The sequence below is a fragment of the Melanaphis sacchari genome, unplaced genomic scaffold, assembly GCF_002803265.2.
Source record: "Melanaphis sacchari strain LSU unplaced genomic scaffold, SCAv2.0 Contig25_pilon_pilon, whole genome shotgun sequence".
Taxonomy (NCBI): domain Eukaryota; kingdom Metazoa; phylum Arthropoda; class Insecta; order Hemiptera; family Aphididae; genus Melanaphis; species Melanaphis sacchari.
Window position 1 is genome coordinate 1520067 of NW_020271133.1, and position 144179 is coordinate 1664245.

The window sequence follows — 144179 nt, forward strand, 5'->3', positions numbered from 1 at the left end:
AGTATAGCATCGGTCTGTCAACAGACTGGTATAATAATAATGTTATTATTATACAGTGGTTTACACTCTGCGGTTCACGGACGAGAAAGGCGGAATAAAAAATAAATACTATCAACTCGAGTCGTCGCGTACGTATAAGGATATGTAATAACGTATATAATATATATAGATAAATATATAGTGCCTTGTATACACTTAAAGCGCGACGGTACCGGATATATCTATATCGGAGCTGAGTAAATCCACCGCTCGTTTGTAGAAATCTCTCCGCGATTGCATACTCACACACACACAAACATACAAAAATACACACACACACATACGCGAGCAAAAACAACTTTTGCGCGATCGTATTTTCGCGTCCGCGGTGTGTTTTCACTCGCGCTTTCTATAATATGTACACGACGACGACGGTGCCGGCGGTCGCCGCAAAGTGTACGCACACACGCTCACTCACACACTAAAAAACATAATATAATATGAAAACCAGTCGGAGGTCTCGGACGCGATTCTTTGCACGCAGTCACATGCATTACGCGGTATACGTACGTATATAACGAGCGTAAACGACGTCTACTCGGCGGTACTTACACCTCTCTATATGTATACGTACGCTCGTACGACGGACATAACGAACTTGCTCGAGGGCGATTTGTGTGTTATTATTATCTCGCCGGAAGCGTAGCCGGAACACATGGGGCGGCCTTGGTGTGTGTGTGTGTGTGTTTGTGTTGACGTAAAGGTAAGACCGGTTTGGTGTCGAGCAAACACACAAACACACACACTCCACGCGACGATACACGTGTTGCGTGTACGACTCGGACGTATATATAATAATACTATGATATACGGCCCGTGCGTTTAGCGCTGCAGGTAGTTTTCTAATCAGTATAATATTATACAGGTAGTCGCCGCGTCGGGTAGGCAGTCGTAGTACAAGTGAAGTGTATATATATGTGTAGGTATATAGTGTTATTAGTAGGTACTTACTACGGACAAAAGTGACTCTCACTTTCTTTTCGGGGCCGCGGTCCGTACGTACCTATATACATATACATACACAAGGATTGTATACGCGAACGAGTTTGAAACGCGCCCGTTTCTTTCACGTCGCGGAGAGAGCACCGCGCGCGATGGGAACCCGAAATCGGCGCTCGCGGAAATCGATCCCCGTCCGCGCTCCGGGTGGGCACGGGTAAGCCTCGTCGTAGCCCCGTTTTGTGGGGAATCCGAGACGGCTGCACTACCGCGAGAGGACGCGCCGCGGTCGTCGCGGTCTGAGCGGACCAAGAGTTCTTTCTGCGGTTATAGTCTAATATTCAACCCGCCCGGCACCTGCTGCACCCGTCCGTCCGACCAAAACCCGGACTGTCATGTTTTATTTTATACCTGTTGCGCACCATAAATGCTAAATCATAATCGCCCGTCGGCCATTGCCCATTTGCCCACAGACAACCCGCGGTTTAAGAGCCGGTTATCCAGTTCACCGCGCCGGCACTGCAGGAGCCGCGGTTGCGTCCTGCAGTCAGACTCACCTTGTTTTGGCCGTCGTTTTCCGTCACCGCCGCCTGGGGGGTCCCGGAAGATTGCGAGTCCACCGATTCGGTGGCCGACTCTTGCGGCTGTGAGAACGCCGTCACTACGGTTGACGGATCAACGGCGTCGGTAGCAGGTTTTTCCACCGGTCGCGCCGGAACTCCTTCGGTTCCGGTGGCCGTGGCCACGGCGGCGGCCACTTGGACGGGAGCCACGGGTTCAGCGTTCGCCGCACAGTTGCAGCTCACTAACAGTATCGCTGCCACTGCAGCAGTCACTTGCAGTAGCGTTGGAACGCACCTGTGAAGGTGGTAACTGCCACTGATTTTCTTCTGAAATGCAATACGCAAACGCGTTTATTGTCGTCCACAAAAATAATCAATGTCTAGAGATTATCTCTCCGTAAGCGTTTTTAAACAGAAATTTAACGCGATTTAAATACAAGAGTTTTTTTTTTTTAAGATTCCATTAATCACTCGATCCGTGCCATGAGATAATACCATAGTTAAAATTTAGCGCACATATGATCATATACTGTAGGCATACAATTATTTTACAGATTGAATGATTAAAAAATATAAAACCACCGCGCGATCTAATAAGTCCAATACTCTTGGATTTACTTCAGTGTGATGTGATCCAACAATTATTTCTGGTCGCAACATAATTAAAAACTTACTATAGCGATTACGCGCCAGAGTCGGTGTCGCAGTCGTCACCTAGGTACTCACCTTCGTCATTGTCGAATCGACGTCGGCTCCACCGTAGTGGCCCGCACTCATCGAACCAGATGTCATTTCGCGATGAGGTGGTTGTACAATCTCGTTCGATTTTACAGTCGTAAAGATCACCCTGAAAAATCCCGTCTCGATGGATACCGTTGACTGTTCTCCGTCTTCACCGATGCCATTCATCGGGATTCAGCGAGCACGATAAATTGCTATAAACGCAAAATGTTTCCAAGTCGATATGGTCACAATATTACAAAAGACAGATAAAAGTCATTACGTTACAGGACGAAATCCAAAAAAAAAAAAATAAGAAGCAAATCGTCGTAGCGACGGTGGTGTCCGCGGTACTACGAGCAAAGCGTCGTGGGAGAGTTGGGAATATTGTTTTTCGTGTGTGTTGTCGTCGTAGCAGCAGTAGTCGCAGTGGTTTTCGACGTTCCAGAGAGCACTGTGCGCGGCTGCTGCGACCGAAAGTGGCTGATCGGAAACAAGCACTGTACGACGTCGTACCTACGATTCTCACGCCAAGGGTTTGCAGACTTTGTGTACGTGCGTGAACACGGAACACGAAACGAGTATAAACACCGTAGTGGTGGTATAGTAGTAGACGAGCGCACAGAATAATATTATAAGAAAGTGTGTACCTACTACTCGAGAGTGAGATGGCTGGCCGCAACTCTCACTACACTTACTCCGTAAGCGCGGGCTCAACCGGTTTGGCGGCGGCGGCGACGGCGGTCCCGGACCGACTCTAAATGCGCTACACCGCCGTATATTGGCCGGCGTACTCGCAAACCCAGACCCGCCGGGGTGGTACAGGAAATCTCTCTTATCTGCACCGCAACGACGAAGCTGTGCGAGTGTGCGCGCACACACACGCGTACGCGTGTATAATATAATCGAAAACAAAAACATGTATATTATTATTATTGCTATAAATCGTAATGGGAGAAATTAATGTATATGTATATAGATTCGTACGAATTATAGAGTAATCAACGACAGTCGCGTCGCCGTAATATCATAGCGAAATGGCGAACACTTTAGCGTCGAATATAAAATTAACATCCGCACGTCACGTTTATATATATATATAAATGTATATACGTATATTGTATATAATAATAATAATAATAATAATGTGTGTGTGTGTGTTGTAAACGCGTCGAGGCTATAATATTTCATTATAACCGTTATAAGTATAACCGACGTATATATTATTATTATTAAAATGTAAACTAAAGTGCGCTGCGCAGTTATTGGTTTGTTGGTGCTAAAATCAATTCCACGCGTATTATAAAATACGTTCAAACGACGTTTTCAGCAACACGTCATTATCCCGAATATATACGCTGCTAATAATTATTATTATCGAGTGACTTTCTTTAAATGTAATAATGATATTATAGATGTATTATAGGAGGTGTATAAGTGCTTATTACCACCTGCCAATTCTATATATATATATATATATATATATATATATATATCGTTATTATTGTATAAACTGTAAAAATTATTATATATTTCTATACAGCGCATTGCGTACTTTTATTTTTTATTAATATAAAATATAAAGTTTATATTATATAATATTGATATTTTTTCAACAGCCATCTGTACAGTAAACCTACTTAAACTCAATAACAATGGGACGAGAGTTTACAAAAATCAAAATAAAGTCTAGTCGAAATCGTCAAAATTCTTCGAAACTTATAATATATTTGTTTAAAAGACAAAAATGATATAAACTTTTCGATTCGCATTTGATTATTCATTACCTATATCATTATTTAATATAAATAATTGTTATTCTAATTCCACGGCGTTTACATTTTTCATTTTTGATACTAAACAAATTAAAGTATTATAGTACCCACAAGCACTATAGAAATGATAATCTTGTTTACGAACATGGTTTTAGTTGTTGTTTAAACCATAAACTAGAAATTGTTTACAAATTTTTACAAGACTATTCCACAGTCCATAGGTACCTTACTTTATGATTATTAAAGCTAATAACGTAGTGTTATTAGAATTAGCTGAATTATTATAAAATGTAATTAAATATTTATTTATTATTCATGTACGTAAACTACTGCATATAAGCTCTTTTATAAGATGGTTTTAAGATAGTTGCATTTACATCGTACATGTGGTATTTGTAATGGTACTTAAACAATAAGCTGATTAAAGTTTTTATGAAATCATGAACACAAATATTTATGCAGATTATATTGTCTTACGCATAACTTATAATTTATATACCAAGTATAAATATAACATAATGAAATAAAATCTAAACTGATTTTTTAAAATTGTTCATGACAAATTAACAAAGTATTATTTAAAGTTAAAACTAAAGAGCAGTAAAGATTTTTATTTTATGTAAACATAAATTTGAAATGGTTTTTAAAATCCGAAATTATTCTATTAATTTCCCTTGAATTACGTACATGTTTTAAAAAAATATTAGGTTTCAGTAATTTTATTTGCTATATTAGGTAGGTCAATCTAGTACTTGTTATAGTTACAACTCCTAGAGATCTAAACGTTTTCATTTCAACTTAGTAACCATTAAACTTGTAATAAAATTGAGTTCTTACATTCACGCATGCATATTATTATTAGATATTTGTTATACATTTTCCATTTATACAATTATATTTTATATTTATAAATATAATCGATAACTACATAGTATAAATATATATTATTACTCGTTTTTACATTTACGATTATATCTAATATTCTAATTGATTAATATATTACGTTTATATTTTTGAAATCTATTGATAATTAAATTTCACTTTCATCAAAATTTTAGTGATTAATATTTATAAAAATTTGTGAGTTTGATTAAATGCAATAACATGAGAACAAATAAAAAATTATTTATTTTTTATTAAGAATATTATTATTAACACACGTGTACTATGTGTAGGTATATGCATGTAAGTTGTATAGGTAATAGAAAATAAAAAATTAATGATATTTTTATTATTATCGGTCTTGATTTTTATAAATTGGTAATTCAATTTTTTACAACAGTAACCTTTAGTATTTAAAAATTAAAATTGTTTTTGGTAAAGATTAACACCTATTTAATGACAGAAACGATAGATAATTGAAAACGAAATTATAATATTTACTGGTGTTACTTGTTTCGATATTATCCATTGGGTATTAATATGTAAATTTCAAAATTTATAATTAATGCTAATACTTTAATTTAAAAGTAAAAAACGAGTTTGTCAATACAATAAACCATTCGACTAATAGAAGGTTTTTGTTATTTATAAACAGAGAATATATTGATTTAATTTATAATAATTAGAAATTCAATGTTTTTTTTAGTTGATAATAATATTATAATACAGAGGGTTTTATTTTTTATTTGTATCTAATAATATTACGAGTCTATGTATTCACGAAAATAACATTTAATTTGTTAATGTTTAAGTATAAATTGTAACTAAAAAATCATATTTTTAATAAATAATAAGTAATGACTATGTCTCAATTTTAAATTCATATATATTTAATCTATATCTACGTTAAGTAAATACATATTTTTTATACAACTTTTATAAAATCATTTTACATGACATATTTGATATTTATAATACAATATTCATGTATATCAAACAATTTAATAATACTATCGCTTTTACAAATATGTATGCAACATACGATTATGAAAAAGAAATATGATTTTAATAAAATGTAAAATATAATGTTCCAAGTATGATAGAAGTTATTTAAAGAAAATGTATTATCAGGTCATATTACATGCAATAAAAAATATTTTATTACATAAGTATTAAAAATAGAATATTAAAGTAGCTGACAGATTTGATATTAACTAATGAACACTCACGCATCTTATTCATATTCACGAAAGACAGAGTTAAATAATTATTTAATTATTGCTTGAATTTTAAACAGTTAAAAAGTTTGTAAATAAATGAGTATAATACTCAAAAATTATTATTTTCATATTATGGCTGACAATATAACAATACGATAAAAATGTAATTGAAATGTACTAATGATTCTCGAATTGTTGAATGACTTATAATACAAAAAAAAAAGTTTAATATACATTTTTTATGAGCATTTTCTATTAAACTCACAAAAACTTTACTTCGGTGAATCATAAAATGAATAATTCAAAGTTATATATTTACTACTTTAGTATAAAGGTAATTCCCAACACTGCATAAAATGTGCTATAATTTTTTAGTAGTTTATCAAATTTTATTAATGTAGTTTTAATTCTATGAAACATGTTCAAAGCATGGCGAAACAACTTCAAACTAAATTTAATTTTTTGGAAATTGAACCGCTATAAATTCAAAGTGTTTATAAAAGTGTTAAAAGTGTTAAAACGGGTTTATCAAATCATATTATTATTAAAAATATTATTGCCACTAAAACTTGCAGGTAGTCATTAAAAATGTTTGCAAAAACAGAGCCATAAAAATTACTTTTTAGTAAAACTGTCTGAAATCAGCCGTCTTCGAATTTCCAATCGTTATACTATAGTGACAACCATTACTGCGCATATAATCATAAAAAAAAAAAAAATAAATAAAACAAATTAAACTTCTAAATCAATCGCTCATCACAAAATCGCAAAACGTGTACGGAAGGTGTGTCATACACGTTTTGGGTATAGATCATGTATCGCAAAAAAATAAATAAATAAAAAACACATTATATATATAGGTAGCTGATACAGCAAACTGTATCAACCGGTTTAAACAGTTTTTAAATTATATGAAAAAATGAAAAAAAAAAATTGCACACACACACACACACACACTGAATTCAACACGCGCGTTTACTGCGCACTGTTTCAATGCGAAAAGAATTCGCGGGAAAACGATACGGGCAACGTATCTTTTTTCACCTACAAGTGTGTGCGGCGTGTGAAATCGCAATTTCCTTTTATAATATATTATTATAATATAATATATTATAATACACTATCGCGTACTCGACGTCGTCATCTTGTACGCGTTTATCGTAGATAATATATAGGTCACCGTGTCTCCGGTACATAAAGTGTAAACCGCTATATCGGCTATACAATAAATATAATACTATGCCTACGTCGTCGTCTCCTCGTCGGGCATTAAACATATCACTCTATATTATACCAACACCTAATACAGACGAAACAACAGGAACAACAACACCGTATCGGTCGTGTGTAAATAACACGCGATTATGATAATATGGCATGGTCGTACAATAGGTTCGTACAATATTGTAATATACAATAATATTTATGTGTGTAATAATTATATTATATACAAGCGGAAATAAATCGATATTGTCGAATCGCAGGTACGGTCGGCGGCGACGGCGGCGGCAGGTGCCGCACGCGTAAAACGAGACCGCCACCGCCGCGTTGTCGCGGAACTAATTGCTAACCGGGTTACAACGAACGGTATACCTGCGGGACGACGGTATACCCGTATAAATGGGAACGTACGGGAATTCGGGATCCCGCGGGATCGGATACAGTGCTGTAGTCGTACATCACTGTACCCTAGCTGTTGACTGAGGGGATTTTATGCCGTCAATCGGTCGGAAAAAACGTCGACGACACCGTTTGGCGGTCCCTTTAAGTCCACCACGTGTGTGCACCTGTTTTGCGACGCGTAATGCGTGTGGGTCTGCGACCACTCTGCGGGGTGGCGTAAAGTCGGGGTCAGCAATAATAGCGTAGGAGCCTGTCCTGTACATAATATTACTGAGTTCACCACCGTCGATAGGTCGTCGTTCGTTCACCGGCGGTCGCGCGTGAACCGGAAAAACGGAAAACCCGCGCGACAGACTTATCGTGTTTATGTATTCATAACGATATACGACGCGGCCGCGAGAAGGGTCAAAAATTCTAATACTTCCGCGATGATATACATGACGTGTGTACGAAAAAATGTTTCTTCGAAATAATAATAATTTCCTCTCGCTCAATCTCTTTTTTACTCTTTTTCACTCTATATTTGTACGTATATATATATTTTATGTCCGGTATAATAATAATATACGAGTATATACTACGAATATCTTATATATGATGTATATGTATATACATATAATATTCGACGACGACCGTTCTCGCGGGCTATATAACGTTTCCGAGTAGTGATGATGTCGAGAATGACGACGGTGACGATGATAATAATAATAATAATAATACTACGATCGATTAAAATGTTATATTTATATATATTATAATATATAGTACAATATTATACGATCGAGACCGTATACTCGCGGTGGTGGTGACTGTATATATATATATATATACGCGTGTTGCGCGCGCAAATCGGCGGCAGCGGTGGCAATAATACAATTATGTTGTTATTATTATTATTCGATGCGGCGCTAAAAGGAAAAAAAAATGAAAAAAAAAACACATCCCTTTTACTGCCACGTTTATATACACTACGTATATATAAATATATATATTTATATATATTATTTATACACACACACACACACACACACATATATATATATATATATATATACTATATAGGTACTATGACAACGGTGTGACGGTTTTGCTCACAGGTATATAGTCGGCAGTCACCGCGCGCGGGGTCGAACGGAACGCCGCCGGTATTTTATTTTATTATTATTATTTATTTTTATTATTTCGAACCCGTCGCAACACGGCACAGCACACACTCGCACACCCACACGCGCACACCACACATACACATACACACCACACGTACGTGTACGTTTGTATATATATATACGTCGCAGCGTGGCACACAACGATAATATCTGTACACTACCCCTTTGGCCGCGGAGGCGGTGGCGGCGGTGGCGTAGCGGCGACGGTTCGTCTCTCGCAGGGACACGCGCGCGCGCGCCGGCGAGATTCGGTTTCCGCTGCCGCGCTTTTCACCCGGGCGCGCGATATAGTCTGTCGATCTCGCCGCCGGTTTACCACGAACCCACCACCGCACCGCGTGACGCCTACATCGCCGCCGCCGCCGTAGTCGGACGCGACCGCCGCGCCGCCGGCAACAGAGAGCGCCGCCGGCAGTCGCAGAGGCAGCAGCCCGCCGCCGCCGCCGGCCCGAACCGCGCGCGGCTGTCCTCCTGCCCACCGCCCGCCGCCGGTCCATCGCGCGTCCGCCACGCACCCTCGCCGTCGCCGACGCAAACCTCCCGGCCGGGCGGCGGTGGCAGCTCCGAGCACCGACGGCGGCGGCGAGCAGTCGTCAGTCGGTCACGGCGTCCCGGTGAGCGACGTTTGTTAGTTGGCGTCTGTGTGTGTTTGTGTGTGTGTGTGTGTGTCACAGTCGGTGTGCACGCGTGTCTGTGTGTGAGCGGCGTTTAGCGGTGTGTACGTGCGAGCGATCGTTTCACCCGGCAGGGCACAGTGTGTGCCGAGTCTTTGCGTCGTACGGAAACTCGCCGCGCGACTCGAACGGAAATCGGAGAGATAAGGGAAAAAGAAAACCCGTCGGCGACGACGCCGAGTTTTTTTTTTTTTCTCCTTACACTTCTCCGTCATCTTCTAGTTCTTGAATCGCTGCACGTTTCGCCAAACGCGTGGATCTCGTACGCGGGTCCCAACGACCCCTCAATCCGGCGAGGGTCGTTTTATTAAATTCTAAATCGCGTAATATATGTCGACGCGATTACATTATATATCGTACACGACGACCCTTAAACGCGTACTTAAAAAAAAAAAAAAAATCCCCCTATTCCAATCTACGCCATCCATTGACGGCTATAATACATCGTTACAGTTGCAAATTGTTATAGATTTCGTCGTGCTGCATGCGGCAGACAAGACTATAAATTCGCAAAAGGCAGACGGAAATAAACAATAAGGGGAAAAAAGAAAGAATAAGAAATAAAATGATCGTAAATTTTTCGGCGGTCGTTGGACGGCGAAGTATTCACTCGATTGAAGGGTTCGAAAGTCTAAGAAAAGTCGCAGTGGCCAAACCACCGCCGGCTTTGGCGTTGTCTTCCGTTCGGAAATGCGCCGTTTAATCCGTCCGAAGAACACTTGACATTAGCCAACATGATTTGGTCAATGAAGTCTACGGACAGTGGTGGAGATGGCGGCGAAGAAGATTCGGGTGGCAGGGGTGGAATCGCCAAGGCGGTCAAGTGGCGATGGCGTGGTCATCAAGTCACGACTACTTCAGTGTCAACATCTCCGGGCTGTAGATGGGTGCTCATGACAATGTTCGTCTTCTTCTTCTTCATAACCAGCACGGCAGCCGTGCTATCAAATTCCACGTTCAAAGGTACCGTTGTCAGTCAATTATTTTCTATCAATATTTACACTACTATATATTATACATAATGCAGTAAATCCGTATACGATATAATAATATTATGTTATCGGTGTGTAATAAATCGGTAATTTACATACTATAGTGATAGATTCATATTTATTAGACTTAGGTTTGTCTAAGCCTATGCCACTGCGGAATTGTTGATATGTGAATACACGACGACGTACCGTTGCGTCTGGTTGTATTTGTTGACCGCGATGGACACGGCTATTCAAAACGAATATAAGTTAACATTTCGTTTGTTAAATTCGAATTTGTATATTAATAATAATTCTCACGCGGATAGTTTTATAACGTATTTTAGTGGTTAAACCGTGTACCGACAGCTTTGTGTGTGTGTGTGTGTTTGTGTGTCGATATAAAACACGCGAGAACAACGACAGCCACCGTGACCGGTATGATATCGTGTTGTCGTAACGCGATATATGTATATCAGTTGAAATCGAATTGAGCGGGAACGCGTGTATATACTTAATACATAATATTATCACGAAGGCGCCGCCAATCTGGATATAATATTATATGGTATAGTTAATAATAAAAAGTATCACAAAAAAGGGATATAAGATCACTGCTGTCATTACATGGGGTTATAATAGTATGGTTTACGATGTGTGCGTATATGGTAACCGATATTGTGATACCTGAAAAGACTGCGTGGCGGCGGAGGACGGTGGTCGTGGAAGCGGTGGTGTTGGTACAGGCTATTGTCTATTTTTTTTTGCTTTTCATTATTATCATCGTCATCATCACATGTTATGCTATACGTTGGTGGTTATTGCGTATACCTACTAAGCAAATATATATATATATATATATGTGTGTATTTAAATTACATTTTGAAACCCTATATATATCGTATAAAGCGACATCTCGGCGCAATCCTTTCTTATAAATAAGTTTCCTGACAAAGAATTTATCGAAATAGGCAACCTGCCCGTTGCACACAATTATACATATATATTATTACAATACACGATGGTATATAAATTCCCGGAGGAAAATCGTTATGGTATCTGCGTACGAACGCGTGTTGTATGGAAGCTATTCGAATGTTCTCGATAAGATTTAGCTGTGCGCGCGGATAGGGCGAGGGTAATAGTTTCCAAAATCTCGAGATCCCCGACGTAAACGCACAGCCCTCTCGTATAGGCTTTAGCGATGGTTCCTACATTATACCGTTCTTGTCAATCGCGTCGTCGAGCCGCGGGTGTAAAATGCACTTCGACACTGTTGTAACCACCAACACCACCGCCATCACTTACGACACTGTTACATATATTATAAAGTGGTGAATGGTGACTGTAATACCGTGTAATATCATATTATTAGTCAGTGACCTTTCGTAAGATTTCATAATAATACACGTCTTATATTCTCGCCATCGCGACATTAAATATTATTAAATCGCATATTGTATGATCGTTATGCGCTTTCGGAACGACAGCGATCGCGGCTCATATTATATGATCGTCATCTCATTCCACACCATTCTCGCGGTCTGAACGACGACCATTGCAGGCGTCGTCGCCGTGCAGCAGTGTTAATAAACCGTGTGCGGTCTGCGGGAATCCTCGCGATATCGTTCGCTAGTCCTGTCGTACGGACGGCCGCGTAAAAATAGACCGTCGCGTCTCGGTTTTAAATTTAACGGGTGACACGGAGGCGTATATCACACGTAATCGCACTCGGTGTATAAGTAGCCGACGATATACGCAAATATATATACATACATATGTGCGTGCGTATGTGCATATATATCGCACACAAACACATGTCCGGTACACATAATAATATATTATGGTCGCGTATTAAAAAAATGTTCGGTTGGCGATGGCAGCGATTTTGCAGACGACCCGCAACGGCGCGCCCGTCAAGTGAATAATAAAATTCGTCGTCGTCTTCACCACCACCGCCGTCGTCGCCGCCGCCGCTTCTGTTGCTGATCCATTTATTATTAAACACGCGCGACATAATATTATACGGTATACACGACGTATACGTTTACGCGTATTCGCCGAGCTATGCGTCGTACACGCGTTTATATATAGACACGACTCGAGAGCGATTCGAAAGTTACGCCGGCCGTTACGGAGCGTCATAATATGCGACGACGTATGCGCGCACGTATAATAATAATGTAACATTTTATAAAAAAACATACCGACTGTACGCGGGCGGCGGCGGCTCGGCGTCAAAAGCTTAGTCGTCGTCGTCGTCGTCCGTCGCAGTCGATGACCATTGTATATGGATGCAGTCGCCGGCGGTAAATCGTGACGTTTTTATTTTATTGCTAATTCTTTTCGGTCAACGCGCGCGTGTTTCTATACTTGGAAACGTCCGCTCGCCGTTCCGGTCGCTTTAGTGTCCAGCCACCGCCGCTCTCGTCCCGAAGTCGTATTTTATTTTAAATCGGCACCCCCTCACGCGGTGTTACACCCGTGTGCGTCACCGCACGCACATTGAACGTTGTAAAACAACGATATAATAATCGTAACGTCCTGATCGTTAACATTATTTTCCGTTCTGGCGCTATAGCGGGCGGAATCGAGTACAACAATAATATTATTGCGATACGACGTATACGTGTCTAGATAATGATGATGATGATGATGATGATGATAATGATGACGATGTTGATGCGATGACGGTTTGTCGCGCGTCAAGACCGTGCCGACATCAGAACGCGAGTTTTCTTTCCGTAAATTTTTTTCGCCGTTTTCGTTACATCTGTCCTTCCGTCCGCCGTGGCCGAGTGACAGCGACAGAGAGAGATCTGTCGACCGACAAAATAATATCCCTCAGAGACCGAGGCTAAGTTGACTGAACGTTAAGGTTTCTCAGTCCGTGGTTTAGACCGCGTCGACGAGATAACGTCGTCGTTCGTACATAGACGAGCGTACCCAAAAGCACCAGCAAGTGGTATAGCTATACTATATTATGATGTATAGTTTATTATATGACGTATAATATAATGATAAAAGGCACCGGAAATTCAATTGTGCTTTGGTGCGCGCGGCGTTTACGTTTGAAATATTAATGTCCAGCGCAACAGAGCTATATCACTCGCGATTTTTTCGAGCTAGCTATAAAAATCGTCGTGATGCACCCCTTCCCGCGTTATACTTTTGAATAAATTTAAGGCGCGGCGATGCGTAATATGCATATTGTATATAGACGCAAGCGCGCCCACACACACACATACTCATAAAATAAGTTTAATAATAAATTAGTAAAGGTTTATGTATAAAATATATACAAAGTACATATTTTGTACATTATTTGTTTCATAAATACGGTCTGCAGGGTGTAGGAAACTATGTTTTCCCATTTCACAGTGTAAGGTGTGTGGAAAGTCGGTTTAACACTACATAGCTCACCCTGTATGAATAATACTTATATATATATATATATATTCATTCCCGTTTACTCAAGGAAAACTAGTTATACACAATGTATACCATACTATACGCACTCTATTTCTCATTTTCTCTCTCTATATATATAATATTATATACCTACATTTAATGTGAGGGCGTTTCGCTATATGAACGACAATGCGTCGATGCTCTCGAGGCGTCGGGAAATCCGTCTGCCAAGACGGGTGGTTTTTCTCACGAACGTAAGCGCCTTTGTATGATTACGCGGGCGCGTCTTAGTATGTGTGTATGTGTGTGTTATAATGATAATGACGACGATGGGAACCACTGCAACGATCGGGTGGTGTTTAGGGGAAGCGTTGCCGTATGGCGTATACACTCCTATACGTCATTGCGGGTAGACAGGTAGGAGATTGGCGCGTGTGAAAAACTCTCAATCACCGCTACTGTTATACGTAATGCGTATATGAACGTAAAAGTACCTATCTACCAACGCGTTCCACATATACGTTCGTGTATATCGTATATACCTGTGTACGTATAAACGTATATAAATGAGTGCGCGTGTGATGAGAACGCGAACTTATTGTGTTCGCGTCGTCATAAAATATTACACCAGCCCGTAATGCGCATGTATATTTCCACATGTGTGAAAACTCTAAATAAAAAAAATAAATATATATATAATATACAATAACCTACCGTATATATATATATATATGATGTCGAGAGCGTTGAAGAATAAATTTCGGAAGAAATGGGTGGTATAACAACAACGAACGACGGTTGAAATAATATATTACGTTCGCAATATTACTGGCGCGAATACAATAGTAATAGGAATAATAATAACAGGTATAGTAGAGTAGGTACCTACGTATACGATACAATATTATATGCACCGTCGTTATGTGCTACGCGTAATGCGTATATGTATACACACGTTCTAATTGCACGGTAATAGACTCGCCGCGACGATATGAAAACGTTATTACGATTTGTAGGAAATGCAAAAATGCAAAAATGCAAAAAAATAAAAATAAAAAAAAAAATGCTTAAAACGCTGTTAACTATGTATAGTTGTTACTTATATTATGTATACATGTAATAAATACGTGCGAGTGTGCGTGTTGTGTGTGTATAAGCGAGTGTTTGTGTGCATATAACACTAAAACTACACGATTATACCGCGATTATATACACAATATACGCGACGATCCGGACCGAGGACTATTTATTTTTTATTAATATTATTTGCGTATATATAGTAAATAAACATAACTGCCGCAGGTTTTCGCTCGTCGTCGTCGTATACAATATAAAACGCTCGTTTGCATCAACAATTAATATTATACAAGCATATAGTATAAAGCTACAACAGGTACATGTTGTATGTATTGTATAATGACTGCGCGTACAACGGTTGACATACGGATATAGGTGGGTAATGGGTATAGAGAATAATAACGACGATAATGATAATAATAATAATAATAATAATAATAATGAAAAAAACATTGGATACGGTACACTGATTGTAAGTCGATCGCCTATATTATAATCGTCGTGTGAACCCCGTCCTTGGCGGTGCTTGATGGATGCGCTAGGTGCGCAATGACGATCGACGCGTGACGACGACACAAGACGACGGGAAGACTCGTATTAATGGTACGGGTACATGGGTTGTTACCTGAAAAAAAAATTAAACAGGTGTTTTTCTTCTTCTTCTGCTGTTTTGACACTATATAGCGTTTCCGGCCGCTCGATTAACGCTGTTATTTTCAGCCATTTGGGCTTTTTTTCTTTAGTTCCTATACCGTTTAATGCTCAGGTACTTCATCCACTAAAGATATACCATCGTATAATACATATCGCATACGTATTGCTAAAAAAGAAGATCACCGCGTAATAATATTCAAAAATAACCCATTACTATAGTATTTTTATAGAGGCTATATGTTACGTATATATATACATAATATAAAAAAGGTACTTTTGAACATCGCACTGTTACATATTTATGACAAAATCAAATAATATTATGTTTCCATAATAGTTTATGGAGAAAAATCCAAGAGGTTATAGGTATACCTTTTACACCATGTTCGCACTAAAACAACGGGAGTACGAAAAGAGGTATCGAAATCATTTTCACACTTAAACGCGACCGACAAATAGCCCATAAACGTACACGCATTTATTATATACCTACAACAGAATAGTATACATACCGTCCTTACCGGGTATTGCATACCGAGCTATCTGTATAAGATATAATTATATATTATTATATATATACACGACCGTATCAAATTCACTTAAACCACAATATATATACAATCGGTATAGAAGTATAACGCCGCGGCCGAAACACCGTTTATTTTTGTCATCGACATCGGCATAACGGGTATCGAACTGCAAAAAAGAATAAAAGAAACGGTAATGGCTACTGTTAGAGAAGACCGATTAACCGAGACGGTAAATGCGGCGAATATAATATTATATACAGGCATATTTATTTTATAAATATAACGGCAATCATTTTGGTGCGGCTTACGTTTTGTAAACGCGTTCTACTTCTTCAAACTATACTAGTACTAATATTACAAAAAAAAAAAATAATAATAATAAACACTAATTGCTGAAATAGGGAAATAAAAATTGCCCGTAATCGTATGATAACGCTTTATTAATTAATAATAATTGATCATCGCCAATATTGTATTGTATAAACGCTGCTGTAGAAGTTCTCTTGCACGCGTATTAGGTACATACAAATATCAATAAACATATAGTTTAATACAATGCACTTTACACGGTATATATAGTGTATACTGTATGTATTATATTATGTAGGTGTATGCGCTCTGCGCGCGTTATTACGACCTGTTCATAATATGTTTTAGTACCGGGTAAAAATGGTTTAAAAACGATTCTATACAACGAAGTCGCCGGAGCGCGTTATATAAATTCTATGTTAATTCACATAATAGAAGTAGGTACTATTATGGTTTCTGCCCCCGCTATTTTGGAGTGTATGGGGTGGTAAATATAAGAAGGTAGTATTACTGTATGCAATATAGTTAGCTGCAGCAGAAAAGCAGTTCTTGTTCGTTTCAACAGGGTAATTAAAATTTATAATAATACGCCCAGAAAATACTGAGAATACGCGACTTGTAGTGGCGGTTCTCATCGTCATCGAGTACATGACTGCTCTATTATAATAATTATTATTTAAATAATAATAAGGCGCGCATATGCACGGGGTGTGTTGAAAACGAGGGATAATCATTGAAAATGTAGATATAGAAATTGAATATGTGCGTATATGTGTGCGCCGAGAAGAGTGTAGGCACCACTCTGGTTGAGCAGGGGAGAAGATAGTTAGTGGACAGCAAAAATATAGAACATGTATACTGCTGCAGCTTCGGAAGGGTGGATAATAAATAATGAGCCGAGTTTATTTTGAGTAGCGCGTGTATATAGTATAACTGAAAAAACAGCGGTACGATGAGTATAATATATACATAATAGCGATGTCGACGGGGAAGAACGACTTAGTTGAGTGTATATAGAGAAAAATAGCGATACCTATTATACTTCGCGTGCTTGAGACTGACAAGTCATCCACAATATGTATATTGTATACTTACTAATAGTACCTATTATAAATTCGAATTAAAAAAAAAACTAAAATTAAATATAATTCAACGAATAATGGTATGATGTAGGTATATAGGTATATACTTATGGATTATAACTATATTATGATGTAGTTTCTGATTATAATATTATTATTATACCATTTTATTATTGTATTTGTGTATTACTGCTCATGGATCTACATGTTTTGTATCGACTCTCACATCGTTGGATATTCCTTATTATTTTTGATTTGAATTCGACGTATTATTATAATATGAAAAACAAGAACTTCAAAGGATTTTTATTTTTTTATAACATCATACGTTATTTGTATTTATGAATGATTAAATATATTCATATACTCTAATATATGGCGTTTGGAGAGGGAAGATTGACAACTCACCGTACAACTGTAGTACAGGTACCATGAAGTACTGTATTATAGTTATTTTTTTTTTTTTAGTATTTGAGGGTGAATACTGAAAACTATTTTCTATGTGCATACATGCGGAGTGTTTTCTGCGTGGTTTAGATGGCGGCAGTACTTAAAAGCTGTTCGTAGAAACTTTGAGGGAGTTTTAACCACTGTAGGATTTATCAGTCCGTGATTCCTGTACAGTGTACACGTTGAAACCGTAACTCTTTATGCATTATATAATACGGATAAATGCACAAAACCGTATATTATGGGATGACAAAGGCGTCTACATTATAATATACGAGATTATAGGAGCTGGAATTAGTGAAGGAAAAGAAGGGAGATTACTTGATTAAAAAAAAAAAAAGTTATTCAAATTTAAAATATCCTTTAACGCTTTGAACGCCATTTAAAATCCATTTCGCCTCTAAAGTTGTACAACTTTGTTTTTTCGACGAATATTACTTACTATGCTATGTATGTACGAATGCTTTTGTACCGCTGCTGCATCAATACTAAAAAGGCCACGCAGTATAACGTTACAACTTAACAAGTTCATCGTGTGGCGTGTAAACATAAAAATGCAAACGTGCGTCATCTTAAAGTTAAATACTTTATCGTGACCATTACGACGTAGCTTTGCTTCTGAACACGCGATAAGCCGTCGTTTCCATATAATATACTGCAATATGTAAGTACTGAGGTGGTATTACGTGGACGATATATACGTTTTTCCGGTGTGTAGACTACGTGTTTAGACGTGAGCCCGGCAGGATTTTCGGTCGAGTGAATTTAACGTCAAAATCGAGTAGAAACCGGACGGCGCGGCGGCGGTAGATTCTCCCACGAAAGGTAATAATATGGTGGTGCCAGCGGTAACGAGTCAGTGGTAAGAACGGCGGACACCACCTGCTGTTGCTGTACCATATACGATGAGTATGTTATATATTATAAAGGTACTACTTAATGGGCAAACAGAAATTAATTCGTATGCACATTCCACTAGAGGATATATCATTTCGAACAATAGATAGATAAATGGGTATAGATACAGACAACGGGTGATGTTGAAGAGTACAGAAACTGGCGAATTGCTTTGTGGTGTAACTTCGTAGTTATTAATTAGAGTTTTCCAGTGAGCGCGAAGTTAAAATTGTCGAACGACAAAAAAAAAAAAAATAAAAATAAATAAAATAAAATAAAAAATATAAGGCCCGCTGTAGTAAAATCAGTATATCTACACAAGTTTAATGCTGATAAACCGTGAAAAATCGCAAAAAGTTTACTGTACTAGATGTTATTATTGTGGTTTTATTGCATTTAATAGTAATGAAATATTACTACTGTAATATATTTTAACGCGTTTATACAACTATTCGCCGTTGAAGGTGTACTCGATCGTTAACAATATAACAAAGACGAATTATACTTTGATGAGTTAGTATAACGGTAGATATTATTTGTTGGAAAGTAATGATCGAGATTATATATAGCTAGAATGTTGGGAAATATTTCTTATAACAATAATTAAAATGAATGAGAAATAGAACGTCTTCGAAATGTGACAATAGAATTAACGTGAAACTCTGTCGTTCGTGAGACTTTTCTTACTTTAACTAAAAAGTGTAATTATAAATTATAAAGAGTAAAACATAAACTATGGTTTAGTGGAAAAATGGAGCGCGGGAAATTGGAATACATGCTCGTTTGATGTTTGGCGAGTGATCAAAAATAATAAAAAAAATCATACGGAAATACGATATACATGTAAATAATGTCTATAAATGTATAACTTGGATGCTGGCGTAACGCGACGATGACGATAGTGCTATAAAACAGCGTTTCGCACATTTTCTAACGCTAAAATAAATAATATAAAATTGTTCGATAACTATCTTTGGCTTGGATAAATTATATATTTATATCAGCGTATACAAATGTTAACAATTTGAATACGATTTAACTAGCATAAAATAAGTATATTTTTAAAGTTGTTTTTGGATTTTGATAGCAGTTGATAATTTTATTAATAATAATTTGGAAAAATAATATGAATACGTATTAGTATTCTGTATAATTATATTATTACGTGTTTTCATTATACCTACCTATTTTGCTTTTCAAAAATGTCATTCCTTTATTTTTTAATAATATTAATTTTAGAATATAAAAAATTGTGTAACATCATTAGCTTAAATTTTAATTACCCAATGTTTGAATTTTAAAAAATATTCGTTACAATTTGTAATTAAAAAATAAACAATACTTCACAAACATAAATAGAATGTGAAAAAAAATTATAACAATTCATATACATAAAAATAAATAATAAAGTTAAAATAAGCTTATAATCGAATAATTCGAATTAATGCAGTAGTTAAATTAGAGTAATATTAAAATTAATCCTTTATTAATGCGTATAATTGTCTATTATTTTATGTAATCTATTGTTTAGTATAAAAACAAGCGTATCGACAAATTCACCGTAACAAATCATAGTTTTAATTCCTAATAATTGTTATTTATGTTTATCCATTCGTTTATAAATTAAAATACATTCATGATACAAATTTAAATCATATATGACTCATTTATATTTTCAAGGGAAAATGTTTTAGACAGTTTGCAAATACAAATATGTAAATTGACCTGATTTTTTGTTTTACATTTTAATAATTAAAATAATTCATTCTTCATCCATTTCTTATAGATATGTAACATGTCATTTTTCTACTTTGATGTATAAAGTTATGTGACTATAATATAAAGTTGTACGGAGACTCGAGCCACGTAATTTTCTGACTTTCGCAATAATTCATGTCCACCTTATAGCATATTAACTATATCCTAACTTCTAAGTTAAAGGAAGAGTAGGTATTTTAATTTAAAGTTCAATTTTATTAACTTTTGTCATTTAAATTCTTAAAACAAAAATGTTAATACAGTAAAATATATTTATACATACAGTTAAAATGTTCAATTTTTTTATAATTAAAAATAATTTCCGATTTTACGAATTAAAACTACATTTTTCGTAAGAGTTTTTACTAATACAGTAAAACAAATTATTTTTTATTTAAATTTACATAAATATTATCGATTTGTTTGAATATTATTTAAAACGTCAAAAGTAAACAATTAAGTTAGGATAAAGAATATAAAATATTAAATTGAAACGAAAAAAGAATGATTTTTTTTATAATTAATAATTCTTTTATCGCTAATAGCTAGAATTTTCAACATTGCTGGAGAAATATTTTATGAAAACAACCATGAAAAGTCAAATTATAACTAGAATAAATTGATTTGAGTAAATTAAATCCATTTCATTAAAATGTTTACCGAAATGTATAATATTATATCAAACGAGATGTAAGTATAACTCAAAACTAGATGAAAACGATTTTTCAAGGTTTCATTATTTATTTGTATAAATAAATAAATGTATTTATAACTATTCAAAAATATAAATAACATTTCTTAATACTTATATGTTAGTTTAAGAAAAACAAATATGTTTTGATGTGTTTAAAACATATTATTAATTATATATAAGATGTAACAAAGTGATGAAAATAAGTTGAAAAGATGATTTTTATTTCTTATATTAGTAGACGATAGACAATTTCTATTACATAAAATATTTAAATGTGGAATTAATTAAAAGTTGAAAAAAATCTAGTTGTTAATTTAATTGTTTGGTGTCTATACCTATTATTTTTATCTATGTGATTTTAACTATAAAAAAATAAAATAAATGACAGTATAATGAGCGTGATATTCTGATAGCTTTTTTCTTACAAGATAAGTAGCCAATTAGAATGCTGATATAACTTTTTTGATTAATTACATTGGATGACAATAAATGATTGATGATGATTTGAAATACACCTATAGGTATAATATACAAATTACATTCGTGGATTGTGCTCAAAGAATAAAGATAAATATGCATAGGTTAAAAATATTTAAATATTACATAGAGTGATTTAGATTTTGAGAACTTTCAAATGTAATTTATTAACGTGTAACAGACCTTATCATATAACATACAGATAAAAATAGCGTCAATACATATGAGTACACGTCATATGAATACATACATGAGTATACACACAATTATCTGTATATACGTAGTATTTATTATATAATATCGAATTTTGTAAAAAATAATATATAAATATTTTTAAACATCACATAAACTATAAAAGAATATAAAAGATTAAAAGAAAATATCGCTAAATAATAGTATACGTGGAAATGATTGTAGGGAAATAATTATAAAAATTAAATGTCACAAGACTAAAATAAAGCGTCATTCGGCACGTGTCAATTAGTAATAAAATGTTCAAATCTAGGAATTGGTAGAGAATTATATAAACTATTAAAAATAATAAAAGTGGACATCTCACTATAAAAGACTCTTTGGGTTGATGATACAAAAAATCAACCAAAACGAGCACAATTTCTTTAGATGTACTTATAGGATATGCGATAACGCCTTCATGAGAGATTAATTGTAGGTAGATACTTGGAATATTATATGTAGACAACTAATGAAGAGTTTGATATTTAATTAATACTGTATTAAATGTTTTCAATTTCAAGAGTAAATCTGTTTCATGATTATCTAACTTTGCACAACTTTGCACTTGTATCGCTGTGTACGCCACAATGACGTAATCATAACAAATTGTGGGTAGATTGAATTCGTTTATATTTTTTTGTGTAAATTACTACTATAAACTCATAGAAAATTAACAAAACTTCTGAATAGCATGTATTGAACGACAACAGCTTTATAATTTAAAGACAAATTCAAAATGACTAAAGAAATAAATGAGTCATATAAATTGAGAATTTATTATCTATTTTAATACGTAAGTAAATATTCATACTCATAATTATCCAACCGATTATGAACATTTTTAATTTTAGTTGTCGTAATAAAAACAGAAAAAATATACGACATTTTTAAATTTAAAAACATTATTTTATTAAAAATGGGACTGGCTGTCAAGAGTTGGTTAGGGGAAAAGTTTAACTACGCCGAATCACCCTATACATTCGTCGCCTTTATACTTAAATCATTGGACCGTGGATTTATTATACGATGACATAATATTATATGTATATATATATACACACACACACACACACACAATATTTTTAGAATGCAGCATATTGTATTATATTCACATTATACACGAATGTCTAACTACTTTTCGGTACTGTTTTTCGCGAATAAAATCGAATATTATCCCGCGAACACACTTGATTTCGAAATCATCTAGGTACTCTATAATATAATATATTATAATGACTTACGTCGTAATATTATACACTCATACGCTTGTGTATATATATATATATATTATAAAACATCTATATAGTCGTTATGACTGCACTGGGCGTGCATACTTTATGTGTTTAATCCGCAGCGTTGTGTATACGGCGAAATTAATTTTCACGCGCAAAGACTACTCTTACTATAAAAAAAATAAAACTGCTCTAAGAAAATTTCATTACATTACGTGAGTTATCTTGCAAACTGCTGCTGCCACCGGGTGTACTTAATGGTACTATACACAATATATAATATGTATGTGTAAGTATGTATATAATATATACTATCTATGTTTTACTATATATAATATGTGTAGTATATATATAATATAATACACACGTCGCCTTTCCTTTTTTCTTCTCAAAAATATGTAGCTTACAGAATGCATAAAAACTTTCCGTCGTCGCAAGAACCTTATTGGTTTTACAATGATGTGTTTTTTTTTTTTTTACTTTTAGTGAAAAAACACATTTCGGGACAGTAAAAGTAGTATTTGAGACCGAGAGTTTCGTATACTATAGCTAAATTATTTATCGATTGAAACGTAGATTTTTTTTCTTTAAATTCTCAGTGTTATTTAATGGAACAATTATTATTGGTAAGTTTAACCTACCTGCTGTGTATTACAATGCATTAAATCATTGTTAATTTTCTGTCTGTTATTTTTAATAACGAACATATTTCATCATAAATTATGATTATCTTTTATATAACTATTGGTTCTGTACATTGATTTGTCATATTATGCACCTAATATAATCGTTAACTGTAAATAAATTAACATATCACAATGTTCTACACATTTCTTACTTTTGATATAATTTGTTTTTTAAACTCTTAAAACGGTGTAATAATATGGTTTGCAGGGGTTCGAAAGCGGAATTGAAGTTTTATAATGCGACGATCGGTTTAAAATTCAATACACGACTGCATATGGCTCTCGTGCCAAGACGAGTGAAAAGTGTAAACCAAACACCGCCCAGTCTCTTTATCCCATCCAACTAAACTTAGAATACTTATAGTATGCTGCTCATATATTTTCGTATTTATATAATTTATACACTTTTGGCGTCTCTGAATTCCGGAATAATCGCGAAATCTACTCGTACTATGTCACGAACAATGTGCACTCAAATATCGTTTGTTCCAAGTAAACAGAGTGATTCATTTTGCATACTCACCCTTATTTTTCCTTTAACAGTTGGTTTATTTAAATCCTGATTTTTAGAATTTTCAAATACGTACATACTTAAATAACCCATGTTTTTAAATTCTTGTGATTCTTTCTACTATTAAGGGAGTGTCCCATGGGCCATGGCCATATAGATTTCTGTTTTTCAAATGAGAACCCCCTTTTTTCACTGTAAATTATTAGATTATTAGATTTATTGGAAATCTTCTTATACGAATACCCAACTAAAAATTAAAAAATAGTTTCTCAGTTATTATATGAAAGATTATAATCCTTAAAAATGGTATTTTAGAAATATAAAATAAATGTACCTAATATTGGATAATAATTAAAATAATTAAATAATAATAATAATTTAATTATAATAATTTTTATCATAATTAAATTATTTTTACGAATTATAAAATATTTTAATTGATTATTATTAACTTTTGACACTTAAAATTAATTATCGAAGTTTCCCAATATCTTCCAAAACTATTATCACGGTATCTTATTATATTGTTAGTAGTTACACAAAGTTGAATAGCTCAAAAAAAACTCGTTCCAGTTTTGAATTAGGTATACCGACATTAATGTTTTCAATAAAATTGTCCGTTTGAAAAACAGATGTTTGTAACTCCACAAAACAACCTTTAAGTCGTACGAAAATTCTCAGGAATTAAAAAATATGGTAAATAGGTATATGTAGGTGTATTTAAAAATAATCGTGTAGAAATCAAATTTTCAATAGTTGCGTTATTGGAGAAAAATAAGCGGAAGAGCACGCTTGATGATTCTGTACATGACATGGGTATAGTATGGATTTGCAGTGTCTCGAGGACACACGTCGGGACATCTTGCTCGTTCGTTCGGATATACCGTCGCGATAACGTCGCCGGAAAGACGAGCGAAGGATTAACTATGCGGGAATTTTCGGGCTGATCGCTGCGATCTCGTCGCTCCTCGAGGAGATCCGGACGACGTGGACAAATCGTGTTAGCGTTGCGGATATTTCGCGTGTATGCTATTACATGTCTATACATTATTATTGTCTTGCATCAAATCGGCTCTCCCGTCCAACTTTTAGACCCGATTACTGTACGCGCAATGTGCTTATATATATATATATATTTTACAATATACAACGATAACGCAATATCATTAGATGCGGTAGTAATCCTTATAAATGTGTATGTGTGTGTGTGTGTGTGCATACATATATGTTGTGTAATTTATGTGTGTAACGCTAATGCGCCAAGGGTTTTGATTCGACGAATGACGCGCGTATATGTGTTATTCCATATTATTATAATATAGATGCCGTTTATTGGCAACAGCTTTGACTGTCGCACTAGAGCGTATAATTAATAACGCGAGCGCCGTTGTATACGCCTTGCGAATATAATATATACATTATACACCGTACAGCCGATAGTCGTTTCCGTATAACTATTTATATTACGTACACATAGATACGCTTGTACATACACGCACCACGTCGTTGAACGATGATGTTTTCCGCGAGATGACGGAAACATATTATATTTATATGTAGTGTTTCGGGCGTAAGTAGCGTACATCATACGCGTACGGTGAAATTAATAGATGGTTATGAGTGGCGTTGAAAGCGACTGAAACTGTTACATGTATGCGAATATCATTAAAAGTACCTACGCTGAATTTGAAAGGCAATTAAGTCCCGTGCTATATGTTTGAACTTTGTGTGCCCATTATAGTTATCTCAATTTTCTCGGTGTATTGATAAATCGTCAGTCGTAAATTATTGTTTTTATTACACCTTATAGGTACCTACGCCGTATTTAGACCGAACTGGAACAGATTATTTTACATACCTATATGTAGATACACACACATATATATATGTGTGTGTTTTATTACTTTCATGTTACATTAACATAATATTTTATCATTATAGCTTTTTTTCCATATTGTTTACATAATTTTGTTTTGTTGGCGGTCTGGAATAAATTCCGCCTAACCATTATTCTTTGATAAAAACAAAAAAAAAAATGTATGTACGTCCTCGCCGGCTATTGTTCACATTATCTACCAATTGATTCTGCCGATTATAAATTCATAAAAGTGGTAAAAATTACCCATATGTATCAATATATTGTACCCATTCAAAATAATTATATTATCATCAATCATAATTTATATTATAATATAGATACCTTATAAAATGAATTAGATATACAAATTTATCATAGTAGTTCTAAATATTTATTTAACAACAACATTAAGTTGTCATTATATTAAGTTACGTTTGTGTTTATTTCTACCAAATTAATCAATACCTTGAAAGGATCAATGCTTTATTGTCAATGACAAGAAAATAAATGGCTTTTGATTCGTTTAATACAAGAAAATGCTCTTTCTGCAAAATAATTCGAATCTAAAGTTCCGAGTTAACGAAAATATTCTTGAAGATATTTCGACACTGATTGCATTAAATTTTCAATTTCAATTAAATTTATACGCGTTATATTAACTATAAAGTAATTATAAAGAGGTCATTTTGTGATTGTCTTTTAGATTTTTCAACAAATACTGAAATACAATAATTTTTTTTTTTTGTAATTAATCAAATTCAAAATATTTGTTATATACTTATATGATATGTATTGTACACATTTATTTATTAATTGGGATATTTCATGATATATTTTTATCTACGTAAAATTAGTAATAAAATAAAAAGGGCTTACTATGAGTATTCTGCGATAAAAGAGCTCAGATATCTAGTTCTATTTTATCGCAGTTACATTCATTATTGATTTTTTTTTTTCGTTTTTGTAAGGATACACCATATTTTTTATTTAAAGATTAAATCAACTATTAAAGTAATTTTTAAATTTAAAAAAAAAAAAAAAATAATTGTATTGAGTTTTTATTCTCAATTAAAGTATTGTTAAGTTACACAAGTAATATTAAAAAATAACCTTGGAAACTGTTTCTTTTTCTTTTGTACTTAGATAAAGTTCAAGAGTTTCATTTTTCGTTTAAGTTTTTTCATAAAAAATGTCATTTTTCAATTAAAACTTAGATTTTACTAAAATATTGTTGAAATTATAAAAGAAAAATAACCAACAGCGTTTTTCTATTATACTACTGTTCAAACTAAATTAAGAAAATGAGCAGCACTTGCAAGTTGACTAAGTGTCTATAAATATTTTCAGCATTATTATAGGACTACCCACTACTGTCGGATCTATGTAACTGTCTATCTATGCTATATATTGACTGGGTAAACTTGTTAATTTTGTCTAACCATAAACATTATTAATCATGCTTAACTGATGATGAAAATTCTAAAAACCGTTTTGCAGGATTTTCATATTTGTATTAATTTAATGTATAATAAAATAAAGCTGATCAATTACAAGTGAATAATCTTAATCAATTAAAAAAAATATTTGATTTCTTTACATATGTTAATAATATTAAGTTTTACTTTAAGTTCTAATAATTATTCTAGGACTTAAGAAAGTACCATTACTGTGAGTATCAATTATTTTATCATGTTCCTTTATAGGCAACCAAGACATTAAGTAAAATATTTAATCATTGAAATTATTCTATATAAAATATTCTACCAGTATACAATTTTTTTGTTTATATTTTATATAATATATGTCTTTATTAAATATTGGTGAATGTAATATCAGTTATTATTATTAGATATTTGGTGTCAGGCATCAGTTAAATGATGTCACGTTAGGTGACTTAACAAAAAAATGGTAACTGTCACAGAGTTCATTATAAGTTCTTTTTTGTTATAATAAGTTTATAAAATTGTTTGAAATTTCGGTCTAATTCGTTTATGGAATTGAGATTAAATTCAATAAAATATTCTTGGAAAGATCGCTTTACGTTTTTAAAAAGCGAAGATTGATTTCTATGACTATTTGGGGCGTTTGTTGCTGTTTTTGAGTTTGTAAAATTAATATTGAATGGTATCTATGTTTTGAAAATATTAGAGATGAAAAATTAATTATCGCCAGAAAACAATTGTTAGCTGTAAAATCAATATTGAACTAAAGTAATTTTTAATAAATCGGTATTTTTTTTTTTTTGTTTTTAGTTTTCGCTCTTTCAAAGTAAATAATATATCAATAAACAATACTATTTTTGCTTTGAGAATGTATTTGTTTGTAATATTAAATTCTTTAAGTCGTGTAATTGATTTATTTAAATGTTTGAGATGTTCAGATTCCGATGTAAATGCGTCAACGTAGATTTCATAATATAAAAAAAAAAAAAAAAATCGTAACGGAATATTTATTTAAAATATGAATGCATGTTAAATTAAATACAAAGTATTGAATCAATTTTTTAATAATTATTTCAAACAAACTTATAATTTCGAGTGAGTTCATAATTGGTTATTTATTTACTATACAGTATTAATTACTGTACTCATTAGTCATTACTATTATATAATTTAAGAAAACAAGCATATTGATATAATAAACGCGTAATATCTAAAGTAAAATATAATTATAAATTATGATTTTAACTTTAGTAAGTTTAGTGTAAAATGTTTGAAAATGTTAGTACATTCATTTTGTATATTAATAAACCATTAACGAGGAAAAATATATTTAAACCATAAAAAAGAATAACGATTTTGAATTCTCAATTTTTTTTTTAATATAATCGAATATTCGTATACGATTTTCGTTTGGCCTTTGACAACCAGGCGCATATCCAATATATATATTTTTCGTAAATAGCAGTACGTCGCATCACGCGGTTATATTGGCTTTGAGAACAAAAATCGCTTTGGAAGCTCAAAAGTCGTGTGCGATAAACGTCGAGATAGAAAATCATTTTATGTCTTATAGGGAAAGAAAAAAAAAGCTTAAAAAGGCACAGTATCACATTATACGTACAATATAGTCGGCGGCGATAATGTTATTTTCGCGTTTATATGTGTGCGCAAAGGCGAATCCTTACATTTTTTCTTCTCCGAACATACATAATATAACCACTTTGATATTTCACGCAAACACGATTTTGGATATATTATATATGTATATGTGTATGAATATAATCATGTAAAGTCGTGAATATTAACGAAAGGAATGACGATAAACCGATTGGCGAACAACTCGAGAAAAATAAAATAAAATATCCGTCCGGTCGATGAAACACGCGTTGGCGCCGCAAGGGTATGTATAATAATATGCACGTGCACCCTTAACACGCGCGCGTACACACTCATACACACACACACACACACACACACAAACACACATGGGTGTTGGTAGTCGAAGAAATCATAATATCCGACGCCTATTCGTAGCCTCTGGCGATTCTCGAACGCGGTTATGGGAGTATCGCAAAGGGTTGGGTTGCTAATGGTTTGGATTGCAGAGGGTAGGGGCCTCGATGTAGGAGAGTGGTGGAATCTTCACAACGGCAGCAGCAGAAACAGCAGTTTGTCGACGTCGTTAATTTCCTCTCCGACGTCCAACGAGAATACCTATTTGTATGCACGTATATATATACGCATACACGGGTTATATATGCGCATCGCGCGTATAATAATATTATTACGTTATCCCGCGTTTTCCCGTTATCGATAACGCCCGGGGCGTCGTTATTTAATCGCGTCGCCGGAATTATAATGTACGCCGCCGCGGTCTGCGCGGACGTCGTCGACGGCGACGAAAACGTCTCTGGTCGCGGTAATTTATAATTGATTCCTCTCCCGTCACCCCGTCCGTCGCCAGCGGCGTTCGCGTTGTATTCTATACGCCCTCGAGAAAACGGCCCCGACGACAACGACGACGACGACGACGATGACTTCTGTGCAATATTATATTATTAATTATAATATTATTATTACGTCTGTCGCGCGCTGCTGCAGCAGTCGACCGACTTCCGCGAGAGGTCTTCTATGATTGTCGTCCGCGATATCCCGCGAAAACGATTGTGCGGGGGGCTGCTGCGGCATTTAGAAAACGCCGCTGACCGTACACGATACTGTTATAATACGCCGATATTGCGCGTAATATTTTGTGTGATTTCGATTGATGTTCTCCGCCCGCAAAGCTTGTTACAGTGTTCCGAAATACGAATATTATATGCCGTAATACATTGTTGTGATATAGTTTTTCGTTCAATTTCGGAATTTCAAACGGATGCACACCGATTCAATTAGTAACTCATCAAATATTTACATGCACTAACAACGAAGGTTATAAATTATAATATCATATTATTGTCGTTATTATTATTATTATTATTATTATTACGTCTACCTATATTTTTGTCGTACTCGTATGATATAATTATTACTATCGATCGTCCTATTAAAATATTGTTTAATACAATATACGTATGTAAATAGATTGTTAGTGGTCGTATTATGTGGTACATGCATATTTTAACCAGTCGTTATTTTATTTTTTTTTTTGATTCGATTGTATATTAAATTTATGGATCGTAATAAAAAAAGTTCTATTAAAAAATTCCAAGGTAAAAAAAAAGTACTAGGAAAAAAGTTTGGTTTTTATTTATTGAAAAAATAATCATCCATAAAAATATTTTCTGTTTTCGTGAAAAATTGTTATTGTAATTTTTAGTCGAACTATACTGAAAAAAATTACAACTATTCTGCTACATATATCTATAACTCAAAATATTTATCATTATTAACTGAAACGGGTAGGTATGTGTATACTGTATGAGTAAAACTTGACTAACAAGATAATTAAGATAAAAGCAGTAATATTTGATTAGAAATGTTCAGCAGTGTTAAAAGTAGAAAAAAATAGTCGTGATATGTAACAAGTATTGTGACATTGCCGATATAGGATTATAGGAACCTATACAAGGTTGTTTGCTGATTTCGTCAGGTAAATCATTTAACTAATATGTATATTAAAAATAATTGGAATCTTAATTGTGCATCCTATATTTATAGTTTATACGCATTGGATTTTTTTAGGTAGCTTATGTTTCGGACCTTTTTACCGCAGAATTTTTGGCAGTTGACGTAGATTTATACATTTGTATGTGAAATTCGTTAACGATTTTGTCATCAGAGAGCACATAATTCCGATTTTAATTATCGCTTTCCTCGCCGTGGTGTGCGGGTCGCGAGAGTAATACACGTATTGAGATTATAATATAATCTCTTGATACATCAATAATATTTATCTCTCGTTTATAAAGTCGTTTCGATTCCGTCGTTATAGGCGTTTTTAATTATTTTATAATTTCTAAACCAAATGAGTTTTATCCGTTACGCGTTTGAGGTCGATTGAAATATTTTCAGCTTTTTGGGGACGCGCGTTCAGCGCAGATATATTTTGTGTTGACGGACGGATATGGAACATTGCGGGGAAGCGGTCTCAATCAGTTAGCGGGCGCAAACCCGTCCATATTGATTTTTATCGTCGTCATTATACCTACGCTGCAGGTAACACATTATGTTGTACAAAATCTCAGCAGGTTATTTCGCGTATAATGGATCGTAATTTGTTTATTTGCTCGGCCAAAATACAATTACGACAAGTCGGCATAAAAAAAAAAAAATAGTAAAGAAAAGAAAAAAAATTGTATGGCGTATAATCCGAGGTTCCGTGAATTCGCAAAGACCATGTAAACACCTGCTCGCGCCTAACGAGGAGTACCTATGTCACCGCGGTTTTCTTTTATAATATGTATATAGTAGTAATAGTACTAGTAGTAGTGCCATCCAAATAACTCTTGTCGCTGCGCGGTCCATTACACTCCCGTCGCGTTTTACCAATAATACATAACAATATACCGTCGACAATATCGTCATTAGTCGTAGGTATGACAGAAGGCTTCGCTCTGCGGGTCGTTAAACCCACGCGCGAAAGCCACCGCGGCCGTCAAATAAATCGTTATTAATCCTTATAAAACGCAATGACGACAACGATGACGATTGCGAACGGTGAACCTAAATAGTTCATATATATATATTTACAAATTACGGCCGTGCGACGACGACGGTTTTATTTATTACTGATTGCCACGGGAAAAAAAAACTGTCAAAAGCAACAAAAATCTATGATAATTTTTTTTCATTTTTTTGAAACATCGAAAACGCACATAGAATGTACAGAAATCAAATATTGTAATGAGTTTTTATATTGTATGACATCGCGAAGTCGTACAACCGGGAAATTTCTTTTTTCGGCGGAGTCGTTTACATTTTTTATTCAAGAGCAACGCGTGGCTAGGTCTTACACGTTTTCCGCGATTGCATCACGTGCAGTACAGTCTCGTTTATTTGTGAGTTTTAATAATATATGATACCGAACGTTATAATAAAACCAACACCGCAGATAGTGTGTGTATGGCAAAGTAACAAGACGATGCGACGACCCCCCTCTCCCCTTAAAAAATTAGAAAAGAGAAAGACGACCCCTCGACTCCGCCGCTGGATTACCGAGCTGAACCTATATAATTATATCTATCGATGTGTTATATAGGCGTCTATCGATGGGCGGCATTCGTTCGGACACGCGTTTTACTTTTACTACACAGCACGAGCGCGCGATGTTATTGCAGTGCTTAAGGTTCACACTATAATATAATCATACGGAAGTACCCGCAAAAGACGAGACACTACGAGTGTTTAAGTACTATATGTACTCTGTGTAAGTGCACGACGACGACAATGACGAATAACAAGCAGCGGCGGCGGCGGCGGTGGTGGTCGCGGTTAAATACAACAACAACAACCTCGCAGCAGTGTATATATACCGATTAGTATATATTAGTAAATACGCGTATAAATATAAACACGGGCGACGATAGGGTGTGAGAGAGAGCGGCGGCTGAAGTAGAGGACGAGGAGAGTCGAAAACTTTTCGAGGCGGCGCGTACGCAATAATGTATAGTGTATACGTATATATATATATATATATTATACCCTGTCCCGTTCGGTCGTTAATTAATTACTCGCAGGAAAAGAGCGGTCGATCGATACCGCTTGTGTGCCGCCCGCGCGCCTTCGCGTGTGCGTGTGTGCGTTCGTATATACGTACCGAATAATATCACGGGCTTGGGGCCAAAGAGAATTTTAAACACCCGTCGCCCTCCCGCTGTAGCCGTCGCGGTGGAGGCAGTGGTGGCGGCGACGGCGGTAACGCGAATCCCTCCGGAACGCGATTGCGGCACGAGAGGAGCCGTGCATCACAAACAACAACCGCGCGAGTGTACGTCGTCCGAGTACAAGCGATTAATATGTAGGTAGTAGGTTAGTACGGTAATACCTCTACAGAGACGTGTACGTACATGCGAATCATGCGATATCGGTAGGAGGTAGGTCAGGGGACGTGTATTTGGGTACCTGTATATAATATATATTATACATTATACGGTTAGGGGTTACCCGTCCGCGTATACCGCGGTTTAACGGCAGCGACCGCGGTGCGCGTTCGAACCGGCGGCGCGTTCCGCGGTAACGTCGTACATCTCTCCGCGCGGTACCCGCCGACGGTATACGCGCGCCGAGATACGCGCGTGCGGTATACGGAGCGGTTATACCTGTAGGTACCTACGTTTAATACGTATTGTGTGTAAGTCTGTGGAGCTGCTGCCTCGTCGATGTCATTTTATCGTATTCTACGTACGCGCATAATATACGTTTATTATGTGCACGGGTAGGCGTAGATACCTGCCAACTGCAGCACAAAGTGCAATAATTAAACACAACAGATTCGCCGCAACGATCGTCGGCTGACAAACCGCGCAAGCACATTAGCCGATGGTGCGGCGTCATCGCAATGCCACCACAACGACGACTAATGACGACTAACGAGTAAGATGGTTTTTTTTTTTTTTTTTGTGTTCATCGAATAAAGCGTATCGTGTGTTACGATAGACGGCCGACATAATGATGTCACGCCATTTGACTAATCTGATGGTATCTGCGGGAGTTACGTTATATTGTGTGGCTAAGGGTGAGGAACCCTTGTGCGAGACACGTCATCCTAATTTGTAATTATTATACTAACCGGATGTCCCGTCAGGACCCAATCGACTTCAACGTTTTCGTAAACCTCAGCTCACCCCTCGGACCTAACCCTCTACAGCTCAAAACGATTTAATCTCATCGAGTTTTTAAAACCATACGATTTATGTGATGCGATTTATAAACGGAACACTGTTTAATTCAATTAAAAATATTTTTACTGGTTTTTTCTTTTTCTTTTTAATTATTGAGTGATGCCTCCCATTACCGCGACGTCAATCTTTTACCTTACATTAAAATCACGTGTAAATAAAATGTAAATAATGCATGACTATTACAGCTAAAGTTTAAGTAAAAAACGATCAATAATAATTATAACGCAAAAATAAATTGATGATCAAATAATATATTGTCTATTGAACCATGCTGGTTGTATGACGTGATATTAATCCTTATTTGAACACTGGCACTTTTAAACGTTTTCAGTACCTACGCATAGAGTAGATAAAAATTATTTTCCCAACATTTGGTATTGGCGGGCAAAGCTGTTCAATAGGTGTTACCAAAATATACGTGACTTTTATGTAAGATGTATCGGCGGGTAGTATGATATTTATATAATTTATATTTTTATTGTGTCGGTGCGATTTATAGTAATTATTTGTCGTTGAATATGAAGAACGTGTAGGTACGATGTGTGTATACATTATAACATAACGACGTCGTTAGCGTTCGTCTAACCGCGGCGTGATGGGACTTGACAGCGGTTGCGGTACCGAATACTACCGATTACGCGCGCATAAGAATATTTTTACATAAAAACGCGGTAGAATATATTATTTGGCGCATAATAAATTATAATAATAATAATATATTCGTATACCGACGCGATATCGTTTTACGTTTACCTGCACACAACCAGAACGACGATTTATTACGAGGCGCAGTTGTGCATATAATATATACACATATGTATATAGGTATTTAAGTGGACAGATGGGACTATCAACCACCTATACAGTACTGTGTATAATATAATGTTTAATATAAATATTAAACACATAATAATATGGACTGTGTGATAACAATATTATTGCGTGCGTGCTGCAGGTGTCCTGTGATTTTTTAAACCGCGTATATGGTACGTACACATAAATTAATTTATTTATTTAAACGGAGCTTATATCACGACGATTCACCCTCATATAATATACAGAGTGATTCACCAAACATGATCTCTTATTTTCCCTTCTTCAATAATTCAATAATTCAAAATCTGAATTTGAAAATTTATAAATATATTTAACGATTACAAAATAACATATTTTAAAAATCTAAAGACTTGATTAAACTACTTAAGAAGTGTCCAGTTAAGATACAAATTTATGTTTTTTTCAAATGACAATTTCTTTTATACGGTACCCAAACTATAAGGTGGATAATATTTTTGGAGATTTTGAACGAAGTCTAAAATAAAGTGTTTGGAAGTATGGGGACTTGGGTAATTTGAACATTATTTATTACCTATTAATCTATTAACATTTATAATTTGTAAAAATCGTTCAATTATAATAAATACTAGATCTATTTTATATTCTTGTAAAACCATATCCTTTCTATAAATATTTTAATAACGAGAAAACTACTAACTATTTTGAATTTTGAATTAGGTAGCTCTTATATCAGAATTTCCATTAAAATTATCTTTTTAATAATTTACAATGAAAAAAGTGATTCTCATTGCTCATTTAAAAATAGAAGTTTATATCAACACGTAAAACTCTTAAATGATATTTAATACAAACGACTTAATAAATCTTAAAATGTGTTCTCAAGTGTGTTTAAAAATTTAAAAATTTAAATTTAAATAAATTCATTATTAAATGAAAAAATGGCAGAAAGCATGTTTGGTGAATCACTCTGTATAATATATACACAATGTAATCCGCATGTACGTGGGTACAGAGGATAGGTACCTAACCTACGTCGGCTCTCGTAGATAGGTTTATAATATATATCGCAGGAGTATAATTTTACGAATAAGTTTATTCGAATGAGGACGAGAAATACGACCGGGCGAGCATCTCGGAATTACTTCGACTACCGCGTTATATATTATAAACGGCCGCCGTCGACCCGCCCAATCCCACCGACAGAAACGCAATGAACGTCGCGCGTAAAGTTTTCGACGGTACCCCAATAACTTACACGCCGAGGGAAACCCATCGCCGACCGACCTTTTGCCGGGTGTCGTACACATATCTATATATTATACTCAAAGGCATCGTCGCGTTTATAGGTTGGTTAGGTATCTACAACATATCCTTAACTGTAATGCCAGTGTGATATTATGTCGTTAGAATTCGGTGGAAAATGCAATCGTATGTGCGGGCTATCGTCTGTGGCGGAGTTGTGTTATAAGAGTCTATACATACATGTTTTTAAATGATATATTAAGCGCGTACTGTATATCGTGTATTTAATATATATTTATAAGCTTGGCTGATGTCTGTATGAGAGTATATTATTATTATTATTATTATTATTATTATTTTTATTATGTGTGAACATTTCAAAGAACGATCCAATTATGTGATGTCGTTTATTTGACATCTTCAATAGTGTATTTGACGCCCGAGTAACTGCATAATATAAACTCCATCGTTGCTGTTTTATTTGATTTCTCTGCTCTACAAGACTACAATTATCGTGTATTTTACTGTTCTTACAACTATACTTATAGATGTAATTTAAAATTAACTTTTATTTACCACGATAATCGAATTCGAAAATTCGTATTATCTTTTCGTTACCGTTACACACGTACATCAGTTTTTTCGGTTAAAATAAATTGCTCCTAGTTAAGGACTCTAGTGTCATTTTTTTTTTTTTTTTTATTGATACACTAAAAATAATTGTCAGTAAACACGTTTTGTACACTCTCGTACATAGGTACTTACTCTTTGGAAGATAAATAAACCCTGAAAACCTGATAATTGTATAACAGTCATATAAATCGTAACAAAAAATAAAATAATCGAACTGGTGACAAAAAAAAAGCTTACAAATATTTTTTAAAACGCTAATTTTTGTTTGGAAAATACAACCGATAAACTTGAAACGTAGTACCTAACAATAAGGGAAAGGATATCTGGTGTATTTGAGTATGTAGGTACATATTATAAATAATTATATTAACAACATATAATATTCAATTCGAGTACAATTTACTATATTATTAGTCATCTAAACGTTTTTATCTAATTGATATCCAAATAATCCAATAATATTAGAAATAGTTAAAATTACGTAATATCAACATTTCTTCAAACGGGAAGGAAAAAAGTTTCAATCCTATATACATAATATTAAGTAATATCATGTCATTATATTTATATTTATCGAGCCTACAGTGGTGTTTGTTACGCACGTATACGCGAGATACATCGAGAAAATGACAGCCGGCGACCGGGAGTTTTCAACTGTGTATAAAATATAAATACATAATATGATGGGTTATATGGTTATAAGTTATAAGTTATAACTAGGTAATAGTATTATGTTACACGGTATACACAATAAATCATTTGGCAACCACTCGTCGCGTAATACAATACGCAATCACTGCTGTTGTATGATCCCATTTCCATCATCCCTCCGATTCTCTGGTGCGTGTTTAATATATATATATATATACATATAAATATACGTAATATACTACTGCGTACTATTCGCGATAAATGAACACAGCGATATTATTGTTGTTGCTGTTGTTGTTGTTTATTATTATTATTATTATTATTATTAAATTATTATTATAAATCGCCGCAGGTGGCTATATAATATAATATACATCGGATCGGGGAAGTGGTCGGCGATAAATATTCTAGAACGTTATACATTACACCATTATTATTATTATATAGAAATCGGAACCGCCGTCGTTAAAATAATCGTTAACAATGATTATTGTCGCGGCCATTTTACCGCCGTTACGCCGGAAAGGAAATAATCCGCTGTACATCGTCTATGTGCCCGCGATTGGATGGCGGATACGCAGAAGGCCCGGTTGTAACGAAACGGATATCCTTTGAATGGCCCTTAAACGACGGACAATACTAATTTAACGATTTAACTCGATGCCCTCTCTGCCAACCCGTAGCGATGACCCGTCACCGTACTGACTACGCGATTTAATATAAATTATAATGTGTATAAATACCATCTCATAGTCGTTAATACATAATCTAATCGCTATATAGTCGATAATAATATACATTACATGTCATCGGCTAATCGTGCAGTCGAGTTTACAGAGGTTAGGCGTATAAAAGCGATAAGTGTATAATTAGGGCTGGGATTTTGATGTAGTCTTTTTTTCTTACAGAATATTGTTTCGTAAGCGGAAAATCTGTTTTAAATGTAATTTTGATTTTTTTTTAATTTTTTAGCATAGGGGTGTAATGAAAATGATTTATTTTTAAAGTCCTACATTTTTTTTAAGATTTTTAAATTTTTTTTGATTTTTTTTTTAGTGTATTTTTTGCTAATTTTTAAGGCATTGATTGATTTGTTTTGTTTGTACGATATAGGCGAACAACAAAGCGACATAAACGCACGCATAGGACAGTCAGCGTTTTTACCTTGCGAACTGGAACCCAATAACGTGACCACGGGATTCGAGATCACCACCCAGTGTGGAATAGTCCACTCCGTGAAATGGTATCGAGGAGCTAACAGAATATTCCTGTATTCCGGTGGGCCTCGAACGACACAGCCACACCGAGAAGGGTACACCGACAGATATGACAGGTAAGTCGAACAAAACACCAAGTTGTGGTTTATAACATTAATTTAGACTATATACGAACAATAGCCCTGGTTAATAAATAATTATAATATTGTAATAGTCAATAATTGTATTTTGTTGTATTACTCGTACGCGCCGTAATTAATTTTTATATCTTACTGCAATATTGTACTTAATGTATTAAATATTTTTTTTTAAATTCTGATCGAAGCGTTTTAAGTGTGTAGGTTGTATTTAATGTGAATATCTATTCAGACGAAAAGAATGTACCCTAAAAGTTTCACGTAGTGCTTTCCCAGACGGGATATCTCGATGGTACTCTAGTACTCGTAAAGTTATTTTTCGATTTTTTTTTTTTTTTTTTTTATCAATATAGTATCTTTCCTAGGAGTGTTATAAAAAACTGCCAACGAACGTTGATAATTTTCTGAAAAATGTTATACTATGTGAAGAGCAGATTTAATCAAATTGTTTCCCGAATGCGATAATTTATATGTTGTTATTCCTTTCAAATGTAATATTATAATTTATAACACATGTCATTATTATATGCATCTATTACGGCCTCTATATCCTGACAGGCTTTTCAACTTTGTTCTTACACGTATAATTCGAGGTAATCTTACAATATTTATCTATTTAAATTTGTGTATACTTATACTTGATATACCTAATTTATATAAAGAATTATTAGGTTCCCGAGAAAGTTATAATTAGTATCTGTAATTTTATTTACTCGTATATTAAAATTAAGCTGGGATTTTGATGCAATGTCATTTTTATTTCTGGTGCTTAAAAACGTACCGGTGTGAAGTTGGCCCTTATATTTTGTTACAACAAGTTCAGAATAGTGCCAGTATCTCGCAAGTAATTAGTAAGAATTTGCAAGTCAAACCCGCCAGCCCTAAATGAGTTTTCAAGGATTTTTATCCAACACTTATAATATGTTGTTCTGAACATTTCAAACTAATATCAAAATACTCGTTATAATTAACAAGAAATCGCAAATCTATTCTTGCAATTCGCAAGTTAAATTTTACAGAGTTAAAAACTTATATCTTCTCAAGTGGAAAATGTATTTTATAGGATCAAGGTTATCTGAATCACATTTTTATTTTGAATTTATTTATGAATTCAACTTTTTAGTGAATTATTTTATGTTTTTAGACTATTTTTTGAGTAATTATAATATTGTTCTTGATCTATTTTTGAATCTAAAGCGAATTTTAGTACAAAATTAAATGTCGGATTAAAAACTAGCATATTAACCCTTTGTAGACCAACCATAAATAATGATAAAAATTTAATTTTTTTTTTGCACGATTATAATTTATTATTTTTTTGATGAATTTAAAAATTATAAAATTTCAAATTGGAGGTTTTTTAATATATTTTTGATTAGTGGGACTAAATCCTATTGGTCATTAAGGCAGTATATTTTAAAAAGTTACTATAGTCCGTTACAGCACTACTATTTTCTTATTTCCAATGATAAATAAGTAATAATTAATTTAAATTAAATTAATTAATTAATTAAATATATAATTACCATGAAAAATAATAATATAATTATTTTTTTAAATTAATAACAATATAAACTTAAAGAAAATAATTATTGTATCAAAAAATAAATGGTCATTTTTTTTTACATTGTAGATTTTAGTTAAAACATGTAGTTGTTACTATGTTCAATATTATAAATTTATAACTCATAATTTATCATATAAATAATCTTATGATCATTTAATTTAATAAATGTATTCATTTTACAATTAAAAATAAACGAGTAAAATTTAAATAACAAACGAGCAGACTCAATACTCAAGAACGAAAAGAATAAAATATAAACAATAAACTTGGCGCGCGAGTGCGTGACTATGAAAATATTCGTCAACTATATAAATGTCACAGTAGACCATAGTCCATAGGGACTTAAAAGTCCGCTGCGATTATTGTCAATTATAACATATTTATACACAACAATAATATTATTCAATAATACATTCTGTTTCTCGGGATTAAAATGAAAATACCAATAATAAAACCCAATGCTTATCTATAGTGGTTCGCACTGGACTACTGACTATTTATGTAAATATTGACATTTATTTTATGGGATAAATTATAATTATTTTATTAAGTGATGTATTAAACGCCATCTATTGATTTCATAGAAAATTTTCGGTAATGTTATCATTGTTATCAATTACAAATGGTGTAACTTTTAAGTCTCTATGGTCAGATAGTAGGTACTTAATTTATTTTATCTATGTTTAAATGGATAAAATGTACAGAGGGCTCAAAAGTTCTGTTAGTCGGCAAAGGGTTAATACATAGTGGTCAGATAGTAGTTATTATATAACACTTGTCAGTCGTCGTTTACCGTTTTAGTATCCATAAATAATTAAAGAATTAAGAGGCGATAACGATACTTTATTTCAGTGTCTTTAGTATTATATATGTCTTGCAAAAAAAAAAAGAATTATCATTGGCCAACTGTATGATTTCGTTGAATAATTTTTTAAATTGTAAAAATACATTTTTAAACGTATTTTTTAGTAGTGCATATTTTAATATTTTTATGGAGGTTTTGCATTGTTATGTGACTTTTTAGGGCATCAAAATCTAAAACCTAGTCGTAATAATATATGTTTATTTGTTACAGTTAGTAACGCATAAACATAACATATAAATATATAGAGTCAACCGTAGTGGTTTTATCAGCTAACGCTGACGGGGCTTTTAATTATGCGGCCCCTTCTGTGTCAACACACAATAGCCAACTAATACATTTAACTGCATTGAAATCCTCCCGTCGGCCGTTGTATTAACTATCGACATTGGTAGGCTAAATGCGCAAACCATCGACAAATCGCCGCACTTATCCATCTGGTATACCTACAACAAAGTTATCGCGTTGTTCCACGTTTAAAATACGATTATATACATGATTATCAATTATAATAAAAGATCAATGTTTTCTTAATTTAGGTATTTTTCCGCCCACGTTGTTGACTGCTATTTGTTTTGATTATAGGACTGCGTGACGTATACTTTTTTATGCATAAAACACGTGCCATTGCTTTGATGATAGTACATACCATAGAGCTAAAAGTATATTGTTATTTTATTAATAATTGTTTTTATTGTTATTCTCAGCAAGTAACTGCGAATAAAATAGTACTACACCAAATAGGTATAAAAGATAAATATTAAAACGCATATTAATTTATTAAATATAAATTAATAATTGAACATACTATATAGTTTATATAACATATATATAAGTTATAAATTAAAACTTATCATTAATATTTTCGTTTCTAACAAATTTGTTATTGAAACTAAATCTCAAAATTTATTTAAATATTTAAAATATAAATATAAACAAAAACAAAATTTTTTTAATAATATTAATATATAAATAAAATGTATTAATTGATTTTACAATCAAAATTCATATTTTTTGAAGATAGAAATTGTCTTCATAATATTATTTTTCGATATTATTAAGGTTTGAGATAGTAGCGTATTATACAACAAGATGGTGTTTTGGGAATAAGACAATAACCATATACCGTAAATATCATATTTTGTTTTCACACGATTGTGTAATATATAGATATTTCTAATTTAATTTACTATTTTTTCATCATAAGTGTAAAACATAAAATTTAAAAATATCATTACATAATACATTTATATGTTCGTGTTATCTAATATTTTTTTTCAATTTTCTTAAAAAGTTCGATTACCAATAAACAATGTTAATGTGTATTTATATTTTAAATTAATGTAAATATAATTTATTGTATCTCAATATTAACTAAACACATAAATATATATTTTTTTAACTATGTTTTAAGTTTATTTGATTTTATCATAAAAACATTGTATTTATAATATAACTTATCCATATATCATGATGATTAATGATACTTCCTTTGAAAAACGTTCTAGATACGCTAAAATGGCCTCATTTCTCGAAAGCATCAAAAGATGAATGGCCAAAGTTGTTGTCTTCTTTAATTATTATTTTGTTTTCTTTGTTTTAATGTAGCCTTGGCGTTCGCATTCAACGTATATTTACTCGGTTAAAAATAATATTGCTAAGTTATTTAAATTTTAGAAACTAAGTTTAGAAGCTTCACTAGAATCTATTAGTTTTTTGATGATGAATTTTTTTGCTTTTTTTCTTGATTACTCTTTTTTCATAAAAAGTTGATGGGAAATAATATTTTGTTAGCATTTCAGCAACATCTATAATTATCTATAATTTATTATGAATTATTACAAAACAATTAGGTGAACTTAGTATTATTATAATCAGGTTAATTATAAACAGAATAAAAAAAATATATTTAAATTTTAAATTAATTTTTATATTATTAAATAAAGCAGTTAATATTTTAAATTATTAATTTTTACTTTTAAATTTTATAGTTTGTTATAAGTTTGTGTTTTCACACTATTTTATCAGATTTATGAGATAAGATTTTTACATAATTAGTAATTAAGAATCAAAATAATTATTAATCTTTAATTTTTTTATAAAAATTAAAAATAAGCCTAAAAATTAAAAACTTTTATTTTATTTTTGATTTAAAATTGTAGACATATTATTTAATTTGTTTCTAGAAATTTTCATGAAATTCAAAAAAATATTTAAATAGATATAAACTCTGAAATCCAAAATATGTACTAATACTCATATATTATTAAAAGTATACTCTCGTAAAAAAAATGATCAATATACGTGACATAAAACTTTTCCTATGTTCTTTAAAGTTAATAAAACAATTTTTCATTCAATTTTGAAAGTCGCTTATTTAGAAAAAATTAATGAATCCATAAAAATCCTTACTTAAATAATTACATAATATATTTACTTAATATTTTATTACGTCATACCTTTGATACCATACATGTTCTTTTGTGATTCTTTTTGCGTAATTGATTTTTAACATAGCTGAATTTAACAGATTAAAAATATATACATCATATATTATTCACTTGAATATTTTTATCCTTTTTAATTTAAAATTTTAATTGGCAATGCTATTGATGAATTAGTATACTTGTAATTCATAATAATATAGTAAAGTTTATGTTCTGATTGTTTTTGATTAAATATTTAACACATAGTGTATCTATTCGAATTATAGTACATTAGCATAAATAATTTTTGGTATTTTCCAACATTCTCTAGGACATTCTGAATAAACAGTTGATTTTATATTTAATATTTAAACCCTTTATAAAACTTCTGCGTATAGGTTACGTATTGCTCTCTTTTTTGTTTAGAAATAACAATTCTAGTCTAAAAATAAATTACTTAGTTGATAAAATATAAAATATTGATCATTAAGGTATGTGAATGTGAAATTATTCTTCAAAATTGATGATTATTTTTGATTTGAATATATAAATAATATTCTTGACATTTGTTTGATTTTAATAACATTTTAGTTTTATAATTAACTTATAAAAAATATGATATTTTGGTTGCAAAAACAGATGTGTGATAAAACTAGATGAATGACGATCGCGTTATCTCATAAAAAAAATTACCTATATAAAATTTAAAAATGGCTAGTAAGTATCAAGCACACACTATCATGCTCAGATAAAAATAAAATGAAATTTTTGTTTAATGTATTATTATCATACGACCTATATTAATGTAGTATTTTTTAGAAAATCGAAGATTGTTTTTGATTTTTGATGTAAACTGTGAGACGACGATGTGAGTAAACGAGTGCCAAACATGTAAAATTATTAATTTTAAAAATATTTAATTTTATAAATAACGCCATAATGTTAAATTATGTTATGTATCATGTACTATTTTTTTTTTTTTAAATCAAGTTTGTTTTAAAGTTCTTGGCAATAATTTTGAAAGTAGCGTCAAAGCCAGCAGAGGCGTAGTTAACCGTTGAACAATGGCATGATGCCCATGTTCTAGTATAATTATTATACAGGGCGATTCTTTTATGAAACAACACGTAATATTTCAAAATATATAAATGTTTTTGAATTTTGCAGTCAAAATAAAATAAAATAAATTTTTATTTTTTTTTTAATATTTTTATCGTTTTAATTTTTAAGCTTGTTTTACCTTTTTGAATGATAAAATACATTTTTAATTTCATATTCTGAAGCAGAATATTTTTTGAAGTATTTCAATACATAAAAATCAAAATTCAGACAAGTAGTTGTGAGGTACAGGAATAATCCGTAAAATGTTGGTCTACTTATCAACTTACGAAAACTTCACTCAACGTGGTTTTCGAAAGTAGAATTAATAGAAAAATTTATTTATTTTAAACTTTGGAGACCTTAAAAATATATTCTATACATTTAGATTTTTGGGTTTTACAAGTATATTATATATGTATTTTGATATTTAAGGTAACAATTTTTTTAGTAAGTAAAAGAAATCAAAAAATCTATACTGCATATATAGGTTGGAATTTTAAATTTTGACGAACAAATTTTATTTTTTTATATGAAAATTGAAAAAATAAGAATATAATGACTAAAATTAACTATTATTTGACAGTTGAACTAAGAAAAGTTCAACTTTGGAATAAAATTTGAGAGTATTCTGTTTTTTCTATTATATAATTATTATATAAATATTGAGAATTGTATTAATAATATTAATTTTAAAGTAAATTTTGAATTTAATTTGTATTATTTTGTATAGGCTATACAACTGCTATAATATTTTTTGTGATTTCTGGATTAAATAAATGGTAGAATTATTAAAATTTTTTAAATAATTTTAATATCTGAGTCATATTTTTTTAAAGTCCATTAGGTTATGAGCTACTAGTAGTAGTTAGGAAATAATTAAGGGTTGTTGAATATCATCAAATTATTTAATTACGCAAAATCAGTTTTAAACCATAATATTGAAAGTATTTTTAGTATCTTATTCAGATTGATTAGGTATTTATGTACCTAATCACTTATCACATATCAAGTATTTATTTATTTTCAAATTATTTTTTCTAGTTTTTAACTATGATTAGGTGTTTTCGTGTATTTCATAAGCTATTAAAATATTAAAACCAGTTTAATTATGGATTCTAAATAATTGTATTTATTCAAAAGATTAAGGTACTAATTTTTAATTATTTAAAATCATAGTATTATTATAGTATTTATTATTTAATAAGCTTTTGTTTTATCATAAGAGTGAACATATATTTGTTGATAGAATTATTTAATATGTATTTAAATTTAATAAAAATAAACATTTCAAGCAGTTTAAAATGTATTTATTACATATTAAACGACTATAGTGTTGCAACAATTGATGACGTTACTAACTTTATTATTTTTAAAATGCTTTTAATAAGTTGTCTGTATAGTATTCAAAACACTTATAGGAATATATTAGTGTAATCTATTTATCTATTCAAGTAAATTAATGTTATTTTATATATTTTTATCCAAGGTAGTTTTGGATAAAAAATAAAATACTTAATATATGTGAATATATAACATTTAATTTATTGATATTTTTAATATTTATAGCTCAATTTACCCTAAATATTAAAAACATTTTAATTTCAACTTTTAACTAACTTAATAGATATATATAATTACTGAAAAAGATACTTTTAGTTTGTAAAAAATATATTTAGTTATATTCAAATTTACATTAAACTGTAGTTTACTAAAGTTAGGTAATGATGAAATAATTAACTTAGTAAAATGAAATAATTTGATTGTGATGTACTGATAGCTTTTAGTTTATTTTATAAAATTTGTTTTGTTAGGGTAATAATTTTATAATAATATATATATATACAATACATATATATTCAAATAAATGTTTTTTTTTTGTCCTCTATAAACTCAAAAACTACTTATCTTCGTTTTTAAATTCACATAGGAATACAGGTTGCTAAAGGGTGAATTGCGCATGAATTTTGTTTAAAAAAATGTCGTATAAATATTTTAGTGTACTTCTTATAACTAGAATTTTATTATTATGAGACAAAATTGTTCTTTTAGTGTAGTTTAAAAAATATCTATTTAACTCAATCCTGAAAATTATGCGGTTCTTTCTTTGAAAGTTAATTGTTTTAAACTAAAATTTAATAAGTTTTTTGTGATTTAGGCTTCATTGAAAACCTGTACATTTAAATAAATTTAAATTTTAAGAAGAGTTAAGTTTTCCATGTTTAAATTGAATCTTATGTCATAATAAATCTATAGCTCACAACACACGTCTTCTATAGGTACGTTGAAATATTTTGCTGAAAATTTTGTTATATCAATTATTGAACACAGTTAATTAAATTAATATTATAATAAGATTAATAAATTTTGAAGCTTATCTCGCTCGAAAAATTATTGGTGCACTTATGTAAATTTTAAAACTTAAACGCTTTTAAATTATAACTTTATCAATATTTTCAGATATTAAATTTTCTTCAGAATATAAAAGAAAAAAATAAATGACAATTTAAAAAATAATTTAATAACCTATAACAATTCACTTCCACAAAAAAAAAAAAAATTAATACCAAACTTTAAATATAATTATTACAAGGTTTTAATATATTGGTACCAAAATGAATGAAAAAAAAATAAAATAGAACTTATATAGAGGTTGACGAAGCAGTTTGTTTTTGTAAAAAGTAGATATAGCTAGGCATATAACAGAAAATTCATTATCTGATGATAGGTGGTATAAGTGCAAAAAGTAAATTAATATATTAAAATTATAATCATATAACTTATATATATATATATATATATATATATTTATAATCGATTATTAAATAACTTAAAGTCTCTAAGACTGATCATTTAACGTGTATATCAATACATAAAATTACTTTTATAAAATGTTTACTCTATATAATTCTTAATAATAAATGATTATATTACTTGTCTAAAAATTTACATATAAAAATGTATAATTCGTAGATTATTATTCAACTATATTACAATTTATAATATAAACGAAGTAATTAAACTAATACGAGCACGCTAACTGCCAAGAACAGTTTCTAACATATGAGCAAGTACAAGATACCTATAGAATTTAAAGTTTGGAATTTATTTTATTATGGTATACAACTACTAAAATAGGAACATATATTACCACAGTTCACAAGTAGTTCAACTAAGATTTTTTTAAATAGATAAATGCATAAATTTATTAATATTTGTTACGTTACCAAAAAAAAACTAACAAAGTTTTTAATTTTAATTTTTTTTTGTGAAACAAAAGATTTTATAGACTTAATTAAATCATTTCATATTTGTAAGATTTTTATTTATATTAAATAAATATTGATTCTATCGTAACCTAGAAAAATGATTAACAAACTTATGATGCGTATATTTGACATTTAAAATCGTGTAATTATTGGTTTAAATATTGGTCTAAAAGAATTATAAATATGAGATGTTCAGTTCTTTAATTATTTTAAAATCTTCAAAAATAATCATTTGTCTTAGTTTAAATAGGTAATTAGTTATTCACTAGTATTCATTTATAAATCATATACTGTATGTTTATATTATTTAAGAATAGTTGCATTATTAAAATTACATTTTCTTTTCATTTACCGTTTTTATTCTGAAACACGTTTTGTTAACAACTAATTATACGATGTTATACTGCCAAGTTATAATAGATGCAATCTGGGTAGTAGGAGGTAGCTTTTTAAAAAGTTATCAACGCCATCTTGAATATTCAAGCAATTCAAAAAAAACTCATGTTAAAATTACCATTCTTGCACATTCAAAGTTTAACATAAAATTGCACCATAATACGAAAAAATGTTTTCATATTATGGGGAAAAGAAAATTTTGTGAAAGCATTTTTTTTATATATTTCTTTTCATGCCTAATGTTTTAAGACAAAGCCGAATTCACGTCACTTAAAAACTCAAGGAAAATTAAAAAAAAATCGGTATATTATATCGATCATTTTAATGAAATGGAAATCATTGATTGATGAATGAAAATTTGCTTTTATTAACGTGAACAATTTTAAGGATATTTTTTACGGTATCACCAAATGTATAACTAACTATAGAATGTTTTATTCTCTATTTTTTTCTTATTACTAGATACTATTTTTATTATTTTTTTTTTTTGCATATGGCTATTTTATTTCTATTGTACATTATAATAATAATTTATAAAATAAATGAACAAAATAAGGATATGGAATGTGTTTGGTTCACTTACTTTTATGCATGAGTGCGTGACGTTGATGTGATAGTGGTACATTGTATTTTAATATAAACATTTAAAGGTTTTAAAAACATAAGCTATTAGTCTCAAAACAAATTAGCTAGATACTATATAAACTTCCTTCAAAAGAATATTATTAATCTTAAATAACTTAAATGTATGTAATCATGAACAAATAGGTAACAAAATACATGTTTTATACTTGGAATGGATATAATTAAATATTTGTCAGTCTTAAAAATACTCGATAAAATACAAGATTAACACCATTTTTTTTTCACCATGCCAAATCATTATAAGCATTTTATTCTTACGATAAGAAAATATAGAAGCCAAGAAATTCTAAAAATATTCTTGATATTATGGTTCAATCTGCGCCATATATGTTTCGTTCAAGTGGAATAAGTTAGATATAATTTTAATATATTTTTTTTTTTAATAACTACTAATTTATTCTCAACTATTAAATTAAAATATTATTAATACACATTAAATATACACATCTAAAATATCAGATTAAAAAATAAAATATAAGTGCCTTTTTCATGGATTAAACATTTTGTTTCATTAAATTATAGTAAAAACTAAACAGTTTCATTAACTAAAGAGTTAAATTATTAAAGTTTTAAAGCACAAGAAAATGTTGGATATCTTGATTACAATAAGTTTCATGTTTATTTTAAATTGTTTTCTACGTTCAACCAAAAGTATACTTTTAGTAGGTAGTTAAGATTATGACATCCATTATTCAACAATTATTCGTTTGTATAATTCCTACTAAATGTATTTTTATAATAAATAATTGCTTAAAAATATGATTATAAAATATAGTATGATGTAATAGTAATTATAAGTGGCTATTGACTAAAAGTTTAGCATAAATGTATCTTCATTTTTTATTTTTTATATAAATAATTATTGCACATAATGTGTACATAATTTATTATACATCATAATTTATAATACCTTTACAAAGAAATTAAAATAGGTTTTAGATTATCTATGTTTATATATATATGTAGTATGTACTATATATTGTAAGCACTCATTTGGGCATTAGCCAATGAAAAAGCACTAGTTTCAAGTGTACCAATAAGAAATCTAGTTTAGTTGATAGCTTCTTAAGGAGAGGTAATTTTTCAATTCTTAGCAGTTTCCGTATAAACGAAAAGAAAAACTGCAACTGACAACCTTAGTTTAAGAATATAAAAGAACTCTCAAAAAGCTCGTTTTTAATCGACTTCTACTACAAATCGATTTTTTGAATGCTACGATTTATCATTACTTTGAAACGCACGCTTAGTTAATAATATGCCACCCTCTTACATCATGCAGGCGAAACGAATGTCCGGTCTACGTATCCTGTCCGGGTTTTTTATAATTTAATTTGTATAATGAGGGTCTGAACTTACTTTTTGTTCAGTTAAAGGAATATATATATTTCCACATGGTAAGGGATTACGATGTAACTATAATTTATACGCAGGTATGCATAAAATATAATATATGTGTACAACATTAATATGAATGTATTAAAAAAAAAAATCTCACTTCAATAAAAAAAGGTACATGTCATATATTATTTCCTCAGTACTTAAATCACTATGTAAATCTTTATGCAAAATGTGTACATTTATAATTTTGTAAGCGATATGGTTCATTAGTTATGTACATGTAAACAGAATTTTAAAATTTAGTTAATAATGATTTATTTTTTTTTTTAACAGATCGTATTGGAGTACGGAACCAAATACTACGTTGGGCTTCTTAGTAATGGACAATATAACAGCGCTTGACGAGGGTGTTTATAAATGTGAGATCACGTATACTAAAGTACACGAAGGTTGCAACATCGTTCAGTTTATCAATCTTACAACTTACAGTAAGTCTGAATAATATAAGACCAATTAATTAATTTTATTAAAACAATACGTTTTAAATATAAATATTAAGAAACTGAATTAAACACAATATTCAATGACAGTAATGATTTTATTTTAAAAATTTAAAAAAATAAAAATACTCATATCTTAGAATTTAATAATAAAATATTTAACAGATATACATTTATCAACACATAAATATAAAATTATATAATTATTGTTTCCTCGTTTTATAATAACTTATCATATTATTTTACCTAATATTGCGTTGATTGATTAGGTTGTTATTATTTAATACTTAATTATAATATATTTTTTGTATACCTACTAAGCTATCGTTAATCGTTATCATACAAAAAAAAAAATCTGATTCACTAATATGAATATGTATAAAGTAATGATGTACTTAAAATACTATAAAAAGGTGAAGCTTATAATAATTTGTTAGTAATATAATATGTGGATTTTATGAAAGAAGTTTAAAATTTTTGTTTTAAACATGTATTACCTTTTACTTTTATGAAAACATAAATATTTAATTTGATTTAATGATATCATATAGTATTTCAATATTATCAATTAATACCTTTATAGTTCTGTAAAAATTATAAAAGATAAATATTGTATTTTAACTTCTATGCACTTATTGTCGTTTAGTATAGATAAATTGCATTTATTATTAATATAAAATTGTGATGTAGGTATAATGTATATAAATACACATATATTCAATTTATTATTATTAGTTTATTTTATCATTTTGTCTTATAAACTGTTAAATGGATGTCATACAGAAATTTTAAGCAATTAATTTATGTAAACATTTTTTATTTTAAAATTTTGTGCATAGCAATGAATGTTTATATAGTGTTTGTCATCATCTTTTAATGTTAAATTGTTCAATCTTTAATTTTAATATCATTTCTGGTAAGCAATTAAATCTAGTTGACTTTTGAGATTGAAAGCAAGAAATGATATTTATAATTATTATTTTGATTATTAATTAAAGCAAAAAACTAAAAAAAATATAGGAAAAATATATATTTTTATATTAATATAATATTAATAATATGTTTTCATTAAAAAAACAAATAACGTAGACACATTTCAACCAAATATCTAAATTAGAACTTACTTTGTTTGGTATAATTTTCTTAATTTTTTTAAGCTATTTATAGGTATTTGAGATTTTTTCTGATAATATTTATATTTAGCTCAAAAATTTTGTAAATATAGTACAAAGTTTTTCATAAATTTTTAATATCTATCCATGTATGAGCATTTGAAGTTAACATTTTTAAATTTGCAAATTATTCTGTAGCTAAAAATGTATTAAATATTTACTATTTATACCTATAATAAGATTAAAAAAAGCAATATAAAGTCCCGTGTATGTTAGCCGTTAGGTTTATTAGAAGTATAAAAGAAGTTATTCTACATATATTTTTCATAAGTGTTTGAAATTTAAATTTCGATAAATTTTATTATTCTTTTTTTTTTTTGTAGAATTAGGATATTTTACAATTTTACGATTGTAGTTTTTAAATGGAATTTATAAAGTATCAATCGTAGAAACTTGGAACATTCTATTATTAATTAATATTTTATATATTTAATAAAATATTTAGGCTATTGATAAAAATTTTGAATTTTTTTTCAAAAATGTTTATAAAAATATTTAGACGTAGTCAAAATGCTTGAAAAATTTAATATGAAATTCTATACAAATTTTTCTTCTAGAAAATTAATTATTTTAAAAATACATATTATGCACAATTTATTTTAAAATTTTAATTTTGACAAAAATTTAACTAAAACTAAAATTTTGACTGAAAGTTTAAAAATGAATTTGTAATTAAAAATGTACATGATTTTCAATTTTAATAGTTAAGGCTCAAAACTTATTAAACAGTTTCTGATAAGTATTTTTTATTCCTAAAACTCTAAAAATACACAAGTACAATTTAGTTAGATAAATATTTTAAATTCAAATATTGACAAAATCGAATATTTAAACAAAGAATAACAATTATAGTTGTTTGGTTGAACTTAATTTAAAAATAATATTTATGAGGATTTGAAATTTTCACTTTTATCATCATATTTTACTGTACACGATTTTTAAAACATTTAAATTAATTTTAAGGTATTGAATATTTATACTTTATTACTAATTATAAAATAAATTACTATAGTAAAATTATCTCCGTACAGAATCGTTTTACGTGTGCTATAATTGATTAATTATTGAATTAAAATTTTGCACGTCCATTGAAGTACCTACTCAATGACAAGGTGGTACCTACACTTGATCCTATGTTTAGCAGAGTGGTTACCTACTTTACCCCTATTTTTATATTATTATGGGAGTTTAAGTTTATATTCTTGGTAATATATTGCAATACATTTACAAAACTAATTATAAGTGATTATTGAATCTCGGATATTGTATTTAAAATTGATATATTATTTATCAATATTATAAGAAATTATTGTATAATTGTGCAGTAATACAATACTATATCGTACTATATTAATAATAAGTTTGGAGTTGATTTTTTAACTTTTCATCACTTTTCCAATAAAAAAATAATGAAATACTTATTTTTTTAAATAAACTGTTTATAATCAAGCCAATACATCTTTCAAATTGAATATATATCATATACAACACTAAATTAACCCTTATCCCACTACTAAAATATTGTGTTTGCCTGTCAGTGACACATAGTTTACACGTACTTGAGTTATTCTGACCCATTTTTATTAAATTTTCATATTGTGCATGGTTGAACTATGGTCTGTACAAAAATTTCACACTGATTAGGTGTTTTACTGAACTTTAAAAATAAAGTAGTAAATTTAAGAAATTTCGTTCATTGTTTCAAAATGTATAAGATTGAATTAAGTGTTTGATTAGGTAAAATCTATAGTGCTTTTATATTACTACGGAAGTAGGTCAATTAAAATGTTTTTCTCTTTTTAGTAGTGTAGATGATAAAAAAGATTCTTAAAATACAATGAATCAAATATGCGTTAATTGTTTTTAGCGTGGCTCATATTAAAAAAAATTGTTGAAGAAGATTCTTAGAACTTAATAAAAGAACTTTAAAAGGTTAATGTGTGTATTTTTACTTTAATTTGTTCGCTTTTATTTCAAATAGTGAGCAAAGAAACACTTTACTTTATGAATTATTTTTTGTGTTAGTAATATCTGAAAAAAGTTGTTAAAACTGTTTAATGGTATAAATAATTGGTTTTGATTTACTGAAGTTTTTAATATCCGTATTTGAGTTTAAAAAATACATGCAATGCACTACCGTTTGATTAAAAACTTGAAAACAAATTTTCTTTTTGAATAATTTTAATTTTAATTGGTAAATATTAACTATTAATAATATACTTTATTTTTATAAAGATAAATATTATAGTATATACTATAATATACCTACTTTACAATATTAATTTGATTAGTCTTATACTTAAGTTTACCCATAAAAGTATAATTATATGGTCACCATTAAAAATGTCATTACATTTTTTAAATTAACTATACAAATTGTACGTTACTTAATTAAAAAGAAAGCGAATACATATATCGAATTATAAAAGAATATGAATAAAAAATAATATTTAATTTAATGCTATAAATTTTAAGCTTATCAAACATTTTTGATATTCAATTAATAGTGAATTATAAATTAATTAAAAATGTTTAGAATTATTGATGTTATTAATTTTAATTTTTTTTTTTTTATAGCTGACCCTGAATCTATCAGTGTTGGTACATTGGTTGAACCTAGTGATCTTTCGGCGCACAATTACATCGATCCTTCATCAGATTTTTATGATGATAAAAATAGCGATCCAAAATTTGGTTTAATGAAAAAGTTAACATCTGGTACAATCGTGGGCCCAGTGGATGAAGGAAGTAAAATACGTCTGGTATGTCGTGCAGGCCGTGCTAGGCCTATACCCCAAGTTACATGGTGGCAACATAGTCGTGGTCCAATTTATGATAGTGATTTAGGTAATATATTTTAATTCAACACTTGTAAAAATTAATTATTTCTATTAAATTTGAATAAAATGATAATATTTTTTATACCGATATTATATAATTAAGTAAAAACCCTTGTCGTTTTCAGTTGATTATCAATACCGTAAAGTGGATTCTGATATGTCCGATGACGTTTTCTCGTACTCAGGATTATGGGTTGCACAAAGCGTTCTCACTGTTGTCGGGAAAAGGGGTGCAAACGGTAGATATGAATGTAGAGTAAAAACAGCAACTGATTCGTCACCAATTCTAACATCTAATGTCGAAGTCACTGTAAACGGTAAGAATATTATACTTAAAATAAAGAGTAAACCATTAGGATAAATGATAATATTATAATTTAGTATTCCTTAGACGACGATGAAAATACATAATATATAATATTTTTACATACATTTTTCAGTAAGTCCATATTCAGTTGAAATGTCCACATCATCATCAGGCACCACAGTAACTACGGTTTCTAAAGTCGACGATCGTAATAAGTCTCAAAATAGCGAACATGATAGAAATTCCGAAGAAGTAGTTTATGCTGAAACTACAGAGGGCCAACCGTTAGTAATTCGGTGCGCGGCACGTGGAGCCCGTCCTCAAGCGAACGTGACGTGGTATTATTATTATAAGGATCAAGAAAATGATGACGACAATGATTACGGAAATGGAATAAGAAATGAACAAAATATTCATGCACCTACCGCTCAATCGTCGAAGCACGGCGCACCCGTTATGTTAGGAAACAGCCAGCAAAACGGAGGTTCTACAGCTAGGTCTCCCAGTGATTATTTGATATCGGAACAGCGACGTATGGAAGGTGGAGCAGAAATTATAGGTCCTGTAGAAATAGCGCAGCATACTGAGTATCAAGTAAGAAACATGTAAAAATTAGAGAAAATAAAAACATAATTAGTATAATTTTTATTTTAAATTTTCTTCAATATTTCAACGTAATTACTTAAGCTACTGTAAATAAGAATACTTATTGGGGAAATTTCTCTACAGGCTGATGGTACTCGAGATACACACAGCCAATTATCAATGTCACAACTTCATCGCCAACAAGACGGTTCCATTTTGCGGTGTGACGCATTCAATAACGTCGGTTCATCACCGAATCAACCTCTCACTGTAAACATGACAATCCGAGTAAAATGTAAGTAAATCTAATAGAACTTTATTCGATTCTGTCGTTTTGGAAAACGTTTAAACAATTAAATTTCTATTTTCAGATGTACCAACTGCTTGGGTAGTACCCATCACTGACGGAGAAAATTCTGGTGCAATTGTAGAGGATGAAATAAAAAACGATATAGGTCAACAACGTAAAGGAGGAGTTGATAATGGCAATAATATCAACCCAATAATAATTGATGCATCCAAAGACACTTATGACGGATCATACTATCAAACAACTCTATATACTGTGGTGGTTAATGAAACCAAAGAATTAAGGCTGCTCTGTGCATACCACGCTAATCCGGATAAACTCCGAACTCCTGTTAAATGGTAAATATTTATTTATAAAAAAGGCAATATCCCACGAAGAGGAAAATAAAATTTGCTAATAACTTAACTAAATTATGGAATTTTTATAGGTATCGAGATGGCATTGAGTTACAATTAGTTGACGAAGACGAATCATCTTCGCCAAATTACGGATCATCAGCATCGTCATATGCAGCAGTTACACCAGCTACAGGCACGGGTACGGTATCAGGGTCGTCAAACGGTGCTAATTCTAGATTTCGCTCGAACTCTATGGGAAATATCGCAAAATATGCTCGAGTTAAAGGATCGGTCAATGGAAATGGAGGCATTCATGGAGATGGTAATGGTGAAGACGCAACTGTATTAGTGGTTAGGAAGTTAACACGTTCCGACTCAGGACGTTATGAATGTCGAGTAAGAAATTCAGTTGGAGCAGCCAATTCTACAAATTTTGCAAACGTTCGTGTTCAATGTACGTATGATAATATAATATAAAATATTTGCTTTTGAGTTTTTAAAATTAAATAAATATTGTAATATTTTAATTTGTTACATTCATTACAGATACACCTAAGGTAAAATTGCACGTTATCTTAGACGATTCACTCGACGAAAATCAAACTTCATCAACAGTGAGTAGCAGTATCAACAATAATATGGTTGGATCAAATCCAATTGTATTAGAATCGGAACATCGCAACGTTACACTCCGATGTGCTGTACAATTAGAAGAAGATCAGCAAAATATTGAAGATATCAACAGCGATCCGTCTTTGAACTTAACATCTGTTCATTGGTATTGGAACGGCGTACAAATGCAGTTACCAAACTGTACTAGATCACCGGATAGTAGTGATATTTTTGTAGAAGAAGAAGATGGAGAGAACGATTTCGATACAGATAATAATGATGAAAATAATGCCATGAACTTTAACTATGAAACTAGTGAACCACATGGAGTGGGAGAATATGACTCATATGCTGTTGATAATGACACAAGGAGACGCAATAAAAAGCAAAAGAAAGTGGTGTGCACTGATAGAGAACTTATTTTAGTTAATGTGACGAAAAATATTCATGGAAATTATTCATGTCGAGCGCGGAATGCTGCTGGTCTTCTTACTCCGATGTCTGATCAGACACCACTTATCGTATATTGTAAGCTTACTTAAATTTTTATTCTATACTTATACATTTACTAATATTTATTTAAAAAATGTTCCAATTTAATATCACATAAAAAAAGCTGCATTTTAATAATCTAATTAATTTTTTCTTACAGTAGAATCTTGATACATCATAAATAACGATTTAAATCAAATTCACAAAATTCTTAACTATATTTTAGTATAATTTTTATAAATTAATAAAAACATTTAAATAATGATATTTTATTTATAAATTGTCATACAAATTAACATAATGGGTATTATCTCGAGAATGTAAAATATTAATTTTGTCGATTAAATTATTAAAAATAATGAATTAAAATATTAGGTATATTATATCTTAATTGTAATCACTTAATGAATAGTTAATATATTTTTATTGTAACCGACAATGATATTATGACGTAGATGTTAAAATTTTAATATATATATATATCATATTTTATTTTTTTTATAATAAATAAATGTTTTTAAATTGAATAGTTGCTCCGGGACCGGTGACATTGGAGTTTAGTCCACGACGGGTCATAAAAGGAAGGAACGTAACCTTGCGATGCAATGCTCAATATCTTGGTCGGCCACAACATCCTACTCGTTACTCATGGTTTCGCGACGGACATCCATTTTACCACCAAAATCAAGGAATAAACCCTAGCATAAATTCTGGAACCGGAATTAGTATTGGCGCTAATGGAAATAATGGCGGAGGAAATTTCAACCCTGAATGGTTTGTCGATCATGTTTCATTAGAAACTCGTGCTAATTTCACCTGTTCCGCTTACAACGAAGGCGGTGTCACATATTCCGAGCCCGTATACATTGAAGTTTTCGGTAAGATAACTAAAATATTTGATGGATAAAATCATCCAAACAAAAATAAATTATACATTAAATATTTTTATTATTTGTAGCTCCACCAAATTACATCACTGGGCCTCCACAATACTTAGGAGTTGCATTTAATGCAACACACGTGAATGCATCATGCACTGTTGAATGTTATCCTCATTGCTCCGTGAACTGGTTACGCCGTGGTGTCCTTATCGATCCAATAAACAATCCTATGGACAAAGAGAGGTATAAAAATCTTACATTTTATAATTTATGTATGCTTAAAAAAAAAATAGTATTTTGCTAAATATTGTGTAGTTACATAAGATTTGAATCTTTACTTTTATTTTAAAGAACTTAGTCGAGAAAAATATGCATATATATTTTTTAAATTGGATGACTATTATTGCAGATATTCAATACTGACGGAATATTTACCAGCGGAACGGTTGAAAAACGATTTCGAAGCGGTGCGCAGCACGTTGATATGGCGCATGGATAACTGGCCAGGCGGTCGCGGTTTGGATCCCATAACAGATTCCACGGAATACAGTTGCCGGAGCAGTGGCAATGAAGTCGGTCCACCGGTATCAGAATCGATAATGAATTTCTCTGTTGAATGTAAGCTGAGCATTTAAGGTCGCATGCATGTTGATGAAGTATTAATAATCTCCGTATCTAAATTTTAGATCCTCCTGGTAATATGACTGTCTCCAAAACGGTTGTGCATGTCAGCGAAGGTAACATACCAGAAAAAGTGTTTTGCCACGCCGAGGGCCGCCCTCAGCCCACTTTCGAGTGGCGTTACATCGCCAACACGAACAATTGGAACATGCAAGGAAATTCGTCCCAGTCGACCCAATCGTCTTCGCAGCAAAGACTCTCTTCGATCGTCAATACTGGAAACAGCGGTGTCAGCGGTGGCTCCGGAAGCAGTGGTGGTCAAATTAATAACCAACAGTTGGTGTTGAACTCAGCTGTGAGTAGGCAACAATCTGGTTATTATGCCTGCGTGGCTCGCAACACACATGGAAACGAAACTGCATACACTTATCTGGACGTTATGTGTGAGTGAAATCACTTAAGCATATTAAAAGACGTATCAAAATAATATAATATTGAGATACGAAAGTTATAATCATAGACACAACCAAAGACAACATTTTTGAAGAACTTAGTCATTTTTAAAATTGTATACAAATAATTAAAAATAAATAATAACTCAATATTTTAATTTCCGTATTATAAATGAATAATTTGTTACTAGAAAATTTAAAAATAAAACCACTAAGAAAATTATGGGGTGCTTAGTTTTTTTCTAATGGCATACACCAGTGGTAAGTTGTAAAAATATACATATTAAATTTATTGTTGTTATGACGTTCTATCATCTCTAATCTCTAGCATTATCGATATTTCACTTTTTAGACTTCTTAACCTGTGACCTCTGTAAACATGTACCTGGTAGCTTATTGAAACTTATTCCAAAATCCACCACAGTTATTATTTCAATGCAGAGATAAATTAGTTTAGCTATTATTAGTGTGTGAATCACTGTTATCACATTGTAAAAGTGTTCATGTTTCATTTTGAAAATTAAAATTTCTGTAGTATTAATATTTAATTTAAAATATATAAATATACATTATTTTTATGATATAGTATTAAAAATGGTATGTGTAAAATATATTTGTTGTTATTCCTGTATTAGGTAGGTGCCAATCGCAAAGTTCAGATTAGCTTAAATATTTTATTCACGAAGTTTATTCTATTAATAATAGTTTATATAATGAAAAAATAAACATATGTTTAATACATTTGTTCGATATTCATTAATATATTTATGTATAAATGAAAATTAAATGTCAATAATTTAATATAAACATTTTCAATTAATTAATAATTTATTTTTAATGAATATTAGTGATATGATATAAAGTTGTTACGTATGATGACACAAATATAAATATATATATATATATATATATATATTTAAATAAATATTGATGACATATTCATATATCAAATTAGAAACTTTTCTGTTTCGCTTCTAAATCGATTATTAAAATTGTTTTTATAGATAAGCCTAGCTGTCAGCTTAGGATGATAACCGTTGATCAATTAAAACAGGAATCATCAGCTAGTTTGACAGATCAATCTTCGGAATTAGAGGAATTTTTGTCTTCATCATCTGGTGAAAAAAGAATACTGGTGTGTACAGCTACTGCAAATCCAGGCCAGGTACAATATACGTGGACCATAAGAAACTCAGGTCGCCAGAATGATACGTCAACATCTTTGACATCTGATTCTCCTGCTACTGAGAGAGTCATCACCGTATCAATGGGATCATCAGGCAACAGCGGATCAAACGAAATGGATAATATGGGAAGTTATAACCGAAGCATATTAATATTACAAGATAGACTAGAAGTGAGCAACAACGAGGATGACGAAGGAAGGGGCACCGACAATATACCAAACAACGGTGCATCAGAAGGTGTCAGGACATATGTATGTACTGTAAACAACACTGTAGGAACAGACCGGTGTAGCATTCAAGTTCAAGGTAATAAATGCTTTTCATTAATCATTAAACAATTAATAACTAATTTAACTTATCAGGTGCAAATCTAAGTAGTAATATAATATATATATATATATGGTATTTAAAAATAAAAATAGTTGAAAATGGACGCATTTTAATATAAATATGTATAATTTAAATCAATATTAAAATAAAAAAACTATAAATTCCTTTTAATAATAACAATAAAAATCATAAGTTACTTTCTAAAAGTATTTTAAAATATTTCTATTTATTTAAAAATAAGTCTTTATTATTTATTGATTCAATTTTTATTTATATTTAATTTATTTTATAATAATACACGTCAGGGCTTAAAAACATTGAATTCTAATACACCATTTGATATTTACAATAATTAAGTAGATTTCATAATATAAAATAAAGACTTAGTAAAATATCAGTAGTTTTAGTTATTGAAAATTTTATACATTATTAGAGATAGGTATGGTCTTAATTAGCATAGCAAGACATATACACTGAATACTGATAGAGAGGAAGAGTTACGAGTACATAAATAATTCAACGAAAAAAATGGAATAAAGCAGTGAGGAACGTGTTTAGTTCACTTTAGTATGATGATGTGGAACTTTAAAAGTTATTTGTGAGTAGAGGGAAAGATAATCAATTGAATTAGACAAAAGTTTTATAAAAATTAATATTATTCGCAATATGTCTTCGATTAGTGAGGTTGGATAAATTAAAAACCTTACGAATAGATTTAAGATCAAGCGTAGGAGAAGGGACATGTAAGCAACATATTATAAGAACTTGTGTTGAATACTTTAATCCATTAGAGAATCTATAGATAATTGATGAATTTGTTATTTAGTTTAGAGTACGGATCTTTTACGAACAGTCCAATTTTAACTCGGAGAATTTTATGATATAAGAGAATTTAAAATACTTATAATAGATTTCATAAATATGTAGTTTTGGAGACAGATTTGACGTGAAGTAAAAATCTAAGTTAATAAGATAATTTATATAATAAACATTTACGCATGATCAATGTCATGTCATCGTGTTGATATTTTTAACGCATTTAACATAATTTATGAATTATTATATCATGCACCTGAAAGTTAAAATTTTGATTAATTTATTTATTATTTATAGTAATGTTTTAATTTATTTTTATTTTTATTAGCTGTCAGGGAAAGTAAGTGTCTATATCTCTTAAACTATTATAGTATATTGATAGTAGAATATAGGTGATAATAATTCATAATATAATTATATATATTTTCATTATTTTTATATTTTCACATATTATTATTGTTGACATCGAAAATGTAGATAAAATTAATTTACTTGTACGCGTGTATGTAACAGGTGACGCTCCGTGGTGGAAACAGTTGTTGGCAGCCATAGGTTTGGGTGGGTTACCAGTGATGGTCGTCTTGGTGGCCTTGGTTGTGATTTTGCTACTTATCGTCATCATTGTCATTGTTATCCTGTTGCTGTTCGTTTGTAAGAACCGTTACATTAAACCGGGCAACGGAGTGTCGGGAGGACGTCAGAAATGTAAGTTTCATACACGTTCAACAAAACGTATACGATAATATGTATATACGTCATTATAACATTATTAAAATGTTATAAACCGATAATAAAATACTTTGAGAACGGCATGTGAACATATAAAAAATGCATACCAACTAATAATGCATACTGTGCGGATGTAGTGACATTATAATTATTATAGTGTTAGTAATGTTATATTAGTGCGTAATGTTCTGTCTGTATTATTTTACGTAGTAGACATATTTTATGTATTTGTGACTTATCGTTTTAGTAGGTACAGCTTTTATTGTGTGTTCCGTTTTTGTTTTCAAAATTTAGATGTTAAACAAAAATACCCTACACTGACGGCGTATAGGGTACCAGTCGTTTGGCGCCGGCACCGAGGCCGTGGCTTGCTATTAAACATATCGAAAGTGCGACAAAAGTGAGTATTGTACGGTTACGAGCAATGACCGTTGACCATTATTATTATTGGTACGCGCGCTAGCACTCAAATGCACTTCTCTCATAATTATTGTTTTTCCTGTTTCGGGACGTATTTGATAATGGTGATAGTGGTGATGGTACATATACTTATTATTCTGTACGCATTTTTTCTGAAATTTATTTTTTATTATTATTTTTATTTTTTATCTACGACGGCTATTTTTGTTTTACTCTTCTTATTTATCGCTGTGACTTGTTTGCTTGGGGAGAAATCTTTACTATTATACATTTACATTATACAAAATTGTTCTATCGCAAACACGCTACAATCAGCTACTGGTTTTCTTAAACCTCGCTAAAAGATATAAGATAACACAACCCTGTCGAACGGCCTTGTAACGATTACTATTATAGTCCCGAAGGGAGTGCCACGTCATCGATTTCCGGTGCCAATCCAGCGGCTGCACAGCAGTGCACAGATCAACCGGCGAATGTTCCAAGCAACCCTAAGCCCCCGCCCGGATATGACGACGATCATTCGCAATCGTTTTCCAGTCAGCGGACCGTTTCCGCCACGAGCGTCGTCGGAAAATGGCCGCTCAAGCCGGGTGTGTTGGTCCATTCAAAACAGCAACTGCTCAAGTCGCAGTCGGCTATTGCTCACTGTCAACCGACAACTGGCGACACCGCGGACAGCGGCAGTGGGGACGGATCCACAAACAAAACCATTGCTGACGGAGGTAGTGATAAACATAAGTCGAAAAAAAACCATACTGGTAAAGGAAAACCGCCGGCGATTGAGTCCATGATGTTGGCCAACGAGACGCAATCGGCACGCGCAGCTCGCATACGTCGCATGATGATCGGATCTAATAATAATTTGGTGCCAAAAAAACCGTCACCCACGTCACCTCCTCCCGCGCCACCTGTCCGACAGAGCTCGGACACCGGCGCGGGCAGATATCCTTCTACGACAGGTAGAAAAACTACTGCGTATACGATAACACACGGGGTTTAAAACCATATTGGAAATATTAATAGTAGAATAATTATATACATTATGTAGGTATTGTACGAGATCGGTAACGATCGACGGCCGATTTGTCTTTAAGGAAATAGTTTTTCGTGAATAAAATATGCGTATAAGAGGGACTCGATTAAAAAACAGTAGGATTTCTCAATGCAACAGTATAAAAATAAAATTGTGCATTATAAAGACGCAAGTTCAATTTTTATGAGAAATGAGGATTTCGACAACTATCGTTCTTAAAATATATTCCACGTATTTTTGTTTGTAACATAATTTCGTAAATATTTTTTTACATTTGAAGTAAGTCCCGTTTTGTTACATTATTGATTATTAAAATGAAACAAATGAAAAAGAATAAATCTTATAAAAGTAGAATTTACATGTTTTAAAGGTTAACAATTCACATTTCTGTTTTTCGTTTCTATTCTGAAAAATTAGAAAAATCAACTTTGAACGTTATGCTTTTTGTTTACAGATGAAATAGATGCTAAAATGTTGGTGTATATTCATTAAGTTTTATAGTGTGTTATATGTTATATGTTATATGTAAAATGTAGATGTTGTTTTTAAAATATTTGTGTGATGTATGTAATTTTGTTTTTTAATAATCGATACGAGCTACCGGTGGATACTTATAAATGTATTTACCGACAACAAGCATGCAAGTATTATTTAGTCATTGTATGCATTAAAATACTTAACATAATAATCAACTCGTCCAGACAAAAGGTTTATGGAATTAAAGACTTAACACATCAAACTCGCAATTTTTATAGTGTATAAAACATCAGAGGATGGATTTACTTTGAACACTTTTATACTAAAATCACTACTCAAGTACACTTTGTATTTATATTTAAAATACTTTTTTTATGCAAAAAAATAAAATATTTCAATTTCAATTTATATATACTCATTATACTCGTACTAGTATAAAATAACCACATTATATTTTATGAATAATTCATTGCTAAATAATTGTATAAATTATAACCATAATGTTTTGTTCAAAATTCATAAGTTATCATAATATAATATACATAATTATATAGTGTATTAAGTAATAATTTAATTCCATTTAGATAGTCATTCTTGAAAAATAAGTAAATAAAAATACTCGTAGCACACAACATGATCTTTTACCTATACCTATCCGACTGGAATTTAATTTCACGGTTCACAAAATTATTACCAAAAGCACAATGAAATACCTGATAATAACAATTTTAGTTTTCGATATATAAACCAATATCTTATTGGACTTATATACACCTATGGTACATATTACTAAATTCTCGACAGTAAAAGTGTTTGAAAAAAGTTTTGTAACTATCATTTTAAGTATTTAAACACTATTAATTAAAATGTTTCGACATTTATTAAAGTATTAAACCTTTATATAAATCAATAAACATTAAACACACACTATAGTGTATTTTATAGAATTAACAGGAATATTATAATATGTAATCATGACAATTTTTCTAAATTATCATGTATTATTAAAATTATAACATGAAGTTAGTTTGACTATTTCAACACAAGTGAACGCAAACAGCATATATTCATTACTCATAAGTTATTAACTTTAAACCATTTAGTAAAAGGTATATACTAATAAAAATTTCTTAAACTATATTTAAGACTTTAACCAGACTTTTATTTTTATTGATATAACAAAAAACCTCTTGCAACAGTGCACAAATCCTCAGTCGTGTCAAAGATACATATATTATGTCCTCGAGAAATAACACCTCGCCCTCGGACAAATAATATAACGTATAACATCGTAACTATTAGGTATTACGCCAAAACATACTGAATTCTTAACATCAGTGCAGAGTTAGACAAGCTACACACATTACATATAACAATGTGATCGTATTTAAATAATTGATTTTCCGTTATTTACTGTTTAGATTCACGGGGCGGAGCCGGTCAACAACAGGACAACGAATCCAACTTGGGAGCGGCGGGTGAATCGAAAGCCGCGTTCTACGAGAACTTGCCATTCCATGGAATGCGACCACCGCCCAATCAGGTTAGTCATCATCGGTTTAACAGTAACAGCATATTATATTATTATTATTTTATTTCGTTTTGAGTTTTATAATAATGTAATATTACACAACACGCTTCATTATCTCATAAACTTATATCTATATAGATCGAGCATGCACTTAATTTTTTGTCGTTTTCGCTTTGTTTTTATTTGTTTTGTTTTTGTTTTTTTGTTTTGTTCCGTGTATGCGTTGTCAATATTATGATTTAACCCCTGCCAATCATCCGCGCCTGTTCGTCGATTAAAACTCAGTCGTCTGCGCTTCAACCGCCTACAGTAAGCAACGGTACCGGAAACGCGGTCGGCCGCGCCATCAGCAAGCCGCCGTTGCCCTTGCCGCCAGCGGACGCGTCGCTGTCGCCGTCGCCGTCGTTAATCCACCGGTCACCGAACGGCGGATACGTGTCACTGTTGCGCCGGTCCGCGGTTCCCGAGCCGGACGCGGTCGTCGGCGGCGGACGTCCGACGGCCGCCGTTCGGTTCAACTCGTTGAAAAGGCCGAACCACGACCCGACCGCGACCGCGTGGCAGCGACGCGATCGGCAGTTCCGGTCGATGAGAACCGTGGGCACGGGCGATAGCGATAAGCCGGTCGTCGCCAAACCGACGATCGGTCGGTCGACCGTCCGCGACGATCGGCGAGGGCACCAAGACGATAACAACAACGACAGCGGCGTCGCAGGCGACGACAAGACGAAAGCGTCGGTGGTGACCGTGGACCGTGGCGACAAACGGAAAGACGCGTTTTCCGCATCGACGTTTCCCAAACCGGCGCCCAGGACGCGCGTGCCGTCCGCCTCTGTGGCGCCGCCGTCGTTGTCCCGCCGCGACACTTACGAGAACCTGCAGCAGCTATTGAATGGCAATGACGGTAGCGTGATCGGCAGCAACAAGGTATGTACCCATATCGGTGGACCCCACCGGCCGGTAGATTTAGTATAGTCGCGTCCACTCGCCCTCTCCCATATCGGCCCCGCTTCTACCACCCGTGTCCGTATTATTAGAACAATGATAATATATTTGTATCTAATTTGTAGTATATTTTTTATTTTGATTTTTATAAAATGCTTGCGAAACGACACTAACATGAAAAAATTTACTAACAACGCGATTGGGTGTGTGCGTGCGTGTGTGTGTGATTAACAGTTAACTGGAGTCGGGATAGGAGCTCGGAGCTTGGACGAGTTTTACCGCATGCAAATACAGCAACAGCACCAACTGTTGTACCACCGGGTGACCGCGGACGATGCGACTGCGACAGCCCTCACGTCCGGATACTCGACCGTCGGCGGCGGCGTCGTTCACCATCGTCAGCAACAACAACAACAACAGCAGCAGCAGCAACACCAACAGCAACAGCAACAGTCCATCGAAATGACGCAGTTCGAGATGACCGCCGGCTCGGGTCGGGAAGACGTGTACCAAAAGTCTCAGAAACACCAACAGCTGCAAAACGCGGTCGGCCGGTACTTGGTAGACGACGACGACGACGACGACGTCGTCAACCGCGGCGACGGGATCGGTGGCGACGGCGACAAGATCTGCAAGTCGATGATCGCCGGCGGTACCGTGGGAAGACGTCGCCGCGGCAACCAGCAAATCTTAGACGGCGGAGGTCCGTTGACCGATCACTACTACACCGGCGGCGGCAGCAGCCAACACCTGCAACAGTACCTCCACCACCACAGCCAACAGCAACCGCACGGCAACAGAAGACGCAGCAACGCCGACGGACCGGCCGCCCAGTCGACCGGCATCACCAGCAATTACAACACCGTGTCCGGCGTCGGATACTACGCCGCAGACGTGTACGCCAGCATGGACACGCGACAGCAACAGTCCAAGCTGCGGCAGTCGCAGCAACGGCCGTCGTACTGCGGCGGGGGGCGTCCGCCGGAAACGTTTTCCACGAACACTCGCCACGGCTGGCGCGGTCGTGGCGCCGTGCGAACCGCCGGCGCCGGGCGGGCGTCGGCGGCGGCGGGTGGCCGTCGAACCGACGACGACGCGGACTGGGCTGCAGCCTGCGGCCGCTACCGACTACGCGGCGGACGTCGGCGACGATCGACCCGCCGTCGCCGCAGCCGTTGTCCGACAGGCCGGATGTCGCGGCCGCACCGCGGCCGAATTGGATCTGCACCACCGTGCGACAGAAAAGTGACGTGCGCCGGACAATCGACGGCCGGCGACCGCCGCGGCGGTGGCGCACGCAACAGTACCACAGCAGCAGCAGCAGCAGGTGCCGGCGAACGGCGGCGGCGGCGTCAACAAGAACGTGGTGTTCCACGACGTTGGCCGCAGAAATTGACGTAGACACCGCGTCGTCGGTCGTGTCGTGCAATACAACGCATCTGCCTTGAGTACTCGTAGTTGGCACGTTTCTATCTATCGCCGCTTATTTGTGTTGTTCTACTGTCGTCGGTCTACATATTGTTTCCGTCAGGCCGATATTGTTGTAATATTGTGGTGCAGATCGCATATCACGAGATGTCGCGCCGGTCAGCCTGAAGTCGCCGGTCCGAAAGTTCTCCTCCCGCAACAGCGTGATATCATATTTAATACGTGGTGTCTTCCGTATAATATATTATTGCCGGTTCGTTTCTATACCAACACACTACAAATCGTGGCTAATTTTAATTTTATTAACTTGTTGGGAACGATTGTAATCGTCGTCGCGCTCAAGCATACACTGCGTACGTACGCCCGCCCCCTCACCCCTACCCTCAACTGTGTGTACTGGCCGTCCGCCGAACGATGACCGTATATCAGCCGTAATGCTATATTTAACCGTTGTAGTGTGGTGACCCACTCGGCCTCGTGCCCACCTCCACGCCAAAACCATGCACGTCGGCATAATGATTGCTCGGCGCTCATCCGTATTGAATTTTGTAAAAGTATCATATAGCGTAGGCGCATACAATATTGCAATGAAATAACGTGTGTCGTGTATCGTATATTTTTAGCCCTACAAACCGCCGGCGGCCAGCGGTTACGCGGAAGATGGCGACATGGAGTATGCCGACGTGGACTACCGGACGATGTACAATTACGGGCCGATCAATTACAAACAATCATCTTGAGACTCGCCCCCCTGCTATCGTCGTCGACCTCGCCTTCGTCTCCTATAAATGTCCTGCTCGAGCGCGGCTTATGATACAAATTTTATGTGATGATTATATTATATGAGACGCATCGATGTATCTACAGCGGACATTATTATAGAGTGATGACGCATATATAATTATACATCTCAATGACCTAATCTTTACGATTTTTCATTTTTATCGATTAACGACGGTTTTTCAATTCCGTGTCAAATCTTATAATTAGTGGTATATCGTTAATTTGTGGTGTACCTATTAAAATATTGTTCTCACACAAAATATCGAATCAAGTTCACAGTTATCCAAAAGACAAAAATTAATTAATTTACATACTGTTTTTAGTTCTTTCACTCGCATACACACACACACACATAGACTCTCACATATCATACACCTACAAAGGCAATAATGTGAAAATAAATAATTTACTTATGTCTAACTGATTGTTTAATATACATGTCATGATTATCATGTAATATAATATTCGCACACACCTCTGCAAACGCGTGATGACGATTTAAACACCCACTCGATTTGATCTAAACCATAATTGGCGTAGAAAGAGTTCAACGATGGTCTGTTTTGAAAAATTTCTTTTTATATCGGTCAATACTCCATTTATATTAGTACATACTCAAAAATTATCATCAACGTCTTAAAAATGTGTCGTTTCGCGTACGACATCCAACTGGATTATTGTAGGTATTAAAACCATTTTTTGTTTTCATCTGCTAATACTTCTATTGAAAAACTGTCAAATTATTTCTAAACACACGTTGACAATCTATACAAAACATTTTCTGTTACTAAAGGCATACCTTTGCGAATACCTGTGAACAACATAATATTATTATTACGTATATTTCGAATTTCGATCATCGACCATCATATTACTACTTATTAATTTATGATAGCTACTGTCGATGTATTTCATATCTTTTTGTATAAAATATTTTAATGTTACCTATTATATTATGATCTATCGCTTTTATTTACAGTTATGATTATATTATTGTTCGTTTATCAACGCAGCGTAAAAAAATATTACGTACGTGCCATTTATTATTATTATTATTATTATTATAATCGTATATTGTTGTTATGATTTTTGGTCAATGTCACCGTTGTAATGACTAATGACATAATATATTTAACGACGTGAATATTTCTTAATTTGTGTCTGAAATAAAATAATATTATGTTGATTTGGCATTCTTAACCGTCGTCGTTTCTTGTAGTCTGCCAAGAAGTCAAATGCCTCCCATCTAAGAGTTTAAATGTTAATATATCAATAAAAATGTATTATTATGAATCATAATAGATTTTCAGTAACAAATTATCGTAGAAATATAATCTTAGTATAATGATAATAATAATATAAATATATATATATATACATATATGTATTTAAATCGATATTAGAGATGTATGTTTTTACAGACGGTTTTTAAATAGTTTAATAAGTTGAGTACACGAATAAATTAAATATAAATTAATCATAATCATAATAAACATGATTATGTTTTGTTTTATACACACCACATATAAGACCGTCTGTCGTTAGTAAAAAGTTTATTATAAAATTATTATAGTATGTATCTAAACAAATTATAATTGTCTTTGTGCACCTACGCAAATGTGTTAATATATAACAATATAAATGTGTAAATTGTAAAATTGTATTATGTGTTAAATATAGTAGAGACTGCTGGTTACCACCACCGTGGCGACGGAATATTATTATTAATTTTATTGACAATCAATAATTAAAACGTATGTTAACTTATTTTTTATCGAAGTTTATGCCCATTTAAATATATATATATATTATATGTATGTGTATATTTATATAAGTACTTACTTATATGTTTATATACACACACACAAATATTATATTTTATTTATTTATCCCAAATAAACCCATATTATAATTCTATCGCGTTGTTACAATAATGATTGATGCCTCTTATATAGACAATTGGTTACATTGGTAACGATATGATCATCATTGATCCCTTCGATAGCTTACCCACTTAAAGGTGTACAGTCTATACGGAGTTGCTCTACATGTATATACCACCATTCGTTATCATCTATCTGTCTATACATTATTACCTATAGATTATAATTATTATAATATTAACTTCTTTACTACGTATAGTTTATTTATTGATATAAAATATGATATTATATATATTTTGTATTATCGTAATTGATAAATTTTCCTTTTGGACTAACAAAATAACCTAATTTTATTTGTTAATTATTGTTGTACTATTGTATTTTGTTTTTATTATTTACGTGTCTAAGTTTACACCTGTAATTTTATCATTATTCAATTATTATCATTATGATTATTATTATTATTATTATCATCATCATTATTGTTATTATTATTATTATTTTGCATTTTTACATTAACACGCGGCATTTACAATTAATATGTTCTTATACTATATATTGTATTCGTATTGCGGTAATTGAAGTGTGGTGGAACCTCCGCCGTTTGTATTCTAGTCATTATTTACTAAATATTTAATTACTATATCCTGAATATCCCCCAAAGGCATTGACGCTTGAGACAAAACGACTTGAAGTGTTTTACATTATATATATTATATAATATATAGATCATATTTGTAATAATTTTAAGTAGTATATCTATACCTACATTTAAAACGTTTTGTTTAGTTTAGAATCGTTATCATAAAATTTTTTTTTTATATATATAATATATGTATAATGTATATAATAATATTATTGGTTATAACGATTATAATTGTTGTTTCAATGATAATAAAAAAGTGTGAGAGAAAGATACAATAACGGTTGAATTATATTGTATGCTACAGCAGATGTATAATCATCGTTACATGCTTACCTATACTTACTATCCGCTTGTGTATAAAGGACATTAGGGTGTACGGGATAAAAGTGTTTTTGTTGACAAAATATTTTGTTCTTTAAACAAAACAAAACCCGTACAGGAAATACAGATAGAGTGTTAAATAGTGTACTTTCTCATTGTCGTTCACAATCGTCACTAGTATGTTAGAGTACGAGACATAACACATATATTAGGTATCTATCTAGTGATATTGTGCTGTGCAGAATTGTGATTATTACGTTTTATAAAAAGTATTATAGTACTGTGATATTTAATTTGAAAGCAATGTAATACAATAAGTAGAACTACTCGAAAGAATATCCAGATAATTAATTTTCGATGTACATGGTACCTATATAAGTGATGAATATAACTATTCTATATTTCTATGGATATATATTTTGGTATTTTAGGTTAGAATCCTTTGCGAATACTATTTGGCAATGTATTAAATTTTAATATTATTTTAAATTGTGCCTAGAAAATCTATAAAATTCCTAGGATTCTTATAGAATGGCTTATGGCAATACTTATATTTAAATTTGTTTATTGAATTCGATGATATCACTTATTTATTTGTCGAAAAACATATAACATTATAACATAGTAGTAACGATAAAACATCGCAGGTTTGTCGTATGCGATTAGGTACCCATATTTATTAATTATTATTATTGATTATTGATTATTATAGGTTTTTTCACAAACATACGCTATAATTTAATAATATACCTATATAGGTACAAAATACGTATGCATAATCGTACAAACTGTGTCAACGACTTGAGAATTTTAATAGTCATTGGTAATTTGTCCATGCACGTTTAAAAAAACTATTGATAAAACGTCCTAATAATTATCAATAACTTCCGTCATAGATTCATTGACGGTGCTCAAGCATGAATGCGTGATACACTGAACCGGATTTCTAAATTGCTTATCACCCAAAGCGTCCATTTTTGAACCAGACGAAAAAAAAAGTATCCAAATATTATTTTATAATTGAATGGAAAACTCTGCTGCTCTGCTCTTTAACACTTATTAAACACTTAGTCAACTAAAGAAATAAACAAGACGCATGTGCCATGTTTGAATGTATATATCTCGCTTTTCTAAAAAGTAAATAGTAATAGTCTTAAACCATTTCCAGAGATGAATATTGATACGATTTGAAACGCAACAGGTTTAAAAACATACAACGCATACAATACAAAGTATAATCTTCGAAGAAATAAAAATAAACGATAAAAAGTATGTATTTTTATATAAATAATATTTCGTTTAAACGTCGTCATTAGAAAACTACTTTATAATTATTATATTATAAGTAGTAAAATAAATAATGATTGAGAATTTTTTAATACCTAATAATCATTATCGTATAAAGTCTTAAAGGCTAACTTATATTACACTATGTTGGTGGACGATCACTTTGAATACGATCTATTGTGTAAATTGTAAAACGCACACTTTTTAGTTTGTACGGCCTGGTAAGACACGATATACTTGGCAGATATTATAATATATAAACAAGTCATGACAAATTATAATAAAAATATTATGATATTTAATGAGGTTTAAACATTAATTGGCATCTAAAAATGTATTTATATTATAAATATAGAGTGATTTTTTTATCATTGAACACTCGTTATTTTAAAATGTGTCGACCTTTTTCAATTTTTTTTCTTCAAAATGCTTAGTTTTATGTTTTTCTAAAATTATTAAAATTTTTATTTTTTCCACGATTATATTTAATAGTGAAACCACTATGAACTTTTGATTTTCAAATGGCAACCTATATTTTAAATGTCATATAATTATAGAACTATTTTTTTTTTTTATGAATTTTAACGTTATAATTATTAGTTTTCATTAACCGTTAACAAGTCATAGCTGCTCAAAGTTGAGTGGTTTGAGGTTTTTAGGTGTTCGTCTCACAGGTTATTGCGGTTGCGAGGCATTGATTAAAATTTAAAACACAATTATTGTTTCATGTTTGTAAAGACCAGTAGTTAAGTAATAAATCGTTATCGTTTGACCCAAAGTAATAATATCTTTATAGTTTTGTACTTGCTAATACTTACAACACGAATACGGGCTATGGACCTTCGTGAACTTTAGTATCCGTGATATCACAAATTACAATCAAAGTTTGATCATTTACAATTTTTTTGATATCATAGTCTAGTGGTTACAATATCTACAGATATATATATATATATATATAAACCACGTGATAATTGATAATACTTTGGCTATAGATAAACTCCCAATGGTTGCCGATAAACATAGATAATATACATTTTTAGTATCTATACCAATGTGCCGAATAATGTTATTAATCTCAAACTTGTAAACACAAAATAATATAAAACTCATCAGTCATTTACTCTTTACTCGTCATTACTCGTTTGACATTTAATATAATAATTCAAGTCGTCTTTTCTGCGTTTGAAAATTTGAAAATTGGATTATTTTATTATTTTCATTACTAACGCAGTAAACACTAAACACGTCATACGCTAACATTCATATTACAATTGAAACAATTATTACTCTGTAATATAATATTGTTATACAAATTAAAATGATGACTATCTACGATAGGTAGCTTTATGCTTTTCATGGTGTATTTTAGTTTACTAACTATTTAATCAAACCTAAATATCATCCAAATTAGTATTACGCATGTGAATTAAATAAATACCTCATCAAAAATATTATACAATTTGTTGTTAAGTTTGACTAATTTTGTAGCCAGCTATAAAATATCTAATAAATAATATATTTGAAACATTTTAATTTCAGTTTTGTCAGATCTATACAAATTTTGTTCCAATGTATATTGATTCATGATTGATAATAATTATTAATTTGTTATGCAATATTTATAGTAAGATAATTTATAATTTTTTAATAAAGTTGCATCATAACTTCACAGCTATTGATTCCAATTATTAATCCATTGCATATTAAAATTTTACGTATTGATATTCTAAGATTATTTCTATGTACTAAGAATATTTTTGGACAGATGACTTAAAGAATATTTATACACTACAGTTGTATTCAAAAAACTTGAGAACAATAAAAACCAAAAAATTTTTAATATTTTAATGCAGAATAACATTAATTAGGTATGTATAAATATTTTTTACCTGTAACATTATTTAATTTTGTAGGCAAATTGTTAGGTTTTTACTTTCTTTTTTTTTTTAGATAATCTAGTTCAAAGAAATGTAAGATAATCAAGTTTCCCAACTACATTCCTGAAGAAAACTGTAAACTATCAAAAAGTAATGTGTAAGGGAAATAAAAAATAATAATAAAAAATTGTTAGTGCTAATGTATTGTAATTTCAATATTTCATAAGTAAAGTTTATTAAAACTTTATATATCAATCATTAAAACTTAATTCATTAATTTTATGTATTTAATGATAAGAAGAAGAAAATAATTGCATTGTGTATAGATGGTGTACATCAAATTAATATTTAAAAAAAAAACCTATCGCACATGTATATATTATGATGATCACTAAGTAGTCATTTACATATACGATATGATCAATTTTAATTATTAAATATTTAAAAAGGTATATTATATTGTATTACTTAGTAACATGCTAAATATTGACATTCATTTAGTAAATTGTTGATTTTATTGCCTATTTATTGCTAAATATTAATTAGTTATTCTTATTACTAACAAATAAATATATTATTAGTGCCATTTTAAAATGTTACTATTGTTTTAAGTCTGAGTTAGGATTTGTTCTTTATTTTTGAATACATGCTTATCATTAGTTAAATTTTGCATAGTTACAAAACGAAAATTTTAATTGATCTGTGTCATCAAATTTAGAATAGATTTTTCATAATCCTGGACTTTAAAATGATATTAATACTTTATAGTGGTTCCTAATAATATAAAGTAAAATAAAGGATTTATTTGTGACTAGGGGCCCGGTTTTAATGCAAACAGTTATAGAATATAAACATATATATGCATCAACAATAAATATATTGTTTGTGAATATTTTGTTAATTCATACAAATACTTTGAAAATTGTATTGAGTATTTCAAGATGTATTTATTATGAAAAAATTGAAATGTCATTAAAAGGAATTGCATAACTAAGTTGAGTTAAAATTATTTTATTTAATATTTATAAAATATTAAACTTGTATCCAATAGGTATTGTAACTATCAATAAAATGTAGAACTTGTATTAAATTTTACTCAAATGTACATTAAGATTATATTATTAATTATAGAAAAAGGTGTTTTATTCACTTTATAAACAGAATCTATTTATTAGAAAATATTTATCATTTATAATTAATCAAAATTATTTAAAATGTAGAAAAAAATAAATTATGTAAAAAATCGGGACCTTATGACGTTAAATAAGTTGTTTGCTTAAAACATAAATGTGTCTAATAAATGAAATAATAATTATATACTTGATTTGTATTGCCCAATCGAGATATTTATATTTATGCTTTGTTCCAAATGACCCGCTGCAGATTTTTACAAATGCTGTCTCCGATCTAGGGTATTCACTACAGCGAGTTTCACCGGTTCTAGTAAGAGTATAAAATTATTATGATAATGTGTATTTATACCATATCATATCAATAACATAATATTTCTGTGAATATTGTATGACAGTAAAATTAGATTATTTAGATTCATAGTAGAACCTATAAAGTAAAAATAAATAATATTTTATAATAAATAAAAAATGTTATTGCGTTCAATAAAATTCATAATAAGACAGAGTGGAATACTCGAACGGCCGATCATCAAAATAGATTTTCCCAGTAATAATTAAGATTAGAATTATTACTAAATATCATTAATTTTAAAACAACGCGAGATATTTACTATTTAGTATTCATGGAACGGTGGAGTGGTAAACAACGAGCTCGTTCGATAAAATTGTTTTACAAAAATAATGACAATTACGTAGCCGCACTGCGTTCATTTCGTTTTCACTTTAATCTTAAACGCTGTGATTCGGTACCATTTGCTAAGACTGTTAAAATATGGATTACTAACTTCGAAAAAATGTGTTGCTGAACGAAACCTGTACGAAAAAAAAACCATTCGTCTATTTGAAAATGTACTATCTTTTGAAGTGATACACCGTATAGTGGAAAATATACGAGCAGACTCGAGAAGAGACGGCCATAATCTTGAGGACATGATTTAAAATAAAAAATAAATGGTAAGTTATTTACTTCATTATAATAGATAATAATTAATTTTTATTCGTTTTTTTTATTTATTGTTTATCATTAAAAATCGGTTGTTTTAGTTTCTCACTATGCAAAAAATGCATAAAAGTTTAGGAACCCATAATTTTTTTTTAAACTACATCAAAATAATCATGATATTTTTATTTATTATTTAAAAAGGTAAATTTCTCTAAATTCAAACTTTAAAACGTCTATAAAAAAATAATTGCATTAATATACAGTGTTTCACGGTAAACTGACAATTGCAATAATTTTTGTTCTATTAAACATTTTCAACTTGTAATTTTTTTTAAATTATCAATTATCATTTGTGTTACATTTAAATTAATTTTTTGATTTTTTTTTAAATTTTATATGTAAAATTAAAGAAGAGTAAAAATTTTCTATTTGATATTTAAAAAAATTAAAATAGTCATTTTATTGATATAATTTTTGAAATGTGTTATCAAAAAAAAAAAAAAAAAAAAAAAAAAAAATGAAAAATGTTCAGCCACTTATTTTCTACGGTTTTTTAAAGTTTGCATAATTTTATGTTATTTCAAATAGATTTTCTGAATAATCGAAAATCGATAATCGCTTTAACACTGATAAACTATAAAAATGAAATTGAATTTAAGCAAACTTTTAAAATTGTTCAAAAATTATTGAGTCAAAGTTGTTGACACCAACATTTTTCTAAAAATCGGATTTATTAACTAGTTGTCTTGATTTTTTTTTTAAATCAATTAGAATTTTTTTTTAATTTTTTTTTTATTTTGCATAAAAAAATGTTCATGGTGAATTATTCTATATTTTTATATTTTATCGTTTAAATATGAAATATTTATGATTTTGTACTAAATTTTTCTAGTTTATTTTTAAACATTTTTTAATTGATATTTATTAAAAAAAAACTAAAAAATTGAAAAATTCTCATGCCAATACATAGTTCAAAAATAATTAAAGCATTTTGAAAATGTTATCACTACTAAAAACCGATAATTTAAACATCTGGTTAAAAATTTTAAATATCTACTACGGTTATTCGTTTTTGAGATGCATAAATGTAATGATATGCTGACATTTAATTGTATAATAGCTAAAAAAAAACCTAATTTAAATTAATTATAATTTAAACATTAAATGTCTAAGCATTAGTATAAAAAAAAAAATAATGATAATAATGTAAAAGAATATAAAACCTTATTTAAGTTAAATATCAAATGTTCAGACACAAGTTCAAAAGAAAAAAAAAATAATGTAAAAAATATATAACCTAACTAATTTTAGTCAATAATATAAATTAGATATTAAAATATCAAATGTTCTTGCATAATTAAAAAAAAAAAATAATAATGCAAGAAAAAAACCCTATACGTAATAAGTTAATTTTTTTTTTTTTATCACATAAAACTAAAAACTAAAGGATAAAGCTAGTTTCAAAAGAACACAGATACCTTTGATGAAGCCGCCAGCCTTTGGCCACATCGTCTCTTTTGCCAGTGCATGCGCACCCATCATCCGAGCAAGAGCTCTCAACACTAGATTCTGCGAACGATAACTAGACCTTTTATTTTCAATTAGTTCAACCAGTAATGTTTTTTATTTGGATTGAAGTATTCAGAAAGTTGTCTACTCATTTGTGTTATCATACTTTTTCCTAACAAATATCACATATTCACTACTGCAAATCTGGTAAGGTGCCATGAGTGCATGATTATATTATGCTACATATTATTATTATAAATTATATTTTAAATTTACATAACGGTGTACTTGATCATATTTTCGAGAACCCTCCGAAGATCAAGAGAAAGATAATAACTTGAATTTAATATTAGGATCTGACGAGGTATCTGATGAGTGATTATCAGTAAACATTTTTTTTTTTTTTTTTACCTATTAATAATAATGATTAATTGTTGCGTTCAATAATAAAATTTGTAATAATAACAAATTACAATTATATTATATTAAAACCTAGGTTATATTTTAAGAGTTGTGCTTAGGCAGGCAGGTGAGCAAAACGAAACCCAGCACTGTATATTATGATAATTATAATGTGTACCTAAGTATTAAAATATACCAAGAATTTGTATCCATGTGGCCATATATATAGTAGGTATCTGTTTTAATTCTATCAGTTCTTTTTTCAAAATTTGGGGTACAGACGGAATGCTCAAGTCTATAGCAACAATATTTTGAATAATACCTATTAAATAAGTAGGTATGTATTTTAAATATTTGTGACATGTAAATATAATGTACCCGATCGACATTCAGTTTAAATATTACCCAAATAAAAATATTAATTAGCCTAAATAAAGTGCAATTGTTAAGACATAAAATTCCTAATATCTATACCTAAAATACGCTGTAATTACACAAACAATACGTATAATATATAGGTAAGTTTACGTTTTAATATGTTAATTTGTTTACTTTAATAGTTTAATCGCATAATATTTATTGTCATTTAATTATTAAGTAAAAGATTGGTGATAGTCCATTTAAATTTTTATAAAATTAAATAGTTTTTGTATATTATTTTAAGTCATTAACGTTTGTTATTATAAGAGACATATTATGCCATAAACAATTATGTGAAAAATATAATTTGCAATATAAATACCCAACGTTAGTTGAAGTATAATCAATAAATTTATTTCTAAAATGCATGTTGGCCTATTGCCTATAGCATTTTTTATATAAATAGTATTCCGTTTTATATAGACTATATAGGTATACGTGTTCTAATAACTACTTATTTTTATTATTTTAACTCAAAGAATTGGTATTTAGACTTTTAGAGGGTGGACAAGGTGATAGGTACAAAAAGATTACTTATAATTTATAAACAATAATTAATTTTAATTTAAGAATCCGGCTGTGGGTAAGTTGCGGCCCGACAATATTTTAGCTGCAGACGAGTTGCGACCAGATAGTAATTAATAAGTCCATCTTCACGTTGTTGCCGCAGACTCGGCTTCGTTACTTATGTCACGCCAAGTCTGTACGGTCGCGTTAAACCATCAAATTTCTGATCGGTTTCTTGTGCTGTGCGATCGTACTCATGCTCAAGTCGTAGGAGCTTCCTGACTAAACATATATTTACGTGTTTTTTATTACACTTCTAATTTCATTTTGTTGTGAGTATATAATATAATATATGTATATACCGCGTTTTCACCAATTTTGGAAACACTGAATTTCTCGGCCTGATTAAATTGGAATGAACCGAATTTTTTTTTACAAGCTAGTAGACAGTAGTATATAGAAACACTTTAATAGATCAATTTCAAAATTTTTATCATTTCGGTATGCGCATGCACAATAAAAATATATTTTATATATATTTTTTTTTTAAATAGCAACAACTATTTTGAACACTATATTCGGATAGGACTAATCTTTTAAAGTAATTTTAATGTATCAACTACGGTTCTAAATTAAAAATTTACTGAATAAAAACCATTTCCTTTTTAATAAATAAATACATTTTTACGATCCATTTAAGACTTAAGTACATAAAATCGTTTATGATTATTTATTATTGGTTAATTTTTGAATGTTTTTACGGTTTTTTTTTTTTTTATGTGTCTTAAATAAAATTGACATAATATGGGGGGTATACATATCGTATATTTGTTTATTAAATATAAACTATAACAGTTATTTTGTAATTTTACAATTGATTAAATAAATTGCTTAAAGTTTCCTCCATTACTTTCTTTCTACGCAGTATTGAAACCGTTGTAGACATCTTCTATTGTTTGCTGACATTATTTGACTTTCAGTTATTATATGCAACGACGCAATCACGATTTTGCAGTTTTTTAAATCTGCAAAACTGACTGGTGGATTTTTGTAAACTATTGTTTTTAAATTTCTCATAAAAAATCAAGTGGAGTAATGGTCATTGAATGGGTCTTATTTATAGCACGTATATAAAAAAAAAAAAACATAAAAATATTTAAAAATTAATCAATTATAAATAATTATAAATGATTTTATGCACTTAAATGGATCATAAAAATGTATTTATTTATTAAAAAGGAAATTGCTTTTATTGGGTCAATTTTTAATTTAGAACCATAATTCGAATGTACCTCTCATAAGCCCGGGCCGCAATTCGTACGTTATTTAGGAATTGGACCACAACTCACTTACACCGAATAATCCAATCCCAATATTTGAAATTACATTTATCAAATAAAGAACTTCAGATAAGCAGCAAATAAAAGTATGTACCAAAGAACAATAAAAAAAGAAATGTAGGCAAGTGGATACCGTTCTGCTGTACAGTAGGTGTCAAGTAGGTCATTTTAATGGATATGTTAAATTTGAACTCAATGATATATCATTGTGTACAAAAAACGATTCTGAACGAAGAAAATCTGTCAACTTATATCGGCTATATTGGTTATATCACTAAGTAAATATATTTATATATTGAAATGTATTTTGATATTGATATTATGTAATAAAGTAGTTTATTTTAATATTAGTGATACAGTAGGTTGAAATTATTTTTTTCGAAAAAATTGTGTTTGAAAATATCATTGTATGTTTAAAATATAATATTGTACGTGAAAGTTTTACGTCCCCATGAATAATGTTTTTGAATTATAAGAAAATAATGAATATGATTTAAATATGTTAATTTGTCATGTCCGTGAAGTTGACCTTTCAACTATGTTTCAACATTTTAAAAATTATGCCCTGCAGAGTCAGCGAGTAATTTTGAAGAAACTTCAAGACTATTATTAAAATTTTCAAGTACAGTAGAAACTCGTTTAACCGTCACTCTCTGTTATCCGTCATCGGTCACCGTCGAAAAAACGGTCTTAGAAACGCCAACTAGCCACTCGAAAGCAGAAGCAATGCTATCAAAATGCATTGATTGGTTTGAAGTGCAAGAGGAGGCAAATACAATGCGGGTCTTACTTCGTAAAATACAATACACGTCCACTCAAAAAGCTCGTGTCTCAAAAAAATTACATGATATATATTATTATTTATTATTTATTAATTATTATACATATTAGTTTTGTCTGCGAATCATATTGTAAAATATATATGAGTTTATTGAAAAACATTTTTGTTAACCGTCTATATGATTAGCCGTCATCGTCCCGGTCCCGACACTGACGGTTTAACGAGTTTCTACTGTTATCGGAGGATGGGGATACGGCAAAGCCAACTTCACGCAATCCTTCAACGTTAACCCAGAAAGTTCAAATCTGCTTTAAAACATTTATTATAGTTAGCAAAGTTTGTAAGTCTATTTTCAGGATTTGTAAATAACTTCTTCTTTGGTAAATAAGAGCTTTCAAAGTCTTATATCAAACTATAGACATGTTATCCTTAGTACACAAAATTAAATCACAATTTGCCAATTAAGTATATTAAGTTAGTTATAGGTAGGTATCTATTAAATGTGAAAATATTTTAGCATCCATAAAATAATTGACGATTTGCTTGTTTAAAAATTAAATTTTTCATTTATAATTATTTAATCTTTAAATAAACTTAATAATTTGCACTACACACTCAAAAAACACATTAGTTAAAATAAACAAGGTTATTTACTTATCACGTAGGTTAGGTGTTTTCTTATTGTCGATAACTGTAGTACAACGAATAATATAAATTGGCCGATGTTTTAGTTTTTCACCGAACTACATGCGGTAAAAATTAAAATCATAAAAATAAACTGAAAAATAATACACAATGTTGTTAATATTTATACGATGAAAATGTTCAGTAACATCGTAAAAAATGCTTATACTAATAACTTTTGCAAATCAATCAATAAAAATAAACAAAAAAAAAAAAAATCTAATAAATTAGTCGTATATATTATTGTTTATTAGGAAAACAAATGATTTCATCTAATACAATGCACAATAATAAATAATTGGTGTCAAAACATTAATTCTAAGTGTCTTTAATTTGTTGTTGTCCGTAGATTAGGTTAGGTCTGTTCGATTTAATTATTATAGCATGTCTTTATATATTATGTTCGAATAACAATTAACAATCAATTAAATAATAATTGTAATGAATGAATAGATAAAGGAATTATTAAATTATCTTTACATTGACACAATAACTCGAATTACCGATAACTAAAAACAATAAACTTGTTATGTTTTTCAATTTCAATCGAAATTCGCTACCAGGGATTCAGAAAGAACCTATTTACAGAAAGTACGCGGCGAAAGCTAACAAGTAACAACTATAATTTTTATGTTTCATAAAAATAATTAAGATATTAGGTACAATATATAATAATAAAATAAATAATAATAATAACAATAATAATAATAATAATAATAATTGTGCTTAAATGTACAATTAACGCATATTTTATATTTTAGAGCAGTGTGCCGAGCCTTAATCCCCGCAGTTGAGAGATTTACCGGCCACTTTCAATGTCACGAGACGAAAATAGAAATGTTTTAAGTAATACAATTAGTTAATCGCAATTCAATCATTTCTGATCATAGATTTACAGTAATTATTTCCCTATTATAATTATTACTATACGTACACAAAAGCGTTTAGAGCAATTTTATAACTACAACTAACATAATATACTCACGTCATACCATAATATTGTTTCCAAGTCAGGAATCATGAAAATTGAATACAAAATTATTTTTACGTGTAAATAAGTAGCTCTTACAAAAATTAATTAAAATATCAAAAATCTAGGTATATGCACAATCTTTTTATTATAGGCGTTTGATATTGGAATACCAACGAAATTAAGGATGGTTAAACAAAAAATACTTTTCATTTAAAAGTTTCATGACTATTTTGTTGTACTGAAAAATATTCGCTGTGACATGAAAAGTTCCACTATTATCTATACGTATAAAAATATTTATTTTTTTTTATATAGACTGCACTGACATATTGAAAATATTTTAACTAATTTTAATCTATTTAGGTAACATAATTATAAAATATAATAAAATAACCTTTGAAATTTATACTGACACACAGTTTCCTCTTACAATCCATCTTACATGATCGTCGTGTGCAATTTGTCATTGAATTCAAATTTAACACATCAATTTTAGTAACTCGGGACGAAATACAAAGTAAGTTAAGTTATATCATAATACGAATTAAAATACGAAAGTTGAATAGTAAATTGTGTTAAAATATTAAAATGCGTGGTAAAATACACACAGCAGTTGAAGACGTTGAAACTACACTACAATAATTGGATAGAGTAGTGTTTCTAAAAATAAAATTGTACAAAATATAATAACAGAAATTAAATTTGACGAGTATGAAAAAAATGCTTCGGTGTTCCTTCTTTTGATATTTTTATAATAATAATTTAATAATTAGTAAAATGTACAACCTAAACACTTTTGATTTAAAATCTTAACTCGTTCAATATTTTTGTTTTATTATTAAATACAAGAGTTTTTTTGTAAGTATGTATTTTATTTTAAAACTGAATAAACAATAATTGAACAGTTTTAATTTTAGATTAAATAGGTAATAACTAATAAGATAAAACAAATTAATTTAATCTTATTTGATTTATATTTTATTCTAAAAAATATAATGTATTTTATATGAACTTTATTATTTAAAACGTCGATGTACTTAAACATGTTTTTCAAATGTATTGATTGTTTAAAAATGTATATGTATTAATATACAGTAATATGTATTTTAATGCATTATATTTCTAAAAATTAAAAAAAACCTCGACAAATTATGATAATAATCAATATTTAGCAAAAAAAAAATATATGTGTTTAATATTCAACACGTATTTATAATAATATAGTATTATCAGTTATCACAATTTTATGATTATTATGATAATTAAGCTTGTCGCTCGAGTATTATAGATTATTTTAAGTTTTAAGTTAATTTAATATGCATTAAGACTTTACATTAAGTTTTGAGAAAGAATTAAATCCGTAACTATATCTATATTATAATTTATAAATTGACGAACCTTAAAAACATACCTACGTTTCTTCTTTATCTTGAAATCTCAAAACCTCTGAAAACATATTACTTAAAATTGATTTTTAAGTATAAAATGTTTACGTGAATAAAGTTATTGTTTACACAATGTTTTGCTTATTGTTTTAATGTCTCTAAATGGTTTTCGTTACTTTGTTATCTTAATAGTTATAAGGATTTTCATTTTTTAGTTAAATTAAGTCAATACCTATATTATAACTATATAATATAAAATCGATTGTTATCCCGTTGCACAATCAATAATACATGAATATCAAAACAATTATTGTAATATCGATACTTATTGATTTCACTTCGTAGACTTCAAGACTTGAGGGAGCGTGCGTGGGACATAAATTAATACCTAATAAATAACACTTGTGTTGCAGGGAGAAATCGTTGTGAAAAATATCGCGAAAAACGGAAAAACGCTTTCGTACACGGACATTAAGGATTTTGAGTGTGTTCGGACAAAATCGACTGTGTAATTTCAAAGTTTTAAACGAATAGTGTTTTCCGATTTAGCGATCTCGCCGGATAATAATAATACGTGCGCTTACGTGTGCTCAGGCCACACCTGCGAAATAATTGAAATTCGGTACCAGGAATTCAGAACGAATACGGCAGTGCGCACGGTGAGTAACACGCGCCGCCAAATCGGTGTGCGGCGGCGGCGCTATGTTGTAGAAAATATACGATGAGAATTTATTATAATAATTATTAATAATATCACGATTAAAAGAATTATGAAGTGTAAGTACCTATATTATATCACGTAGACACTTTCATTTATTAGACGTAAAAAAAAAAAAGAAAAATAGCGGTTTTTGATGTTTCATCTCTGTTTTTACAAGATTTTACCAATTTTTCATAATCCCGTGAAATTTGTTTATAGTTTTTTTTTTTTTTTTTTTTTTTCTTCGGGTGTGCTACATTTGTATACGAATAGCTAACGGGCATAACAAAAGGTACGTCGCATCGCGTCTTGAAATTAATAGAAACGAGAACATTTTAAATAAACGTTGATATTACCTACTTGGATTAAAATTAAAATAACGAAATATTTTCGAGAATATCATTCCAAAATGCATAGTAAATATGTATCGGAATCCCGTAACACTTCCGCGGTCGTTGCTAATCCGTTTGGACTGTTCTCCCGAGTTCCGGTAGCAAAACACCTAGATATTGATGAACTATTGAAGAAAGTATATTTTTAAAATAATACTCGACAAGTGGTTTTGTGAGTATTGCCAATATGCGTAAATATCGTGCGGTCAGCCTATGATGTTTTTCGACCCCGGTGCAATGTCTTCGCATTCATCGGTTTGATGTGAAATTATGAATAAATAACCGTTCTTGTAAGTCGTAATTACCACCCGAAACGGGTGATTCGGCGTTTATGAGTTTATTTTCAGCGCACAAATGTTTGATAGTATATTTTAAGTTGATCAATATCATTTATAAATATATAACGATTTGTTTTACGATTGGAATTAGTAATAAATAAAATCCGAAACTTTACACTTCACTATTCGTTAAATATTCCTACATACACATTGATATATTGTTTTTTTATCTATTATAAATGTGTATTTTTATAGCGGGCCGTACACATACCTATAGATAGATACTCAGAATCGTAAGCAGTGTAACCCCTCCCTGCCACCAACAAATCAACATTTACTTACTGTCACTTTGGTGGATGTGCACAAACTGTTGTGCCATCATTGTTGTTGTTTTGTTTTTTTTTTACTTTCTATTTGTACTTATGTAAAAACATTTACAATGGATAATGCTCATGTAAACATTAGAAAAAAAGACCTCTTCTATGTAAAAGAGATAAAAATGTAAAATGTCAGTTGGAGATTGATTTAATAATTGTTAAAACAATACATAACTACATTTATATAAATATGTTATATTTTATATGATAATTTGTAAAATATACTTCTTAAAAAAAAAAAAAAAAAATTCAAACGTTTTGTATGCGCATTGAGTGCTCTTCAACTCACACACTAACTACTCCAATATAATATGGTCAACAGAAAATAGTGGAATTATTATTGAAAATTCTTATAAAAACTCTATGCAATTTTACCTTTTAACAAATTAATTTGCTAATATTATTTCATTATCCACCACAAAAGTGTTAGTTAAAAACTCAAAAACTTCTTAATTAATTTGGTTTTAAGTCTTCCTCTTTCTCTTTATATATAATATACATTGTATATTACCTGGAAAGTTATTGAAAGCTGGACATCACTTCAACATCAATCGGCAATCAAAATAACTAACAATTACAACCAATGTTTAATAATGTTTATTTTATATTTTAATAATAACGCAACTTAATATTTTAAGGGTATAAAGATACGAATAAATTGTGATACTTAAAAATTATAGTATAGTATATAATGATAATGGCTTCTAAAAAAATACTAAAATCTACAGATAAATTAACTGTGTAAGATAAATTGTTTTTTCCATTTAGTAACAATTGTATTGATTCTTAAAAGAACACATTTAATTTGATAATTTGAGTTCAGTAATTCAGTATACTGTATATTAAATTGTTTAACAGTATTTCTCAATTGGTTTTAATAATTAACATTATGGATTATCTTTAACAAAGTATCTTTGTATCTAATATCTAAATTGTTATTAATTTATTCTATTCAAACTTAAAGTTATAACTATAATTTGTAATAATATTAAATTGTGTTATGTTAACATTTAATTTTAAGTTCTTATAAATTATTATATCAAATAGTAAGTACATAAATAGGTAACTGTTAAATAGTGTAACTCATAAATTATACATATTAAATGTTACAAACAGTTGATTTATAATATTAAGTTATTACTTTTACACAACTATTTTCAACACAATTTTTATGCAGTTAACAACAAACACTGTATAAGATATTCTATTAGGTATATACTATAGAGATATAATTATTCCTATTATTTTTATTTAACTTAATTTGTTTAATAATACTTATTAACTAATAATAACAGGGTAAAAAAAAAAAAGGTTGTTTAATAACACAATTTAGGATTTTTTGACATTAAAGATTTATGAACTACACGTGAACTGCTAAATTATTGAAATATTAATGATAAAAAAAACAATAAATCAAAATATCTACAAATTATAAAGGAAAAAAACTGCTGTAAAATATAGTGAGATGTTTTCTATTATGAATTATTATAGTTTAACTTGATGCTATGTATACCAATAATACTAATAGTTATTATTGATAACAAATTTTAAATTAATATTTTTGTGTAAAATAGGTAAATTGTAGGTATATATAATACCTATATATTAATATGTATTTATATGGTATATTCGTATAATATATTAATATGTAATATTATTTCACTATAAATATTATAGGTATTATTTAGATAAATTTACATGTATTATTCGATCACTTAAATCAATATATAATGATGGAGATATGAAATATTTTAAACGTACCTACAAACTGTGTAATAGGTATAACTAACATGAAAGTAATTAATAAAGTACCTAAGTAGTTTTTTAAATTTTATCTAAATATTTTTAATTAAAAGTAAGTAGTAACAGTGTAACAAATAATAATTGTACTGTTGATTTGACACAATTATTGATTTATACATTTAATAACGTACAAGCGTGTGTGTGTGTGTGTGTTTGTGTACCTATGTGTGTCCGCGTGTTCAGCGTATCTATGTGTAACATACATTGCTAATGACAGTATCGTATCATTTTAATTATACACTACAAATATTACAATATTATAATATAATATACATGTATAATAATATTAATAATAGTTATAATATTGAATGGTAATACATATTCTGTTGAGTGTATAAAAAATAATTTACCTGAATAGAGCACTTATATATGTATATATATATATATAATATAGATAATATAAAGATTATTGATAAATTTAAACATTTAATTAGTACATTATTTTAAGTAAGAAGTATTATAATTTAAAACTTGGCAGTTTTGCATAACAAAATACTATACAGAGCGTCCAATAATGTCGTAAGATTTTATCTCGTAGATAATAAAATATCCATTACAACACGTTTAAAACAATAACATTTAAAACATTGTTGAACTTACTTTTATGAACATTATAAAATAGATACTCGTACGTTATAATATTATTGCAAATGCTAAATTATACATGTTATAAATACTACTTACTAAGTATGTACTTAGTGCCAAAAGTAATTTTTCTTTTTAAATTACTCTACCAATTAACAATGTTTGTAAACTATAACGTTTATTAAGTACGTATGTGTTCCATCTAATTATAACATTAGATTTATAAAATTAGTTATATTTGTGTGTATTATATATAATTCTGTTAAAAGTATAATTATCGTGTATTCGTGTGTTATCGTACTTACCTAACTATTGTCTAATTTTTTTTGATTTTTTTTTTTTTTTTTTTTGTAGTAATATTAGCTAATAGCGAAAATGTATTATTAATGAATGGAACACAAAGCAATATAATAATTATAATTTATAAAAAAAAAAACCTGAGAATACATTTAAATGAACAGTTATACTATATGTAGAGCCAGTGTTTTAAACGAAATCTAGAACATTCGTCCTTATTCTTTTCCATCGATTCGCGCTCATTCAACGGCGTGATGTTATAGGCCAATCTCTACATTAAACCACGACAATGAAGCAATTTTAATTCATGAAGACAATTAAACATAGGTAATCATTTAACGTGTGTATTTTAACGATATAAATTTTACCTTTTTAAATGAACCACTTGCTCTGCACATTTGCACTATAGCCATTCCAGGTATCATAAGTATCGACGAAAAGGCTAGGGTCCAGCCCAGCCATTCAGCCCATTCTGGATACATGTAACCATTATAGCTTAACGGTTGATGATCAATCAAAGCAAAAGTCACTACACCCTAAAAATAAATAACGATTTTTTTGATTTTTACATTATGTTTTATTATTATTATTAAACGTTGTTTTAATTACCCACATGACTATACTCTCAATTAACTATCAATGTTTTTAGGTAACTTTTTGGGTTTAATATTATTTATTTTTTTATTTTTTTAATTAATTTTAGTATTTTATAGAGAGCAAAATATTATTTCCAAAAATGTTGACCAATTTTTATTTTTAATCAAATACCTAGTGAGTTATTGTAATTATAATTATTGTAATTTTAAATTGAGTAACAGTAGCGGTTTTGACAATACTACTTTAAATGACAAGTAAATATTTTATTTCCTAGTACAATTATTAATAATAATGTGTTCGTAAAAAATTGTTTTTATCTTCTTGCCAAAGGCTGCATACATTTTATTTTCGTAATAAAATTTTGAACTCTTAGAATATTTACTGTTAATAATTTCGATAAAATATTATTATTTAATATTTACATATTAAAAAGAATTAAATATGTTTCAGACAGTTGCAGTGCACATCGCCACCGTATAAATTCACCACTAAGGTTAAGTAATTTATAACATTTTACGTAGTTTTATTTAAAGAATTATTCAATTATATTTAAATAGTTGTTACTAATTAATGCTTTCATCAAACCTTACACAATTTATTATATAATTTTGAATGGAGTTAAGATCGAGAATCTATAAAAATTCACAATAAGAAAATTATATTTTATCATACATAATATATTACGTTCTTAGTTTCGTGTACAAAGTAAAACGAATTCATTACGTGTTTTCATTGCAACTCAAATTTACTAATTTTAGCCTTTAGTCTCTATACGATAGTTGTTTAGAACGTAATAATTGTTATGCAATTCTAAAACACAACCGTCACCAAATATACTTTAGTTGTTTTACTTAATTGTATTTGTATAGTATTTAGCAATGTAATCGAATTGCTTGCCAAATGAACAACACAGCTCTGATATTCACGTGCCAACCAATCGATAGTATACCTACGGCTCGTTTACAATAGTGGCCCCATAGTCGCTATTTTAATTAGCGATTTCCGAATTCAACATGCACACCTAATGGCTAATGCTCACACATTAATTAAACTGTAGTTACGTGTATGCGTTGTAAAATTACTGCGAATATTAAACGTTGTATTATATTTCTAAACTCACTATGATGAACATCGGGCTGACGAATTTCCAACATAATCGCCAATACAGCCCGGGACGGTGGCCGATCATGCTCTCCACGTCGTCGCAAAACTTCTCCAGACCTAAACGGCCAATACAGTAGGGAAAAATGTAATCTCCAAAACGATTGATTAATAATTATTAAAACATATCGCGTTTACCGTAAAACCACGACACGGCTATGCATTCGAATAACGCCGAACACAGCAGAGATATGCCAGCGGCGTACGTGTCCAACAAATGAAGCATATAAATGCCGCCCTAAATTAAACACACACACGCAAAAGCGCGCGCGCGCGCGAATATAAAACAATATCGTCCGCGTAAAACGTAACAGACGTTTTGAATCAGTATAATATTATGATAGTTACCGGTGTCACATTTATCAAAGCCACGCAAAACGATATGCCTATGACTGCGAACGTGAAACGTTCTCGTGGCCATTTGCGGTTCTTAAAGAAGCCACTGAATTCGTCCATCAGTCCAGTGATGACGCATTCTAATCCACCCATCTAAACGGAACGCAAATAAATATTATATATACATTATACGTATATGAATATGTGTGAATCGTGTTGTACGACGACAATATTACGGACGCGTTTTATATACCGTCTAATAACATTAATGGTCACGTAGGCAATTATTTTACGAATGTATACAGACAAATAACACATGATATTATATAAATTTTACCGCCGAATCAATGCCTAACGTGATGGACATGAAGAAAAACAACATGGCCCAGATATTTGACCCGGGCAACGTTGCTACAGCTTCGGGATAGACTTGGAACACCAGACCAGGACCTAAACAAATCGCGATAACAATAATGTGATATTATTAATGACGCCATATGGGTAAGGAACGTTTCGCTGTGTGGAAGGGGTGGCCAAACTGCGGATCGCGAGCCGCACGCGGCTACCGTCATAGACTCATAACACGCGACTTGCATCTCGTCGTAAGACACAAACGGTTATTACAAAAAAAAAAAAAAAAAAATTATTTCCAGTGTGTATTTATGGATTTGCGTATTCGAAGAAGCGTAATATTTTATTAAATTTAAATTCGTAGAAAAAATTTACAAAAAAAAAAAAACTAACGTTTTTGATGTAATATTTAAATATATATTTATTTTTAATTTTAATTATTAATTAATATCGTATATTGTTCCGCATTTTACACGTTTTATTACAATTTATATCTAATCATATTCTTTACGATAACCATATGCATACATTAATATGATCTTTTTTTTTTTTCATTTTGACTCTTCCATTTTTATTAATATGTTGGGCGGCTCGCAAGTCTCTTTTCGCTGGCCACCCCTGCTATATGGCTTTAAATCGAAGAACACCAATTAGCGTCATAATACTTACCCTCGGTAGCTACCGAACTTATGGGCTTATGTTGTTTGTGCGACATGAAACCCAAGTAAGTGAATATAACAAAACCGGAAAAGAAACTGGTGAAGCAGTTGACGGCCGTTGTGATCAAGCAGTCGCTGTAGGGAAAATACGTATTTTACGCAATTGCATTGTATATAATATATTAGATACGCACACCCAAACAGGATTCGTTTATTTGTTTATTACAGTATTTATAGGTACATACGTGTAACAATTGTTTTTTATATTGTTGTATGATGCGTATGACAAGTGAACCCCGAACCCAGCTCCTACCGAATAAAATATCTGAACGGCTGCGTCCACCCACACCTGAAGGAAAAACAACCAACTCATATATCCATATATAGTAAACGCCTAGATATATTTCCACTCGAGTTAATATTAAAATATTACTTGTGTATCTAAAAGGCGGTACAGTTCGGGCTGTAAATAATAGGTTATGCCGGTTAGCGAGCCGGGTAGCATGAGACCTCTAATCAACAAGATTGTCAATACTAAATACGGAAGTGTGGCCGTGCCCCAGACGACGATTCCTGAAAATACACAAATATTTATTCAAATTACATAATTATATTATAACACAATATTGTACGTCGATCGATACGCATGATCGAGTATGATGTAGAAATTGTTGGTCGTCATTCGATTTACTTAATATTCTATTGCGTTTGGGATTACTTACCGGACGACTTGACACCTTTGAACAAGCTCAAGTACAGCATAACGTACACGATGAACACGCACAACGCCAGTTGCCATTTTGGATAACCCAGTTCGTTAAGACCGTCGCTCATTTGCATGCCGAGCACACCACGGCTTTGAAAAATAAAATATTTATACTTATTTATTACAATGTAATATACAACGAGCAAAGCGCACAAATCGACATTCAAGACCGTATTAAATTTATAATATATTATGGCGTTCAAATTGGCAATAATTAGGTACCTATCTTAATTAATAATCGTAGAGTTGTGCGAGTAATCACTGTAATAGCGACTATGTATACATAGGGACGAATACTTAAGAGGAGGATCTGACGTAACATGTGTTGACAATTTACCTTAATAAGTTAACTGTAACATGTGTACAATCCCCCTTCGGGAATTGGCCAAAAGAAAAATGATCTATACATGTGAATGAAGATTGATGTGTGTGGATTTTCATACTCGGCAATCGATAGTATAATATATTATGTTATGTATGTGTGAAGGTCTGGTGGAAACTGTTGTATTTAAATGAAATATCAGGTAAATAAGCAATAAGTATATTAAGTATATATTAACTATTTGAGTATATTACCTACATACATGTATTACAAATGTTATGAAACGATATAATTTTACTGTGCAGGGTCGTCGTTTTAATATAGATATCTTGATTTAATGACAATTATTTCAATAATTATAACACACTTATAATACATAGTAATTTATATCATAACGATTTCAACAAATTAGAAAGTTTTGGAATATTTCCAATTTTTAATGTTTTTATGGTTCAATCAAGCTAGTTAGTCAAATAAGGAGTACCTATAAGTAGAATGTATGAATAAAATTGTATACGCTTTAAATTAATATGATTTGATTAAACATTTCGAATAAATTCCAAACGGGTTTAAAATTAATGCTAAATAAGCAATGAAATACTATATGTACATGAAAATGTGTCCCCAAAATTATAGCTATTTATTTAAGTATATATAATTTCTACATTTTGCAAATAAAAACAAAACTATTTTTGTACGTAAGCTACATAATTATTAAATTATATTGTCTCATTTAACGGGAAATTTTTTTGCATATATATCTTCATTTAATAATAATGAATAAGTGTTATCGTTATCATATAAAAATATGGGTATATAAAGTTAAAAATGACAAATAATCTAAAAATTATAATTAAACATTTTCATAAAAAAATATTATCACTTTATTAGCGAAGATTGCATGCTTCATGCAAAACATAAACTAAATATCTGAAATTCAAAATTATAAAGTAACTTGATAAATCCATAACTCTCTTTCAATATTTCTTGATACAGTTACAGCAAAAATCATATCTCAAAACATTTTTAATTTAATCATAATATTATTTCCGGTTCAATTATTACATGAACGTGTAGAATCTGAATATAATATGTTGAATTGTTGATCATTTATTTGTCCTATATGTACATGAACGAGCAATGTAAAAAAAGTGTCGCAGCTAACGTTTAAAATAAATTCGTCAACGCCTAGGAAAAGATTGCCGACTACAATGTACCAGATATCAGTGTTGAAAACATTTTGAAATAATGTCGTTTTTTTATCTGATCAGTAACTTATGGAGAAATCGAATTGTATACATATTTATGAAAACGGCATGATGAAAAAAATACTAATATTAAAACTTCAGACTTCACGAGACTCTGCATTCTAAAATTGGTTCCAAATTCCTGTAAGTAACTCGTACAATTATAATCGACCTCAATTACTTCTTCTTAGAATTTGTAATTTGTGGAGTATATAAAACTTTTAATGAATTTGCAAATATTCCATCGAACGATGGATACCCTACGTCGTTTGTTTATTTATTCAACAATGATATTTCACTTTAAACGCATGCATTTCAAATATTAGATTTTTTTCATTTTAATTTCTAAATTTTCATATAATTTATGACTCAAATTCGTTCGCATGGAAATACGTCAACACATGCGACGCGTTATTGTACCGTAACAATCCCACAGTAAACTGATTAAATTAAAACGATTCTCTCATTTCGTAGTTATAAATCGAAAAACCCGTCAAGTAATGTAAACAATTCCTCTCCTATCCCGTTAAATTTTGAAAATTTAAAAATCGTTCGATAATAGTGTCATATTAATACATAGGAACTGTTATGTAAAAACCTACGTATCACATACTATTAACTAAGTATAACAATCATTTGTATAAATAATTACTATAAGGATGATTCAAATGTTTAAAAAAATGTCAAACATAATTTGAATACATAAATTCGTGACATTTGTATATTTCATGCTTTAGATAAAATGTTATAACAGATACCTTGTTAGTAAAACTAACCAAGAGATGTTTTATGTGTTGAATAAAATGAATAAATTATTAAACAGATTTAAATAACATATTTTAAGCGTATTTTGGCGTCAATTAGAATAATTATCACTTGAATGCTGCGTCTTATGCTTTTTAAACAATTACACGATTTGGAGAAAAACTTACTAAATTTAAGAGATTATTAACTTTCGTTCTGTCATCTGGAATTAAACACAATTTAAGTTGATATAGTCCCGTTTTAGACTTTGAAAAGTTCATTTGTGCTGAATAAACAAATTCTATTTAGCATTACGTATAACCTTTCTTGGCAGGTAAAGTAGTGACTGTTGTTAAAACAAATAATATTTTAATAGTTTTAGACGCACAAAACCCGTTTAAATTGCATTTGAGTTTAAAATAACCGTATGTAAAATGTATAGTAGTGGTGGGAGATAGGTATGAAAGTATAAAATCCACGTTTTTTACAAGTAGGTATAATTATTAATGTATATTATTATGTAAATGCATATCTAAGCTAATGTCTGGCTGTTTTATGTAATATAAATGGATAAGATACTGAAAATAATAGTATTGAAATTTTTATTACTGGAAATATTCAGCCGCCGGTGAACTTTGGTTGTTTAAATTACTTCCTGTAGCAGAAATACCATCGGACATCGGCAGTAAGGTCCCGTTTGCGTGCATCCTGGGTAGGTAATTATGAACATGATATGATTGATTAAAAGTCGATCCCCAATCATCTTTCTGTTCCACGCATATGTCTGTATTCCAGGTATTGTTACAGTGCACCCACGGCAATTGTCCCGAACTACTGGTTGTACTCATCGCCAAAAAATACAGCGACCAACCAATAATAACGTTATAGTAAAATGATACATAAAACGCAACCAGCACAGCACAAAATCCAACTCCTAAGATACAATTTTTAAATTAATATTAAAATCCAAAACATTTGAATGATATATATATTGTTTTTATATAAACAAACAAACTACAATGGTACAAAAATATCGATTATAATTTTTAAAGCTTTTAAAAGTTTAGTTCCGATACCTACAACTATTACCTAAGTATACTACATGCATAATACATTAAATGACTACATGATTTTCGAATTATTTGAAATTGATTAATATAAATAAAAATGTAATGCAATTTTTACTACGGTAAAATAAAGTTGCTGGTATGATTAAAAGCCCAATAATTAAAAAAATACTATTTTATTAAAATTATTTTACAAGAATATAATTGTATATTTTTATCATTTTAAATGAGTCGAGTACCTACACTATCTTTTGCCATCTATTTATGATCAGATAAAAAATTAGTAATTACTTTATATAGAAATAAATTATGTTACTTTAAAATTAAAAATATAATGATAAAATATTGCTCTTTAATCTCTATCGAAAATACCTACACAAAGATATTATTTTTATGTCAAAGATATTATATGTACTTTTAATTTGCTTTTATTAATAAACGCTAAAATGAATAATTATATATACATAGATACGGCTAGTCGGCGAAAATTCTTTTATTTTTAGAGAAAAATAATATATAAGTACTTAAGAGTCGTTTTATTTTTAGTGTTTAAAGTTATGAGTAGTTTTCACATTGAATAACAAAGTTTAATATTTTAACATTAAACTTTGATTGTATTTAGAGTACCTTGTCGAATCACTATGACTCCTTATTACCCGCATTATGGTTTGGAATTTATACGACAATTTCATAAGTTCTTTTTATTACCTATTAATAAATTATAATATTCTGATTAAACGTGTAAGTTACGTTATTAGTTTTAATATTTTTCATTCCCCTATTCGGTAAAAAATTATTCACTCGAAAAAATAAAAAATCAAGGCGAAATGTGTACCATTTATTTTCCTTTTAAAATACTCAAATCGGCCTTTTTCTTTAATACAATTTTTTAACTTATATGAGTCTAATATAGAAAATACCATATCAAAAATAATCTATCAGCAAAATGTAACGCAGTAGACAATAATACAAATTTTAAATATTTATTCAAATTAATTAAAACTTTTCATCATCAGAAAAGCTTCTAGATAATCTAAAATAACGAATATTCAGAAAATCCCGACAAACTTCAATCCATAATATTTATGTTATCAATAAAATACGTAATGGCTACTTATAAATTTATTATGTACAGTTTCATTAGAAAAGTTTTTGGCTGCTTAACGATCAAAATATAAAATTACATTACAAGTGTAAATGATGTAATAATACTTACTAACTACGTTAAATAATCATAATTAAGAATTAATTTATGCAATTAAAATATGCGTTTCTTATTAATTTATTTTTTTTTATAAAAAGCTTACATTTTTTTTTTGTTCTGATACATTGAAGTTAATCGTTGAACGTCTATTTAGAATTAATATATTTTTGACATAGTTAAACCTTAAGAGAATGCTACACCCACTGTATTATCTCCGTTTTACAAACGTATATCATACCAAATTATCTTTAATAGAATAAAATCTATATTGTGTTATTTTTATTTTTAGAGAAAATCGGTCTATTATTAAACTTAAAGGTAAAAATATTAACTATTATCTCTCATCGGATTCTTAGAAATATTTTAATTTTTAAGCAAATTATGAGTATGTATATTGCTAAAATATAAAAAGTTCATAACATAAATATTACAATATCGTAAAAAACTAAAAAAATATATATTTAAACAATAATAATGATTTATCTTTAATTTTCCATTTAGAAGACTTTGCATATTTTTTAAGCAAGTTTTTCTAAAATATGTTTATTTATTTATTCAAGTAAAATGTTAGATAAATATTTATAAACATTATTGCCATATAAATAATAATTTTTATCATTTTACCATTTTATTTTAATTCAGATTTAAAACGGCTTTAGACATTTCAAACAATAATTTTCTTTAAATTTACCTTTAAAAAGGGGGCATACATTCTTCCACACACTTATTGGCCCCTGTCTATTATATTGTCCTAATATGAGTTCCATGTAAAATAGGGGAACTGCGCCGAATATTAACATTAAAAAGTACGGTATTAAAAATGCTCCTGCAACATAAACATTTGCAATAAAATTATTGAAACAATTATTGTCATAGGTAATTGTATCATTTTTATTTTTGTTTTCAAACCTCCGCCATTTCTGTAGCAAAGATATGGAAATCGCCAAATATTAGCCAAATCTACTGCAAACCCAATAATAGATAGTAAAAAATCTGCATTCCTTTCCCAAGTTTCTCTTTCACCATCATTGATATTAGTGTTTAGATTTTCTTTACAATCTACTTCGTCCACTAATGATACTACAGCAGTAGATTCCGAAATTATTTTTGGGTTCTTTTTAGTGTCATCGGACGATTTAGCCAGTAATAATCGTATTTCAGTATTTTCTAAATTAATTGAATTTAAATTATACAAATTTTTTCTGTGAAACATTAGGTCAGAGATAAATGTTTATAAATTTAAAAACACTTACTTTTTTTTTTTACCTCTACCTCTTTCTTGTTTTGTTTTCTGAGCATTTTCTTTCGCACTTGTCTATCTTCGTCTTGATCCTCTTCATCGTCGTCGTCGTCTTCTTCTATATCATGACTTTTACTGCCATTTCTATCATCAACCTGTTGGTGTAGCTCCTGCTTGTAACTATAATCGTCTTGATCGTCGTCTTGGTCATAATACTGATCATTCTCAGTGTCTGCTTTGTTATGACACTTGCGCCAATGGCGTTTATTATTACTCGACATAGTACTCGGAGATGATTTGAAAAATTGTCGAAATTTATTTATTGTCGGAACCCATAACTTTTTAATACCACTCCTTTCAACTCCAATATCGTCGTTATCGCTGTCCACAACTTCGACACTGGTCACGCCGTTATTGAACATTGCTGATGTCTTCGCCGCAATACTAGTCATTTTTGAAGTTGTCTCTTAAATAATTAAACATTAAAAAAAAAAAAAAAAAAATTAATATGTAATAATATTAGGTGACAAAGTGTACATTAATCACGAAGAGGCAATGGTATTTTCACGGGATAGGCGAGCACGAATCGGCGCTGAGAACACTGACGATCGTATTATAATTTAATAATGGAGATGCGCGAGAACATCCTGCTTCCTTTACAGGGGTCGGACTGATGACGAAGAGTAATATGTCTTAAATATTTTTTAAATTTTATTATTCCGGTCGTCGTCGGCGGTGGCGGATTCCCAAGATTCCACAACCCCGATCGTCGCGGATATGAGTAGAAGGATATCCCATTCCGCTTCTATCAATATCCCTTAAAAGGTATGTGCGGCACACGCTTTATACCTTTTACACGGATACGCACACTCGGGCACGCGGCCACACACACACACACACAACACACACACACACACGTGCGTGCACACACTTAAGTGATTCGAGGAGACACCGACGGCGTTTATTGCTTCTCGGCGGTCGCTAATGATTGTTCAACGAGGCATATTGGCTCTGGGGGTGAAACGCGGGAACAAAAGTTGAAAGGGTGGGAGGCCGGAGGAAGGAAAAAATAAGTAGAAGAATGCGGCGGCGGCATGAGCTGCACGGGCAAGTCAAATACCTAAACGTGCACGAATCATCACCAATGATGATTACCGTCCATTCCCCTCTATACGTTTATGATGTATATATATATATATTTATTCCTCAATATACTTCATATATACTTCTTACACCCTCCCGTCATGAAAACCGTACTTCTATACTATACGAGAGTCCTATATATTATTAGTGCTTTCTCTACTAACTATAATGTGGTGTCGTATATGTTCCATCTCGGCGACGACGTCCTTGGCATTTTTATGCCAACGGATAACGCGGGGACCGGCGACGTTTTATATTAAATACGCATACACCACGATCAACGATGTCGACCGATGATATTGAAGTCGCCGTGTCTCATCTACAATAACCATTACTTAAATAGTGTAATAATATATGTATACGTTTTTTTTACGGAAAAAATACTCGATGCAAATGAATTTAAAAATAAATTTTGCATTCGTATCGGCGCTTACATTTGATATCACATATCATAACCTATATAGTATGGATTAATATCCAAAAAATTAAAATTTGCGGTAAATATACATTTGCTAGGCACCTTAATGTAAAACAATTAACAATGCACCTATATCTATATTTGTTTTTATCCCGAGCACAATGAGATAAAAAAGTTGTACGAACCACTGAAACGAGAGAGTTGGTAATTAAAAGCAATGATTTGGAAAAATCAACAAAAAATAATTAAGAATATTTATTAAAACAAAGCCTTTGTTGTACGTAAGTACATGATAGAACGTATTTTATTTTTTAATGTTTATCATTTTTATTGAGAAGTTTGAAAAATTATGCCTTATCAATGTACAATCCGTACTTATTCGTCTTAATCTATCAAAAAAAGGTGCGGAATATATTTATTTTTTTTTTTACTGCCCTAAATATTGTTCATCCAATATATAATAATTTTGGCTCTGTGCAGAATCTGTAATGTGTAATGTACATATATGAATATATTATGTGCACGAAAAGCAATAAAATTAATAATAAATTCATTTTAATATGGTATAGGTTAGATATATTATAATACGTGTGAGACGGTTGAGTAATATTAAAAAAGACTCGAGATAGCTGTAAATTTCACATACCAATATTTAATAACATGATATAATATTAAAATATTAAATAGTATATAATATATTATTACCGATCTATTTATTAATGCGTTATACATAACTATTACAATTAGTTCATATCATTATTTTATAACCGCTAATAGATTTTTAAAATCTAATGAAAATTAACTGTATGTTAAATAACTGTTTAATTAATCTTTGATCTTTAAACACATTAAACATTGACATTTAGCACATTTAACAATTTACAATAATCTTTTTACCGTTTTATATTTAATGCAAACAATCATAATTAATGTTCAATAATGTAATGTAAAATAGTTCTCAAAGCTAAGAAAATCTACAACATTTTTAGAATAAAAATTAATAAAGAAAATAGAAGGTTACCAATAATAAATTACGATTGAGACTATATGAATTACAGAGCTAAAACCTGTAAAAAATCAAATTAAACAATAAAATATTAATACCCGTATAAAAACTACTCATAAAAAAAATCTGAAAAATATTTCTTTTGAAAAAAATAATGTTCACTGAGCAAATAGTATATTTCTCCGATTTTTTTTAAAAGATGTCAATAATCAGCGTAATATTTGATTTTCTCTCAAACCCCTGTTCAACAAAACGCATTCACGTAAAATCGTTTTTATCTTTGAGTTATCTTAAAATTAAATCTCCAACTATAAAAATTATACAGAATAATATTTTTGAGGGTATGAAATATCAGTTTCTTTATTTTATTATTATTTGATTTTATATTCAACTTGAAAAATTGAAAAAATGTATACATTTAAATAAATATTAAATTGTTTTGAGATAATATTTAGACAAATAAATATGTCACACTCTCATAAATATTATCACTTATGATTTTACTGTGGATGATTTATGGACTTTTAGATTACTCAAAAATATATTTTGCATAAATGCGTTTTGTCCATGTTACGCGTTGGATAAATAAAGATAAACAGTTCACTAACATCTTAAAATATATCATGTCTTTTAACATTTTTATATTTACACTGAAAATTATTAAACAATAACAAACATTTTTTCATTACAGAAGTTATATGCTCATTGCTCAACGTGCATTTTTATACAACACTATTTTCGTTTTTAATAGTACATAAATTATTTACTAAATAATAAATACGCGGAAACAATGTCGATAAAAGTTATAGTATAAACAAAATGTTTTGTTGGCTATTGCCATTATGATCTAATAAAATGGTATTTTAACAAAAAATATTTTTGAAAATATTAATTTTTTATATTTTAAAATTATATTTTGATGGTTTTTTTTTTTTTTAAATTGAAAAAATTATCTTCTAAAAACTTTAAAATATAAATTAACTCATACTATGATTGTATATTAATCACAAAAATGAAAATTAGGATTTCACTCTGATATATATATAAACTTGAAGTAATGTTTGGTACTTGTTAGTAGGTTTTAAGTATATTAAACCTTGCCTTTGAGTACCTATATTAAATTTAAATTCAATGATAAATTATTTTATACGAAAAAATAATTTTTAGCATAAGCTAATGTATACGTATAGACCGTATAGTTATGTGTCTAAACATAGCTTATGTTACATGTACAAATCATTTAATTTATATTTTATACTATCATTAATATTATCTTAGTTCAGTTATCTAATTTTAGTTAACAATAGTACCGAATTACTTACAAAGGTGTGAGTAGTTCGGGGAAATTGTTGATATCTCCTCTCATTATACCAATTAGATCGTTTATACCAGAAATACCCTCTTAGTTTTGAAGATTGGAACAAATAATCTGTTCCAAAACTTGATAGTAGAGATAAAAAAATAAATAATAACACACATCATTATAAAACATCACTGCGCTCAGAAATGAATACAAAGAAATAGAACTAGAACTTGAATGAAAGAATCAACGGCTACGAATTAACTAATTGTATAATGCGTTTGTTTAATAGTGTGCTTTAAATTATTATTATAAATGCATATGATTTTGTTTTTAATAAAACAACATTTTTTCTGAAAATTCACAATAGTGTAAAATGGGTAAACATTTACTTTCCTATAGATAGGACTTCAATAAGAAATCGAAAAAATGAGAACCTAACTTTATAGACGAATAAACTATAACAATAATTAAATCCAAGAGACCTACAGTTTATTAATTTATTGATTTGTATGTCACGAATCAAACTTTAAAAAATATCCTAGGAATTCATAAAAACTCGTGACTTTAATACCTATTACCTACAACTTTCTTTGAAATTATTATTTGCTATAAATATTAAAATATTATGAATAAGCTAATTTTATTTAAAAAAAAAATACTAACTAAGTACGTCTCTCCAAAGTCTTATCTTTTATGACAGCAATAACATATCACATATTATTTTAATAGCAGTAAGAGTACACTATTAAATATTATTACACATTATAATTTTCTGAAATATGTATATATTATACTATATAGATAGTATACCCCTGATTAAAATCCTAGCTACGCCCATGATACCCAAGGTAAGTATTTGAGCTGGTCCTTATGATTTATAGTGATAGTTCCGCTCAGAAAAAAATTCTTAAAATATGCTCTACTTCTACGCATAAAATTATACAGAACATACATAATATGGTTTATAATTTATCATATTTATTTATATCAATTTAAAAAGTTCTACCGACTTATTGTTGATTCAATGATCCATTAACTATATTAAAAGAAGAGGTAACCAATAAATAAAAATTATCATTACAATTAACTTCAAAAATAAGATTTTTCATCGGATTTCATTACAATATGCTTACTTCCACTTAAATAATCCTAAATTTTGAATAAATAAATAACCCATGGAAACAATTCTTTTTATGATTATCAACAAAAATTTAATAAAGCAAAGTACCATAAATTCAATTATTACATTATATATTTACAACATACATACAAAGTAATTCACCAAACATAATCAACTTAAATTTTTCTTATATTAAATTTTTTTTTTGAAATTTTTATGTTTATATAGCAATCATATTTTATCATTTAAAACGTGTCCCCTGTATGGCGATACAAACTTATTTCTTTTCGAATAAGGCGCTCTTTTCATTGTAAATTATTACGGATAAGATTATTTTTGTATGTCTTTATTATTTATTTATTTTTTTTTTGTTTTATTTAGAAAAAAATACAATCTGTACAGTTTTTATGCAATAAGAATTTATGTAACAATATGTTATATAATGTGATTTAATCTTGAATTTTTCTGAAAAAAGCCCTCATTAAAGGCACTCTACTGAAATTTAATAATACAACTGAATTAGGTTAAGTTATTATTATTATTATTTTTTTATTTTATTTTTTTTTGTTTCTTGTCATGTAAGAGAAAATTTCTGCGCCATGATCTTTTGAGGCAGCGAGTAGGATTTCCGGGAAGTGTGAGAGAGTATTCCTATGTAAATCAAAATTCAAACAAGTATAGTTTCTGAATTATTAAACTTTAAATACTATGAATAATAGTCCATGATAATGGGTTTAGAGGTATGGGTGCTGCGATGATTTAAAATTTTAGGAATTAATATTATTTAATACAATTTTATTATTTATATATATTGTCCGGGTACTGGGCTAAAATCTATTAAGTACATTATTTGTTATACATTTGATGTAAACCCATTTTTATGGACTATTATCCTTAGTAAACAAATTTTAACAACTCAGAAATCAATCTTTTAAACTTCGGTATTGGATTTAGATTGATTAAAACAATTGTTTAACTAATAATTTACAATAAAAGTTTGTTAATAGTTTGAAAATAAGAAAAAGTTCGTATCGACACAGGATATTTATTGAATGGTATAAAAAATCCAAATATTTTAAAATATGATTCTCGATAGTATAGAATATACTTATTTTGAAGTTCCAAATTTTTTAGAATTTAATTAAATTCATTATAACGAAAAAAAGATTCAACATTAGACAAAATGAACAATAAATTACTACTTAGTGAATCTATACAAATATAGGTATTTAATTGTTTAATCTATGGCCAAATTATTTGAATTATTATTTTTATCAACAGTTATATAACGTCTGTACCTAGTTAAAATTTAAAAAATTAATGTTATATTGGCTAAAAATAACTTTTTTACTAACATTTTGTTTACAATTTCAATGTTTCGATCTAATTATAAATTTGAATTTATTTAGATTTAAATCTGTGTTATAATGAATTCTTGTAAAAATAATCTTAAATAAGACCTTTTTATTATAAAATACCTAATATTTTAAGAAAAAATTGAAATTTTTTTTATTATTTGTATTTATTTATTGATTCGTTTATTTAAATTGTATGTATAATACGAATATGTTTATCATACTTACACAACAGCAACTTATACATGCAATCTTGTTTGCACAATTATATGCGTATGTAATAATAAAGAAAACTTTCTAGCCAACACAGAAGATATCATTTGGCGTCGTAAAAGTTCTGACAGAAACTGATCAATCAATCAACATTCAACAATAATTTTAAACTCGATAATGAATTACTGTCGAAGTGTCGACATAACATAATACTTATTATTAATAATATCGTCGAAGCGCATAGCTCGTTAAACGTTTTAAATACAAATTCACGATACAAGTAATGAATTAAGTTTTTGAACGACTAAAATTCGATGATCTAGTGCACAAATATGTATGATAAGCGTCATTTTCATAAAATTATACAGATACTTTGTTGACAAAAATTAGTTATCAGTGGTTATACATTTAGGTGCGTTGTATATTGGAACAATGAGAACAAGCAAGTTCATATAATACAACAAATATAAAATGTAACGTAACTGTACGCAGAGATCACGTACAAGGATTTTTACTTAACAATTGAATTAGTCATTCGAAAATCTTATATGGGTGCTTGATGTAAAAGGCTGAATCTCCATTTTCTCAATACGCAATATACAAAAAAATAATTACGTCGAAAGCATTGTCGTCCACTGTCCAAATTTCACAAAGACAAGAAACGAATTCCACAATCCAGAAAATCTATATGGAACAATCGGAACAATCGGACCATATTTACGTGTTATGAAATTTATCTCTTATTTAAAAGTACTCAAAAGTGTCTATTTATTTAATGTAAATACAATGTTAACATTGTTAACCTAACGTTATCTAATAACCTTGTAGTTTGTGCGTAAACAATAAAATAAAAAAATAAACTAATAAACAATCATAAATGATATTGTAATATAGAAATATTTTATCCATAAATGTGTTATCGTCTGCTTGATAATAGAATGTTATAAATAGATATCCAAATTATCCAATAGAATATGTAAAAGGATAAAATATGATATTATTATTTTTTATTTTTGTGGCAAACATTGTAAATTGTAATAAATAGTTTACAGTTCCTTTAATGTAAAGTAATAAAATAATAGTAATATAACTACATATGACTAAATATAGCTATTTAAGTAGGATAAATACACTATTTAACATTTAAATCTGATTATTGAATTTGCGATAAATAATTAATTACCATAATTATTCAAAATATATTTTTAATTTTTTATAATACTTCATAAATCATTAATAATTTAATCAATAACATAATAATTAGACTAAATGCACAAAGAACTGTTTATACAGTAACATGGGCGTAATTAGGATTTTAAACAGGGGAGGAGACAGTTAATAACCTTTTTTTTTTTTGCTTTTTCGATTTCATAGTAAAACTTATACGTTTGGTATAAGAATTAGAATTTAGGGGGGACACTTACGTTGGTTAGGTTATGTGATGACCTTTTTTTATTTATAATTATATTTATATTTTTATACATATATTTATCAATTGGGTCTTGGATAAAGAAAACTACAAAAAATGACTCCACTTAACAAAGTTAAAAAGTAAAGTTTATGTATAATATATACATTATAGGTATATGTATATGTAATTATTATATGTATAATTTTTTTTTAACTGATAATCTGTTAAATACTACTAAATGCTCTACTCTGATAAAAATTGAAATTATGCTCCTGGGAAAATATTTATTTATTTAAATCGGGATGTAGTAATCACACTTCAGTTCAAAACTATAGTAATTAGTAACATTTTAAATTAATTTTAAACTGATAAATCGTCGTATACAAAGAACGATTATTATAAGTTTGGTTTTTTAGAATTTGTAAAAAAAAAAACATTCAATAGTGTAAGTGCCTACTTAGTATTCTAATCCTACAAAAAAATGTACGAGTAACGATTTTCAAGTTAATTTTATAAACTAGTGAATTTAGTTATAGACGTTATAATGGATAGATATAATGGTAGTTACAAATATGAGTATGTTAGTATGTCTTTATTATAAATATGTTATCCTAGTATCAAAAAGTATAAATATTTTAAAGAAATATAAAAAAAATATGATTTAAAAAAATAAAAATATATTTTTTGTATTATAGGGATATCAATAATACAAAAATCTAAAGTTTAATTTTCTCTGTAATTTTATCACAATCATACAAGAATAATTATAAGATAATAATATTAAACATAACACATACTATATATGGTATTGAAAACCGTAACTATTGTGCTATATTGTGCTTTAATTTTATTCTGCTATTCAGTAATATTTGCGCCAATTCATAATAATCGAGGTCTTCAACTGATAACTTTTAAACTGAAAATTGTTTAATTTGTTGTTGAACCTACTATATTTTATTACTATTTACAATAACATAATCGATAACATGTTAATTAATAAATATTGCATGTTATACACTTTTAACGTTACATATATCGATATAATACATTTAAAATATTACACATCGTCGTATAAAATAATAATATAATTAGATACTGCGATGAATGATGATGAAATTGAAGTAAACTATTTATTGTTTTAACGCCATTATAAAAATAAAAATAAAAATATTTTAATTTGTGGATTAAAACGAACATATGGCCATTAAATCTAATATTGTAAACCTAGAATAATTATTAAAAAAAAAAAAACTTTATAAAATCAAATAAGTAAAATATGATAACAATTATTGCAGCGTTTATAAAATATCGTATTGATCCGATCACTATAAAAAATATATTATATAAATATTAAATATATATAATTATATGGCCGTACAGCATAATATATTATGTTACACCTATATATGCATACATTCGATTTTCAATTATGGATACTTTTTTTTTTTTTTAATCAAAATTAGTCGTTTAGAATAACAACAAATAATGCAACTTCTACAACAGTATTACACACGGTGTGATTTACCGAATATAGGCATTCCCATTCTTACATTAAACACCGAATTTATTTAAATTATGATTTTTGGAATGTTTAATTATACTTGAACTCCATATTTTTAAATTCTTGAGATTTTTATATACTGCTTAATCGTTGTACAGTAGTGATACAGACATTGATACTTAAAATGAGAACTGGGGAGAGGGTTCTCGTTTTAAAGACAGAAATTTGTATCTTCAAAAGACACTCGTTAAGTAGTACAAACAACCTTAATACATTGAAAATATGGTCTTAAAGTTTAATCAAAAATTCTAAAAATCAAATTCTGAAATTCTGAATAACTGAAATACTTAAGAAAAAGGGGGGTAAGCATGGTTGGCGAATCATCCTATATATTATATTATACGCGAATTTAATAATTTTATAAAATGAAACATAAAAATATACCTATTTATTTTTTATTATTTTTATTTTTTTTTATTTATTTATTTATTTTTTTTTTTTTTTGCAACATCAAACACTACGAACTGTACGATACATGTATCGGTGTCGTGTGTATTATTATTATTATTATTATTATTATTATTACTATTATCATGAAGCCGCTGTAAAGGATCGTATATAATATACATTTAAGCCACGTGCGGATATGACGTATACCTATGTTATACGTATATACGCATCAGCCCGCGGCGAGTACTTACAATAGGCCACGGCAATTCGTATATTACATTACATTAAATTATATTATACTATAATATACACGCGTGAGCGTCGTTTTGACGTATGTATTTAAGAACATATTATTATTATTATTATTATCATTGTCATCATCGAAATCGTTTCGCATTAAATTGTCACCCGTGTACCACGACAGTGCTACTCCCTACTAGGTATATGATATAATATAGGTATGTGTGGCGCACGTTATAATAATAATATTATACCATATTATATTATATTATTGATCAAACACACAACACACACATCACGCGGCCCGAGGTGTTGACAAATCGTTTTTCTATTAATATTACCCGTCGATATTTCTACATTTATATTTATTTTCGTTACATTTTATATTTTAATTGCTTTGCCGTCACCGTGCCGCGCGCGATATGAACAAATCTATATATTATGCTTATGCCTGCCTCTAGTCATAATAATAATAATAATATAATAGGCAGCTACATAAATTTCGATATTATCGTTATTACTATTATAGCAATACTTATTATACCCATTTGTACCCCCGTCCCCCCGCGGTCCATGATATAACGCGAATTAATATGTCATGTCGAATACGCTTCTTGGTGTGGGTATATTATCATAAAACACGTATTATACAAACATCATAGCGCCGATTGCCGGTATACGTTGTTTTTTTTTTATACCTATATATATATATATGCATAGATATATTATGGACATGTATGTATAGAATATCGCACAGTGCTACGCGCGTACACACAATACTATCGTAGTATAGGTATCGGTTTATTTCTCGGACGAATATTATTCACGTTTGTGTCATAAGCCGACCAGCAATCACCGGCAGTGTTCATAATCGAAAATCGCCGTGGGGCACATTTCAAACATAATATGTATGTATAGGTGTATTAAAATATAAACCAATACTCTCGGTAACAAATTACGTGCACGGCGGAGTGTAGCTGTGTGTTCTGATAATCGCGGCGGAACGCGCGTGAATAAGAGACAAAACAATATCATCATCGCGCTTGGCAGCGGTAAAAAATGAATATATATATATATATATAAAAAACCGTTTGCTATAACATCAACATGTGTAGTAGGTGTATAATATAATATGATATTATGCTATTACGGTGCGGAAATTATTAAAAATATACCTATATTATCATACGTATATATAAATGTATATAAATGTAAGTAGATAGACGTAATACATATAGTTATGCAGTACGCACTAATATATTATAATACTATGAAAACTACGATGACGACGACGACGACGACCCTTCGTTATGATTTAAACGTTGATATTATATGACATAAACAATATGAATTTTTATATTTTACAACGTTATTGTGTGACTTGTCGTAAAAGCAGGTACCCGACGGTGTAGTGTGTGTGTGTGTAAATATAATTTTTTATTCGACTTTTCGGGCCTCTATACCTGCTTAGAATTGTCTAGTTAGCTTTGAAAATTTATAAATCGAAAAACTTTAACAGCGAGGCGTACTTGTATAGAAATCGGCGATAAACTAGCTAATAAATAATATGACTAGTCTAAAAGTGTAATATGTGTGAAGTTAATTTTAAAAATAAAATACAATAGATATACCTATGATTTAGGTATATGTCGATGTAAATTAAAAAAAAAAAAATAATTATTTATTAAGTGCTTTACATCAATAGTGGAATTTTTAATCTCATGTTTTAAATTATCTTCAAATTAAAAGAACTTTCCCGGGACCCTAAAAATATTGTTATAGATTGGCATATCACCTTTGATGTTGAACTTATTATTCGTAAAACTTTGCCCATAGAACAAAATTAGACGTTTAATACACTGTGTATGAATTTCTATAAATAAAACTTTTTAATTATAAATACGATAAATGTATAAAATATGAATATTAAATTAATATGATTTATTATTTTGTATAATATTCATTTTGCGAAAATTGGGAAAATGTTTGTTTTTATTTGATAACATTTTAACATATAGAAAATTAAAATAATAAAATAATAATTTATTAATCCATTGCCTTAAATATTAATACCTTAATAGGCAAATACATGATACCACTAAGTGGATCACATTAAATAATATCGCTAAAGAAATAAAAAACAAAAAAAAATATTTTATGAACATAGATACTTTTGCTTTCTTATTACTAAAGATTAGAGAGTTCAGTTACGAAAAATTTACCACAATTCCATTTAAAAATGTTGATAAAATGTTTTAACAATTAAAAGAAAGGCTATTACTTGTAAAGAGTGTGATTTATAAATATTATTTTAATTTCGCTCGTTTTGTAATCAGATATTTCTATGAGTATTTTAAATTTAATTTAAATTATAAATTAAAAAATAATAGTTACACAATTTTCACAATGTGTGAAAACCTAACTTAACAGTTTAACGTTAAGCTAAAATTATCTAATATAATTACGAATTTTATAAAAAAAAAATTTGCATTATTTTCAAAAACAATGATTAGTAAAAATTTGATCTACGTATGATTGTAATAATTGTTGTTTAATATAAAATAAATTCATTAATTATTGTCACATTTAATACATTTTATAACCAATTTTTACAATTGAATTAAATAGCATACAATTACTTGAAAAATACTTAAAGTATCACTGACATTTTTAATGCGCTTTTTTTTAAAAATATGTTTACGTACGCCTTGAAAAAGTTACATCAAATGTTAATATGCCATATATCAAAATTATCAATCGAAATCTAAAATTCTTAGTTTGGTGAAAATTATTATTTCATATTATTTTAATTCATTTGAAATTAATTATCAAACGTAAATGCGATAAATTAACAAATATTAACAAAATGTTTCAACAATTAAAATACAATAGCTTCAAATAATATATAGGTATAAACGTTCAATTGAGTTACCTATAAAAACTCTAAGTTATTAAAATTAAGAGCCAACAATTATCGTTTTAATAAAAAATTGGTGGTTTATCTACAAATAATTAAAATACATAGTAATTGGCATTAATAACTCTATCCGTGTTATGTTCAATCATGTAAAAAAATCAAAATAATTGCTTTATATATTTTAATAACTTACCTACTCGGAAGTTATGGATGCGTCACAATGATGTAGTATGATATAATGATTTGTCTCTTGAATGTACATTAATCAAAGTTAAAAAGCGCTACTACAGTTAAATCTACGGTTAAAGTGCATTATTCCAGAGACGACCGCCCCATACGAGTTACGGCGACGGAAAGAACATCCAGACACCCAATAGCAACCAAGTTTATTTTGCGCCCCTAACATCGGAGGAGCGGAAAAACGCGCCACCACCTATAACGGCTCTCGCCTACTTTCGGAAATTTTCGGAAAAAAAATCACGAAAAAATAATAATAATATACAGTAAATAAAATACATGTTAATAATGTGATTTATAATTAACAATATTAATTTGTAAAAAAAATTATTAGGATTTCTTAAATTTCATTTGAATATACGATGTATTGAAGAATGAATAATATGCAGTGCTATGTTTATATTATTTATCAAGCCTTATTTTGTGTTCAATTTATTTAATTTTAATCTTCTTATATCCATCGAGTTTAATAATGCGTACATTAGTTAAATCTGCGTTCTGTCCTGTTATACTCTACTGCAGTTTGACTGTATCATTATTATACCAAACATTTTTAAATGGATGTTTGCACTTAAACTGCGTACAACAAATAAATGAAGCCACAATAATATCATAAATCAAACACAACACATTTTAAATCTATAACTTTTTGAGAATGGAACAAAAACTAAAACGGATATAAAATATTATTATTGTATGACGTGCAGGTTTCACAAAATAAAATTAATTTTTGTCTACAAATAAATCTGTTGATGACGGTCGTTTGTTCAATGATGTACTTTTCTACTATATCATTGTGAAAAATACCTAATAATTCGAATGTTTTATTTAAAAAAGCGTCAATATTTTTTTTTTTTATTTTTTTTTTTTTTTTTTTTTTTTTTTTTGTTACAAGAAAGTAAAATATTAAAGAACACAGACTTAATTTATATTAAAAGACTAAACATTTTATAATCTTAAGTTTATAATTCTGTATTATCGTTAATTATTTTCTGAGCAATAACACGTATCACGTATGATAAAAAGACGTCAAATACTGAAATAATTTCAATGTGGCATAATATGATGTACTAAAATCCTTTGATACCGTTTATACCTCTTGCAGAAACAATAATATAAAAATAAATTGTTTTTTTCATAAAAAATAAATAAACTAATTAAACCCGGTGAAAAACTTAACATATTATTTAGTTTTGTAAATACATTCATAGAACGTAAACCATATTGACCTCGTGCAGAATTTTTTTTTTTTTTGTTTTCATTTGTTTTCAAATTCATAGAATTATTAACATTTTGAAGAGCTTTTTAAAAATAAATTTAATTTTATTATTATTATATTGCGATTTCTCACTAATCTCTTTTATATAAATTATGTTTGAGAAAAAAGTAAAAAACCATGTGTTTCTTTTGTATTTTTTTTTTTTTTTTTGTTATATAATTACAAGACTGTAAAATTACTAAAATATATTTTATTAACCATAAAAATGTATAAATAAATTATTTTGATCGTTCAACATTCTTAAAATGAAAATTACACAAATAATACATAAATATTTGCTTTAATTTATTATTAATATGGTATGTAGGTAGTTTAATCAACATCTACAAATAAAACAAAAACCTCTTTGAACAAGATAATTATATAACGATAATAATAAATTTTTAAACAATTATTGCGGAGGAGGTATTTCTGCATTACTTGAACCATAAAACGTATTTTGTAATTAATTTATATAAATACCTACACTTATTATAGTTTGTAAAGGCATTTAGGTTATGCCTAAAGGCCAAGAGTAGATGCTTATACTGATTAGTATCTATAAAGTATTAAAAATGTAATAAATAAGAATTTGTTACTATATATTATCTTAGCAAATAGTATATAATATAGTTAATAAACCGAGTTTTTATCAAGACCTATATATTTAGAACTTTTAGGTTATATATTTAGGTACTTTTTATAGTAGATATTACATAGTTTATAAAATGTTTAAACATTTTAAAAGTGATATGTTTTCAAAAACACATTTTTTTTTTTCACATAATTTAAAATCATTTTATAAAACAACAATTTTTTTTTATCGTCGTAACAAGATAATATCTTTGTAATTTCTTAAGTTTGACTCACTTTGGCTGTGAAAATAATTTATCGGTTATGGTTAAAACCACAGAGTATCCGATTATTTTTAACAAATCTAATTAATTGTTTTGTATATTTTATAATAATATTTAAATTATTTGACAACTTAAACGAAACTACAAACAGATTAAAAAACATAATGTTATAATTGTTATTATTTCATTAAAACACAATGACTATCCGGACACCTCCCACCCCCTCAACTACCGCTTAAAATAAATACTATTGCTATTTACTATTTCAGTAGAAAACCAGCATATTTTTGAGGTATTGATATATAAATTATAAATTATTTTTAATATCTATAAATAGTGTATGCTATACCCGTGTTGCTCATGTCGATATCACACTAATAATGTGTCATGTTCAGTAATCGGTGTATGGTGTAGGCATGCGATTTTTAATGTAAAAAGTATCCTTTGAATATTTCGATACTGTCCATAAAACGCTATTCGTCACTTATTCTATAAATATATTATTATTTTATTAACATTTTAAAAAATTATTCGTTCAAATGACTTATTTGTTAATATTGTTCATCATTTTTATGTATATATGTAATATGTTACAGTTAAAGTATTAAATCAGATTATGAAATAATTAGGTAATTTATAAAATAACTAAAGCTTATAGGTAATGTATATAATTTATACTTTAACTAGTTATTTTATGCATTCCCTGGCATTACTTCGTTAATGTATTAAATTATAAATAACAAAAAATCATGAAAATAAATATAGTTCTAACATTTTCAAAAATTTAATATAACATATTATTATATTAAATCAGATAAGATTGACATCCTTTTTGTCGGTGACCGCAATGTATGTTTGGAAAAACGGGGAAAAAGAATGAAAGATTTATCAAATACTAAATTTGCGGTTGCTAATATTGGTTCTACAGTGCGTATCAAAATTTCCGATGTTGATAAAGGAAGGGGTGATCCTCGTTCAATTATTGCAGTTGTTATAAAATTAATTGTCGATGGGTTTTATCATCTGGGATCCAATGATGGTAAGATACACTTAAATAATACAAGTTATTTTTTATTTTTTATTTATTTGATACCTACCTACACATTATAATTACAGGAGTGATAAACAACTATATACTCTCGATCCCAGTTTACAGTATGTTCAAAAAATTTGTTAGCTGTAGAAGCTGTTCCAAATAAAAGTATTACATTAAGGTCTATGGCAACTGCGCAGGCACTGGTAACTGGTCAGGGTTTTTTTAAGTGCACTTTGTATCAAAAAATGTGACACAAAACGATGTGTTTATAGAAAAAAAAAGAGGTATTGTGCAATGCTAAATGCCATAATAGCCTTACATGTACAAATAAATAAATAATATAACTATAATTAATTCAGTAAAATAAAATATTTTAATATATATTTTAAATTTTAATATATTTTATACTTTAACGGATATCAAACTGAAATTGTATAGAATAACTAGATATTCTATGAAATAACTAGTTAAAGTACTTTAACTAACATTCGTAGGTAATTCATGAACTGCCTAGTTATTTCATAAAATAACGGAATTCAACACTTTAGCTGTAACATATATATATATATAATATATGTACGTTTTAGAACTTTTAAGTGACAAGAAAATACTATTTTGGCCTAATACAGCTTTATATTTAATAGATCTCAAAATTTAGTCCCAATTCTGAAACATATTTATTGATTACATAAATAAATTCATAAATATATAATACTTCTAAGAAGGAGGGGCTAATATCCGCTTTAGCCTCCTTGGATTCACGTCTGAATAAATACTGAAGTAGTAGTGTGTGCACCTACTATATATTATTTTAAATATTCATTTCATCTGTAAAAATGTAAGCAATTTATTTAGTATTAAAAGGCAATTCTTTGAGGGACTGAGAAAATACTTAACATTTTTTAATCTTAATTTTCCATTATTGTTACCTATATAAACTGTCCGTTTGAAAGTCGTTTGTAAAAAAAATCGCAAATATTTAGTAAAAACTAATTAAATAATAATAATTATGAACATATTTTTATACTAAATTAAGTTTTTCGTTATATTATTTTCAATTTTAATAATTATTTATACTTACTTACCTCATAGTAATATTACTAGTATTTATTTTTAAACATACAATTCACACTACCTTCCAATATTATTTATTTTATCTTTTTTGCTACTAGCTTATAATGATTACCTTCATTGGCTTCATTTGATTAATTAAAAAATGTGCAATTTTTTCAAAGAATAAATTATATGCTACATAGTATATTATATACATATACCAACATACTTATTAACCTATTATAATATTATATGTATAATACATAATAATCATAAACATATTAATGTATAGGTAGGTATATTGACTATCATTTTTTTCACGTAAAAAAACATTTTTCTAAGTGTTATTTTTTTTTTTTGCATATAATCGTAATAAAATTGTGAAAATGAGAAATAACTTAAAAACATCACGATATCTGATTTATTAAATTTCCATGAGTACCTATATTTAGAAGAAAATCGTCATAGGTATATCATTAAACTTCAATAACACTTAAAAAAATACAAACTTTTATAGTTATTTTTATTTTATATACTAATAAGTAACAGAATTCGAATTTCTCAGAAGTATTGGTTAAGTTTTTTTTCGAATAAACTAAATATAAATATATTTTAAGAATGTCTTTACCAACTTATTATTTTGTAATTTAAGTAAAATCAGAACAGGAAAAAAAGTTTTCAGTGAAACAAGTAATGAAGTCGAACAAACCAACCGGCGCAGGATAAATACATAGTACCTACTTACTATATACCTAACTATTACTTACCTATTTTCAAGTTAAAATTGGATTGAAATAGGTAATATTATATAAATACACACACAGTCATTTTTAACTATCTTGTAAAAATAACTTTAAAATAAATATATTACTTACCTATATCAATATATCAATTTATACTGTAATTATAAATTTAACTCATCCATTTAGTAGTTATGTAATACTATTTAAACTAGTATAACTATACATAAATATTTGAAAAGTACTGTACGTATATTTACTTAACTGTCTAGACTATGTACATTTATTTGAATAAAAAATTATTAAAAACTTGTAGTAAATGGATGGGATCTATGAACGAAAATGTTGGACATTTCCCCAGCCTCTATAAACAATTGCTTTTTAATACAAAATTGTTTTCAAATGAAATGAATATCTCTATAAACCATATAATAAATAACTCTTAAATTGATGATAAAAACGAATATTTGGACATTTAAACAATTTAAAATATTTTGACTTTTTTTATGCTATTTAAAAACATGAGAATTATTAAATTTTTTTAGTTTCTTTTTAATAAATATCAATTAAAAAAAAGTTAACAGAGCGGAAATTCTTGAAAATATAACGAAGTGCCTCATAAGTTGTTAATTTCAGAATTAAAAAATATCAAAAAAGTGCAGTCACGGTTTTTTTTTTTTTTTATAGATGTTTAAAGTTAAGATTTTGATTTAATTCATAAAAACCTTTCTTTTTATATTTTAGTTTTGAAAATTATTTTTACAAGATTTCTCATAGGCAGTTTAAATTTCTATAAAATTTAAAAAATATAATATGATGGCAATTATTTTTTATAAACATATTAAATTTAAATTTGGACAAAATTAATTCTTTAAACATTAAATAACGAAGTTAATTATTTTGTTATAATTAAAAAAAACATCATTCAAAAGAACTTAAAAGTTGTACGTATATATTAAATAATTGCTATAAATTTTACTATACGCAATGACATTTTTAATTAATTTTAAGATAATTTCTAATTTCTAATTATATTATGAATCTATTATTGCTGTTTTACGGTATTTACAGAAAGGTAAAATTAAATTTCGAATTTTATAGATTGATTTTATATTATATATTATTATAATAATATTAATAATAAATACTACGTAGATAATACAAGAATACATTTTATCAAAATAATGCTAAAAGTAAAATCAATGGTTTTAATAGCTGTATATATAAAAAAAAAACACATACCATGAAATAAACTTGGTGATAAGTTTAGAGACAGTTTTTGTTCAGAATCGTTTTTCGTGTACCCTAGCTGATATATCATTGAAATAAAATTTAACACACCCATAACTCGACACCTAATCATGGGCACCCATTGGGGGGTTGCACCCCACGTGAAAAAATAATATGATTTTATAATAAGTATTACCATTATAGATATTATCTAATCTAATTACCCAAAAAGCATACAAATTATTATTTTCTTTATCACTGTATGGATTATATCTATATATAGCCATTAGTCGTATTAACGACTTCGTAGGTATTCGCAAAATTAATCGTAGATTAAAGTTTATTTAGCTTATATTTTGAGAATTTTTTTGACATGTTTTGCCCTCCCCCTCCTTAAAATTGAATCAATAGGCACACGCATGTACCTGATGTACGTAGGTACAACACTACAACAGAGCGGTACCTACTTGCCCATACTGACTTATCATAACTTGTTATTTCGTCCTGAAAATTGATTTTGATTTTATTACATTTAGAAATTCATACAAAATAATTAATCACTCAGCAAATATTAAAAAAAAAGTTTTTTAAATTGGTTGAGTTTGTTAATTGTTATTAAGCAAACTTGTTGTTCATAATTTGATTTCGTATAAGCTACATTGCCTACATTTTATAAATAATCCTCTTTCGATGCAAAAAGTGGCATGCTATTACCTTTAATAGGTTTGTAATATCACTTCATTTAGTGTTATTAGACTAAACATTTTCCATTAGGTGGTACGTTTTCAAACCATTATAAAAATCTAATCATGATTTATTTTTATTCTTATTATCGATTTAACAGCTTGATAATAAACGTTTAATGCGACTCTGCTTGTAGCACATAAGTATTATCAAACAGATTACTTACATAATTTACCTATGTAAAAATAACTTACAATAGAGAAGGGAGATAAAAGAAACAAAAACTAAATTCACTTTTATGAATTATGATAAATATAACCAGACTGATGCTTATAGGACTCATTTTTCAATGTGCTATCGTGTATAGCTGTTATGTATGTAGTTGGAATTAACTTGGTAGCGTAAAAACTTTGGATGAAGGAACAAGAACATAGAATTGAGACAGTGAAGTTGTAGTAAAACGATGAGGATAAATCTAAAATAGTAAACTGTTAAGTATATATGAATATATCACTATCTCAGCCTGTAGTGTAAATCATATATTAGTTTAATGTTATATTATCAGGTTTCAAAATATGTACTTGATGTTACCTTATTTCAACTTGAAAATGTTCAATATATTTATAATATAAATATATCTTAAAAACGGATAATGGTAGTAATAGTATTAGTATGAATAATTGTATATTATTAAAAATCGTAATAGTAATAATAATGTAAGTATTGAATTATGTTTTTGTATATATAATTTATTATATAATACAATATATAAAATAAAATAATAAAGAACATGTGTTGTTTTCGTCGGCGGCTTTTTTTTTCTTTTACTAATATATAAAATTATTGAAAAACAGAATATATTATATTATGATAACCTATAAGTTAGACAATTAAAAAGTTAAATAAGTGATAAGTCTTGGATAGAAATATTGCAAAATAAATTGTTCAACTTATAAAATGAAAATTATAAACATGAAATTATAATATTATTGCTTTTCAATTTAATTAAACAACAAAATATTTCCTATATAATTACTTTCTACAATTTAAAAAAAAAAATTGTACGTATAAAAAAAATGAAAGATCGTATTTTCATATAATTAAGAAATACATAATACCGGAGAGATTCAATATCCATTAAAAACAATTATTATTATTAAAGAAAGACAATATAATAATTGTTTTAATTAACGGTCATGTTGACAATGGTATTCAAGGTGTACATTTGTTGTTGTTTAATTGAACCATGATATGCTAATCGTGGTCAGAGTACTGTACATCTTGATGACAACCAATTGAGTGCAGCTGCACTTCCACCACCTTGTCCAAGTTTCTTTGTTCCGTTATTATCTCTTAAATGGTGACCACCACTAGATTGCACACCACTTTTGGGAGGATTTGATGCTTCCTGAAGAGTATATAAGAAATGTAAGTAGTGAGAACTAAAATCGTATAAAGAAAATTCTAAACCAAAATGTTTACATTATACTATTAAAATATAAATCTTATTAATTTGTGTATTCCTAAAATGCCACTACTCAACAATTATTTCACCAAAAAAAAAAAAAAAAACAATAAATAGAAATTCCCAAAATAAATAATAAAACAAAAGTACAACCAAAATGAATGACTAAATAATTAACTACAAATAACTTAAAACAAACATAAATTATTTGTTAATAAATATTAAATTAACAACAATATAAATAGAGAAAATAAGTAGTGGTTCCCAAAGTGTATATTGTGGCACACTAAGGAGTGTCTATAAAAAAGCTAATTAGTATATTATAATATTTGGCCTGAAAAATAATTTGGAAATCCAAAAGATGTGCCGACATTCTTAAAATTAAAAATGCTTTAATATAGGGAGTAGTATAATAAAAAACACCTTTATTTGAAAACAGCTCCATAAATCAAAAAAGTTTGGAAACCACTAGTAATAACAGTATTGTTCAAATATGAAAACCAAACCAAATTGAATACATAAAAATAATTAGTTCAAACAAACTAAAATCAAAGATTTTTGTGTGATTAAGCTCTTGAAGTATTATCATTGATTTATTAACTCCATTAATTTATATATTCAATTTTAATAAAACTATTAAAATTGGTAAAAATTCTAAAAAAAATCAATTAATTAAAACTCAAACACTACACAACACTACTCGTACTTGCAACACACAAACACACTCTAACCTTCTATATAACACCAATATTGAATTGGGAAATTAAAAAAATAAGTCCATATTATCCAACGTTGACAGCAACAGCCAATGGATGATGTTTTAAAAATACAGCAAAAAAAAAATATATGTTAATTATTACATAATAAAAATGAAATGTATGTTCTATAAAGTGAATAAACAACAGGTAGGAGCTGTGTGAATTAAAATTTAGAAAACTAATCAATTTCTTTTCCGTTTTTGTTTTGATATCTCTGGCCAGAGTGTGAAAAGCTTCCTCCACATTAACACTAGCTTTTGCTGACGTCTCCATAAATTTTATACCATACTCTACTGCTAATTGTTCACCGCGTTCTTTTGATACCTAAATTAAATGAATAAAAAAAACATTTAATTTACTTCATAACTTCAGTTGAATAGATTATGAAAATATATTTTTAAGGTATATTTTCAATTAAACATTTTATATACGCATATTTAGAAGTATTATTTTTTTATTTTTTTTTTGTCTGGATGATAGAACTCATTGGATAATATAGGTAGAATGGCATTTACCTGACGGCCTGAATTAAGTTCGCATTTGTTTCCTAGCAGCATTTTTTCTACATCAGCTGATGCATTTTCCTCAATGTTACGTATCCAATTCTTAATGTTGTCGAATGATTTTTCATTGGTGACATCGTACACTAACATAATACCCATGGCACCGCGATAATAAGCTGTTGTAATGGTCCTAAAACGTTCTTGGCCAGCAGTGTCCCTGCGATAAAACAATCATTTGGTTGGATTCATTGGAAATCAAAAAGGCAAACAATAGCAAAAAAAAAAAGAAAGAATTTAAAACCGATCGAGTGCCGAGTACAAAACATAAAAGTGAAGTTCCTGGCGACAAGGGCGATATCAAGACAACAACAACTACAGGTAGGTGGTAGGCACTCACCAAATTTGTAGTTTAATTTTCTTGCCGTCCATTTCGATGGTACGTATTTTGAAATCAATGCCTATGGTGGATATGAACGTCGTGTTGAACGCATCTTCACTGAAACGGAACAACACGCACGTCTTTCCCACGCCCGAGTCACCGATCAACAGCAACTTGAACAGGTAATCGTAGGTCTTGGCCATGGCTGGATGTAACGCGTGACGGGCGGCTGTCGGCGTAGACGTCTGACGGTGTCGAGCACCGACCGGGCAGACGAGGACGGACGAGAAGAGACCTCGAGTCGTTCAAAAGTACCCAAAGTGCGAAGACGGTATTAATGCAAAAAACTAGAGTGGTGTTATGTGATGCGATGTGTGATGTGATGTGATGTGATGTGATGTGATGTGTGTGTGTATATACGCGTACTTTGACTGTTAAAAATGTATATGTATGCGTGTTGGTGAGTAAGTGTGTGTGTGTGTAAGCGTATGTAGCGAGTAAGACCGTAGCTGTTACGGGAGCGACGTAGACGACGTAGACGACGTAGACGACGTAGGCGACGACGACGACGACGGATTTATAATATTATTTCGCTGTTACAGATTACCGTGAGAACATAATGCTCGAATGGTGTTCGCGTATCGATAGTGATGATGAACGGTGCACACGGCGTGTCGATCGCGATCTGTGAACGGCGGAGGCGGCGGCGGTGACGACGGTGAACGGCGACATTCGTTGCGACGAAACGTTGGTTGACTGTACAACACTACTACAACAAACGATGTGTGTAATAATTATTATTATTATTATAATCCGTTTCCTTGAGCAAAGTAGTAGGTAATAATAACAATATTTTTTTTTTATCTAGTCACTCTCACTCCGCTCACTCCGCTGGCTGACGACCGAGGGCACGCGTTATCAATGTTTTAATATTATAATCACTGCGAGCGTGCAATTATCGCACTACTTCGGTCGGGCGTGCATTGTGTGGGTGCATGTAGTGTCTCGCATACGCGTGTGTACGTGCGTGTACCGTGTACGTGTGTGTGTGTATCGTATCCGTACAAGCCTGGGCCGCCGCCGCCGCCGATATCATCTCCGATATTGAAATGCAGCTGTGCAAAAAAAAAAAAAAAAAAACCGAAACTCCATGGCTAGACTGTGCAACGGCGGGCGGGACGGACGACGATCGCGAACGAATTTCGTCGGTTCCCCCCGCCGCGGCGGACACGATATCATTACGCCAACACGTTACAACAATGTGAAAATTTACAAATAACGTAAAAAAGGGGGCTGCACGCATCGTTGTAGACGTAATTTTTTTATTTTTATTTTTTTATCCGTATTATCTGAAAATTCGCCCACGTAACCGCCCGGCTGATAAGTCGGTATCGGTGTACACAGTGATAACAGATAACACAGCACGTCAACTGTTATTGTGATTGTTGTGATGTGATGAATAATATAAATTTTAATTTTTGTTTATTACAATTACGGTTATTTATTACACTTTTATTTATGTTGTTTTTATGATTAAATATTACACGACACACGTATTTATGTGTTGTAATTTTTTACTAGTGTCGCATCGCGTTTACAGACATGGTACGTAAACGATTGTCACGACGCTAAATTATTTAATTTCGATCGGTGCAATAATGTTAATGAATATCGTTTTTTGTTTAGGGTGTTGCAGTCAAAAAGAAAACCAACTCCCCGACTTCAACTGTGAGATTTTCTCCGACGACTGCTATCATCGATCGCCAGGGTATCCTTAAAACAGAAGGACGTCGGCAACTGAAAGCCCAATCTGAAAGCAATCGAGACAATATTGATGAAGACAAGTTTACATTGAGTCGAACATGGATATTGTCAACGATTGTATTACTGTGTGCAATTGTAGTATTGGCTTATCGTGGATACTTAGATACACGTGCTGTGAACTATCCCTACGAGGGCCCAAAAGTATTTCATTTTAAATTATTTGAACAAATAAAATCATAAAAAACAATTTAATTTACATTAGTTAAAACCTAATAGAACAAACATGTTTCCTTGAAAATTATGTTCTACTATTATTGATTATTTTTAAGTCTTAACACATGTTCATATGTTTATTAAAATCAATAAAATGAATTAGCTACCTTAATTTAACTATGAACAATTTTTTAACAATAAGTACAATTTTACAAATTTAAGATTAATTTAACTAAGTAGAAATTATAACAATAATCAAATTAAATTATTTTTATATTTACCCAAAAAAAGAATAATAAATCTCTCACGTATTCAATAGTATTCAAATTTATTTTTAAATATTTTTGTATGGATATTTTTTCTTTACTATATTGTAATTATTCAGTTCAACAAATTGTAATTTGTATATTTATGATACATTTTATTATTATTTTCTTGCAGGTTATACAAAAAAATAGTGATTCAACAGTATGGGGAACTTACAGACCAGGCGCTTACTTTGGATTACGTACTAAAGAACCATTGGGAAAAGGTTCTGTCGCTGCTGGTCTTATGTGGTACACACAACAAAGTTTAATGAAAACTGGATCAATAGATTCTTCAATTCGTCATATGTGTGATAATGCTCACGAAAATTTAGTATATGGTTATGTGGAACACGATACAGTAAATTATGGACATCAAGTGATAAATGATGGAAAAGAAAATGGATTCAAATTACAAACTATATTTTTGAGGCCAAATAATAATGAAAAAACAGAAACATCAAATACTGATTGGACTACACGAATAATTTATGAAACAAATAATTCAGTGTCGGCCGTGTCTCTAGTATGGTATGTTTATATTGATCCCGGAGAAGATGAACAGTTATTGAATAAAGAAGAGTACTCTCTTGGGATAAAAAAAGGTGTAAATGGTAAATTAGGAACTCCCTTAGTAACAATTACTGGTTCTACTCCAAGTCTAAGTGATTTCAAAATGTCTATAATTCCTACACTACCCAACAATACAAATAATTTTAGTACATCAACGGTGCATATAAACACAAGTATTAGTAGTTCATGGTGTCCCAATATGGCTATGTTGAAACAATGCTTAGCAAAATTGATGGCTATTAAACGGCAACCTATAAAAGAACCTGGAATTAGTTCACAAATAATGCTTGTAGATGAGAAATATAGTATACGCGATAATAGTCACAAAACCTCTAATCTTTTAAAAAATTTTGTAGCTTTACAAGTAACAATTAGCCCTACTAGTAAAAAAGACATTACATCTAAATTTAAAAGTTATTCTCTAGATGTAGCTTACACTCAAAAAAATAAGTACATAAATGCAGATCAATTTAAAGACAAATCTCCTGTATTAATAGGAAATACATTTAGTTCTGTCCACGCTGAATACAGTAATAGATTTCAACAAAAATTTCTAAATACATTTCCAATTAAAATGAAAGATACAGTTGAAAAATCTTTATTATTAGATTTTGCAAAAGTTACTTTTAGTAACATGGCTGGGAGCTTAGGATACTTTTATGGATCATCTCTTGTTAGGGATGATGATAATGAAAATAATTTAAACAATGGTGGTGTATCAGAAATAGATATAGTGGATGCCGTAAAGTATTGGAGGGCCGGACTGCTGACAGCAGTTCCATCAAGATCTCAGTTTCCTAGAGGTTTTTTATGGGATGATGGTTTTCATGGTCTAATGTTGGGGAGATGGAGTGTTGAGTTACAACTACATATTTTAGGCCATTGGATGGATTTGTTAAATCACCAAGGATGGATACCTAGAGAACAGGTAATAAGACATACAAAACTTATTTATTTATTTTGTAGTATATTGATTATTTTTAGTTATACTTAAATATATTTGTTCAAAGATTCTAGGCTCAGAAGCCAGATCCAGAGTACCAGAAGAATTTGTAGTTCAAAGTTCACGAGCTGCCAATCCACCAGCGTTATTTCTTACTGTCGACTTATTACTTAGACAGATTAAACAACGTCGACATGCCAAAGGTGATACGCCTAGTAATAATGAGAAATTAAATTTTGATGAAGTCGATAATACATTAAAAAAATTATATCCAAGACTTAAAGCATGGTATACATGGTTTAACCGTACTCAAAAGGCTGTAAATAATTATACTAAACATTCAACCAATTCCGAGTTTTATGTAGATAAAAGATTTATTGGATATCGTTGGAGAGGACGTGATGCACTAACTAACAAGGAATTGAATCCGAAAACATTAACTTCGGGAATGGATGATTACCCTAGATCATCTCATCCTGTCAACGATGATGGAACTTCAAACATCGATAGTATTTTAAATAAAGAAAATGATTTTGATTTCGACGTTTCTGAACGCCATGTTGATTTACATTGCTGGATGGCTCATGGTGCACGAATAATGAATAATCTTCATAATTATTTACAATCACTAGGTACAACTAAATTTGAAAATAAATATTCGATACATTTTTGGATGTTGGTCGAAAATTTAGATCGATTGCATTGGGCACAGGGAAATAATGACACATCTCAAACTTCTGTACCTAAAATTCCAATGTATGCTGATTATGGTATACATACAGATGATGTCAGATTAGAAAAATTAAAAGGAATGCAAGATTCTGTAAGGGTAGTGGGACGAAAAAGTGCTCCTAAATGGCGTTTTGTTGATTCACATGTGGGGTATAATGCACTATTTCCTATGTTTTTTCGATTAGTTAAGAATTCTCAGCGCTTAAATGCAATATTAGACCTAATAGAAGGAACTAATAATGACAGTACTGAAAATCATAGTTTATTGACTAAACGTTGTGGCTTGAGATCTTTGTCAAAAAGTTCACCACTATACAAAGTAAGAAATACTATGCATGACCCTCCATACTGGCGTGGCTCTGTTTGGATTAATATGCAATACTTGGCATGTTCATCTTTATACTACTATGCCAATTTACCTGAAGATACAGAGTCCGCTTATACAAATAATGATGAATATGAAAACTTGGAACCAATTCGGTATTTAGATGTGAAAACAAAACAAAGATGCGCACGGTTATACGATAAAATACGCAATGATGTGATTCAATGTGTGTACAAAGAATGGAAGCGTACTGGTTATGTGTGGGAACAATATGAGGATGAACCAATATCAGATAATATATTAGGTTTGATTCATAAAGGCAAAGGAACTCGGCCATTTACAGGATGGTCGGCAAATGTTGTACTTTTAATGGCTGAAATTTATTAAATGGCGATTTAATGTTTATCACATTTATTTTTGTAATTTAGATACAATCAAGTGTGCACTTATTAGAAAACTAATAATTATTTTATTTTTATTAAACTATTTTTAACTATTAGTTAATAAGAGGTCAGTGCAATATTTGTTTTATCTCTTTAACGCGAAAATAAAAATAATTATTTATAATTTTTTAAGAAATTCCAGAGTAAAATCATACATTACAAAAATTACAAGAGATAATAATTTTTATTGTTTGATATATAGATTTCATATTATTTTATTACTCAACTTTACAAATAAAAAATAAAAAGTAAATTTAAATAAATATTAAACTATTATGAGGAAATATTTAGACAAATTGATGTTATACCCTCATAAATAATATTCTCTATAACTTTTATAATGGGTGATAATATTGTAAGATACTCAAAAGTATGTCATTGATGATTTTAAGTCAATAATATGTTGTATCTATGGCTGTGTAAACTAGAAAGAGAAAACAAACACTGTGCTGACATACTCTTAAGGATGGGCGAATTGTTAGTGTCTTTCATAATATAAATATAAAAATTCTTATGACTAATAAGTCTGCAATACATTTTTGTTACCAAAATGAAATATTATTAGACAAAATGGTTATATTTATTGTGTGATGGATACATTATTATAATTTAATTTCTAAGATTTCAAAAACTTTGTTGACTTATATTTTATAAATATATTAGATTTAAGTATTATTTTTAGTCATTAAGTATGTTTCACTTAATTTACTTATTTTACTAGTATTATGACAACAAAATTCTAATTAAATTTAGTTTTGATAAAAATAATCTTATGTACTAATAAATATTTTGTTCATAATTAGAGAACTGATTTTATTGTTATTATAACTTTATACCATGCAATTATATTCTATATTAAAAAAAAATAAAAAATTTCTATGTACATAAATGGTAATTTTATTTTGCACATTTAATTATGGATACATTATTTTGAAATATTTACAAAAATTAATAATAGTCACTAGTATTACTGTTATTGATAAATTTTAATTTACAGTAAAATGATATTATCTAAGTGCTTTCATGATCATTATAATAGCTCATATTTTAAATAACATTGAGTATGATGGGTAACTATATTCAAATAAATGATTATTTTATTATCTTTACTTGTATTAATCATAAAGAATATCACTAATGAGAACATGGTATATCAAAAATTATTAACTAATATTTAATGTAAGTAGTTTATAGGCCTCCTATGGTTCAATAACCACTTAACGGTTTCTAATATTCAATAATACCTTGTGGACATGTGCATGTTATAGTTATAAGTATTAACTATTAAATAACTAAGTAGCATATCAGTTCATGAATTATCTAATATCTTGACATTTCAATTAAAGAGTAAATATATAATGAAGATTGGTAAATGCTATTTATCATAGCTGTTTAAAGAAGAAGTTATTTTATTGAATCTAGTTATCACAAATATTTTCAATTTAATTTCCATTGACGATTAAGTACACATGATCATGATTCCTGATGTGTTGATCCCATCTCACAAACATTAAATGTACACCGTAATAAATTTGAGTTCTATAAAATTAATTTTGTTTTTCAGTTATAATATAACAATAATTATTTCTAAAAACAGTATTATCTGTTATTCTTACTTTTAATTTGATGATAAATAAATTTACTGTAATAGTAAAATTACCATCACAAAATAGATTTTACTAAATGCAAATTTGCCATGTACATTATTTGTAAGATAGTCAATACCTACACACATATATAATGTGCTCTTAAAGATAATTTTATACTTTATTAATTAGGGTATAATCATAATTATTTTCTTCCATTACAAGTATTTAAATTCATAATGAACAATAAGTAACAAAAACTAATATTTAAAACAATTATAATAAAGCAGATATAGGTGAAAATTAAGATTTAGACGTGAAAATCCCCTAAAATTTAAACATTTACAATTTGGATATTTTACACAAGTTATTAGATATCTATCATATTATTTTATAATTACATTTAATCAACGTGATGATATTTGGCTGTTTCTAACAAAACAAACATCAATTTTATTTAGTTTATTATTACTTAATGTTTAACAGTAAATTAACAATTGTAAATTTGTAAAAATAATTTTTACATATAAATGGTTCAAAACAATGGAAATGTATCATTTAATACTTTAAGATTATTCCTGAACATAATACTGATTTATTAATTTTACTGTAACAAATATATGTATTTTATAATATAAACAGGACATGCATTTTACGTTCAACAATTTAATCAATAACCTTAATTTAATAATAATTTTTTAAGAAAACTTTTTTTTTTTTTAGCTCACAGCTCTACAAACATTTTAAAATTTGGTAAACGGAACTTCTGTTACTTTTAGTATGCCAAATCAGAAGTATAATGCTAGTTTTCATATTTGAATTGATTTTGGCATTTACTTTGTTATTCAATTCATTAGGTATTTATAAAATTCAAAAAATATTTTACTAATACTTTATTAAAAGAAATTCGTAAAAATAATTATTAGTCATTTGTTATTACTTTATGTTTTTTTATAAAAAGTTTACTAATATTGAACTACAGACTATAGTCTGTGCTATTGTTCTGTGATTCAAATGATTATATGTATTACTACTTAGTATTTACTTGTATAGTTACTAGTTGTGTCTTGTCTCTTGAAGATGTTTATTGTTGTTTACTATAATCATTAATCACTGAACAATAAACAATTATCAATACAATGGTATTATAAAATATAATATCCACCGAGGGTCTTAGAATTTAAAATATTAATTAGAATTTAGAATTAACTATTATAGTATGAGTATCCGTCTATATTGAAGTAATCAAGTAAACTCATGTTATTATCACTATATTATTATTATGTTATCGTTATCAATTTGATAGTATCAGTCATTGAAACTCGCGAATATAGTTTTTAATTTTTATTTTTTACGGACCTCTTTATAATTATGTTAAGTAATTCATAAATCTATTTAAAAATATTTGATTCGTTTCAAATTACATAATTAAATTAATTTTCATCAAACATCACCAAAATGCTGATGGCGTTAAATCGTCATATGTTGCATAATAGTCTTTTGAAGTTTCAACAACACATAGCAACCTCCAGTAATACATTAAAAGTTGTTGCTTCAAATGCGGTGGCTAATAACAATGGATTGACTCAAACAATTAAAAGATCTAGTTCATTTCAACAACAATCGTCTTCTTCAGACAGTGAAGGAGATGACACTTTAAAAAACAACCCATATTATACAGCTTATGCTGAGAAATTGCAAGATCTTAAAAAGTAAAAAAAAATATTATACTTATCTAATTATCACAAATTATACAAAGGTAAAAAATAATATTTTGTTTTTTTACCGTAGGAAAAATGCTAGTGCCTACAAAGAAGCATTACAACGCTTGCGTAAAAAACAACAAGAAAATGTTAATTCTGTTGATGCGGCAGAAGTAAATACTCCGAAAGTTGTGTCTGACAAAATTAGCAGTACTGAAACTAAACCACAAGCAAAACCAAAACGAAGACCATCCCAAACACTACTAATCAAACCAAAAGTATATAAAATTTCTAAGCACATTTTTTCAAATGTATAATTTTAACATTTATTGATTTAAAGACTTTAGATCAAGTTATGAACATAGAATTGCTACGTGACAAATCATGGCGAGATGTAACTGAAATATGGTTGGCATATCATAGGACACGTGATGAAACTTTGAGTGCAGTTATTCCTTTAAACCAGTTTGAACAATTTTATAACCAATCTATTAAATATCCGATGGTATTCAAATGTTTTCTAAATTCTCAAATACAATGATTTCAATAGTGTATATTTTCAGTTCATATTACCACTCCCACGCAACACTAGTGGTTACGAGTTCATATTTGCCCAGTTCCAGCACTATCAAGAGCATTCAACATCTAATTGTACAGTTCACTTGACACCATTGATTAGTTATCAGGTAAACATTTAAATTGTATTATGATGAATAATACTAATATGTTATAATTTATTGTTTAAACATTTAATATCACTAAAGTTTTAATAACAGTAGTTAAAAATTAAATTAACTTAAAATTACTTTTGTTTTAAATGTTACATGATTTATTTTATTTTATTTTTAATTTTTTAGTTTAAAATTTTCTAGTTTATGACATATAGTTTTTGTTATACAATCATTTATTTTTAATATACCTAAAAACCTAAAGCTTTGCACAAGATAAATTATATTGTTAGAAGTCTTGATGTTAAAAATTATAAAAATTGTTTTTAATTTGTTTCAATGTAATAAATAGTAATTAAGAGGACGCTGCACTGGTATTTGTTATCTCTGTCATACTAGTAGTAACATTGCAAATCTATACTCAACAGTTGACTGGTAATTTTTTTAAGTTTATTAATAGAATAAAACAACCTACCTAATATAAAATTGAATGGTAATAACTTTTTCTGTATTCCTATGTAGATTTTATATAATAATTCAATTTTTAAGAAGTTTTGAGTATATAAAATAATACAAATTAAAAATACTCAAAACTCTTAAAAACAGAATTATTGTTAAAAACCTACATACGGACATAGATTAAGTTCTTATCATTAAGTTTAATAATAGGTCTATTTATTGTAACATTAAAGCTATTGAAGCTAAACATAAACTACTGATTTTAAATTTGCTATGTTATGCATCTGTGAGACAGACAACAAATGTAGTGTCTTCTTAAGATGATAACAGATGATGACATTAAAACAGCTTAATATGGGAAAAAAATATACTTTTTTCCTAATAAATTAATCTAATTACATATTTGGTTTGTTTGTAATATGTTTTAGACGTTTAAAGAAAATGCACCTGAGTGTATGACCATTGAATATTATACTGACCTTTGCAACAGTGATAAAGCTATTGAAAACGGTGAATCTGATAATGAATCATATGTCTTGATGAGATCTACGTATGATGGAAAACTATTATCTGCTGCTGAAGCAGCTTGCCTTGTCAACCAGTTGCGTATATTTTACGGTGTAGATTCTGGAGTCACAGACAAAGAAAAACTTTTGAAATCATTCAATGAAGGAGACGTAACGTTCAAACACTCAGACGTAATTGCTCTAGTAGAAACCTTGAGCATTTCATAATATAAATTATTTAATAACAGTGGCGAGTGTCTCTCAAACATAGAACTTTTATTTTAATTCTAAAGTAGGAATACAACCAACGTGTGTGTTTAAAATAAAAAATATTACCTAGCAATAATAATAATGGTTTTATTTGAATATTATTTCGACGTAACGTTGTTAATTCCTCGTCGAAACTCTCAATTATACCAATATCCTAATAATATGTGGTCAGCACTTTTTGCGATAAGCACGAGTGAATGTCAAATAGGTAATTAATATATTACATTAGAATATGAAATATATTAAATTTTAAATATCGACATAATATCATTGTCTTTAAGTATTTGACACGAGACTGATAACGTGATAACGCGGTCGTGTTGATGTTGGCAACGGACGCCAGCGTGTAACGCATAATAATTATCCGTAACCGTGGCCGCCACCTGGCCGTCGCACACATCTGGTACATTAGCCGTATAACATTGTACCGTGTACAGCGCCCGTTACCGAGTCTTGCTAGCAGTACTCGAGTAGCAGTTATCGCCAACAGGTGTTTTTCTAATTTTCATCGTCGCCGGACGTCTCGCTCTCGAGTCCGATCATCAGTCGCACCGCAAATCGTGTCCACCGCGACGTAACCCCGACCCGGGAGGTCCTGAGAATTATCGCGAGGCTGCGAACCCATAGCCCAGCCCACATCGACTCGCGTCCGCGCAGCACGAGAGCCATGTCGTCCCACGACGTCAACGAACTGGAGCCGCAGCAGGTGGCCGAGCCCACCGTCCGGCTGTGCGTGTTGCGAACTTGGCCCGAGCACTTTGACGGGTACGGGTTCAACTTGCACGCCGAAAAGTCGAAAACGTCCGCGTCGTCGCCCAACGGCGGTCTGCCGTTCTCCGGCGGACAGTTCGTCGGCAAGGTGGACCGAGGCAGCCCGGCCGAGAGCGCCGGTCTCCGGGAGGGCGACAGGATCGTCCAGGTGGACGGGGTGGACATCGACGGCGAGACCCACTCCAAGGTGGTCGCCCGCATCAAGAAGGGTTCGGCGACCACCGACAGCGGCGTAGAAGACTCGGTCAGCCGCTGTTCGCTGCTGGTGGTAGACCGCCGGGCCGACACGTTTTACAGGGAGAAGGGCATCAGGGTGCACGCCGACATGGGACTGCAGGTACTGGTGTTGCGCACGCCCGAGGAGCCGACGCCCGAATGTCTAGCGCTGCAGCCGCAGAACGCGCCAAGCCCGAAGAGCACAGCGGCGACGGCGGCCGCCAACGATGTAGGTGCAAAACAACAGGCGAGTTTGTTTCCCGTCGCGTTAATATAATTAGTATTTCCACACAGTGTACACATATAGACTATAGTGCCACGTTAGTCATGTTTGGACCGCTTTCCGTGCTTAAAAAATGCATACTATTTCCGTAGTCGGTCTACACCCGGTACATGGGCACGGATCATTGCAGTGGGGTTCGATCGCGTCTAAGAGTGTTTGGAATTTTGGGCCTGTCGCGACGTCGGATTCGCCACGGGAATCTTTATTGTAAACATGTTTAATGCTTACATACATATTAGAATAATATTATAATGTCGCTGTGACCAACGGTTGGGCGTGGGTGGCAGACGGCGGTTGTAGCCAAGGACTCTGGCGGCATCGCCGTATGACGCGTGAAAAACGCGGTCGAGGACGCCCCCACTATATTCATGTATAACATAATATTATACCCACACGTAGGTACGTTTCATCAACTCGGATGTTACAGTAACTCGGAACGTACACAGGTACCTACCTAAAAATATTATATTATAATACCACGCCATCGATAATTCGATTACAGTATGCACGAAACGTAAAAGTAGATATTTACGGAATACAGTGGTACAATGGGTAGTGTGATAAACGGGTAAAATACAATTTCGGAACGAAAAATGTCAGACTCGTAAACAGGTATAGGTACCTCCCATACTTTTAACGACCTCTCTGGCAACATGATACGTTTTTGGTGGCAGTTGGTCATAGTCGACTAGATTTTCCACTTAAATTAGCCTTTGGACTACTTGTATACGACTTACGTCATAAAATGTTTACTCAGTTCATTGCGCGCTCACTGCACGCAGATTATTCCATATAGGCACTTAAAATATTGCAGATATAGGTGTGATGATAAAATATATTTACATATGTGCCTAGCCCACGACCTGTGTACCTTCGATTTGGTATGAGAGACGTGTAGACGTGTAATAAGGTGAATTAAAAAATGTAATAGTAACTATATGTCTATATACATCATTATGTCGTACAGACGACTATATAAAACAACGAGCTTTTAAACACATTTATCGTTTTTACTTCTCTAAATGCTTATCGTATTTGATGACGTGAAAATGAAACGGTCTTATAAGTTTACTAGAAATTCGTTTCGGTGGTTTCAAACGAGACTTTTTTGTTTTTTAATTATAATTTATGTATTTTTATGGTTATATTTTAAAAATAATGTTAATAAGTAGTTTGGTATAACATAAATACGTAATCATATGTAAATATAAGTATTGGTAATTACACAAATTGGATTTCATAATTATCATATTTTTAAACACAGCGCAAACGAAAAGTAAAATTATATTTTAAATATCTTAAGGTTATTAATTGCATATTTCTCTTAAACCAGCTATAGTTTTAAACATCAATTCGTAATATACCTAAGTATTAGGTGTATAGTAAATATCGCGTTAATTGGATATCAAGAGTCTCCTACCAGAAAGATGTCCGTTACAAATACTTTACTTACAAATAGGTGCGATTAAACCAAACCATAATTAGAATCATTATGTACCTATACAGTCATTAAATATATTATTAAATATTAAAATTCAATTAGAAATGTATTTTAATAATAATAGGTACTAATTATTTTCTGTATAATCAAAAAAAATACTGTAGTTTTTCTTTGTCGAAAATGGTGCGTAATACGATGTACCTGCAAAATAAACAAATATTATTTTCCGAAAATTTTCGCCACGTAACGTACTCATAAATTGCAACAGTACTCAATAATTCGATAGGTAGGCACTTAACATTTTCTATTTACGGAAGTGTCAATTTCATGTCAAAAAAAAAAAAAACCCACAGCAGGTACGTAAATCATAAACGATACTTTAACACATAGTATAGCAATTTTATGTGGTCACACGGTCAGTTGCAATAAATCGTATGTATAGATATTTTATCTCAAAATTAATTATATGATATATTAAATCATTTTTAAATAAATTTGAATCATATAGAATGTTATAATTTGATTCCCATTGTCCGTTAGAAAAAAAGCCTGCAGTCAGGGATGGACTGACCAGGGTGACGATGTAGAAATCGAAATTTGGGCCATTAATTATAATTTCACATTACATTGAAGTCGATAATTTATGAACTAGATTATAAACGTTTTCTATGGCCGATTTACAGTCTCCGTCCACTTTTTACTTAAATATATTTTAGCTTCGTGTAACTCATAAGCGCAATATGAAAATTAATCCTCTTAGCCCATAAACGTTTATAATAATTAAAATCGTTTTTTCATCAATTATTATAAATTGTAAAATATAATCAATAATAATATGATGATTTTTTTTAACTTTATAAGAATTATTTTTTTTTCGATATCACTTTAATCTAACCAACTGCAACCCACAGCTGCTGCAACTAAACATATTGTAATTATTTGTTAACCAATTAGATTTGTTATTAAAAATGTATTAAATTGGATGTCAGTCGTCAACGCACTGCCGCACTATATTCTGTTTCTCTCTCTAAACTATACACAACACGGCAAATATACATTTAGAAAAACCAATCTGTGCTGTTAACTTTCATATTAGAGTGAATTGTCATTTTATCAGACTATTAAAGATAAGGAAATTATCTGCGTTTGTACTTTAGTTTTTATAAAAATTTCAATTTGTATGAAAGTTATGAGTACATTATAAAATACAACAGTTTAAAAATGATCATTACACAACAGAAAAATTGAAATATTACATAAAAGAGCCATCGTATAAAACTTTAAATACTTAAACATATACTGTTCTTAACTTTAGAATGGGCCAATTCTAACGATAATATTAAAGTTAACAATAGCTGACCACCAAAGACTCGAAATCGAGAATATATAATGCGCTGATGTTATCTTGATAATATTATTGTGTATACTTTCGGTATCGTCTATCACTCATCAGTAATAATTTTATCTTTAATTTTAGGTATTACCTACTGTTTTATTGTAGTTTCTTTTTTGTTTGTTTTTTATTTTGTTATACCTACACGGGTGTGGGGTGACAACCGCCAACCTTTACATTTAGTTCCGTTTTCGAGACAAGCCTAACTAAATAACATTACTGTAATATATCAATTTATAAAAAATCTCGTAAAATGTAAAAAAAATTTCAAGGTAAACTTATGCATAGTGGGGGTAAACATGTTTTTAGATACGTCCGTCGTCTATGTCTAGTGTATAGTGTGTCTCTCTAGGATAATATACAAAATTATTAGTAATAGCTGGCGATGTTAAATTTATAATCCGGCACTGGTCGCAACACAGGATTTTTCAATTATTGTAATCGTTCTAATTGTTATACAAACTTAAATCATGTAATTCAATTAATACATGTATTAAACGTGCTCGTTTCTCGATGTGTTTTACTGTTTTTGCAGCCAAATCAAAGCGACGACACTGCAAAGCCCGCAAACTCTACGACTTCATCCACCACCACTACGACGTTAAATCTGAACATGACGGCTGCCGAGTTGCGCCGACGATTGGCCGAACGCAAGAAGCAAGATTCGCGACGCTCCGGGGCCGCTGACGGGTCATTAGATTTCCGTAAAAAGTACGAGATTGTCGACAAGTTGTGAAATATTGTGCTGAATTTTTACACTCACACACACACACACACATACACACACCCATACATACATATACGCATTTTAAATACACGCGCCTTAAGTTATAGCGAATTTTAGGATAATAATTATACATTATTTATTATCATATTGTGCTAAGTGAGTTAAATGATTAAGTGTTTAAAAAAAAAAAAAAAAAATTGTATACTTTAGCGTTTACTTTAGTTTTTATCGTCGTCCGTCCGAAAGTCTATGTAAGGTTACACAGGGTACGTCTATTATATAATATCCACTTATATAGCCGCGCATGCGATTTCATCGCAGTAATGCCGTTGTATATTTTTTTTTTTTTTATTATTATTTTCTCAGTTTTAATTGTTTTAAATACCAGTGCAATCCGTCGTCGTCGTGCTACGCAATTTAAATTTAACGTCAAAAACGTATTTCATATTTTTATATTGGTCATTGCGTGTTGCGAGCGTGTACCTACGAGTGCGACCATCATCGTTTTCTGACGTTTTCCCGTATTTTGTTAAACAGGGAAACGTAGGTATGTGAAACGGTACGCATCCGAACACGCACACGGAATATTACCCATGTACTCGATAACCGCGTTTCATTGCAAACAAAATATTCTTTACTAGTTATTATTAATTTAGTGGTTAGATCGTTAAATCATGGTGAATAATCTCGCGACGAAGATTTAATACTGTCGCGCAGACATTAAATAAAGATAATATTCTAGGCGATTTAATAACGCGTAGGTACTAGGGCCCTGCGCATATTATAGTAAACTATTATTTTACACGATGTATTGTCATTTATTATTATTATACGTCATGATTCTTATAGAGTACTTAAATTATACATTTATATTTATAAAAACCATATTGCTCCAAAAGAAATACCTGTACGTATATTATGTCAATTATGTGTTTCTATATTTATGTACATGTAATAAATATTTTAAATAAAAATTTTATTTCTCGAACACGGGATAAATTATTGTTTACCTCCACGGTACCACTGTCTGCTTCCTTTTCTTATCATAAGATGTGTCCTTATCACCCATTAGAATTATCACATTTTCCGTTTACACTTGTGCGACAAAACATTATTGATGATGTTGTTGTGAACACCAACACTAACGATTACATTTCTTAGTTTAAAATGGTGTGCGAGAAGTGTGAGAAAAAATTGGGTGTGACAGCCACTCCCGATCCCTGGAAACAAGGATGTCGTAATGCTATCGATACGAATTCAGTAAGTAAACAGGACAACAAACATTTACAAACTATCGGAAAAATCAAGACTCTGTCCGGCTCAAAAGTATCTTCGAAATCCGCACTCAAGACAGGATCATCTTCGGTTATGTACTCGTTTGGTGCGTGCAGAATATGCAAACAGAAGGTCCACGAACCGGGCAGACATTATTGTCAAGGTTGCGCGTACAAGAAAGGCATATGCGCCATGTGTGGCGTTCGCATTTTGAACACTAAATCTTATAAGCAATCTGCTACTTGAAATAAATTTAACCTGTCGCATAAAACTTTATTAATTACAGCATAACTGTAACGACTGAAATAATTTTACTTTGATAAATGTAAATTAATTGTATTGTATTAATGAATTCTATACTTTATTATAGATAATAACATGTAAATTACTTTTTCTTATTTTATCAGGTCTTACAAATTTTGTGTGTGTACTTAAAATAAAAAATATAATGTGTTAATTTAAAATAAAAAAAAATTGTTAATTTATAAAAATCAAACTGATATTGTAACTGTAGTTGAGTTTTTCTTTTTTAAACCATTTTGACGGTTATGCATAACAATTTTATTAGTGGCAGGAAATCCGTCCATTAATAAACAGTATTTTGACCAAAAATTGAATGCAAACAGTTCTTCTGAATCAATTTTAGCTGGCGAAGTAACACTTGTGGAAGTACTGTCAGTATTACATTTCTTTATTGAAACACCAGCATGGACGCCTTGATATTTTTCGTGATCCTCCAAAATATGTCCAAACCAATAAATTACAGCTCCTGGGCCGTAACGATTCCAGTAAGGAAATAATTGACTTTGAGAAGCTTTGCGTAATTGATCTGGGCCACCAAACATTGCTTTTGACTCTATCCAATTTAACACTTTAATTTCATTTTCATTTCCTCCCACATAATTAGTTGCTATATAGTCTTGATTATATTTCATATTTTCAACGTCAGATAAGGAAATGGCAATAGGTTCGTTGAGAACCATATCAGGTGTCATATCCAAACCACGAAGGCGACATTCCTTTTCGGTTGTATAATTTTTTTCTGGTCTATTTGTCTGAGACTTAGTCAAACGTGTCATATTTTGTTTCAATATTTGTTCAAAACGCTTGCCATTGCAGCTGTAAAATAATTTATGTGGTAAAATAATAATAATAATAATAATAATCGATATCAAAATTACTAAATAAATTTTACCTTTTAATAAATTCCACACATGATCCATAATGGCCATCAACAACAGAAGCTTTGTATACTTCGTAAGCCAACTGTGGATCTTTACGTATCAACCAAGTAGACGATGCTAATTGATGTGGAGTTAAATTCGAACTTTTATTAGTTGGTGGCATACTGTATGAATGACTAGTATTAATCAAGCTATTATCAGATTGATTTAATGTTGATTCAGATTTATGCATTGAACGAAGTTTACAAGTGAGCCAGTTTAACTGTTTAGATAACTGTTCATCAATACTATACGAAGTATCCAATTCTTTAGCTGTCGAGTCATTGACACTTACATTTTGTTTCAACTCCGTATAACTATCATTTTGTGAGTTGCTAACATTTGATACACCACTTGTATCAATTAATATGCTACTATTTAAACTATCGTCAATGTTAAGATTTTGCCGTTCAAGTTTCTCTCTCAATCTTTTTTCTTTTATTTGTTCAGTGAGAATAGTTTTTGCGACCAACATAGCTGGCATACACAATTTATCAGCCAATGCAATTAATGGAGATGATACAGCACCATTAGCTACTAATTCCTTGTACCTATAGATACATTTATTATTAATATACAAAACAAAATAAATTAGATTATACTGGATAAAAAAATGTCTTGCCTCTCATTTATTGTTTTTGTAGAATTGATTAATTGTTTATTAATATGATCTTGCTGACGATGATTCATGAATAACTTAGATTTTGCAGTAGCTGAAGTCCGAGATGTGGCTGAAGAGTGTGAAGGGGAATTAGCATTGGAAGAACTGGAAAAGACTTTATGATGTCGCTGCCGAACATATAGTTGAATTCGACCGTCGACAATACTTAATACAGTGTTTTTGTGTAAACTATTTGACAAACAATACAATAAAAGAGATTATAGAACGAATAAAATAAAATAAGCATTAGTCCTATATTATAACTTACTGTGGATATCTATTGAGTACGTTAGAGGATAGCAGACCATACCGGTTTAGAATAAAATCACGGTTGTTTTTGATCAACGAGTCTATCCAATCAACCATTGCATTATACTCAGATATGGTGAGACATTTTCGTTTCGGTTCATTGGGATCCAAATCAACAGTTACGTCCATGGCGGCGACGCCTTTAAATACTATAGTTGTAGTAAGTAAAGGTACGCGAAACGCATAATGCGGAGACGGTGCTAAAACATGTCTCTCATGGAAAAACGAACCATGATCGAGCACATGCAAAAATTGCTGATGGTAATGGACAACGTAAATTCAATAGACATTGGTGCGGTTCATAACAGTCATCCGAGGTAATAAAAGACGAAAAACGTCGTCGAAAAATAGCCGACTGAACGAAGTACAAACATCAAAAATCGGACTGCGTAGTGCACTAACGCTACGCTATGCTCCCGCTCCACGTGATATCACTTCGTGATTTTCAGTACAGTATAGCGTCCTGGATGCCGCAGGGCATGGAGATTATATTACAAGTTTTAGTTGCCATGGCAGACGTTATTGACGCCGCGCCATCTATGTCTCGGTCTGCGTCCTACCGCTACTGGATCGGTAAACGAAGTAATATCAATTCGTGTTTCGCCGACGACGTGTAGTAGATAATGATATTATTATATCCAAATATAAAGAAAAAAAAAAAAATCGAGTAAGTAAAAAATAAAAATAACTGCTATGTTGGTGCCAAATTATGATGTGTTTAGGATTAGCTGATCCCGTATGGCGTTCACCTCGTCTTGAACTCCGTTGAACGTATAATGATTTACACAGGTTTTAAACGCAATCATCGTTTGGGCGGTTTTAACCAAATATAAAATACAGGTAACCAATTAAAACACAATATTATGAACAAAAAGTTATTCGTTCTATGTGAGCCAAATAGTCTCCGCGTAAGCCCGTTTTTAAAATGCAAACTTTTAATATTATGTTCTGAGTGCGTACTGCGTAGGTACCTAACTTGTGACAAAAAACAAAAAAAAACTTCAAGACTTTAACCAATAGTTATCACGATTTTGGCTGTAAGTTGTTTGTTCGGCAGTAACTAAATCTTTTTTCATATTAAATAATACACAACATCGTCAACGTCGGTACCTATCGTAAATTGACCAGCACAGACATATTTTTACATCACCCGGAAATCGTGAAAATGTGTAAGGATCCGTCGTATTAGTCATCTCTGCCTATATATTTTCAAAAGTAAACAATTATTTAATAAGTACGAAATTTTAATTTTCTCTGTACGACGTAGAAAGGCACACACAAGGGAATATAGGTATACGTCATTACGTTGGGCTGAATTACGCCGGTTGGCATTCTTTGTCCCCCGCTGTCTGCTTTATGCTGTAGGGCTCACATATCCAATTTATGTTTAGTTGATCTCTAAACACCTACTTGTCTACGTGTAAAAAGTGAGAACTACTAAACAGCAAAACGGGTTTCCCAATTTTTTTATTATTGTATTAGGTATGCGATCTAAACTATTCTAAAGATTTGTTTTGTATAATGAGCCTCTCATTAGTGACACTTTCGTGGTTTCATCTGTAGCGATATTTTAATATTTTCCCGTAGGCAAACAATCCGTTACGTTATTTTCTTTTGAGGATTTAATAAGTGTTTAAGTAATTTAATAACTATGGACGATAATAAAGTCTTTACTATTCGATATTAATTTTTTATTCTTGTAAAGATAAAAAAAAAAAAAACCAAATTGTTGGTGACGGAAATTGGGCGTTTATCAGGCAGAGATTTATCGAGAATGTTGGAGCGTTGGTGGGTCGGACGATAAAATACTTCTCTGCGCCGCTAGAAATCGAAACCAATTCACACCGCTGTACCTACGAGTTAAAAAATACGACTGATGCGAACCGTCGTTCGAATATCTTTTATCGATCGTATATTGTCAGATATTAAACTTTATGAAGTGGTCACGGCGCGGCGTTTTGTCACATCGTGCCCACAATATTATGCGCCCATTGTTTCAACGATACGTTATTTATTGTTGTTAATAATTAGTATGCGGTCGACACGCCATACGGTCGAAATGGAATACACGCAAATACGCAATCTATATGTATTGGTACATAAAAACGT

General features: G+C 30.0%; 9 protein-coding genes across 16 annotated transcripts in view; 5 read left to right on the top strand and 4 right to left on the bottom strand.

The window, feature by feature from the left end:
• LOC112595158 (RNA polymerase II degradation factor 1-like) overlaps window positions 1-2892 on the bottom strand; it is a 5486-nt gene extending 2594 nt beyond the window's left edge. Inside the window, exons 1-3 of one of the 2 annotated variants that reach the window (XM_025340259.1) lie at window positions 2545-2892; window positions 2268-2476; window positions 1536-1868 (exon numbers count right to left, since the gene is read on the bottom strand). In XM_025340259.1, the coding sequence (XP_025196044.1) occupies window positions 1536-1868; window positions 2268-2450 (516 nt within the window). In that variant the 5' untranslated portion in view covers window positions 2451-2476; window positions 2545-2892. Of the gene's footprint in view, window positions 1-1535; window positions 1869-2267 lie in introns of both variants that reach the window. The other variant, XM_025340260.1, reaches the window with a different exon arrangement.
• Window positions 2893-9483: 6591 nt separating this feature from the next.
• On the top strand, window positions 9484-69741 carry LOC112595147. Its single transcript, XM_025340244.1, has 23 exons — window positions 9484-10564; window positions 39154-39373; window positions 51329-51483; window positions 55245-55514; window positions 55633-55824; window positions 55948-56408; window positions 56544-56694; window positions 56771-57047; window positions 57137-57501; window positions 57594-58187; window positions 58682-59029; window positions 59110-59275; window positions 59442-59650; window positions 59719-60096; window positions 61110-61598; window positions 62767-62778; window positions 62952-63143; window positions 63462-63567; window positions 63984-64546; window positions 66519-66640; window positions 66914-67555; window positions 67808-68605; window positions 69625-69741. Exons 1-23 carry the CDS (start codon window positions 10336-10338, stop codon window positions 69739-69741), a joined length of 7056 nt encoding a protein of 2351 aa, XP_025196029.1. The 5' UTR covers window positions 9484-10335.
• A 20680-nt stretch (window positions 69742-90421) lies between these two features.
• LOC112595161 (sodium-dependent dopamine transporter-like) lies at window positions 90422-113420 on the bottom strand. Of its 6 annotated transcripts, XM_025340264.1 has the most exons (16): window positions 106578-106837; window positions 101312-101466; window positions 100018-100470; window positions 99674-99931; window positions 99456-99590; window positions 97103-97427; window positions 94137-94270; window positions 93848-93987; window positions 93660-93763; window positions 93425-93549; window positions 92742-92854; window positions 92417-92557; window positions 92207-92306; window positions 92028-92128; window positions 90679-90846; window positions 90480-90581 (listed from the first exon to the last, which is right to left on the bottom strand). In XM_025340264.1, exons 3-16 carry the CDS (start codon window positions 100454-100456, stop codon window positions 90480-90482), a joined length of 2385 nt encoding a protein of 794 aa, XP_025196049.1. In that variant the 5' UTR covers window positions 100457-100470; window positions 101312-101466; window positions 106578-106837. The 6 variants fall into 6 exon arrangements, with proteins under 6 accessions (XP_025196053.1, XP_025196049.1, XP_025196051.1 ...); XM_025340266.1 differs by lacking the exons at window positions 101312-101466; window positions 106578-106837 and adding an exon at window positions 113279-113420; XM_025340262.1 differs by lacking the exons at window positions 101312-101466; window positions 106578-106837 and adding an exon at window positions 113275-113420.
• Window positions 113421-121296: 7876 nt separating this feature from the next.
• LOC112595190 (ras-related protein Rab-8A-like) lies at window positions 121297-124118 on the bottom strand. The gene is made up of 4 exons (XM_025340317.1): window positions 123300-124118; window positions 122915-123119; window positions 122583-122723; window positions 121297-121584 (listed from the first exon to the last, which is right to left on the bottom strand). Exons 1-4 carry the CDS (start codon window positions 123482-123484, stop codon window positions 121441-121443), a joined length of 675 nt encoding a protein of 224 aa, XP_025196102.1. The 5' UTR covers window positions 123485-124118; the 3' UTR covers window positions 121297-121440.
• A 277-nt stretch (window positions 124119-124395) lies between these two features.
• LOC112595189 (mannosyl-oligosaccharide glucosidase) lies at window positions 124396-128656 on the top strand. The gene is made up of 4 exons (XM_025340316.1): window positions 124396-124886; window positions 124968-125246; window positions 125700-127064; window positions 127147-128656. Exons 1-4 carry the CDS (start codon window positions 124884-124886, stop codon window positions 128521-128523), a joined length of 3024 nt encoding a protein of 1007 aa, XP_025196101.1. The 5' UTR covers window positions 124396-124883; the 3' UTR covers window positions 128524-128656.
• Window positions 128657-131518: 2862 nt separating this feature from the next.
• LOC112595192 (ATP synthase mitochondrial F1 complex assembly factor 1) lies at window positions 131519-133847 on the top strand. The gene is made up of 5 exons (XM_025340319.1): window positions 131519-131877; window positions 131957-132146; window positions 132209-132373; window positions 132432-132554; window positions 133424-133847. The coding sequence occupies exons 1-5, from the start codon at window positions 131624-131626 to the stop codon at window positions 133727-133729; spliced, it is 1038 nt and encodes a 345-aa protein (XP_025196104.1). The 5' UTR covers window positions 131519-131623; the 3' UTR covers window positions 133730-133847.
• Window positions 133848-134178: 331 nt separating this feature from the next.
• Window positions 134179-138659, top strand: LOC112595195 (Na(+)/H(+) exchange regulatory cofactor NHE-RF1). Of its 2 annotated transcripts, none has more exons than XM_025340321.1 (2): window positions 134179-134987; window positions 138411-138659. In XM_025340321.1, exons 1-2 carry the CDS (start codon window positions 134439-134441, stop codon window positions 138609-138611), a joined length of 750 nt encoding a protein of 249 aa, XP_025196106.1. In that variant the 5' UTR covers window positions 134179-134438; the 3' UTR covers window positions 138612-138659. The 2 variants fall into 2 exon arrangements, with proteins under 2 accessions (XP_025196106.1, XP_025196105.1); XM_025340320.1 differs by having other exon boundaries at window positions 134181-135005.
• A 958-nt stretch (window positions 138660-139617) lies between these two features.
• LOC112595196 (cysteine-rich PDZ-binding protein) lies at window positions 139618-140192 on the top strand. Its single transcript, XM_025340322.1, has one exon. It carries the CDS (start codon window positions 139770-139772, stop codon window positions 140121-140123), a length of 354 nt encoding a protein of 117 aa, XP_025196107.1. The 5' UTR covers window positions 139618-139769; the 3' UTR covers window positions 140124-140192.
• A 39-nt stretch (window positions 140193-140231) lies between these two features.
• Window positions 140232-142529, bottom strand: LOC112595197. Its single transcript, XM_025340323.1, has 4 exons — window positions 142030-142529; window positions 141723-141950; window positions 141073-141651; window positions 140232-140996 (listed from the first exon to the last, which is right to left on the bottom strand). Exons 1-4 carry the CDS (start codon window positions 142197-142199, stop codon window positions 140369-140371), a joined length of 1605 nt encoding a protein of 534 aa, XP_025196108.1. The 5' UTR covers window positions 142200-142529; the 3' UTR covers window positions 140232-140368.
• Window positions 142530-144179: the final 1650 nt, after the last annotated feature.

What these genes read in the sequence shown, in the direction of transcription:
- LOC112595189 (XM_025340316.1), top strand. An exon ending in ATCCCTACGAGGGCCCAAAA is followed by an intron (nt 125,247 to 125,699) that starts GTATTTCATTTT and finishes ATTTTCTTGCAG; the next exon opens with GTTATACAAAAAAATAGTGA. An exon ending in GATGGATACCTAGAGAACAG is followed by an intron (nt 127,065 to 127,146) that starts GTAATAAGACAT and finishes ATTTGTTCAAAG; the next exon opens with ATTCTAGGCTCAGAAGCCAG.
- LOC112595192 (XM_025340319.1), top strand. Translation starts at nt 131,624, where the DNA reads ATGCTGATGGCGTTAAATCGTCATATGTTGCATAATAGTCTTTTGAAG. An exon ending in AAATTGCAAGATCTTAAAAA is followed by an intron (nt 131,878 to 131,956) that starts GTAAAAAAAAAT and finishes TTTTTACCGTAG; the next exon opens with GAAAAATGCTAGTGCCTACA. An exon ending in CACCATTGATTAGTTATCAG is followed by an intron (nt 132,555 to 133,423) that starts GTAAACATTTAA and finishes AATATGTTTTAG; the next exon opens with ACGTTTAAAGAAAATGCACC.
- LOC112595147 (XM_025340244.1), top strand. Translation starts at nt 10,336, where the DNA reads ATGATTTGGTCAATGAAGTCTACGGACAGTGGTGGAGATGGCGGCGAA. An exon ending in CATGACAATCCGAGTAAAAT is followed by an intron (nt 56,695 to 56,770) that starts GTAAGTAAATCT and finishes TTCTATTTTCAG; the next exon opens with ATGTACCAACTGCTTGGGTA. An exon ending in ATATCGAAAGTGCGACAAAA is followed by an intron (nt 63,568 to 63,983) that starts GTGAGTATTGTA and finishes TTACTATTATAG; the next exon opens with TCCCGAAGGGAGTGCCACGT.
- LOC112595190 (XM_025340317.1), bottom strand. Translation starts at nt 123,484, where the DNA reads ATGGCCAAGACCTACGATTACCTGTTCAAGTTGCTGTTGATCGGTGAC. An exon ending in AACTTAATTCAGGCCGTCAG is followed by an intron (nt 122,724 to 122,914) that starts GTAAATGCCATT and finishes CATTTAATTTAG; the next exon opens with GTATCAAAAGAACGCGGTGA. An exon ending in CAAAAACGGAAAAGAAATTG is followed by an intron (nt 121,585 to 122,582) that starts ATTAGTTTTCTA and finishes TATACTCTTCAG; the next exon opens with GAAGCATCAAATCCTCCCAA.
- LOC112595197 (XM_025340323.1), bottom strand. Translation starts at nt 142,199, where the DNA reads ATGGACGTAACTGTTGATTTGGATCCCAATGAACCGAAACGAAAATGT. An exon ending in ACAAAAACAATAAATGAGAG is followed by an intron (nt 141,652 to 141,722) that starts GCAAGACATTTT and finishes ATGTATCTATAG; the next exon opens with GTACAAGGAATTAGTAGCTA. An exon ending in TGTGTGGAATTTATTAAAAG is followed by an intron (nt 140,997 to 141,072) that starts GTAAAATTTATT and finishes ATTATTTTACAG; the next exon opens with CTGCAATGGCAAGCGTTTTG.
- LOC112595195 (XM_025340320.1), top strand. Translation starts at nt 134,439, where the DNA reads ATGTCGTCCCACGACGTCAACGAACTGGAGCCGCAGCAGGTGGCCGAG. An exon ending in ATGTAGGTGCAAAACAACAG is followed by an intron (nt 135,006 to 138,410) that starts GCGAGTTTGTTT and finishes CTGTTTTTGCAG; the next exon opens with CCAAATCAAAGCGACGACAC.
- LOC112595161 (XM_025340268.1), bottom strand. Translation starts at nt 100,456, where the DNA reads ATGACTAGTATTGCGGCGAAGACATCAGCAATGTTCAATAACGGCGTG. An exon ending in TGTATGCCCCCTTTTTAAAG is followed by an intron (nt 97,428 to 99,455) that starts GTAAATTTAAAG and finishes ATTGTATCTTAG; the next exon opens with GAGTTGGATTTTGTGCTGTG. An exon ending in CAAGTGGTTCATTTAAAAAG is followed by an intron (nt 90,582 to 90,678) that starts GTAAAATTTATA and finishes GGTTTAATGTAG; the next exon opens with AGATTGGCCTATAACATCAC.
- LOC112595196 (XM_025340322.1), top strand. Translation starts at nt 139,770, where the DNA reads ATGGTGTGCGAGAAGTGTGAGAAAAAATTGGGTGTGACAGCCACTCCC.